At 47.9% G+C, this 109,485-nt stretch overlaps 3 protein-coding genes, 5 non-coding genes and 1 pseudogene across 12 annotated transcripts; 7 read left to right on the plus strand and 2 right to left on the minus strand.

Annotated features, from left to right (window-relative positions):
• The first annotated feature begins 8,840 nt into the window (after positions 1-8,840).
• TMC2 (transmembrane channel like 2) lies at positions 8,841-69,783 on the plus strand. Its single transcript, XM_032419959.1, has 20 exons — positions 8,841-8,874; positions 9,653-9,790; positions 19,773-20,091; positions 22,847-22,999; positions 30,248-30,338; positions 33,374-33,455; positions 34,022-34,128; positions 36,228-36,326; positions 38,817-38,959; positions 40,820-40,967; positions 44,090-44,278; positions 47,058-47,237; positions 48,935-49,084; positions 51,127-51,255; positions 53,624-53,691; positions 54,514-54,753; positions 62,104-62,229; positions 64,900-64,978; positions 65,807-65,921; positions 69,257-69,783. The coding sequence occupies exons 1-20, from the start codon at positions 8,841-8,843 to the stop codon at positions 69,472-69,474; spliced, it is 2,808 nt and encodes a 935-aa protein (XP_032275850.1). The 3' UTR covers positions 69,475-69,783.
• Positions 69,784-79,937: 10,154 nt separating this feature from the next.
• NOP56 (NOP56 ribonucleoprotein) lies at positions 79,938-85,606 on the plus strand. Its single transcript, XM_032419639.1, has 12 exons — positions 79,938-80,010; positions 80,169-80,258; positions 80,631-80,745; positions 81,457-81,618; positions 81,990-82,188; positions 82,554-82,741; positions 82,818-82,969; positions 83,144-83,244; positions 83,603-83,751; positions 83,982-84,103; positions 84,290-84,427; positions 85,139-85,606. Exons 1-12 carry the CDS (start codon positions 80,008-80,010, stop codon positions 85,511-85,513), a joined length of 1,794 nt encoding a protein of 597 aa, XP_032275530.1. The 5' UTR covers positions 79,938-80,007; the 3' UTR covers positions 85,514-85,606.
• On the plus strand, positions 81,229-81,296 carry LOC116642083. The gene has a single exon (XR_004301282.1). It is a non-coding gene; the product is annotated as a small nucleolar RNA SNORD110 (small nucleolar RNA).
• Positions 82,302-82,432, plus strand: LOC116642124. Its single transcript, XR_004301307.1, has one exon. It is a non-coding gene; the product is annotated as a small nucleolar RNA SNORA51 (small nucleolar RNA).
• On the minus strand, positions 83,138-90,556 carry IDH3B (isocitrate dehydrogenase (NAD(+)) 3 non-catalytic subunit beta). Of its 5 annotated transcripts, XR_004301227.1 has the most exons (13): positions 90,474-90,556; positions 90,265-90,345; positions 90,058-90,156; positions 89,834-89,954; positions 88,116-88,176; positions 87,907-88,039; positions 87,669-87,802; positions 87,474-87,576; positions 87,231-87,377; positions 86,928-87,022; positions 86,741-86,801; positions 85,836-86,038; positions 85,646-85,727 (listed from the first exon to the last, which is right to left on the minus strand). XR_004301227.1 is itself a non-coding variant. In XM_032419642.1 (12 exons), the coding sequence occupies exons 1-12, from the start codon at positions 90,507-90,509 to the stop codon at positions 83,178-83,180; spliced, it is 1,119 nt and encodes a 372-aa protein (XP_032275533.1). In that variant the 5' UTR covers positions 90,510-90,556; the 3' UTR covers positions 83,138-83,177. The 5 variants fall into 5 exon arrangements, 4 of the variants coding, with proteins under 4 accessions (XP_032275533.1, XP_032275532.1, XP_032275531.1 ...); XM_032419642.1 differs by lacking the exons at positions 85,646-85,727; positions 85,836-86,038 and adding an exon at positions 83,138-83,225; XM_032419641.1 differs by lacking the exon at positions 85,836-86,038 and having other exon boundaries at positions 85,601-85,727.
• On the plus strand, positions 83,307-83,392 carry LOC116642128. Its single transcript, XR_004301311.1, has one exon. It is a non-coding gene; the product is annotated as a small nucleolar RNA SNORD86 (small nucleolar RNA).
• LOC116642121 lies at positions 83,821-83,891 on the plus strand. The gene has a single exon (XR_004301304.1). It is a non-coding gene; the product is annotated as a small nucleolar RNA SNORD56 (small nucleolar RNA).
• On the plus strand, positions 84,149-84,219 carry LOC116642120. Its single transcript, XR_004301303.1, has one exon. It is a non-coding gene; the product is annotated as a small nucleolar RNA SNORD57 (small nucleolar RNA).
• A 1,002-nt stretch (positions 90,557-91,558) lies between the features above and the next one.
• On the minus strand, positions 91,559-95,776 carry LOC116641952 (annotated as a pseudogene).
• Between the last annotated feature and the right edge of the window lie 13,709 nt (positions 95,777-109,485).

Genomic DNA, 109,485 nt, shown 5'->3' on the forward strand with positions numbered 1-109,485 from the left:
CGAGTCCCGCATCGGGCTGCCTGCTCAGCGGGGAGTCTGCTTCTCCCTCTGACCCTCCCCCCTCTCATGCTCTCTCTATCTCATTCTCTCTCTCAAATAAATAAATAAAATCTTAAAAAAAAAAAAAATGAAATGAATGAGTGATTTGGAAGTTGATTTCACCAAAAGTGCTTCGCATTGAATCTATTTACTCTAATTCCTCCTAACAAGGTAGATTAAGGAATAATGACATATTCCCTAATACTGCTTAGATTTATCTAAATTGATTTTAACTCATTTTTATTTTCTCTTTCTCACCATTAAACGTTTCCTTAGAGGGAAATGTCTGATTCTTAGCTTGTTTACAGAGATAGTGCTCACTTATACGCATAGTTTAGTTTCACTTTATTTTCACTAACTCAACATGTTACTTTTGATTTACTTTACATATAACTGTGTGATGTGAAACTGTTTTTACTTGTGACGCTGTTTTTACTTAACCTACTTAATTTGCTCCAATTCGCACTAAGAATTTTTGAGGTGACGGTGTGTTTCTGAGCTTATCTGCACATGTAGAAATTTTTACATAGCACTTTAAAGCTCATACATTTGATCACAAATGCGTGATTTTGAGCCTGATTTTGATGGGGTTTTGGAATATAGGTGAGGTTCAGTGGGGTGGAGTCCGGAGCCGAGGACTAAGAAAGAATTCTTGAGACATGTTTGGTGCAAAACGGCGGAGCTGCTGCCCCGGGGTTGTGAGGGGTGGCTGATTATATACTATGGGGTTGGGGGCGGTAAGGAAAAGGGAGGTTTCAAGAGACCTTTCATATGCTAAAGAAGACTCACAGGACACCAGAGGCCTTGCCATTGTCACGTCAAGGTTGTTCACCCCTCTAGTAAGGCATTAACATTAAGATAGTTGGGAACTTCCTGGAGGAACATTACACTCTGCCCACTTCAAGTATCTGTCAATGGGCTGCAGGTTATAAAGACATTTAATTGTATCTACATTCCCTTCTGGAAGCTAGGTTATTGATAGAAATGCTTTGTTCTTGTAAATTGCTAAGACATTTGTAAACTGAGGGAGCCTCGTGTCTTGTAGGATTGTGGTCTCTTTAAGTTAACTATTTGGTTTTCCTTTCCTTAGCTTTAGGGCAGCCAGGAGTGCCTAAGGAATGTCACATACATCCTATGGGGGGGGGGGGTTGTGGGGTGTCAGCTTCTGCTTTGTCCTCAGCTTCTCTTCTGTTCCCTCATCAATTTCACAGAGATGCAATATGTTCTAATTTCCCATAGGAAGTTAGGTTAAGGAATGCTACTTAGATTTATCTTAATTTGTTTTAACTTGCAATAAGATATTTAGTTTGAGATGTGTCTTTCTGAGCTAATTTGTTAATTTGCCTTTCTGAGCTAATATGCTCTAGCTCCTGATAAGAAGTCAATATAGCTTAGTCTTAATGTTGACATTAACTGCTTAATTACATTTATATTTGCTTGAACTCAGAGTTCAAGTTTTTTTTAATCAGAGAGAGAGTGAGCACAAGCAGGGGGAGTGGCAGGCAGAGGGAGAAGCAGGCTCCCCGCTGAGCAAGGAGCCCAGTGGGGGACCCCAGGATCATGACCTGAGCTGAAGGCAGCCACTCAACTAGCTGAGCCACCCGGGCACCCTGAGAAGTGACTTTTACCATAAAAACAAAACATAGTTCTGCTAGTCTGCATCAGACTTCCAACTTCCTAGTGAAAGCCTGTTCTGGGTTCTTATGTCACAATCAAAGCCATAGTAGAACTGATGAGAGGACAGAAGGCAAGCTGAGGACAAAGCAGAAGCTGACACTCCGTAACTGCCCCCCCCCCCACCATGGGATATATGTGACATTCCTCAGGCACTCCTGGCTGCCCTAAAGGAAAAACAAATAGTGAATTTGTAGAGACCATAATCCTGCAAGACCTGAGTCTCCCTCAGTTTACTTACAAAAGCCTTAGCAATAGCTCCCAGAAGGGAATGTAAATACAATTAAATGTCTTTATAACCTGCAGCCCATCGACAGATACTTGAAGTGGGCAGAGTGTAATGTTCCTCCAGGAAGTTCCCAACTACCTTAATGTTAATGCCTTACTAGAGGGGTGAACAACCTTGACGTGACAATGGCAAGGCCTCTGGTATCCTGTGAGTCTTCTTTAACATACGAAAATCCTTTTGAAAACCTCCCTTTTCCTTACCCCCCCACCCCATAGTATATAATCAGCCACCCCTCACAACCCCAAGGCAGCAGCTCTTTCTGCCCAGGGGTCCTGTCCCTGTGCTTTAATAAACCACCATTTTGCACCAAAGACGTCTCAAGAATTTTCTTGGTCGACGGCTCCCGACTCCACCCCACTGAACCTCACCTATATTCCAAAACCCCATCAGAACGTTGATTTTATTTATTTATTTATTTATTTATTTTATTTTTTTAGGTAGGCTCCCAGTGTGGAGCCCAGCATGGGGCTTGAACTCACTACCTTGAGATCGAGACCTGAGCTGAGATCAAGCATCACACACAACCGACTGAGCCATCCAGGTGCCCCTAGAAAGTTGATTTTAGTCATCCACATAATTTGTTACTGTTTCAGGTTCTTCCTTTTGTTTTCCTATGAATTCTAAGGAAAATCTATTTGGGAAACTGAATTTCTTTGGGAATACCTAATAACCTAGCCCAGAAATCATCAGCCAAAATAAATAATCACTGACTACAGCAGCCAGTTATTAAAGCCTATTATTCTCTTATCTTGAGAAATTCTAATGTTAAGAATAAAAAATAGGGGTGCTCATCTGGCTCAGTCGGAAGAGCATGCAACCCTGTATCTCAAGGCCATGAGTTTGAGCTCCATGTTGGGTGTAGAGATTACTTAATAAAAACTTGAAAATAAATAAAAATAAAAAGCTACTTTTGAGATCAAAGATCTGAGCCTCTTAAATTATACTGCTCAAAAAAAATAAAAAATAAAAAATAAAAATAAATAAATAATAAATTATACTGCTCAGATGCATCTACAGTTGCTCTAACAAGAAATGCTGACCTTGGCAAAGAATTGTGCGATTTTGAGGCTGTTTTCACATATGCCGGTTAGTATCTACCGGTGCTGCAGCTCGCCCAGTCTCCCCAGGCCTCTGCGGAGGCTGGTTCTGGTCCTGGCTCCAGGGTCGGTTCCCACTGCGTGCCCCTGCCCCTGCCCCTGAACCCTGCGGTCTGCGCAATCGCCAACTCCCGGCTTTGGCCCACAGGGGGCGCCCGACGGACCTGCCAGGACCGGGCAGGCCCAACAGCTTCCCGGGCCACTTCTCACGTCGCAAGCGCGCGGATGGGAGAGCGGCCCGATGGGCGGAAAGCCCCATGTGCCGGGCTACGCGAGACCCCACCCGGCTCCCCTACTGGCCCATCAGCGCCCTCCCCTACCTGATCCCTCCCTGGCCCGAGGTCTAAGGCGGGGGCATGGGAGGAGCGCGGGGGCGCGGGGAGGACTTTTAGGGGGGACCTTCCTTACAGCAGGCCCGGGAGGCCAACTTCCCCATTCTCCATTCAGAAGCTGAGTCCCTCGCTCGAAGTCTACCTGAAACCCCGCCGACCACTCCCAGTGCTTAGCCTCCCCTCTCCCTTCAGGGGCCAAGGCCCCACGGTTTCCTCAGGAGTTCTGAATTGTTCACCCCAAAGGCTAATCCGGAATTTTTAACCAAGGTCAAAGTCCCCACCTTCGGCTCCAGAGACTAAAATCAAAGCCCTCCAGACAATAAAAACAAACATCAAAAAAAGTGAGGACTTACGAGCTCTTACCCAAGTGACTAAGAGAGATAAATGATGTCCCTGACAAACATAAGCATCTTACATGAAGTCCCTCTGCGTCTTTTCCAGCTTTCTTTGCTGTGGTCCATGCTGGCCAGGCAGCATTTCAACCAACCGGTCTAGTGGTTTCCCTGGGGGGTCTTAAAAGGGAGAATTTCCTGCTCAGTATAAGGACTTTTTCTCCACCTCAACCTGTGCATAATTACCCTGCTGTTCTAGTTTATCAGATGAGCCCTGTCTCCTATAAGAGGGAGCTCTAGAAACAAAGTGGCAGAAGAAAACATCTGCGGAATGGGGCGGGGGGGGGGGGGGAGAGATTCCCGTGGTATAAGTGGCCAAGGATCTTCAAGCTGTTAAAGCCTCCCGGTTTAGGGTTTCCTGCCCTGGGCTCTGCTCTAACCTCAGCCAGTGACCGGCAGGCCGTGGATGCAGAGTGGTTGCACACCACAGCCTGGACTTAGCGCTGCTCCGTGGAATGAGTAGAAACTGCTCCCCTGCAGAGCTAAACGAGCTGGAGGGAGCACGGCAGGGGCAGAGAGAGATGGGGCAGTAATAGGGTGGGTTGGACCCTTCTGCCACTGGGGCCACACCTCTGTGAAGCGGTTGCACACCGTAAAGGGCTTTGTGGCAGGTGCACAGAGGAACTGAGGAAAAGGGGCCGGTCTGTGCCTGATAAAAGTGGGGCCTGCCGTGCACCATGGGTCCACGCCCTGCAGCTGTGAGCCAAGTGAAGGTGGGCAGGCATTCCAGAGACCCCTCTGAACTCCTCGGGGCTTCGAGGTGTTCTGTTTATAGCCATGTTGTCTCCCTCTATGCCCAAAGGACCCTTGTAGGGGTTGTAGCCGAATTACCTCCACCCAACAGATGAAGAAAAGGAGGGTATGGAAATCTTCAGTATCTTGCTTATGACCTACACCTAGTTGGGGGCTGAAGGAGGATTTGTTACCGCCTGTAAATGGGGTTTGACTTTTCTCATTTAACGCATTTGCCTGTGAGAGTTTTCCAGTTGTTAATCACCCTTACTGCGACAGGCAGAAGTAACAGAGCCCCGGAATCCCGGCTCCCAGCTCTCTTGCCCTGACTCTGCATCCTGGGGCGGAGGCAGGAAGAAGCAGACGCAGAGAATCCGTGGCCCATAGACGCCATCTGGCTGCAGCTTTTCCCTCAAGGGCTGTGTAGGAGAGGTGCCTAGCCAGGGCTCTTGGTCTGTCTGGCTCTAATCTGGCAGGAACTGCCCCTGCCCTGGGACTGCTGTCCCTCAGATCACGAACACCTGGGTGTGAGTCTCCCTTCCAGACTAAGAGCCCGAAATGGCAGAGACAACTCTCCCAGTTGCTTGCAAACCAGACCCTTCTGCCCCACCTTCAAATCCTAAATGAGAAAAGTCCAGGAACTGAGAAATACTCTGTTCATAATACACACCTGCAAATCTTGGGGAGGGGGGTGGAACATGTGGCCAGTGGCCAGATCTTCCATGGCTTCTGTGCTCCCCAGCACCACAAGCAAGCCCAGCAGTGGGTCTTCGCTGCAGCTTAGCAGGTGGAGGGCTGCGCCCGGCGGCGATCTCAGCTCACACCATCCGGCTAGGTCATTATCGTCTGTCACCGGAGTCTGCATTGTGCTGCTTTACAGCGTCCCGTGAGCAACACTGGAGGTTTTGTAAGCAGATACCCAGAGCCAATTATATATACATATATATATTTTTTTTTAAATGGGAGAGAGAAATTTACAATGGCACAGAAGCTTCCCCATTAACAAAGGTTTTTGAGACAAAAGCACCACTGCATTTAGATGCCCTGCAACTTTTAGTTGAAATCCTACATTATTTCTGTGGTTGTCATATTGGACTGAGGGTTTTATTTCTCGGATCAAGCCGCACCCAATGAAAGAGAATGATGACAGAGCTTACCACGCTCAACCCGAGCAAGAGAATTGGTCACCGTCCCGGTGAAATATTGAGAGCACACCACTCCAATATTATGGCCCTTCAGAACAATGTTTATGTTGAGTTGAATGTCCAATAAATGCAACTCAAGTCTTAAGTAGCTAAAGCCAGAGAAGTCTGTTGGAAAACGTCATTCCAAGTCATATATTTTTTTTTTCCGAGTCATTTTTAAATGTCGAATGGCCAGTGTGCCCAAGGCCTTGTCGCAAGTCCTGAGAGCAGTAACCTTCAGAGTTGTGCCCCGGGCAGAAAGGACAGTAGAAGCAAAAGCAAAGGAAAAGCATAGTCCCATCCCGAGAGCAAAGTGCATTAGTAGGTTGGAATGGGACTGATACGCAGAGGCAGAGGGGAGCTGGAGGGGGCCTTAACTGACACGATAGGGAGTTTGAGGCTGGGGGGGGCGGTTCTGGGGCAGGGTGTTAAAGCAGGGTCAAGATGTGGTCAGACTTCTGCTTTGGGGGCTCCCCCAGCTGCCATGCAGGAGAGAGACAGTAGGGGCAGGACCAGAAGCCCGGTGCCAGGTGGAAGGCAAATGCAGGGACCTTTGGAAGGAAGGATGTGGTGTGGTCCAGATTTTTCCTGAGAGATGAAGCGTGTGGAGGCTAGAAGCCTTGCCTAGGAGTGAGAGAAGTCACCAGGGCTGGTCCTTGTTCCCGGGGACTGTGGGGACACATTACTTATCTTAACCTCAGGTTCCTCATCTGTTAAAAAAAAAAAAGGAGGAGGAGGAGGAAGAGGAGAAGGAGAAAATGAGACTATCAGCCTCAGATGGTTGGGGTGATAAATAAGTCATTTAAAGGGCTTGGCAAGTGCCTGGCAGAAAGGAAAAGAGAGATCTTTCGGAGAGCTCCCGGCCAGGACGGAGCACACGGCACCATGCAACACATGTGCGATGTGAATAAGAGTTATAAAATATTAATGACATTTCTTTTTGTCACTCCTTGAGCGAGTGGCTCAAACCCAGGTCCCTGTGCCTCACAAGCCCTGGCTTCCCCTGTCCCCTGCTGCTGCTTCCCAGGAACCCTGAGGGGGGCTGGAGGCTTGGAGATGAAGACAGACTCTCCTTCCTCCCTTCCTCAGGGCAGGGTGACACCCGAGGGTGTGTTCACCTCAGGAGTATTAATGTGAGTGGTGTGCAACCAATAAAGCAAAATACTCCGTGTTCAGTTTGCCTGCCAAACTTGGACTTTGAATTCTCTAGCAATAGTTGTCATAGCCTTTGTTGTGAGAGAGAAGACATTTCTGAATTCCCAGCTTGCCCCTTGTGATGCGGAGCCCCCCCCCCCACTTCCGGCAGGGACAGCAGAAACAGCCCCCGAAGGCAGGGGTCTCTGCTTTAGTCACTGATGGGTCCCCCGTGCCTAGACCTGAGTCAAGCCCTAGTGGGCGCTCGCCATTCTCTGTGGGAAGCAGAGAAGTGGTGTGTTCCCTGGTGTAGACGGGCCAGGTGCTGGATGCGACGGCATTTCCCTCCGGCGATGAAGGTGATGCAGAAAGCCTTCCTCCTCAGACAACAGAGAAGCCGGAAGGGCTGGGAGGGTCCTCACTTGTCAGGGGAGGCGGGCAGGTGAGCTGGGAGAGCCCTCAGCTAGGGGCGGGGGGACGGCGGGTTGCTGCGGCGGGCACAAGGGGCCCTGCAGGGGTTCGCTCTGACTGCAGGCACACTAGGACCCCCCCCCCCCGGTGCTATAGCATGGAGGCCACAGAATGCAGCAGAGTCCCCTCACTGCCCTGGAACCCTGGGGCTGGGGAGGTGCTGCAGGAACCATTAGGATGAGAGAGGCCAGGTGACAAAAGGAAAGTTCTAGGGGCGCCTGGATGGCTCAGTCGTTGGGCGTCTGCCTTCAGCTCAGGCCATGATCCCGGGGTCCTGGGATCGAGCCCCACATCGGGCTCCCTGCTCGGTGGGAGGCCTGCTTCTCCCTCTCCCACTCCCCCTGCTCGTGTTCCCTCTCTCACTGTCCCTCTTTCTCTCTGTCAAATAAATAAAATCTTTAAAAAAAAAAAAAAAAAGGAAAGTTTTAAAGCCTGAGCTGAACCGTGTGCATTTCAGCTGCTACCTACCGCATGGGAGGGTTCTTGTTCCCCTTCCCTTGACCAAGGTGGCCAGGCCACGGGCCCTCCTGATAAGTAAATAACAAGGTCTAGGAGCAGGTTTATAACTATCATACTTTCAAAGTAGCGATATAAGCATAAATGATACTTTGAGAAGCCCCCCACGGTTTAATGGGCTGAGAAAATGTTTGTGACTTCTCCTGGGGACACAATCACACATTTTTGAGGGAAATGCTGAATGTCAGTTGAAAGACTAAGAAAAATGAAATTGTTATGTCCCCCCCCCCACTTTCTGCTCACAGGGATCCCAGGTGAAGAACCCCACCCCCTAGGGCCTGACCCGATTCAGAGTCAGGATCGACTCTGAACTTCTGGTTTCCAAAGCAGCCAGATTTGCCCTTTTGGAAGATGGGCAGCAGTGGGAAGAGCTGCAGAGTAAGTGACAGGGAGCAGGAGGGGGAGCAGCTCATCAGAGGGGACCCAGGACTCGGCATCAGGATTCCTCGGGCGCGGCCCAGACCTACTGATTCGAATGCCCGATGTCAGTCCTGGGAATCTGCATTTTAAGCAGAAGCCCCGGTGATTGATTTTCACCAACATCCTAGGACTTCCCTGGTGCCCTGTCCCGACCAGAGACTCAAGAGAGAGGGAAAGAGCCCTGGACCGCTCCTCACATCCCCCAGGGCAGGTGGCTCATGGCTGGGAGGTGAGCTGTCAGCTCCTGGCCCCTCCAGGGCCCCTCCGTGTGTAAGTGATGCCTGAAACGTGAGGCCACGCTGCCTCTTTGCTGGGGAACCTGAGCGGAGGAGTGTGTGGCCGGATTGAAGGGCTGGGACCTCCCCACCTCCCGCCCACCTCTCTCCCAACCTTCACCTACCTCCAGTTCAATCTCTAACAAGCCAAGGAGCCCTGGCTGCTGGCGGGGCCCAGAAAGAGAGCCCGGCCACCATGAGGGAGGAAAGGCATCCCCGGCGGAAGGTGTGTGTGGACCAGCAAGCCGAGTGAGCCAGCGTGGGGGCTGAGGAGCCCCGCGGACCATGAGCCACCAGCTAAAGGGCCGGGGGGAGGAAGGTGAGTGGTCCTCATCTCTGAGGGGCCCACCCACGGGGTTCCTGAGCAGCAGCGGGGGACCAGGCGAGCAGAGGGGGGCTCTCGAGGCACAGGGCCCGGGCATGAGTCCAGGGCCTGCCACTTGCTCTCTGAGTGACCCCAGTCTGGTTATCCAGCCTCTCCTGGCCTCTTCTAGGAAATGAAGGCACGTTGCTTCCTGGCAGGGCCATTGGGAGGATGAAAATGCCGTGCACCACCCCGTGCTGGTGTTGAGCAGCGGCGGCCCTCAGAGCCCACCGGGGCCTTCAGCCTCCTGCTCTCTTGGTTAGAATCACCTTTCCTCAGCAATCCCCTCAGCAGACTTCTCTGTCTGTCTGTCTCTGTTTGTCTGGGGCAGCAGGGTGTGGGATGTTCTGACCTCATGTCTTCTCCAGGGTGTCGGAGATACGTCAGGACCGGGGATGCTTGTTAGTGAAATAATCGGAGCCAGGGCCTGGTCTGAGGCGGCCGTCACCAGCAGAGGGTTCCCACCATGAAACGGGGGTGACCCAGGGAGGGGGACTCCCAGAGGTCAGCCGTCCGTCACGCGCCATCTCTTCCAGCAGGCCGTGGAGCGAGAGGGCGGGCGAGGAGCAGCTCTCAGGGCACGGGTGAGGCGGGACGATGCATGAGGTGGGGTGTGTGTGAGATGGGTGATGTGTTCCCGGTCCAGCCACCATTGAGAGTTCTCGTCCATCGTCCTTCCTCTCTCCCTTCTTCTACCCCTCCCTCCCTCTCATGTAAAGCGCCCTGGGGGCAGGTGCTAGGCCACCTTCCCATGCGGAATGTGGTGGCCACGGCTCTTCTGTGAGCCAGAGAGGGCTTTACCCGGAGCGGGGCCACCTGCTGCGGGAGGAGCCAGAGGAAGTAGAGGCAGGAGACAAGACCTTCCACTGCCGTGAGGAGGGCGGGAGCCACAGGTCAGGCATCCTACACTTCAGGTCTTAGACGTGTTGGAGACACGACACCATTTTCTCCTTGAATCACAGGCGGGGCCTGTGCACCCCTCAGTAAGCGAGGAAGCAGAATCTCAGGAAAGAATGGACTTCCGGGGGTGGGGATGGAAGAGAGTCCCCCTGGACAATTCCAAGGGGGAGGGACTTGTCCTGCTCCCACTCAGGCACACTGTAGGTACATGGACGTGCTGGCCAGGATCCACCTCCTTTGTCTCCTCTGCCAAGCTCTTCCCTCCTGTCATCCACGGCTCCCCCACCACCAGAAGCCTGAGTCCTTGCTGAGGCAGCTCCATGACAAAGGGGGAGACCCAGGAGCAAGACTTGTGGAAGAGCCAGGATCCTGGGCAGGAGGGAGGGGCCAGGGAGGCACCATTGGCATCTCAACACCCCTTCCTGCACCCAGAGCTGCCCCTTGGCCATGTCTGTCCTCCCTACCACCATCCCATCATTCCTTCCCTCCAGAAATGGGGACAAGCGTTCGAAAGTGTGCCTGAGTGTGACTGGATGAGAAACCCCTTCCTCATGGGAGGGTCAGTGTTCATGGTGACAGTTGTCTAGATGTAGGATGCTCGGATCTGGTTCTCCATATTCCATTCTCCTTGTAGTCTTCCAGTTGCTGTCCCTTCTGCACCCAACCTGGCTCCCCTCTGCCCCAGCCAAAGGCACTGGTCTTGGCGATCACCTGTAGGCACATGGTCCTTAAGCAGGACTGAAATGGAAAGTCATTTTGCCTAAAATGCAAACCTTTTCTTCCTGAAATATGCCACTCACACACCATCTCTCTTGTCATTTTTCCTTCCCCCATAAAGAAAGAAGAAATGGGTCAGAATTTTCATTTCAGGGGTCCAGATGGTCAAGGAATACAGCAAAGTTAAATATTGGGAATCCACTAAATGAACTGAAACACAATTACATAAAGATTTTCATTTTAAATCTCCTCTGGAGTCACCTCTGAGGGGACCTGATAGCCTATTCCTTCAGCTTATAGTCTACAAGGAGAAAAAAAAAAAATGTCTGAGACTACAAAGTTATTTTCTCAAAGTAATTATAATTTGTTATTACGCTAGTTGACAAGGAGGGTTAGAACTCTTCCTCCTTCCAGATCATTTGCTAAATGTACTTAACAGGTTAAAATCACCAAGTTGGAGGGTGAGCCAGACCCCCTGGGCCTTCCAGCTTCTCCTCAGCCTATTTTCACCTTGGTTCAGGTGCATACGCACGAGGAGGCCTGTGACATGTGAAGGAGAGCGAGCTAGGCTTGGAGGTCTTCCTAATGTAGCAGCTGCTTTCCTGGCTCCTAAATTATTCATTATGTGGAGTCCATGGAAAACTGGCTGTAAAGAAAAAAATTTAAAAAGCAGCTCATTTTCTGTGTAGAAGAGGCTTGGGGAAGATTGAAGAGCAAATTCTGGCTTGCTCTCCACATTCCATATGAATTGCGTTCCGTTGGGAAATAAGATTACAACAGGCGTTACAGCCTGTAAAAAATGCATGAACCCCCAGCTTCTATCTACAGTGTTTGAAAGAATGCTTGGTACAGCTCATTACCAAAAAGAAGACCATTTGGTAGCTGATTGAGGACACACAGAGCTCAGAAGAAGATTCAGACAGATATTGACATTCTCACCCAGTTCTTCCAAGCAATATAGTGCCAGGAGGGGATACAGGTCCAGGAGACCCTTCTCCTTCACCCCTTGCACACACTCTCTGCACTTCTGTTCTCTCTCTCTCACTTCTAGAATTCTCCTAGGGGTCACAGCAGCAGTGACACACACTTTCTCACACTCACTCCCAGGTCTTTGGAGGGAATGGATTTGTTTATGGCTCCATCCCTCCTCCAAGATGGCAGCCGAAGCCTTCCAGAGCCATGGGGAAGAACATCTACGGGGCAAACCCATTTCTCACTGGCTTATACTGATCAGCTTCCTAACTTGGATGAGTTCTCATTATACTTAAATAATCCTGCTTCACATTTTCCGACCAAGATTAGGGCAGGAGTGGGCCAAGAAAACCTGTCCCACGGCACATACAATCACCTATCTTTGCATCTGTAAACAGCACTCACTGCTTTTCAATGTGCTTAGGACCAGTTAGCTCATGCGGTAATTGCCCCAATTAGAAACCGAGTCCCAAAGATGGTTAATGGTGGAGTCAGACCGTTGCTTGGTGCCCTTTTGTGTGCAGCGACTGGGAGCCAGTGTCCATACTCCACAACAACCTCTGCAGTGTTGCTAGCGTGATACCTGGATGCAGACCACATCCTCCAAAACAGGCTCCAGTATCACACCCTCACCCTTCAGATTTCGACCCAGCTACCCCATGGGTATAGCTCTTTGGGCGACCTCCCCTTACCACACTCCCCATCCCCAGCAACTGGATCCCACCAGAGACTCAGCTCTGCCTTTGTCACCCCTACCTCAGACCTCTTGCATTTCCACCGGGGCCCCTCAAAATCCCCTGTTTCCTCTGCCTAGAATCCCCTCACCTTGCTAGCACCACCACCCCTCCCCTTCTTCTCTTGGCAAAATCCTATCCATCCTTCAAGAATCAGAGTAAACATCAGTCCCAATTATACTTTGTCACACTCTCTGTATTTCCATGGCTTTTTTTAATCCACCATTTGTTCCTTCTTTTTAAAAACAAAAATTTGTTTATTTGAGTTATTGTCAAAAACTGGCTTCCTAAATGTCACCAATGCAACCTATCAATAAGACAAAGCTGCTTTATTGCTTACAGCAGGCAAAACTTTGGCAGTGTCTCAGAAAAGGGAAGGGAAGGTCAGAATTTCTTGAGAATTGAAAGTTTGATTTAAGGCAGGACTTCCAAAGTGGGGGGCTTGATTGGGATTGGGTAAGAATTACAGTACAACAGTCCACAATAAAGAGCAAGGCCAGGATTTTGAGGCAAAGCATTCAAAGAAACTTAGGGTGCAAATTGTCTGTGATGCCTTCCATTGAAGAGCTGATGAGTCTTTGGGGAAATCTTGCAATGGCCAATCAAGCCATTTGCCTGGGCAGGGGACTCCTGGAAAAATAAAGTCATGCTAATGAAGACAGAGGGATAGCACAAAGTCATCTTAATGCAGACACGAAGGTATAGTTTGGGTTCTCCGTGTCTGGGATGAGTGTGGGGTAGATGGTTTCAGTTCTCAGTTGGTCTTTGTGGTCATTTTTCAGCCCAAACTGAAGAATGTCAATCCAGATCTTCACCACTGTTTGAGGAATCCTAATTGCATGTCAATTATCTGTGGATAGCTATTTGGACCTCCAAATTTCTGAGGGTAATTGTTTCAACCTGTATATGAGGTTCTCCAGCTCTTTCTTCTGGATGACTCTTTGCTGAATCATTGGACACACAACGGCTGCACAACAGCGTTTGAAACTCTGGGGATCACCCATCTGAACCCTGGTATACAGACAAATGCGAAGAGAAGGATTAGGACCAGAGTTTGTATAGTTCACTTTTCAGCCAGCAGCCAAGAATGCCCAGACTAAATAAGAGAACAAATCTCATGCCCAATCGGAAAAGTCCATAGAACCAAATATGGGATCATTAATCAAAGTTCCCAGTTTCCTGATGTCTTTGTTTACTTCCTGGATCTTTTTAGTAATATTAAAGATCTCTGAGAAGTCTTCAGGAATGCAAGTACAACATTCCTCTCCTGAAACATTGCACATTCCCCTAGAAAGGCCAAAATATATCAAAAGCAGCTCTGTTCTAGGCTCAGTCGGTGGAGCATGTGACTCTTGATCTTGGGGTCATGAGTTTGAGCCCCACATTGGGTGTAGAGATTACCTAAATAAATGAAACTTAAAAAATAAAAAAATCAGGCAGCTCTGTTCTAAATCATCACCTGTCCAATTTCATAAACCTCTCAGGAGATAGGTTCTTGGGGGCATTGTCTACTCACCTGCTATTTTCTTAATCATAACATGTAAGATTCACTTCACTATCCAGACCTCTTGTAAAGTATGGACATGAAAGTCCTGAATTTCACAATTCTCCTACAGTAGTTAGGGCCGGTTCTTGAATCAGGGCCCAATTTTTCTCCTTCTTCAGTGAAACTGTCTACTAATCTTGTTTTCCTATAAGACAAACTAATGGGCTAAAATAGATCCTGGGAATGTCACAGGCAATCCTGAGAATAGGTATTAGTTTACCAAAGTAACAAGTTCCTGTCTGATTTGTAAGAGTAATAGTAGGCTTCTGTACCAGATCTGATACCAGTCACTGGGGACCACATAGTGATCTGGTTTTGGCCAAAATACTCCTATGGGATTGTGAAATAATGCTGTAATTTTTTGGCACTCTTCATCAAGAGTAGTTTGGTGTCGGGTGGTGAATTTTGTAATATTGAGATCATTAGGTGGAACTAAAGAAAAAGAAGAGAAACATGTCTTACTTGTAGATCTGTGAAAGTGAGAGTCTCCAAAAATATACCACCTGTTCCCTGATCTCCTTCCAAATTCTATTTCAGTGAAAGTTCAAAGTTGTGACAAAGATAAACTGTCACAAAAGGTCTGGAAATATTGCTTCAACAGAGTCAAGGTCCTCCTAGAATGAGATGGGGGTTTGGATTTCTCACCACCTGGCCTGTTGTGGAATTTACCATCTAATACATCGCCCAATGGTTGAGTCCAGTTACCCAATGAGCCAACTGATTTCTTACAAGGAACTGGGACCAAAGAAAGCTGAGTGGTTCCCAAGGGAAATAGGTACTTTAGCCAGTTCATGGATGAATTGTAACTGGGTATTGGATTCATTCCAAGGAGTGATTAAGGATGCAAACAACAATATTAGAAATAGAGGCTTATTAATAACCCAATTAAAAATAGCCTTAAGTTAGCACAAGATAGAATTAGATTAAAGAATAGAAAACAGAGGAATACAGGTTACAAAGTGACAATCTGTGGTCTTGTTCCATGGATTTTGGGCACAGCTGTCTATATCCAAAGACTGTCGGCTTTAACCCTCAGCCCGAGGTCACCAGTAGGGATGGTCTTCGGTAATTTGAAGATGGGGATGTCTCTTCAGATGAAGGACATGAATCCAAGAATCAAACCCTTGACAGTTTCACTACTGTGCTAGTTGTTAGCAGTATGCGCTGATGTCCTTCAATCAGGATTCTGAGACAGTCCTTTGGTTGAAGACAAAAACTCTAGCCTACAATCGAGGTTTCAAGGAACTTTCAGAGTAAAACAGGTGGTATCTGTAAGTGACAGAAACTTAAAATGGCTATGGTTAACTTATTACTGATAACTTTCAAAAGTGAAACATTTCATAGCAATAATAAAACTGACCAGGAAATTTGGTCGTTTCTATAGGATGCAAAACAAATGTAATAAGGCAATCAAAAAGTTTTGGGCAAAATGTTTATAACAATTAAGCATGTTTTTACAGACAAGGAACATTATCTCTGACTTATAAAGATGGTTAAACATAATCTTTACAGAGAAAATATCTTGAGGTATAATGTATAATTAGATAAAGACATATATACAACAAAACAAGAATATATCAAGCATATAAGAAAAAGATATCAAGAATATTAAGAGATTCAGTGAGTCCAGAGTAAGTCCTAAGCATGTGTGTTGTTTTTTTGTTTTTTTTTTTGAGAGAGAAAGAGTGAGTGGGAGCAGCAGAGGGAGGGAGAAAGAGAGAGAGAGAGCACGCGCAGAGCCTGACATGGGGCTCAATCCCAGGACCCTGAGATCATGACCTGAGCCAAAATCAAAGAGTCAGATGCTTAACCAACTGAGCCACCCAGGCGCCCCTAAGCATGTGTATTTTAATAAAGCTCCATAGGTAAATCTGATACGTATCTCCAGTAGAAAAGCGATGGCCTGAAAGATGCCAGATTCAAATTAAAGACTTGATACCAAATAAACAATTTAAATGACAACTGAATTATGACTGATTATTATACTGTTGCCTAATATCAGGCAAAGCACCTTCAGGACTCGGATTATGGAAACATTACATTATCAGGTTTTGGTGTTCTGTTGTTCGGCATATACATGTTAAGAATTGTTATGTCTTTTTCGGAGAACTGATCTCTTTAACATCATGTAATGTAATGCTTTACTTTTTCCCTGATAGTTTTCCCTGCTCTAAAATCTGCTCTGTCTGAAATTAGTACAGTTACTCTAGCTTTCTTTTGGTGAGTGTTAGCATGGCATATTTTCCTCCATCCTTTTCTTTGTAATCTGTATTTGTCTTTATATTTAAAGTGGATTTCTTCTACACAATTTCTTATTGGGCCTTTTTTACTATCGACTCTGACAATCTCTTTCTTTAATTGGTGTATTTAGACCATTGTTGTTAAGGTGATTGTTGATATAGCTGGATTAATATTTGCCATAGTTGCTGTTTTCTATCCATGGCCCTTGTTCTTTGTTCCTATTTTTGTCTTCCACTCTCCTACCTTTTGTGGTTTTGACTGAGCATTTCATATGATTCCAGCTTCTCTCCTTCTTTTAGCATATCAGTTATACTTCTTTTTTTTAAACTTTTCTTAGTGGTTTTACTAGAGTTTGCAATATCCGTTTATAGTTCATCCTAGTCCACTTCCAAATAACACCCACCATACCACTTCATGGGTAGTGCAGGTACCTTATAACAGAGTGCTCCCAGTTCCTCCTTCCTGTCCCTTGAACACTGCTGCCATTCATTTCACTTATCCATAAGCTACAGTCATCCAATACATTGTTGCTAGCATTGTTTTAAACAAACTCTCATCTGTTGGATCAGTTAAGAATAAGATCTCAGGGGCACCTTGGTGGCTCAGTCGGTTAAGCGGCTGCCTTCGGCTCAGGTCATGATCCCAGGGTCCTGGGATCGAGCCCCGCATCGGGCTCTCTGCTCAGCGGAGAGCCTGCTTCTCCCTTTCCCTCTGCCTGCCGCTCTGCCTACTTGTGCTATCTCTCTGTCAAATAAATAAATTAAAAAAAAAAAATCTTAAGAATAAGATCTCAGGACACCTGGGTGGCTCAGTCCGCTAAGCGTCTGCCTTCAGCTCAGGTCATGATCCCAGGGTCCTGGGATCGAGTCCCACAATCAGGCTCCTTGCGCAGTGGGGAGCTTGCTTCTCCCTCTGCCTGCTACCCCCACCCCCTTGTGCACTCTCTCTCCCTGTCAAATAAATAAATAAATAAATAAATAAATAAATAAATAAATAAAAGAGTAACATCCCAGATCTCAGCTTAGAAGTTTCTTCCTTCTGCGGTGCCTGGGCGGCTCAGTTGGTCATGCATCTGACATTTGATTTCAGCCTGGGTCATGATCTCAGGGTTGTGGGATCAAGCCCTGCTGCACTGCGTGTGGATCCTGCTTAAGATTCTCTCTCTCCCTCTCCCGCTGTCCCTCCCCCTGCCTTGCTTGAAGTCTGGGTGAAGCCCACCCCTGTGCTTCTTGAATCAGAGAACTGATCACACTGTCTCTTTCACTAACTCAAAACATGCTGAGGGACAGAATCTGGTCAGTCTTATTTGCTGCTGTAGCCTGTGTAGTATTTAGTCAATGATCAACACATGTTTTGGTATGGGTGAGTGAATTAGTGAATAAAAGACCTTTGAGTTCTTGGCCAACTCAGTTGGCCAGGCAGGCGGGCACCTTGTCCATTTGAAAATGCCACCAATATCCTAGTTTGAAACCCAAAAAGAGAACTTGGAGCAGTTTCTCTCTGAACCTCAATGCAAATTCCGTTCACAAATCTAGCATGCTCCAGCTTCCATCACACTTTGACAGATACTATCTCGGTTGGATTTCCCTACCACACTTTGAGATACGTGTCTATAGATCAGGTTCCCTGGAAGCAGAGCCTGAGATAGGCATTCTTTTTTTTTTTTTTTTTCCAGTTGGTTAAGCGTCTTATTTATTTATTATTTATTTGACAGAGAGAGACACAGTGAGAGAGGGAACACAAGCAGGGGGAGTGGGAGAGGGAGAAGCAGGCTTCCCGCTGAGCAGGGAGCCCGATGCGGGGCTCGATCCCAGGACCCCGGGATCATGACCTGAGCCGAAGGCAGATGCTTAATGACTAAGCCACCCGGGCGCCCCTGAGATAGGGATTCTTGAGCATGCAATTTATCAAAGGCGAATCTCAGGAGGTGTGGAGTGAGGGAAGCAGGGCAGGGCAAGAGGAGGGCAAGAGAAGCAAGGATGTGGCTATGGGCTGACTCAAAGAGAGGAAAGGGATGTAAATTTCTGGACATTTCCCAGCAAGATAGTTCCCATCAACCAAGAAGGGAGAACCTGTGCGCTATTAGGGCCACCACACACGGCAGCTAGGGGAGGATGGAGTGGCCAGGTAATGGGGATCTGGGTGGACCACCACCAGCACTTACTGGAGTATCTACAAGGAAGCTGACTCAGAAAGAATAAGCAACCTGCCCAGAGCTACCCAGACAACAACCATCAGAACCAGACTGCTAGCCCAGAAATCCAGACTCTGAATCCCCAGCTCAGTCTGCCCAAATCCAGCCCCATTTATCCTTGGCTAGGTCTGGTTGCTGTTTGACAGGGTGGCTTGCTTCTCAGAGTGTAAAATCTCAAGGGTCAGGGAAGCAGAGAGGAAATCTCTCTGGGGCCACCATATTACAGGCACAACCTTGAGAGGCTGGGTAAGGAGGAGGATAGAGGTGAGAATTTGGGAACCTGGGACTCCACATCCCAGACTCTATCACTGCTGCTGGGAATGGCAGGTGGCAAACTTCTCCTCTGCTTTGCCCAAAGTTGGGGCTTTGGCAATGCAGCTGGGAAAATCTCCCTGCCCTTAGCAGAAAAGCCTAGATGGGGGCCCGTGTGGGCAATGAGAACGAGTGCCCTGCACAATACTGTTTCCAGGCACTGCCCACTCGGATGTGGGGGCTCAGAGTGCAAGAGTGGCAAGGCAGGCTGGAGACAGGAGGGGAGGGGGCCTTTGTTGAATACTTCCCACGGGCCAGACCTTTTACTGCTGCTTTTAATTAACCATCCCCGCCCCTCAGCCACATAAGGAAATGGGAGCTTCTAGAGCCATTTTACAGATGAGGAAGCTGAGGAGCAGAAAAGTAATTTATCTGTGGTCACAGAGATAAAAAATGATAGAAATGATCTTTTCAGGCAAAGCAGTCTAGCTCGAAACCTGTGTTTTTCCTATAAGCAAAAAATATCTTATTTCTGGGTAAAAGTATTAGGGTAATGACATCCATTCTCAGATGTCAGTCATTGTTCTAGTCACTGTTCTGTGTTCATTAACAAGCTAATGGAGTAAGATGAACATCCCCCATGATAGAGATGAGCTGAGACTCAGAGCAGTCAAGTGACCTGTTCAAAGACACCCAGCTAGCAAGCGGTGGAGACGTTGGTTATTAATACCAGAACTGCATGATAATTTCCCTGCATTTAATTTGTAAATGCTTATACAAAGAGTTGTACTTAGTGTAGCTGTTGGGCAAACTGTTGAGGAAATTTCATACTGTCGATTCTGTCCAACCAGGCCATTGGCCAATGCCACGAAGTCATGGCTTACAAACACACACACACACTCAAAGGCAGGGACACGTCAGGCAGCAGCTCCCGGGGAAAGGAACCTGCCCAGCCCTTCCTTGCCAGTGGTCCGGGCTTGCCAAACAGAGAACCATGCTTGGCTGGCCCCGGGGCTCAAGAGATGACTCAGTTCTGACCCCAAGGAACTACACACCCAAGAAGAGGAAAGGCATGTGCCTAGATTTCTACCTGAGGTTTAGGCAAGAGCGTGGTAATGCCAAGTAGTCAGAGGAGGGAGACATTAATTCTCATCCCAAACCAGAGTCTCCAAAGAAGTGGCCTTTGGAGCCAACAAGCTCCAGGAAGCATCTTGGACATCTGATTCCTCACAGCTGGGGGCATTTTCCTGGGGTGGAGGCCAGCGAGGCCAGAACTGTCCCTTTCCTGTCCCTGCAGGTGATAGGTCCGGGAGGAGACCCTCAAGGAAGCAGGCTGCCAGAGCCGAAGGTGCGGCGGGCAGGCGTGGAGCTCAGCCTGGCCAGAAGGAGCCGGCCGGGGGCAGCCCAAGGCCAGGGTCTCCCCGGAGGAAGCAGGCAGAGCGCAGGAGACACCTAGAGGAGCTGGGGGAGCAGGGGCGGAGCTCCGCAGAGAGGACCTTCGAGGGCAGGAGGAAGAGAGATGGGAGGGCTTCCCTCAGGAAGCAGAGAGCTCCCCCAAAGAAGGAAAAGGAGGTGTCAAGGAAGGAGGAGATGTGGAAGCGGCCGAAGAAACACAGGTATGTTGTGATTCTGGTTCAGGTGCGTTTTTTGATGGGCACCCTCCTCTCCTGTGGCCCCTCTCCCTCCCCTGATGAAGGGCTGAGGTCCCCTCCCCTGGTATAGGTGACCCCACTCTCATCTGCTTCTGTTTGTCCCTGCCCTGTCCACTACCCAGCCTTCCCCATCTGGGGCAGAAATGGGATGAGGATCTTGGTCATCCCAGGCGGACTGGCCACTGGGTACTCTCAGAGCCAGGGCCCCCTGTCTGGCAGGAAGCACTGAGGGGGGAGGTGACATGGCAGCCAGGTGGGATAAGATCCCAAGTCTCCTGAATCTCAGCTGGTGGCTCACCACAGCTCTGGAAGAGGCACTGAGAGAAATGAACAAAATTGGATTTAGCAGTCATCATAGAACTTAAGCACACCATTTCCCCAATCTGGACCTGTGTCCTCTTCTGTGATATGTGGCTTCGATCTAGAGGACCTTCAGGGATTCCAATCAGTTCCATTCTTGGCTACAAATTTTGATGGGACATCAGCTTCTCTTGGCCTCCCTTTTTGGCTTTACTCACTTCTTGGGATGTTTTAAGAATCCCTGTTGATAATGGCTGGGGAGGCTTTTGAAATAGTTGAAGGAATTGGTGTTATGGTGAAGATGATGTTCCTTCCCACAGGGCTCTAGGCTCTTCCACCAGACCTCTCCACCTTTACAGTGGGAACTGTGGCCCTCAAAAGGGCCCACTGATTTTTTCTGTCACCCATGCCAGCCATTCCTGGCTTGGTTGGGGCTTTTGTCTACTGTCTGATTGTCCTTGGACATCAGCTGAGGGGGTAAAGAAAGCATGGTGCCCTTAGCAATTTAAAGAGAACTTGAATGCACGTTGATTGGGCCCTGGAGTGTCCTGAACTTTAGAGGGAGGCTGCCCCCCGCCAAACAGACCGCAGATATCTGGATGGCAGATGCAAAGTCAGCTGAGTGCAGTGGCAGGACATAGAGAGACAGAAAAGACTCAGTCCTGTTCCCAGCTGCTGACAGTCTAGCAGTGGAGATAGGCCATGGGCATCAGTCATCACAAGACAAGGCAGAAAGCAATATGTATCTGAGAAAGGATTTAATGAAATGCCTTCTTGGGGGGGCACTGGGACATCAAGGTTCCTCCACGGAGAAGGTAAGCATTCCAGCCGGTCGTCAAAGTACAGGTGGCATTTGAACAAGCAATGACCGAATGCTCCCCAACCCCAGACTGAGGGGACCCCTGTGGAAAGACTCAAAGGCAACCATCATGGGATGTGCCCAAGGGTTCCCAGCAGTGAAGGGTTCGAATTCCTCAGAAATTAAGACTCACAGGCGCTGCTGTTAATTGTTCTCTAACCCAAGCCCCCATCCTGGTGTTTCCGTTTATGGAACTTGCTAAGAAGGCAGCTGGGGCCTGGCTTTTTCCTGCACCCCCCTCACCTCGGGGGGCTGGTGTCCCTCCCAGAGTCACTGAGTCTGCGAGTGAAGGATGCTGTAAGGAGCACACACAAGAACTAGGATTTTGTGGAAGGCGAACACATCATCTTGTCTGTGAGATGCTGAGGCTCCTCACATGGGGAGAAGGGTTCCAGCTGGAAGCTGCCCCTCCCTGTGCCGTCCAGTACCGGCCCCACCAGCCGACGTGCTGAACCCTTGAACTGTGGCCAACTCGACCAGGGCGCTGAATTTCTAATTTCCTTTCTTTTTAATTCAGTGTTAATACTACTGGGTTGACACAAGAGTTTGTGAATTTACTTAACTCGGACAGACAGCTGTAGCTTTGAGATCAATTTAACTTTGAAGCCGGTGCATTTCCTCTTAAAAATAAAAGGCGGGGCACCTGGGTGGCTCAGTTGGTTGAGCGACTGCCTTCGGCTCAGGTCATGATCCTGGAGTCACGGGATCAAGTCCCACATCGGGCTCCCTGCTCAGCAGGGAGTCTGCTTCTCCCCCTGACCCTTCCTCCCTTTCATGCTCTATCTCATTCTCTCTCTCAAATAAATAAATAAAATCTTAAAAAAATAAAAAATAAAAGGCAAACTGCTTTTGTCAATGCAGATGCAAATGTCAAAGGGAAGTGACCTTTTGCTACTTGACTCATTTGTTGGGAAACTTTTAAGTATGTCTAAAACAACCTGGGTATGTGAATCTACCGTTTCAACTACAAATTTTATGAAATCCCAGATACGGATCAAATATGTTCGAGGAAAATTTAATGTCTGATTTGACACGCACAGTGGTTGTGGGATGAGCACCAGATTTTGAAGACAGTACAAGAAGAATATAAAATATCTCATTAATAATTTTTATATGGGTTACATGTTAAAATGACAATTTTTGACACATTGCATTCAGTGAGTTGTATTATTAAAATTAACTTGCCAATCTCCTTTTGTCATTTTAATGTGGTTACCAGAAATTTTTAAATTACAACATGTGGCTCGGGTTATATTTCTACTGAGCAGAGAATTGTGCTTGAATGTGGTGGGTGCGGAGGACTCAGAGAAATGGAGTCGGAGGAGGCAACTGTCCCGGTGTTTTGGGCTACAGGACAGAGCGGTGGCTTCTTCTGACAGGCGAGGGGCGTCACTGAGGGCTTCTGGGCAGGCACGGGCCTCTGAGGGGTGGTCAGGGCTGGGAGGGCCAGGGAACACAGCCCACCCGCCTTGCCTGTGGGCTTCTCTGCATTCCACAGAGCACCTGAAGACACTTGCCAGCTTTTCACTCTCCCTTGCTCTGCCCTGGCTCTGCCTCCAGATCACCCTCCTCGGCCTCCAGTGCTTCTGGAGCGGAGTCTCTGTCAGAGGAGGAACGGGCCCGGATCCTGGAGCAGGTAGAAGACAAGAAGAAGCTCATTGCCACCATGCGGAACAAGCCCTGGCCCATGGCGAAAAAGCTTAGGGAGCTCAGGTGAGTGGGTGGTGGTCGACCAGGGCCTTTTGATGTCCAAAAGGCTCAGGTCCTTCCGATGGCCCCAGAGCCCCTTCCCCTTCTCGGCCCCAAGAAGACTTGACAGGAAGGGGGATTCACCCTCCCGCTCTGCTTTGGTCCCTTCGCGCCCCAGCACAAGCACAGTGCGTGAGTGGGGGGCTGTTAGAGCCCAGAGAAGCCTGAGTGGGGGGCTGTTGATGGAGGCCCTGCCATTGGCCAGCACCGAACAGGGTCTGGCAGGAGAGACAGAGGATCATGGCGGTCTGGCCATGGAGCCAACCTTTCCGCGCTGCCCGACCTCCCTCGGTCCCGCACCCCTTCCCCTTCATCCGGTGGCTTCTGTGCCTCCCTCACAACCCAAGACAGACATGCCTTCCTTGGGGGGCTTTCTGTGACACCCCCCCACCTCGACAAGTTCAGAACTCCCTCCGTGTTCTTTAGGCCCTCGACGGCTCCCTGTGGAGCACACTCACCTGTGTGTATGGGGTGGGGGGCCGGGGGAGCAGGGAGTGGGTCTGTCTCAGCTACTCTTGTGGCCCAAGTGCCTGACCCCGGACCAAGCTTGCCATGATTCTCCGTGAATATTGTTCAGGCCTCATACCCAAGGCCCTGACTCCTGTTTTCAGCTCCGGCTTCCATACAAAAGGCCAGCACCCCAAGCATTTTATGAGTCTCACGTCCCTGCTGCGGGAGTCACATTGCTTAACTTCTGGTTTTCTACTTAAAAAAAAACTCAAACAAAACCCATCCAACATTACCATTTCCCCCCAAGTTCCCCCCTGGCTTTTCTGCCACAGGGCTGGGGGGGCACTCCCTCTCCCCTTCCCTCTTTATGAAGCCCTTTTCCCTGGCTCCTCTCACACATGAGTTTCCCATCGCTCAAGTCAAATGCCTCACCCTCTATTACGTCGAACAATTTGGCAGCTGTGTTTGGACACACTGGGCCTCACGGTTTGCCCCCGAGAGGCGCCGCTAAGACGCTGGCCGCACGGACACGGGACAGGGTTCTGGTAAACAGAGCCTACTCCATGCCAGCAAGTTATTACATCGTGTCCTACGCAGCCACAGGAAGAAATGCGTCCCTGTGGTGCCCACCGGCCAGCGCGGACCCACAGCGCTGGGCATGATGGGAGTGCTCTGAATCCGAACTAATACCGCAGCCGATAGCCGCAGGTGGCCAGTAAGCACTTGAAGAGTAGTGAATGTGACCAAGACACAGATGGTTTTGGTTTTATTAAAAATAATAATAATAATAATAATTTGTTTCAATTAAATCATCCCATGTGGCTAGCGGCTACAGTTCAGGTGGCAGGGACAGCTCTAGGCAGTGGCTGTCTGCCTTCTCAGCCCCTTTTTCTGAGACTCCTCTCTAGTCCGTCGGGGCCAGGTTCTTCTTCCTGTCAGGGGGGCGCAGAATAGCCATCTGTCACCCTCGCAGAACCTCACCCCCACTCAGGTGTCACCTGAACACATCTTTTATTAACAGTGGAAAAAGAGCGACTGAGGTGCTTATGGAAATGAGATCTCCCACCGGCTGGAAGTTGCAGGGACTGGGAAAGTTCCTGAGGGCTGTCCAGCTGCCCAGAGGAGAAGTCTGACATCTCCTCCAGCCCGAGGGCAGAGCTCCTGCTCTTGGGGTGAGTGGGAAGTGGCTAAAGCCTGGGAAGCCGAACAGACCCATGCATCTGTCCCTGGGGCAGGGATCCTCAGCCAACACTGGCCTCTCCCTGGCAGGCCTCCCTCCTTCTTCTTCCCTCTCCCAAGGCTCCTCCTCCCAGACTCAAAGTCTAAGGCCAGGGAGCCTCTGCATCTCCAAGCAAGCTGGCGCCTCTGCCTAGATCTTTGCTTTCTGCCAGCCCACCCTGGCTAATTCCCACACACCCCATAAGACTCGGGCCAATGTCCCCTCTTCAGGGAAGCTCCCCACTGCCCTCCCCGCATTCAGGCTGAGTTATTTATTGCCCCTCTGATCCCCAAGGCACTGTGTCCTCACTCGACTGGATGCTCTGCTCTGCAGAGCATTGTCTCATTCATCTTTCACGATTCTTTCTTTTTGATAAATTGCCTCCACTTGCTGAGGGCTCCCTGTGTACCAGACACCGTTCTGAGTGCTGGTGTGTGTCACAGCCCACTTAATCCTTACAGCCACCCTGTGATACAGGGACTATTCTTATTGTCCCCCATGTACTGATGAGCAAATTGAGACACAGAGCAATCAAGTCATTTGCCCCTGGTTTGCAAGGTGAGTTAAGTGGCTCAGTTAGCGTTTGAACTCAGGGATTCTGGCTCCGGCCTGCACTCTTCATTGGTAACCGTATCTAGAGTTACTAAACATTCTAGAATGTATCCCTTTGCATCCTCTATGATTTCCTTTTCTGGCAGTGAGGTTTTCCATTGCAAACAGCATTCCCAGACTATATCTTCTTTTTTTATTTTTATTTTTTAAGATTTTATTTATTTATTTAGAGAGAGCTTGGGGAGAGGCAGAGGGAGAAGGAGAGAATCCCAAGAAAACTCGCACTGAGCGCGGAGCCCGACCCGGGGCTCGATCTCACAACTTTGACATCATGACCTGAGCCAAAATCAAGAGTCGGACGCTTAACTGACTGAGCCACTCAGGCGTCCCTACATCTTTTTTTCAGAAGCAATGGTGTGGAGACCCCAGTCTCTGGCCCACTCAGGCGGCTGGCTGACGTGGGCATAGTTGTTGGGACAACCGAGGAAGGGCTGTAACGCATGAAGAACACCGATGGTGAACTGGGGCAAGCCTGCGCTCCCACCCCTGCCGCATCCAGGTGGCTTTGGCTGGCTAGTCAGTGCCGCTCAGGATGATTTCCTTCCCTTAAGAAGCCCTCTGAGCCTCACCTTCCTCATTTACAAAATGGGAATAATAATTAATATCTACCTTGTAGAGTTGTTCAGACCAATTCAAAATATTTATATTAAGTGTCCAGCACGTGGTGTGCAATTGGTAAATAGTAGTTCTTGACATTATTAAGGCTTGACCATCTTCTGTGCCAGACACTGTGGGGAGGAGAGAGGAGGAGGGGAACAAAGATGGATCAGAGAAGATATTGCAAAAGGTATCATTAAAAACACAAGATAGGCCATGATGTTGGCAAAAGAGCTTCTAGTGCCCATGAGTCAAGGATGTTTGCTTTAACCATAGAATTAACCAGGTGTGTCCCTCAACTTTATCAGAAGCCTGATATCTTAGAAAATTACCCAAGCTGCTTGCTTTCTTCAGAGAGATCTGAAGAATTCCACTTCCAGGAAGATGGGGTAGATATTCTTCTGCCTATTTTTCCCACTAAGTACAACTAAAACCCTGGACATTATCTGTAAAGCAAACATAAGAAGACTCAGAAAGGTGGACAGAAGAAGAGGGTCTGGTTAAGGACCTCAGGACCAAAGGATTGATCAGGCATTGAGTTCTGGGGTTTTCTTCTTGCCCTCCATGTCCCAGACTGGATATTAGAGAAACTGGCAACCCAGAAACACGGACAGACACACACAGACAAAAAAAACACCTCAAGAAAAATCTGCTCTCTCGAGTCAAAGGACCAGGAAAGGGACAGTCTGGCAAGACAGAAAACTCTTAGGCATTAACAATCCTACTCTAGCCAAGCCCCACAAACAGAACAGCAGCCCCATCCCTGCCCCTGGCAGCAAAGGCCAAGTGGGGAAGCCTAGATTTCCTCCTTTGCCAGGTTATAACTGGTGCCCCCAGGGCCCCCACCAGAGTGGTATCAGAAGAGGCTGAGTGGGGAGCAGGGACTTTCCTCCCCACTGGGCAGTAAGGAACCCTCCCTCTCCCTCTGGTGTCTGTGCAAGTCACAAGGCGAGTCTGGACATTCACCACCACCTGGCAGTAACAAGGCATCCCTCCTAGCCAGGAAGATGTGAGGAGAACCTGGTTGGAAGCCTGAACTCCCATCCTTGCTCAGCAGTAATGAAGAACTCCTACCCAGCCTCGGATGCCAAAGCGGGCCGAGTGAGGAGCATGGACTTCCACCTGGAAGTAACCAGACAGCATCCCTTTCACTCACTGAAGCAGTGGCAGAGGATTCTGCTAAAGCAGAAGATTTCAACAAGATCCAGAGTCTTATAATATCCAAAGTGTCCAGGCTTCAACTGCAAATCACCCATCGTACCAAGAACCAGGAAGATCCCAAGCTGAATGATAAAAGACAACTAAAGATGCTAACGCCAAGATGACATGGGTGCTGGGATTAGCTGGCAAAGATTTTATTATTTTTTTAAAGATTTTATTTATTTATTTGACAGAGAGAGACACGGCGAGAGAGGGAACACAAGCAGGGGGAATGGGAGAGGGAGAAGCAGGCCCCCCGCAGAGCAGGGAGCCCGATGCGGGGCTCGATCCCAGGACCCTGGGATCATGACCTGAGCCGAAGGCAGACGCTTAACGACTGAGCCACCCAGACGCCCCCGTCACTGGCCATCCTAACCATGTTTTCCAAACTTGTGTTCACTTTACTCACAAAGAGGGTCTTCCAGGAGGAAACGTGGGGGGGATTCTGAAGTGTGGTCTGGGTTGTGTCTGCGCCCGAAAGCCTTTTCTTCAGTAACTTCCTCCTCTGCTGAGTGCTGGAGGGGCCTGAGGGGTTAATCATCACCTGCCAAAAGTGACCTTGAGATCCACACCCCTAAAAGCTTCCTCAAAACAGGATGCTTCCTCTCTTGCCTTTTCACTGCATTTACCCCACACCATCAGGTTTGAGGAAAAAAGAGAGGCGAGTTTGCAGGAAGTTCCCTTTTCAAAGGACACTTGGTGACAAGGAGGGGACAGAAGCACCTTACAGAAGTAAGATTTGCAACAATCGGGAAGCACAGGGCAGGAGCCAATGTTTCCAGAAACCAAATACTCTCTGGTAAGGAAGAATGGGACAGTCTGGATTATAGGTAACACGTTTAAAAAGGAGTTTGCTGAAAAAAGTTAGTTGTTACTATTTCCATATCTTCACTGTATCCAGAAAAGCTTGCTGTGTCCACCAAAATTCTTAAACCAAGTGGGCTTTTCATAGTGAATGGTCCTCAAAGTTTGTACCCAGTGCTGGGCACGGCCCTCTGCTCTCCGGAAGGCTCTCTGGGGGTCTAGACACAGAGTCTGGATATCAAGAAGATAAGCATTTGCTGCGGGCCCAATGGCTCAGGAACATGAGCTGGCTCTTTGGAGAATTCTCACGTGAAGTCCCCAAATCTTAAAAGCTGGCACATTTAAAGATTTATTTATTTATTCTAGAGAGAGAGACTGGGGAGAGGGGCAGAGGGAGAGAATCTCCAAGCAGACTCCCCACTGAGCGCAGAGCCCGGTCAGGTGGGGCTCGATCCCACGGCCCAGGAGATCATGATCTGAGCCAAAACCAAGAGTCGGACGCTCAACTGACTGAGCCACCCAGGTGCCCCAAAAGCTGGTGCATTTAAACTCACAAACTCCAAGGGCTTAGGAGCCTCTGCTCACTTGTAAAATACAGGAAGAGAACAAAAACACAAATTTCATGAAAACACTTTTTTTGTGGCATGGCTGTGTTGGTAGCCACAGATAACTAACTGCTAGGACACGTCCTGCCTTGGGGGCAAACAGGGAGCTGATCCCATTAAGGAGCCTTAATCCCCTACAGACCAGCTTTTGACGCCGGGGGCTCGGGAGCTAGACTGTCAGCCTCATTAATAGGGAGACATCGGAATAAAACCAGCTTCAAGATTAACCTGAGGTTAGAATGTGACTTCGACGCTTGATCCGCCTGCACATACACTTTGGAGGTGGGATAGGGATCGTGTAGCAAACAGTGGGGGCTGTAGCCCTAGCCCCGACACGCAGCTCCACAGCGCCCTCTCCTGGCCACCCTGCAATGAATCCTCCTCCATTTGTGCGGCTCTATCCAGGGGCTGCTGAAAAACTGGCTCTCTGGGGGCTGCGATGAAGGGGGCCTGATTTGCAGCCTTTGCTGATTTCCATGGTCTAAATACTCCCACCGTGGCCAATTTCAAGCTACCAACAGTTTAACAGCTGGGTGGCCAAGTTCCTGAATATTTAACACTGGGTACTCAGGAGCCCGTTCTCACCAGCCCCAGCACACCACCCAGAATACGTAATAGACAAACTGATCCATGTGTTTCTCATCCAGCCTTCCCGGGATATATTCACTCCCTCATTCAACATTCATGCAGTCCACAAATGCCTACTGAATGCTGTATTCATTTTCCTTTTCTTTACTGAAGTAGAGTTGACATACAGTATTATATTCATTTCAGGTGTGCAACAGCGTGATTCCACTTGTGTATACATCACGCAATGCTCACCACAATAAGTCTAGCTACCATCTGTCACCATTCAACGTTATTACAATATTATTGGCTATATTCCCTAGGCTGTACTTTACATCCCCATGACTTATTTATTTTATAACTGGAATTTTTTACCCCTTCGTCCCCTTCACCTGTTTTGCTGTGTCTGTTTCTATTGCTGCTGCAACAAATGGGCCACAAATATAACTGTTTAGGACGATACTCCTTTAGCTACCAGCTCACAGTGGGCTGGTCAGAAATCCAGCTGTGGCATGGTTGGATTCCCTGCGCAGGGTCTCACCCCGCTAAAATCAAGGTATCAGCAGGGCTGAGGTTCCCTTGTGGGGCTAGAGGTCTTCTTCCAAGCTCGCTGGTTTTTGGCAGAATTTGCTTCCTTCTCTTGCTTTCCATGTGGCTTTCTCTCGAGGGACCCAGCAACAGAGGGTGGAGATTCCTCTTGCTTCTAATTTCTCTGACTTCCCCCTCTGCCACGTCTCTCTCTCCCTGACTCTCTCTCTCTTCTTCTGGGTTTAAGGGCTCATGTGATTCCTCTGGGCCCTTCCAGAGAATCCGGGATAATCTCCCTATTTTAAATTCCGGAATTTTCATTCCATCTGCCAAGTTCCTTTTGCCATTCATGGGTGTGCCACCAGGGGGCGAAAGTCGTGGGGGCCAAAATTCTGCCTACAGGTGCCTACCATGTATTAAGCACTATTCTTAGCATTTGGGAAACTTCCATGAACGAAACAGACAAAATACCCTGCCTTCACGGAGCTTACATTCTAACTAGGGGTATAAAAACACTCAGGCTTTCAGCCACATACACACATGCTCTCTCATAGTTCAGATTTCTTTTCGTTTGGTGTTAATCGAAGTTCTGCCTCTACCACCGCCCCCCCCTTTTTTTTTCCTAACCAGGGAGGCCCAAGAATTTGTGGAGAAGTACGAAGGAGTCTTGGGAAAGGGGAAAGGCAAGCGACTCTATGCCTATAGGATGCTGGTGGCTAAGGTAGGTGGTGCAGAGGCAGTAAGCCAAACCCTCGGAAGGGCTTGCTCAGCTTCTGAACCCCGGTGACCATCACAGGCACCTGCCCAGGCTCTCCATTTCTGTTCAGCTCCCCCAGAATCCTCAGTGCGAGGTCAAGCTGACCAGCATATTTGTCCAGGAATAGAAACTATCTCCTGTCAATTTCTCTCCATTTATCTGCTAGGACTGCAGTGTATCTGAGATTTGTTTCTTCTCCAGTGAAGAACTGTAAACTCACAAAACTGATGAGGTTAAAGCACTGAGATCTTATTTCCCAAGCCCCAAACCCAGACACATTGTTTGATAAATCATCCATTTTTATATAACACCTGGATAGTTTTTCATGTATTCTTTGTTCATTGGAGTGCATTTGAGTTTTATCTTTTTCTTGGGGGATGTTTGGATATTTCATATTCTTCCCAAAACCCATTCATTCCATTAAGATCTTCATATGTATTATCAAAAAGTTGCAGATGGTGGTCCCATAATTTTTGGAATTACTTTCTGTATATGTTGGGTTTGGGTCTTTTTTATTCCTAATACTATTTTTTTTCTCCTTTTTTCAGTTTTATTGCTTGATGACTATCCATGGGTCATTTTATTAATTTTATCTAGAAACTATTTACCACTTAACTGCATGCTTACGTCTTTTTTTTTTTTCTCCAACTGAGGAATGTGCTCTTCAAATATACCTTCGATAAATAATTCTGTTTAGCAAATAGTTCTAGCTTCTTCCCTAGGAAGAGGATGGCTGTCAATCCTGTCTGTGTTTACCTTCCTTCGTTGCTTTAAATTCTTTGTTTTCTCTCTTTGCATTCTCAGAAATTTCTCAGGTTTATTCGCAATATCATTGAATCCATTTTCTTCTGTTTCAATTATAGTCTTTATTACATCTAATGTTTATTTTCCTTCGATTACTGAGCTTTTAGCTACCTTGTAATCCTTCCACACTTCACTTATGTTCTTTTTAAAATCCCAAATTATCTTTTACTTAGAAACCCTATTTATTGTATCCCAGTAAGAATGGTGAATGATTTCTCAAAATTAGTTATGTAGCCTAAATGCTTTTCAAAAATTGCAGAGTCTTGTCCCCTTTTCCTTGTTCTGCGATACTATTTCTCAGACCTCACTGGGTGTCTCAGTCATTCAGATCTGGATTTCATTCACAGAATGCGTAGCTTGCCCACATCTTGTTCACCCACTATCTGAAATCCTTTTTCTATATAGAGCTGGAGAACAAGACAACTTGCACATTTAATAACCCAGTCCCAGGACTGCAGCTACCATCTCATGTGGCTCTGAGGAAGGGAGCTGGGGTCTTCTCCTGGCCACACTCCATCCCAGTTTTCTGATTCTCTAAACCAATGAAGGATAAGAGCTTCAATGCTGAGCTTCTCCAAGACTTTCTCGGCCTCTGCCCCACCTCCAGGGCATCACTTTTCAGGCCAAGATGCCCACAGCCTCGAGGGGCTGTCAGATGGTTGCCAAGTGATCAACTAACTGGCAGGCTGTCCCCAGGAGCCTCCCTTGGCAATGTTCATTATCCCTCTTGGCCCTCGTTCTTGCAAGTCTATATCCTGTACTGATTTTATCAGCACACTGACAGGGGATCCATCCCTCGGGGGGAAGACTCATATTAATAAAGCTTCTGAGACTGATAGGTAAAACCAGGTGCTGGATTATTAATTTACAAGGAGAAATAACCATGAGAGAACTGGCAATGTGAAGAGTTCACATCAGCTGCACCTTTTATTTTTTGATAGTAGAGTTACTTTATGTGGGTAGCTAAACCATAATCCCAACTCCTATCTATTAACTTGCAGCCACAAATCACTACCATAGAATCCAAAATACTCACAGCCCAGGTGATGGGCAATGCTTCCTTTATAGACAGACTTACATAGAAAGCCAAATAAGCCACCAACAATGAATTTTGAGCGTGGAATCAGAGCTAGGGAAGGTAGATAAAGCAGTGGGACTGGAATGCCCAATGCCCACCATCTGTTATTCTCCACACCCCTTCCTGTTTTAGGGATAGCTTTGCCATTGTTATCAACCAGGCTTTTGCTTACACGTTCCTCTTCTCTATTGTACCTGTGACTACCATCCTTTTCGACAGGTGGCTTCCTTCCTTGTATAGCAATCATCCCATCAAGATACTTCAAAGCCTGCAATTCTGGAAACGTATCTGATCCCTTCAGATAAATTTTCATTTTGAGCCTTTAGTGAATTTACACGGGAAACCTCACTTCCTTCATGAGCAAGTTCTTAGACCTTTGTAATAATAGAAACTGATCTTAGGATCTTCTCCCCACTACCTCTTTGTCCGCTGTTTTTTATGAGTTTTTTATTTAAGTTCCAAATGGATGTATTTCCAAGGAGTAGGGTTTTTGGAGAACAACCCCCTTGAGATTGACAAATTTTCACCCAATCAGTAGACAGACAGCTACTCAGGTTTCCAACTGGTACAAACTCTGAGTGTTGGAGCTGGGAAGGGACCGTGGAAAGAAGCAAAATGCCTTCCTAACTCCTTTCAGAAAAACAAAAACAAGAACAAAAAAAACAGGCTGTTGTTCTCACCAGGAAAAGAACGGAAGCCATGGGTTGAGGTTCTACCAATTCCAACATGGCTGGGCGTACGCAACAATTCCTATCAGATTTAGGCACTTGGCTGTCTGCCAAATGTGGATGTGAGAGTTGTGAGATTTCTTTTCCCCCTTGAATGTTTGTTTTAAGATTAAAAAAAAAAAAAAGTTGCATCAGAGGTTGCTAACCCAATTTGATCCCCCAAGCCAAAAGTATATACAGAATTCCTAAGTTCATATATACACTGTCCAAACGTGAAATTTTATCAGCGCTACAGACAAACACAGGCATTATGCTGTGCTGGCTTCTCGCTCACCCCGCTCCTGAACTTTGGTGTTCACACGTCAGCATCAGCATGTCCCCCCAGTGTGTCCCTCCAGGCCCCAAGGCAGCACGTTAATGAACTGAGTATATTACCTGTTTAATTTCAGAAGTGGGTCAAGTTTAAGAGAGACTTTGATAATTTCAAGACTCAATGTATACCCTGGGAAATGAAGATCAAGGACATTGAAAGTGAGTATTTTGGCGTAGCTGTGTTTAGCTGGTTTACTAAAGAGCTTTCCAAGGGCTTGGATTGTGTTCTTGACCCGCTGGTCAGACCATTTCACAGGTCCTGTGGTGTTAGAAAACAGAATGGGGGTGCCTGGGTGGCTCAGTTGGTTAAGCGACTGCCTTCAGCTCAGGTCATGATCCTGGAGTCCCGGGATCGAGTCCCGCATCGGGCTCCCTGCTCGGCGGGGAGTCTGCTTCTCCCTCTGACCCTCCCCCCTCTCATGTGCTTGCTCTCTCTCATTCTCTCTCTCTCAAATAAATAAATAAAAAATCTTTAAAAAAAAAAAAGAAAGAAAACAGAATGGGCTTTGAGCTAGTCAGGCCAAGATTTAAATCGTGTTTCTTCATTTTCTGATTGCGGGAGCATAGGTACTTTGGTTAGCCCCACATAGCCTCAGGTTATTTATCTGGACTATCCGTTCCACAGACTGACGTGCAAACTGAATCCATCACACTCACGAAGTGCTTGGTCGTGTTACCTTCCTCCATCCACAACATGTAAATCCTGCTGCCTTTTCTTATGCCAGGTCACTTTGGTTCTTCCGTGGCATCATATTTCATCTTTCTCCGATGGATGTACGGAGTTAACCTCGTCCTTTTTGGCTTAATATTTGGTCTAGTTATCATCCCAGAGGTAAGACAAGAGCTTCCTAGATCTTTAGGTAGTGTTGAGGCTTATTATGACCACCATCCTCATTTATATTAATCAAATACTCTCTGTTTGACAAAGAATTAGTCATTCATTTTAAGTTCTCTACTCCTATTCATTGCCCAGATAGTTCAGGGCAAAGAATGGAACCAAAACACTTGTGTTCCTTTTTTTTTTTTCTTTTTTTGGAGTGTTCAGCTTTTTTGAGGGCATGGGAGTCTAGAGGGGAGCCCTGGGTGCCTGGGGATAAGGCCTGGAATCAGCCTGGAAGGGCAGTGGCCCAATGCGCAGCCAGGGATAGCATTTCCACGACCTGGGTTTTCTTGAAAGTGGGACTCTCAGCTCCACCCCGCCCAAAGCCTTTGGGCCCAAACATGGCGGCATAGCAGGGATGATTGCAGTAAGGCTTGCCTTCATGCTCAGCATGGCCCCCTGACATCAGAGTCTTTCCACATTTCTCACACTTCCCGAAAGGCTGATGCCAGTTCTTCCTCAAAGAGGTCACCTGCTCAGCCATGCAGCCTGGTGGCCCACCCAGGGTCTCAGGTGGCCCCTGTGCCCCATGGGCAGGGAGGGGCACCTCCAATCCCCTAGGCCAATCCAGCCAAACAAACAGGAGGGGGGTGCTCAAAATATTTGTGTTTCTAAATTAAGAAGTGGATCCTACATTTTTCTATCTTTTGTTTTACTTTAAGATCAGTGGAGAATTAACATCTTAGTAAGTTTTTTTCTTTACCCTGAAAAAAGGGAGAAATAGAATGCGTTGTATCATAATTTATTTTTTTTAAGAACCCTGGATTTAGGGATGCCTGGGTGGCTCAGTCACTTAAGCGTCTGCCTTCGGCTCAGGTCATGATCCCAGGGTCCTGGGATCGAACCCCACATCGGGCTCCCTGCTCAGCAGGGAGTCTGCTTCTCCCTCTGCCTCTATGCTCTGTCTCTCTCTCAAATAAATAAATAAAATCTTAAAAAAAAAAAGAACCCTGCATTTAAATAGTATTCCTCACTATTCCCCCAGATATAATCTTATTACGGATGTAGGTGCATCCCTGCCTATAGATGAGTAATTGAGAGACAGAAAAGGAATAAGCAACTTGTGCAAAGTCACACAGTAAGTTTGTAGTGAATGAGATCCCAGGTCTTCAGAGTGTTGGCCTGGGATCTTTTCCAAGGGAAATCTGACAAATTAGAAGATTTCTGTGAGGAACACCATCAAGCATTACAGGACCAAAATACGACTGAATACACAGGAGGATATGTTCTTAGAAGGGAAAACTTAATATTGTAAAAAAAGAAGTCAATCCTTCCTAAATCAGTATGTAAACTTCATACAATTCTGATTTTTTTTAGAATTAAGGATGCAAAAACAGGCATATATATTAGGTTATTAATAACAGAACTATGTACATGTGAAGAACTAGCAATATTCTAATGTCCAACAACAGGTGATTTGTTAAGTAAATTTATGATAGATATATGGGATTAAATATTTTGAAGTCATTTTATTTTGAGACATACCATAGGCCATAAAGAATTGGTCATAAAATTATATTAAGCTAAATAATCAGACTAAAATATATATAAAACTCAGAAGCAACCATAAGGAAATATATGAATATCTAACAGTCATTATCTTTGGGATATGGAGGTGATAGGGAATTTTTTTTTAAGATTTATTTATTATTTATTTATTTGAGAGAGAGAGAGCACAAGCAGGAGGGGCAGAGGGAAAGGGAGAGAGAATCTCAAGCAGACTCCGTGATGAGTGCAGAGCTGGATTTGGGGCTCCATCTCATAGCCCTGAGATCACGACCTGAGCCAAAACCAAGAGTCAGACGCTTGAATGACTGTGCCACCCAGGCACCCAAGTGATGGGGAATTTTTTAAATGCTCTTCTGTACTTTTTCACATTTTCTACAATGAGTATGTGATAGTTCTAAAACCAGGAAAGTGATTAATGTTATCTAAAGAAGAAAGTAGGTATTTCCTGCTCTGAGAAGGGAAATGTTTCACCCGGTATATGAATGTCTCCATGTGTTTGTATTTTCTGCATGCTTCATCTTGTCGTTCTGTCCCTACACAAGGTACTGATGGGCGTGCCCTATGGGAGTATTCCCAGAAAGACAGTACCTCGGGCTGAAGAAGAAAAAGCCATGGATTTTTCTGTCCTTTGGGATTTTGAGGTACCATCCCCAACATGCCAATGCACTTCTATCATGTGATTGTAAGGCCTAAAATTTGCATGGATAAGTGTGAAATATTGCATTTAGTCATTGGAAAACCGGTAGCGCTTAACTCAAATGGGGTCCACATATGCCAAATGAACTAGCCAACCATGTCCTCCTAAGTCCCCTTCATGGGTCCTTTCTGCAGCCACACACTGTTCCTTTCTCTCTGCCAGATCCATGTAAGTGATCCTATAGGATGCTTTTCTCTCCTCATACCCACAGGAAGACTCCAGGGCTATCACCAGTTCCGCCATTCCCAAGCTTCACATGGCATCCTCAACTGAATATCCTATCTGCTCCTCAAATTCAACATCTACCCAGCCAAACCCACATTGCGTTTTCCCATCTCCTTTACTGGAACCACCCCATTCACCCAATCATTCAAGTGTGAAACCTGAAAGTCATCCTACACTTCTTCCTCTTCCTCACTACCACCCCCCCCCACACACACACACAACCAATCAACCACTAACTCTATCTTGATTCAGTCCCCCTTTCTCTATCCCTCTTGCCTCTTCTTTGAATCATGTCCCCACCGTACCAGGACCATGTCAGAATCTTCTACCTCTGCTTCCTGCTTTGACTCGGCTCCTAAAAATCTTCATTCCCTCTGCTGCCAGAGTGATCTTTCTGAAATGCAAACCTGTCCGCATCGCTTCCCTACATCTGATATTCATTTATTCCCATTCCCAAATGGAATAAAATCCAGTGTTTTAAATCAGGTTTAAGAAAGAACTGTTCACCACCTGGCTGCTCCCTCCCTCTCCAGCTCCATTTCTGTCTCAGACCTCATACTTTAAGTTCCAATATTTATCAAGTTTGGGGGAAGTCCCTGAATGCATCACATACCAGTGCCCCACTGCTTTTGCTCAGGACACGGCTTGGAACACCCCTCCCTCCTTCTGAGTCTCCTCACCCCTATGCCTTTGGGGACCTCGGTCTGCAGCTCTAAGGAGTTCCTGAGGCTGGGAAGCCTGGCTGTGATGGCTCAGGCAACAGGTCATTGCTGCTGCCGTCGTTCATGCTCAGGTTCAAGTTCAGGTCAGGTTCATACTTCTCAGGTATGTGTGGAAGTGAGATGGAGTATTTTTCCAAGTCATTTGGAGTAAGGGTGTTCCAAATAACTACTACACTTCTATCCTACTAAGTATTATATATGCTACTACTACTGTGTACTACCACTAAGGATTTCTTTTATTCTTTATTTTGCTCAAGGACCCCTATGGAAACATCCTATCTGCCCAAAACAAACTGAATTTATTCAACAATAATCCTCTGTTTTGTTGTTGTTGTTGTTGTTACCAATGGTAAATTTTTTTTCTTTTTTTTAAATGTGTTTTTTTTTAAATAATCTCTTGGGTAAAGTAGCATCTGTCAGAATTCTCTACTGCAAAGTTAGCATTTTTCTCTTTTCAATTACTCAGTATTTTGGGGAGTGCAGTGGATTTTAATGTAACAAGGTATGACAAGTTTATTATGTGATTCATGTTCCACATTACAACTAATAGGGGACGACTATTTATTATTGAGTTTAGGTATATCAAAGAAGAAACAGCCTCAAGTATATGAAAAGACTATTAAGATTTGCCTCCCCTTTCCAACTCCATATCTGTGTGAGGCCAGAATAATCCCGTTTTACCTTCAGCAAAGACGTAAAAGAAACGCTAAAATTCTAAGCTAATATTACACCTGAAAAGTGTACTGATTATACCTAAACCAATTATACCTAAAAACCAAAATGAAACAAAACTTAAGATTCAGATTAGAGGGACGCCTGGGTGGCTCAGTTGGTTAAGCGACTGCCTTCGGCTCAGGTCATGATCCTGGAGTTCCGGGATCGAGTCCCGCATCGGGCTCCCTGCTCGGCGGGGAGTCTGCTTCTCCCTCTGACCCTCCCCCCTCTCATGCTCTCTCTCTATCTCATTCTCTCTCAAATAAATAAATAAAATCTTTAAAAAAAAAAAAAAGATTCAGATTAGACTGTAAGCCTTGTAACCATATCATTTTCTTTGTAAGTTTTGTACTGAGAAATCTCACAGACTCCCGCCTACTTCCAGAGTGTTACAGTAAGACCCTGGAAATGTGAGGGGGAAAGAATTTGGAGCTCTTTGTGCATGTGCGCGCACACACACACACACACACGCACACACACACCTTTACCCCTAATTGTATCTGGAATGTTAGCAATGCTCTCCTTCTTGTTCTGTATCTGTATGCATTCTATATAATGGAGAATAAAGAGAATGAAGGAGAGACGCGGAGACATGGATAGACTCTGGAGCAACTGGGGGAAGTTAAAGGAAGAACAAGGACACCCAGAATTCTTCCTTTCACCCCTCAGACTCCCATTAAACCCCTGAGAAAGAAATCCCAGGTAGAATGAAAGTGTCTGATGACCATCTGTGCTAAGCTTACAAACCCAGAGCATTTGGACCTGTCCCACAGGGTTACATCAAGTATTCTGCTCTCTTCTATGGCTACTACAACAACCAGAGGACTATCGGGTGGCTGAGGTACAGGTTGCCCATGGCGTACTTTATGGTGGGGGTCAGCGTGTTCGGCTATAGCCTGATGATTGTCATTAGATCGTAAGTATGACCATCTCTTTTACAGGCTTTTCATTTTCTTCACACAAACAGGCCAGTCTGTGCCTCCTTACCTTCCTGTGGGGATTTAGAGAGAAAACAAGGAGATATATAAAGCAGATATGGATTGTCATATGTGATATAAAAGACATAAACACGGGGCGCCTGGGTGGCTCAGTCGTTAAGCGTCTGCCTTCGGCTCAGGTCATGATCCCAGGGTCCTGGGATCGAGCCCCACATCGGGCTCCCTGCTCAGCAGAGAGCCTGCTTCTCCCTTTCCCTCTGCCGGCCGCTCTGCCTACTTGTGCTATCTCTCTGTCAAATAAATAAATTAAAAAAAAAAAATCTTAAAAAAAAAAAGACATAAACAGGATAATACGGGAAGTTTTGGGAAATGGGATAGAAACATCTTTACATGATGCTGAGAACTGCCAGTCACACTGTAAGTCTGGGGCACAGCATTTTACACAAAAAAGGAGCATGTGCAAAGGCCCTGAGGCAGCAAATATCCTAGTGAGTTCCAAAACCTGTCAAAAGGCCAGTGTGGTTTGAGAGTGAGCAGGTACCTGGTAAGGTAAGGCTGGAGAAGTCTTCAAAGTCTGTTTTCGCTTTCCCCAGAGCTCAGCTTCCTCAGAAAAACTCTTCTGCTCCTCTTTAACTCTAGCTTGCATGTAAAAAACACAAAAGAACATATGTGGTGTGATTAACCATGGTGTCCTCTCTGGCCCCAACTCTACCTGTCTCTGTGGTCAGAAACGGCCTTTTAATATGTCTGTGTCTCTTAATTTATATCCTCTGAAGAAAAACTTTGGCCCATGAATAGCCTTCTTCTAAGCCAGGGGACCCCAATCAGCACAGGCTGGTGCAGGGTGAGGAGGCACAGTCTCCCGCACAAACCTGACTACCAGGGCCCACCCCCCTTCAGCAGGGCCACATGAGGTCATTCCTCCCGGAAGAGCACAGGTAGCTGTGTCTGCAGGAGAGGAGTAGAGCAGGGGTTAGAAACTCCAAAAAAGCAGTGTGCGGGCTTAGCATGGCTTTCTGTCACATCATCTCAGGGGAAAATGTTACTGTTCGCAAGGGACTGCCCAGCACATGATAGTCACCACTGGATGCTGGGTGGCTGCCCAGCCAGATCTATCAGGGGAAATAGGCTTGCTTTTATTCTTAGCCCTCATGTTGTTGCAATGTTCCCTGTTATTATCCCAGATAAGTATAGGGATACAGAAGGTTTCCCTGATGAACCAAAACTCTGAGTCAACTAAGCCCATGGAATAGCAAATCCCAAAAGCCAACACATAAGATAGAGAGGCACAAACTCTCCTGTACACATGCTGTATCTGATAGAGGACCTGCTTGGAATTCTGATTCCCACAGCAAGGATGAGGATAGGTAGGATAAAATGGGTGGGTAACAAGGCAGGTCCAAGGGACTTTCAACCAAGTTTGCTTAAGAGAAGGATGTACATGTCACCAGTTGCAGTAACAACTACCTCAAGGCTTATTGGATTTCATATCAGAAAATAAATATCTTTTCTGTTCAAGGAAATAGGTGAATTAGAAGGGGTTGTTCCTGCTTGAGAATAGAGTCCCCATAAAGGGTTCTCAAACAACATTGGCAGATGAGTCAAGCTACAGGAAAACAGATGTCAGGGTAGAAAACACGGCTCAGTGGTTCATTATCCAGATGATACCATGCGTGCTTGCTGTGGACTCTGATCTGGGTTGGAAGACACCCTGGCTATCATTAGTTCAATTCGAATCATCTTGGCTCTTTCTCTTCATTGGATGCCTGCTACCTGTGCCCCAGACCAGCTGAGGCCAAGGTTCCCTTGGGCTAACAGCAGTGGTATGTACCCTACAGGATGGCCAGCAATACCCAGGGCAGTGCAAGCGACGGGGAGAGTGCTAACTTCACATTCAGCTTCAAGATGTTCACCAGCTGGGATTACCTGATTGGGAATTCAGAGACGGCCGACAACAAATATGCCTCCATCACCACCAGCTTCAAGGTAGGCGCCCCAGGGTAGTTCCCACGTCCTGGGGGAGCTTTGGGTCCCTCTGCTCATTAGGAGACTTCACCTAATGAGCATAGGGCATGGTAAATAATATCCCCAAGTAATTTGTGGAAAGAGCTTTACTATTAGAGGTGTGATCCTAGCTCTCAAGCCTTCAAGAAAGAATGCTCATGGCTGTTACCCACCATCTGTTTCCTAATACGGCGGAGAATCACGGATGCTGGGACCTGGTCCTGACTGTTTCCTCGTGGAACTCTTTTCTGCCAGAGAACCTGGAAGGACTCATTTGGGGCTGCAGTTCTCAACCTTTGATGCATGTTTGAATCACCTAAGCAGCTTTAAAAATCTTTTGGGCCCAAACCCCCAGACATTCTGGTATAATTGGTCAGGGGCTGGGGGATTCCTGGCATTGAATTATTTAAAAGCTCCCTGAGTGATTAGAAATCCCAGAAAGAGTTGAGAACCCTGGTTTGGGTGGGTGGGGGGAGTCAATTAAATGTGCAGCAACTCCCGATTTAATTATCTCATTAATTTGTTCATGAAAGATATGTGAAGTGGCCTACACATCTCTATTTTATAAAATAAAAGCAAACCTAAGGGTAAACAAATCAATGAAGGCAGAAACTAGTATGCTGAAGTGCAGCACACCTTATTTTTTCCTCCATGTCTGTAAAAACCATCCAGAGTTCTTGATAGTTCAATATTTCTCCTGTCTGATCAGTCAGACTTTCTTTCCCCCAGGACCTGCCAAAGGTCAGATTTACAACACACTTAATTGTCTTTTCTTCTTCCTTCTGTTCTCTTCTGGGCCTTCCTGGTAGCTACCCACTTACCAATGCCTACAAATGGCAGGTACGCCCACCAGGAGCAGAGCTTGGGCTCAGCAGCTCACTACATGGGTTTCGTGAGCCTACAGTCCTGACAGCTTGGCAGTGGGTAGCACAGGGAGCTGGCTGGGCTCTCCTCTCTTCTCCTTCTCCCAGGAATGGGGCGGCGGGGGGCGGGGCGCCACTGGCAGAGCATCCAAGGGCAGGAGAAGGGTCAAAGGGGCTTTGCCTCTTCCTCCAGGCCTACCCAAGAGAGACAAAAAAGTCATGTCTATAAAACACTTTGAACATCTGGCAAGGTGAAGGCTTTTTCTCTGAGTCTATTAAAACCAGAGATAATAACCTTATATAACAGGGCACATATGAAAACTGCATGAGCTAGTGCATATTAACTGCTTGATAAATTAGTTAAACCTGAACCTGAATACAGTAACTGTTCATTGATTAGGAAAGTCTCCTTCCAGGTACTTTGGTAATCAGGAGACCTCATTTACTCTCTTGGGTCTGCCACATACTATTTCTGTCTTCATAGAGAGTTACTGATGCAGGATGAAAAGTTTATAATAAAAAATCTAGGGGTGACTGGGTGGCTCAGTCGGTTAAGTATCTGACTCTTGATCTCAGCTCAGATTTTGATCTCAGGTCATGAGTTCAAGCCCTGCATTGGCCTCCATGCTGGAAATGAAGCCTACTTAAAAAAAAAAAAAATATATATATATATATATATATACACACATATATATGACTATTGTATTTTTATATACAACAGCAAACCACTAGAAAATAATTTTAATCCTATTTACAATAAAATTACATAAATCACATAAAATTCTTAGGCATAGAGTTAACAACAACAACAAAAACAAATATACAAGACTGCTACACCAAAAAATATAAGGCATTTCTGAAAAAAATTAAGAAACCCTAAATAAATGGAGATATACCATGTTCATAGATTAGACAGAGATCAACAAATTATGGCCCAGGGGTAAATCCAGCCTGCTGCCTATTTTTGGATATAAGATTTTATTGAAACAAAACCATGCCTATTTATTTCCATATTGTCAGTGATTGCTTTCATGTACTATGGCATAGCTGAGTAGTTGTGAAAGAGACGACATGGCTTGCAAAGCCAAAACTATTTACTATATGGCTCTTTAAAGAAAAAAAAATTTATTTATTTGAGAGAGAGAGAGAGAGTACAAGTTGGGGGAGGAAGAGGGACAAGCAGACTCTGCATTGAACCTGGAGGCCTACTCAGGGCTCGATTTCACAACCCTGAGATCATGACCCAAGCCAAAATCAAGAATCTGACGCTCAACCGACTGAGCCACCCAGGTGCCCCTACTATATGGCTCTTAATAGAAAATGTTTGCTGGCCCCCAGATTAGAAGACTCAGTATTGTTAACATTTCATTTAATCTATTTGATCTATAGTTTTAAAACAATCCCAGTCAGACAGTTGCTGAGATCTCTCTGGGCCATAGTATCTATGACATGGGTAATAATAGAAACTACTTCATTGGTTTGTTACTGGGATTAGGAGGGATGATGCAAAGCAAGTGTTTAGCACCACATCTGGCATACAGTAAGTATTCAATAAATCTAAGCTTTTGTTATCACATATACCAAAATGGCAATAACAACAAGATATATCTTCTTTTTTTTTCAAAGACTTTATTTATTTATTTAACAGAGAGAGACACAGCGAGAAAGAGAACACAAGCGGGGGAGTGGGAGAGGGAGAAGCAGGCTTACCGAGGAGCAGGGAGCCTGATGCGGGACTCGATCCCAGGATCCTGGGACCATGACCTGAGCCAAAGGCAGACGCTTAATGACTGAGGCACTCAGGCGCCTCAACAAGATCTATCTTCTTAAAGAAAATAATACTTGGGGTGCCTGGGTGGCTCAGTCAGTTGAGCATCAGACTCTTGATTTTGGGTCAGGACATGATCTTGGGGTCATGGGATCAGGCCCCTCATTGGGCCCCACGTGGGGCTCCGTGCTGGGTGTGGAGTCCACTTGAGATTCTCTCTCTCCCTCTCCCTCTCCCTCAGCCCCTCCCCACCTCTTGTGTGCTCTCACTCTCCCTCTAAAAATAGATTAATAAATCTTAAAAAAATAATAATAATAAAATAATTCCCCATAGGGCAAGAGTGCTCTGCCCCACCTCCTCTGTATTATTTCATTTATGAAAATATAGTAAGTAGTCATCTCAGGAAGCCAACAATGATGGTTCCCATTGGTTCCTGGCCTGTCATTATTCACATCTTATTTCCACACATTAAGGAATCAATAGTGGATGAACAAGAGAGTAACAAAGAAGAAAATATCCATCTGACAAGATTTCTCCGGGTCCTGGCCAACTTTCTTATCATCTGCTGTTTGTGTGGAAGTGGGTACCTCATTTACTTTGTGGTGAAGCGATCCCAGGAATTCTCCAAAATGCAAAATGTCAGCTGGTATGAAAGAAATGAGGTAAAAAGGACATCTCTGTAGAAGTGAATACTGAGGGCAAACATGGAAATTATACTGGTTCCTATGCAATTCAGCTGAATTATTGAAAATCTGGATTATAGGACATGTTTTAAAAAGTGAAATTACACCCCTTTCCAGTTAAGTTTTAACAAAGAGTCACCTCTTATTAGGCTTTTATAGGTTGTCAAGGCTGGATTATAATTAGCATGTCAGTCAACTGAATAGTAAGTTGTCTTAGCACCCACTATTAAAAAGGTGATCCTTTCTTCACAGCTCTACGGTGCCATACATCATAAATCAAGTATCTGTGTGAGTGTGATTCTGGGCTCTCTATTCTATTCCATTGGTTTATTTATCTGTTCCTGCACTAAAAAATACACTGATAAACTATGGCCTTGAAGTATGTCTTGATATCTGGCAGAGTGAGTTCTCTTATCAAGATTCACAATAAAACTCATTAAAGTTTCATTGTGATTATATTGAACCCATAAATCTCTTGGGAATTTAATATCTTTAGTAGTTGGCAAAATGGCTACAAGTTCTTCCCCTTCTTATAATCCTATGTTTCTTTGCAATATGATTTTCTAGCTTCTCTCATGAAGAGGTAGAATCTACTTCCCCACCCTTGGAATCCAGCTAGTTTAACCATGTGAGTTGCTTTAGCAATAAGACAATAGCAACCATGATATAAGCAGACTTGAAAAATGCTTGTGTATTGGAACTTGCCCTCTTGGAAACCCTGAGACCTCCACCATGTGAACAGTTCCAGGCTAGCCTGTTGAATGATGAGAGACACATGGCCCAGTTAACTCATCACTCTCCATGATAGCCAGTCAACTACCAGACATATGAATGAAGCCATCAACCATCAGCTGACCATAGATACATGAATGAATCCACGTGAGGCCAGCAAAAGAACTACCTACCTAAGCCCAGAGAAAAAATACGGACCCACAGAATCATGAGCTAAATAAATTAAATAATAAGAAAATCTATCTCTTCCCACGAAGCAAAAAAGGATAGAAAAAGAAATGTGCAACTGGTAAGACAAATGGAAAGCATAAAATCAGATAGAATTAATGTCAGTGATTACAATAAATGTAAATGGATTAAAACTACAGTTTAAAAGCAATAATAGGGGCGCCTGTGTGGCGCAGTTGGTTAAGCGTCTGCCTTCAGCTCAGGTCATGATCCCAGGGTCCTGAGATCAAGCCCCACATCAGACTCCTTACTCAGCAGGGATCTGCTTCTCCCTCTCCCTCTGTGCTCTCTCTTTCACTCTTACTCTCTAGTAAATAAATAAAATCTTTTTAAAAATAAAGGCAATAATAATCACCATGAATTTTTTTAAGCTACATGCTATTTACAATTAACTTATCTAAAACATCGGGTCACCAAACTAATAGGGGGATACAAAAGATGCCTGAGATGGATTCTGCCCTTAAGTGGATTGCAGTTTCCTTAGGAAGCAGACTTGACAAGAATAAAGCAAAACACAAACAGCAGTGGGCAGGAATAGTGATCAACTAAGACATTTTGGGTTACAGAGGTGTGGCAGGTGGAGAGTTCTTTGTGAGCTGGAGAGGCAGGGGGATTTTGTGGCAAAGGCAGGAATTAGGCTATGCATTAAACAAACATGTGAAGAAGGGCGGTGGTGGATGTGGTGCGGCGATGGCCCTCCAGATGTGAAGCACTGCATGAACAGGTGTGAAAGTGATAAGAAGGCAAGCCAACAGTCAGTGTGATAGAGTATAAGGGAGTCAGAACCAGCCCAGAAGATTTGACCCACCTGCACTTTGGTCAGCAGTTCAAGGATTTACTCTCCACTAAATAAGCAGTTTTAGTTACAAAAAAAAAAAAAAAAAAAAGTTCTACCATGATCAGGTTCAGTTATACGAGTCAGGATTCTCCCAAAATTGGAGCCAAAATTTAGTGCTTACCAGACTAGTAGACTTATGTCTAGGCTAGTAGACTTATGTCCACAATCTCTTCTGACTCTCACAACAAGAGCTGTCATTCCCACTTTACACATGAAGAAAAAGAAATTCAGAGAAGTTATATAACTTTTCCTAAGTTACAAAGCCAGCAAGTGATAGAGCTGGGGCTCAAACCCAGAGAATTGACTCCGGATGCCATACTCTTTCCCACATCCCTCTGCTGTTAGTTCCCTTCTGTGATCTCAGCTTCCTGTCTTCCATGTTCCTGAGATAAGAGCTACCACAGTGACTCTTGCCCAGCTCATGACTTTTACAGAACACAAAACACTGTTCCATATGTTAACTCATTTATTTCTCAAAGAAAATTTGCTATTTTGGGGCGCCTGGGTGGCTCAGTCGATTAAGCATCTGCCTTCGGCTCAGGTCATGATCCCAGGGTGCTGGGATCGAGTCCCGCATCGGGCTCCTTGCTCAGCCAGGAGCCTGCTTCTCTCTCTGCCCCTCTCCCCCACTCATTCTCTCTCTCTCTGTGTGTCTGAAATAAATAAATAAAATCTTTTTAAAAAAAAGAAAAATTGCTATTTTTATCAATACTGATAGCAACAATCATGATGGCAACCAGTCACAGAGTTACGATATGTGGGATATATACTGACTGCTCCAGGCATATTGGTGCCTTAGCCAAGGTCACACAGCAAGTTGTGGAGACCTGAGAGCATCTCCAGAGGCAGAGGAGGGGTCAACAAGGAGATGGAGATGCATGGCCCTGGGGGGTACAGAGATGGTGGCGAAGCAAGTGATATTGATGGACACGAGTAATCCAGGCTTTCCTGATTTCTCAGGTAGAAATTGTGATGTCCCTGCTTGGTATGTTTTGCCCGCCTTTGTTTGAAACCATTGCTGCCCTGGAGAATTATCACCCACGCATTGGACTGAAGTGGCAGCTGGGACGCATCTTTGCACTCTTCCTGGGGAACCTCTACACATTTCTCTTGGCCCTGATGGATGATGTTCACCTCAAGGTAAAGACCACAAACTCCCCCAATCCCTGGTGCCCACCAAATTTCCTTTTTCAACTATAATTTCCTTATGCATAATTCCTATTAACTAAAGAAATTTTAGAAAATTGAGAAAAGTATAGTGAAGAAAAAGATATATCTATATCCCCAGAATCCTATGAGCCAAAGACAACCACTGTTAATATTTTGCTACAGGTCTTTACTGTCTTTTTTCTTAGGTAATCTTTTTTACATCATATACATGTCATTTGGTATCCTTAATATTTTATCTGCAGCCTTTCCTATATTGCATCATAGCTGCCATAAATGTTTACCAGCCAAGTAAGTGTCCATTGACATGATATGTCATGGTTGACCCAACCTTCCATCACCGGTCACTAGATGGTTATGGAGCACCCACTATGTCAGGCCCTGAGGGTACAGCAGACAGCAAGACACAGTCCTGTTCCAAGGGTATTCACATCTAGGCTGGGAGACAGACTCATTCAATACAGCATGCTGTGGCATGTGCTTCAGTGGGGGCAAGCTAGGGGAGCATGGCAGTCCACAGAGGGACTCCAGATTTCCCCCGCCCAACCTGGGGAGTCTTACCAGACATTGGAAAAAGCAGAGGGAACAGCTGGTGCAAACAAGGAACTGCAGGATGCCAAAGATTGGAGTGGAGGGAAAAAGGGGGAAATGAACCTAAGGGAAGGGTCAGATGATGATGGTCCTCTTCCCCACCCCTTCCTCCTCATTATTTAGCTGTATGAACTTTTACCTGAGTTTAACAGAAAACTATTGGAAGATTCTAAGTATGGAAGTCACTCGCCTACCCCTCCACCTTCATCTCTGGTTTTCCTCCTACCCCAGTGAGCTGTTCCCTCCTGAGCCTCACATTTCCTCCACGGGACAGAATTTTCTCTTGCCTGTCTCTCCACGCTTCTCCCCATGTCTGTCTCATTGACTAACCCTCCCTGAGGTTTTGTCTCAGATGTCATTGCCTCCAGGAAGTTCTCTGTGGCCCCATGGTCTGGTGTGGATTTCCTTGGTCCCCAGAGAGTATTTCCCATAGCTCTTATCACTCTATTTTATAATTGTTCATCTTTGTCACCTCCTAGACTGTGAACTTTCTGAGGGAGGCCTGTCTCTCTTTTTCACTCTTGTGTCACCACTACCTTACCTGCCCAGAATAGACCCTGAAAAATATTACTCTCAAAAGAAGAATGAGGGGCGCCTGGGTGGCTCAGTCGGTTGAGCGTCTTCCTTCCGTTCGGGTCATGATCCCGGGGTCCTGGGATTGAGCCCTGCATCGGGGGGTCCCTGCTCAGCAGGGAGCCTGCTTCTCCCTCTCCCTCTACCTGCCACTCTGCCTACTTGTGCTCTCTCTCTGTCAAATAAATAAATAAAATCTTAAAAAAGAAGAAGAAGAATGAATGAATGACTGGAAGATGGTTGGATGGATAGATGGATGGATGGATGGACAGATAGTAACTTAGAAAAGAACTTCATGGAAAACACCCAAGGACATCAGCCAAATGCCTCCCTCTCCTGTATAGACTGAAAGGCTGGGGAGGGCATTTCTGTAGAGACTGCTGAGGGGTAGGGCAGAAGCTATGTGGTAGAATGGTGGCATGTTCTGACTTTAATTGTTGTTCCCGTGGAAACAGTTGAACCATCCCTGGCTCCTTCCAACCCCACATCTCCATCTTCCATTCTAGCTTTCTAATGAAGAGACTATAAAGAACATCACTCACTGGACACTGTTTAACTATTACAACTCCTCAGGTTGGAACGAGAGTGTCCCCCGGCCACCCCTGCACCCTGCAGATGTGCCCCGGGGTTCTTGCTGGGAGACAGCCGTGGGCATTGTGAGTAGTTATGCTCTCCTGCAAAAGTGATCTCTGTTCTCAGTTCTTTGTTATTTCTTTCGTGATGTTTCTATTTTTAAGCCACCAAAATGTCAAGCCAGTATTTCTTAGGAAACGTCTACCTTTTCTCTTTCTCATTTTTTTTCAGCATCCCACATATTTTTCCACATGCTCCATTCATCAGCCTAATACCACTTGGATTCATTTAGAGTCTTACTGCAAATTTCACTGAAAGCCTGAGTTTCTCCACCTCGAAATAAGGAATAAATACTCCTAAAAATTGGATGCAGGATTTGTGTATATATGCATCTGTGCATCTTTGTAAAGAGAATTAATGGTTTTCATTAGTCTCAAAAATTAACAACTACCATTTCTCCTTATGCACTGTCACCATTATTCCTGTAGCTTGCACAGTATGGACTTCAAAGGCTAATGTTCTTTGCCTTCCTAGGCAGAAACTTGAAGAATTCACAGGTAACACGGGGATCAGCTGCCTTCTCTTCCTCAACTCCATCTCCTGCACAGGGTTTTCTTTCATATGCCACCACACTGAGATGCAGAGTTTATTACTTCTTCATGAGTTCCCTGAAGAACCCAATCACATAGAGCACTAGAAAGCAGTGTTTTTAACTGAGGATGGTGAAGTACAATGAAGGAAGAGATTACATCACACAGTCCATCAAACCCTGCCTATAAATCCACCAGCAGATATTTTCCTGTAGCAGAGTGTCCTTCTCCCGGGCCCCTGGGGGCCTTTTCTCCCCAGTTCCTCCATGGAGGGCTCAGACTCACCATTTCTGGTCTCCTCCAGTCCACATTCCCCCATACTCTTGAAATCCTCCTCTTCATTAATGTACAAAGCAAACCGGCTTCCCTAACTCCTGCATTTCTAAAGCCATCACAGGGTATAACAGAGAGAGAGTCTTCAAGTCAATAAAACCCACCCTCCTTAGAAGGCAAAAGAGAGTTCATTACCTACGTGGTTCCTTCGGAATATTCCGCAATAGGATTTCTCATTTCCTATCTCACGCCCTTGAAAGGCATCTCTCTTGCCCTCCTCCCTGAATGCCCATCACTGTTCCCAACACTGATTAAAGCTTGTCTCTTTCTAACTTGTCAGTAATGATGGGTTTGAGCTGTTACATCCTGCTCACCTGTATCCTCCACCACCTCCACCCCAGGTCCCAAAGCATAACCTTACACAGAAGTAGAGGCCTGATACATGTTGACTTGTCTGTTACTTAGGAGCATTAACTTGAATTCTTATTGAAGGATAATCCTGAAAACTCAACAGCCGTTCATCCAGCAAATATTCATTAATCATCCTGAAGGATACAAAAATGAATAAAGCAGACCCTGGGCCCTCTAGGCACTCCAAGGCTATTTGATAGATGTCTTAAAGGTTGTGATGATCCCTGGTAGATCTTTTCCATTTTTTTTCATTAATAAATTATATACACTCTATAAAGCAGAGAAAAACTTTGCTTTTGGCTCTTCTACTATGTGGCTCATGAAAAAACCTGCACTATTATCTCTGTATAACAAGCCAAAAATCCAATTAGCAGGAGATGAAGAATGCTGGCTCTTGTCCACAGGGACGATGGTTAGATTCAGTCTTAGCTAGGGGCAGCTACATTTCAGAGGAGGTGGAGGAAGCAAGGAGGGAGCCTTCAGATACCCTCTCTGTGCAATAGTGCTGATAACTACCCTACGTTGGGCACTGCCAATGTGCCAGGCAATTTGCATGCATAATCACTAAGCTTCCCAATAACCCTGCAAGGTTGATATCATTATCAGCTTTGAGAGGCTCAGAGACTATTCCAAAAGCAATATGATTTGTAACTTGTAAGGCTGGGACCTAAAAATAAGCATTTTCCAAAGCCTGGGGTCCTTTTTCTGCACCACCTCTCTGCCACCAAGAACCAGCAGGTCACAGAGAAGATTCGGGTGGGTGGGGAAGACTTTGCATGGCTGCAGTCAACTGGGAAAAGTGGACAAGGTTTGACCCTGACCATGACCTTTTCCTGTGCTCCCCCTTACAGGAATTCATGAGGCTGACGGTGTCTGACATGCTGGTAACGTACATCACCATCCTGCTGGGGGACTTCCTGCGGGCTTGTTTTGTCCGGTTCATGAACTACTGCTGGTGCTGGGACCTGGAGGCTGGATTTGTAGGTCACGGTTTCATGAACATCCCGCAGAGGGGCGTCGCAACCATCCTATCTGATATAGTCAGATGCATTCCTGGGCATTCGTTTGGATAATTGATGTCACTCTCTGCTCTGCAAAGTAGTGAAGCATTTCCTCTGTATTTCCTTTCAGTGTCCTATTTGCCTTCCTAGAAGAAAACTCCACTTTTTCCCCATGTAATTAACAATGTGACCTTCCTCTCTGGGAAATGGAGGTATTTGGCCTTGAGAAAGGTAGTTCACATGCTTCGGTGCTAAGCAGACGGTAGTAGAGAAATGCCAAAGTGGCATCAACTTTCATTAGGGAAGGCAAAGAGCACCATCCTTTGGAGTCCACACTGAGCAAATGATAGGAAAGGTAACCAAAGTAGATAAGGCAAAATGGTAGTTCTTTTTTTTTTTTTAAGATTTTATTTATTTATTTGAGAGAGAGAGACCGCGAGAGCGAGCACAAATGGTGGGGGCAGGGAGCCTGACTTGTGGCTCAATCCCAGGACCCTGAGATCATGACCTGAGCCGAAGACAGACGCTTAACCGACTGAGCCACCCAGGTGCCCTGGAAATGGTAGTTCTTAATTTTTGAGATTGTAATGAAATCCTGGGGTGGGAGAGGGCAGATGTGGATGTGAATGTTTCAGAAAGTCTTGGAAGAAACCAAGAATACAGTAACCATTGGTGCTGTCTTCTGGATTATGCTTTGAGAAACCTCTTTGGACTTATTCCCTCCACCTGGGATACTCTTCTCTTCAACCCCCACCCCCGACCTGGGAAACTGCTCATTCTAAATGTGTGTCATTTCCTCTCTGTGGTGGCCTTCTGTGATATGGCAGAATGTCTGGCCTCATCTGTCCTGTGTGTGTCTCTTCCACAACATCTCACTCCCTGACCCTATTAGTCACTGTTGTTTGGGGGGCTGGGGGACACTTCCCCTTAACTGAGCTCCATATCTTGTTTACCTGTGTCATCTTCATCGTGGCCTGCAGTAGGGTAGCTGACCTAGGTAAGGGCTCCAGTTCAGGTTTCTGTCATATTTTTTTTCCTCTTAGTCACCAGCCACAATTTTACACGAGCCTACTCACCTCCTCCTCACAGTGAGGAAAACTTCACAATCTCATCTGAGAACAAGAGTGAATGAACCTCATGCTCAAAGAGGATGCCATCTTTTTTTTTTTTTTTTAAAGATTTTATTTATTTATTTGAGAGAGAGAATGAGACAGAGAGAGAGCACATGAGAGGGGGGAGGATCAGAGGGAGAAGCAGACTCCCTGCTGAGCAGGGAGTCCGATGCAGGACTCGATCCCGAGACTCCAGGATCATGACCTGAGCCGAAGGCAGTCGCTCAACCAACTGAGCCACCCAGGCGCCCGAGGATGCCATCTTTAATAGGACAACAGGAAACTGCTAAGATGTCATTGCCCTCAAATTAATTTATAAGTTCAACAAGATCCCCAAATAATACGAAAGTTCATTCTAAAAATAAACATGTGGAAATAGCCAGGAAAAATTGTAAGACAGCAAAATGAAAGGGACTAGACCTACTGTTATATTAAAATATATTATGAAGCTATAATAATCAAAACCGGTACTAGGGAATAGCCAAAGTTATCAATGGAACAGAATAGAAAATCCAGAAATACGATCTATATGAAATAATCTATGTGGAAATTTAGTTTAAGATAAAGGCAGTCTTTCAACCCAGTGGGAAAGGAAGGATTATATAACAAAGGGAGGAGACAACTGGTTGACCACTGGGGGAGGGACTATATCTCTCACCCATTTCACCTAAATACACAAATTGTAGATAAATCAAAGTTTTCATCACCGAAAAATGAATCAAAAAATGAAATCATAAATTTCTAAAAGAAAGCATATATAAAGTTACAATCTTGGGGTAAGGACAATTTTTCTAACCAGGACACAAAACCCAGCAGATGAGACGTTTTAAAAAATATTTTTAAATGTTAAATTTTAAATGCCCAAGACTTGGGGCACCTGAGTGGCTCACTGGTTGGGCGTCTGCCTTTGGCTCAGGTCATGGTCCCGGGGTCCTGGGATCGAGCCCCACATTGAGCCCCGCATCGGGCTCCCTGCTCGGCAGGGAGCTTGCTTCTCCCTCTCTCACTCCCCCTGCTTGTGTTCCCTCTCTCGCTGTGTCTCTCTCTGTCAAATAAACAAATAAAATCTTAAAAAAATAAATAAATAAGAAACAGAACCCTGAAGCCAAGGTTTCTCTCAGGTCACTAGTGTAGGCTCTTTGGGCTAGAGTGGCCCTGGCTTAGCCAGTTGACTGGGAATGGGGCCTGGCCAATGCCTAACAACTTCCTTTCTCTTTGTCTGCCTCCCCCTGCAGCCCTCATACGCTGAGTTTGATATTAGTGGAAATGTACTCGGTTTGATCTTCAACCAAGGAATGATCTGGTGAGCTATGCATTTTGTCTGGGGACCACCTCTTTGGGGGAGTCAGAAAACTGGAATCCCAGGCTTGGCCTCCCAACTAGCTGGGGGAAGTGGCTGGACAAATCCTCAGGCCCCTCCGCACTGCCTCCTTTCAGATGACAAATAGAAGGCAGGACGAGATGAGAACCAGGACCATATCCGGCCCACCCATGTGCTACCGTGGACAGAGAGGAAAGGAGAGGGACAGAGGAAGATAGAAGGGGAATGAGAAGGAGGAAGGAAAAAAGGAAGAAGTAGAGAGGGGAGGAAGGAGGAGGAAAAAGGGAGAGAGGGAGGAGAAGCAGAGGAGGAAAGGAAAGAAAGAGGAAGGAGGGAGAAAATAAGAAGGAGAGGAGGAGGAAAGGAGCCAAGGAGCTCCCTCCTCTGAGGCGGGGCTTAGAAGAAAAGGCTGCATAATATCAGCCAAAGACTTTTAAGAGGCTGAGGGCTCACTGCAAGCCAGTGTCCCATTCTCTTCATTTAAGAACTTCAGATACTTTTCTGAGCAGCACTACTATTTTAGGGGGACCACGGAGAAAGAGACAGGAGGCCAAATAATTTGCCAAGTGCCTCGTGGTCAGAACCCAAGCTAGTGGTGCTTGGAGGTCTCCCTCTCCTGAGGAATGGGTGGCTATGGCTTGGTGATAAATGTCCTGATTAAATGGGAGACCCCTGCCCTCGGGACCTGCAGGGAAAGCATCGAGGCCTCATGCTCCTAACCCATCGATCCCATTTCCTCCTGTCATCCTTCCCTGGCCTCTCTTGCTGTGGGGCCAACCGGGTGTGCGGTTTGTACCCTTCCAGGATGGGCTCCTTCTATGCTCCAGGACTGGTAGGCATCAACGTGCTGCGCCTGCTGACCTCCATGTACTTCCAGTGCTGGGCAGTGATGAGCAGCAACGTCCCCCACGAACGTGTTTTCAAAGCCTCCCGATCCAACAACTTCTACATGGGCCTCCTGTTGCTGGTGCTCTTCCTCAGCCTCCTGCCAGTGGCCTACACCATCATGTCCCTCCCGCCCTCCTTCGACTGCGGGCCATTCAGGTGCACAGTCTTGGTTGCATGGGAGCAGCTCCTCTCCCAGAGCGCTGGCTCAGAAGTCCTCTCCTAGCGTTACACCAGCCTGCAAAAGGCCATGGAGCTCTGGGCAAATCATCAGAGCCGTTCAGTGGCATTTTCTGCAAGGATGGAAATGTTATATCGCTGCGTGATCCAGTATGGTAGCCCCCAGCCATGTGTGGCTCTTGAGCACTTGAAATGAGGACTGAGAAACTGAATTTCTTTATTTCATTATAATTCACTTTAATGTAAATAACCACCCATGGCTGATGGCTACCATATTGGACAGCGCAGCTCTGACCTTTTAACATGTGGTTAATCTATTGCCTTGGGTTTCCTTACCATGGGATGAGTAACGGGGGGGGGGGGGGGGGGGGGGGGGGGGGATACTCTGCAGATGAAATAACCATACATTTATCAGTGCCATTCACATGGGAAGCAGCGACTGAGACTCTTGACTGGGTCCCCATGCTCTGCAGGGCATTTGTCAGCACTGTTGGTTCAGGGTATAAGTCAGACTAGTTTAGGAGACTGGGCATTGTATAAAGAACATATAAATAATGATGTAAGAAGGCATATTGAAAAATAATATGCATCTGCTGCTCTCTTTCCCAGCGTGAGACCCTCTGCAAACAAAGCCATCTCTCTATAAGAAGGAGTTCTGTGGTTCGAGCAGTTTGGAACATGCTGCCCCTTTTATCTGCCACCTTCCCACTTAGAAATGCTCAAGGCACACTCTTTATTAATGGATCGGAAGAATCGTGCAATAAGATAATGTGTGCAAGCCAGCGTTTCCATCCTTCTTGACCACAGACTCTTTCTTCATGTAACATGCGTCCAGGGCCGGGAGTGGGGTGAGGTTGGTGAGGCACCGACTCTGAGCTTGCATGATCCTACGAATGAGTAGCTCCTTCCACGTTGTGCATCCTAGGGCCTCACCCAACTCACTCTAGTCCCGGCTCTGTGCCTACTGTTGTGGATCAACACATGGGGAAATGCTGATCTGGTACTTTCCTGTTTAGAAGGGACTTACCTAGATAAAGCCCTGTGGTGGGTGCCCCCCAGCAAGTGCCGTGGTGCTTGGAGACATTAGTGGAGTGCTCGTAGCAGAGTGAGATCTGGCTGCACAGGGGTTCAGATGGAAGGAACAGGGCGGTGGGGGGGGGGGGGGGGGGTCTGTGGGGAGAAAAGGGGCGTGGGGACGGAGGGGGGGGGGGAGCGGGGGGGGCGGGGGGGTGGAGGGGGGGGGGGGGGGGGGGGGGGGGGGGGGGCTAGATCTAGAGGAGAAAAATGTGCTGAGCTGTAGAAGGTGTGGGATGCCCGGCTGAAGGGAGAGCCACATGATAGAAATAGTAGAAGCCTCTCTTGACTTCTTCCTAAGCAAGGTTTGGAGGGCTGAGCTCTAGGTGCAAATGCCAGGGCCCCTTTGCTCAGGCTGCCTACCTGCCCCCAGACATGAGTGGGCCTGAGCCATGCCTGGCCCTTGCCATCTGCCCCACCCTTGCTTCATCTGCTACCCCGAGAGGCCCTGACAGCCTACAGCCAGAGAGCAGGGAAAGGAACCTGAAAACAGAACTCAAAAGGAAACATGGCTGCCACCACTTTCCTATCACCCTTCTGATCAAAACTCACCAGCAGCTGTTCTCTCTCTTACTTGCTTCAGGTGTTTTCTCAAAGGTCACCTTCTCAATGAGACCTTCCCCAGAGAACCTAACTAAAATGTCACACACACACACACACACACACACACACACACACACTTCTTATCATTGTTTCTGCTTATTGCATCTCCATATCAACGTCTAGAATGCCAGGTCTTTTGCTTATTTATCGTGTTTGTTGTCTGTCTCCTTCACCAGGACATAAGGTCCATGAGGGTGTGATTTTTGCTTCCTTTCTCACTGCTTTATACCCAGTGTCTAGAAGAGACCACTTGGTTTATGGTCAGTGCTCAAACTAGACCCTTCACATCACAAAAATTCACTTTTACAGGGAGGGACTTAGGGTTTCAACCAGATCCAGACAGACATCAATGAATGAGATGGGCAACATTGCGTAACATAGAGTTTTCGTAATTAAAGTTTCACTGAGGCACAGCCACACCCATTTGCTTACATATAATCTGTGGTTGCTTTCTCACTACAACAGCACAATGGAGTCGTTCCAACAGAGACCATCTGGTTCCCAAAGCCCAAAATCTTTATTATTAGCTCTTTCCAGAAAAAAATTCTCAACCCCCTGACTCAGAGCATAGACTCTAGAGTCTTCTATCTCAGTCCTTTGCCAGCTGGGTCATCTCGAGAAGTTACTTAACTCCCTACACAAGTTAATTGCCTATAACATGGAAATAATTGTAGTGCCTCTGTCATAGTGTTGTTATGAGGATTTAGTGTATTAGTTGCAAAGTACTTAAAGGAGAGTGCTAATTTCCATGGTAAGGCATATATACGAGTTTGTGAAGCCTGAGCCCTGCCCAAGCTGGGGGTAGCTGGTACTCATAACAAGGCTATGAGGTGGGAAGCATTATCTACATCAGGGCTCAGCTACCTTTTTCTGGCAAGAGCCCGATGGTAAATATTTTTGGCTTTGGGAATCAGGAGAAAAAAGTCAAGAATATTATGTAAATACTTATATAATTAGAGAAACAAATGGCCACAAAGTTTTTATTATTTTTTTAAAGATTTTATTTATTTATTTATTTATTTGACAGAGAGAGAGTGAGAGAGGCAACACAAGCAGGGGGAGTGGGAGAGGGAGAAGCAGGCTTCCCACTGAGCAGGGAGCCCTACGTGGGGCTCGATCCCAGGACTCCGGGATCATGACCTGAGCCGAAGGCAGACGCTTAACGACTGAGCCACCCAGGCGCCCCCAAAGTTTTTATTATTGACAAAATTCAAGATACGATAATAATAGAGTATAATTTTTTGTAATATAGGTCTACCAATGAAAAGAATTCTTGGGGGAAAGGCGGTGATAATATCTCACGTAACAGGGGCTCAAAATTACTGTTTTCTGTCATCAAACATCAGTTTTACTGCTCAGAATGCCACCTTTGCTGCCTGGGTCCATCATTGTACCAGACATGACAACACATCTCCTACCCTAGAAGAAAAATTCCCATGAAACTTTACTACTGCTAAGTCATTGAACTGCTGTGCAGTAGAGCAAGTCAGAATCCTCAGCTTCCATTTCTGACAAAATGTACAGATCGGAAAATGATTAACTTATGAGAGCTAATGAAATTCACCATTGACACTATTGACTGCAATTTCACGTGATAGATTCAAATTTTTTCCGCAAATTACCCACTGATGAATAAGATAGTGAATTACCATCGTCTGTCCACACCTAAAATTTCACAAGCTTTGTAAATTTGTCGAGCTAAGCCTTCTTCTGCCCTCTGTACATTTTGACCATTGTCAACTGTAGCACATCATAGCAGAGCCACTTCACTTCAGTTGTACCAAATTCCATTCCATTCAGTTGTACTGAATTAATGTATTCTCAACTTCTTTGAGAAAATTTCACCCCTATTTGTTCCACATAGTATATTCATAGTAATCAGTTCTTCAGTCACTTCAAACTTGGCATTAACTCCCCAAATAAACAACTGAGCAGCATCAGTAACATCTACTGACTCATCAAGAGCCAAGGAAAACCACTTGACATCATTTGCCTCCCTTTGAATACAGCGTTGTTCTCAATGTCCACAACTCTTCAAGCAGCTACTTTTGCTGGAAATTCTCCAAGTCTTAAGCAAGTTTATTTTCTCTGGATACATTTCTTCGGCTCCTGCAATCAAACACAATTTAATTACTTCACCACTGGTCAGTGAGGAACATCATTTTGGAAAGTGGAGGAAAGGGGAGTCCTTGCTATATAGAGAACAGAAAGCTTAGCTGAATGATGTCCTACAGGCGTATGGAAATCTGAATCTGTAAATAATGAACTTGGATGTTTGGCTAAGGAGATTTCTAAGCAAAGTATTGAAGGTGCGGGCGCCTGGGTGGCTCAGTTGGTTAAGCGACTGCCTTCGGCTCAGGTCATGATCCTGGAGTCCCGGGATCGAGTCCCGCATCGGGCTTCCTGCTCAGCAGGGAGTCTGCTTCTCCCTCTCACCCTCCTCTCTCTCATATGCTCTCTCTCTCTCTCATTCTCGCTCTCTCAAATAAATAAATAAAATCTTTAAAAAAAAAAAAAAAAAGTATTGAAGGTGCAACCTGGTTTCCTCCTGCTGCTTATACTAAAATGTTAGAGGAAAGAGACAAATTGAGAAAAGAACTGATAAGCTAAAAGGGACTAGATCTTGATGATTTGGGAAATTCTCAGCCTGTCCAGGTTGCAAAAGACACTCAAAACAGATTCACTGTCAGGAAAGCATGTTCTAAAGAAAAAACCAAGGGGCAGGCTGGGCAACTTTTTGCTAGTGCCTCTGAAGGATCAAAAAAACCTGCATATTCACTCACACAGACGATTTTCTTAAGCTTGTGACTGTGATCTTCTCAACCATCTCAGCAGAAGGCAAACATAGAGATAGAATTCTCCAGCAAAGATCTGCGAGGGACCCTCTTGTCTAATGGACTGAATTCCCATGACATACATGGAAGACCCACCAGGTATTTAAGAATGTCATATGGGCAGTAACACTGCCAACTTTTACTGTAATGGCTGACCCACCATTGTATTTTGGGAGTAAATAACTTGTTTTCTAGTCTCATGAGTCCACAGAGAGAGAAGAATTTTGCCCCAAGATGGATCATACCCAGAGTCTCATCTATACGTGATTTAGATAGTGAAATTTGGGACTTTTGTGCTGATGATATTTAGATGCGATTTTGGACTGTGGGTTGATGCTCTAATGGGTTGCAACTTTGGGGGATGTAGGGATGGCGGTGAATGTATTTTGCAGGTGGGATGAATGTGAATCTTCAAGGACCAGAGAGCATGTGGTGATGGGCTGAATAATGGCTCTTGAAGATATTTGCATCCTAATCCCTGGAACCTGTGGATGTTATTTTATACAGCAAAAGGGCCTTTGCCAATGTGATTAAGTTAAGGATCTTGAGATGGAGAGATTATCCTCGATTATCCAGGTGAGCCCTAAATCACAAGTGTCCTTATAAGAGGAAGGCACAGGGAGATTTGACTGCAGGAAAACAGAAAGTGATGTGACCATGGAAGGAGAGAGAGATTTGAAGATTCTAGCTACCAGCTTTGAAGATGGAGGAAGGGGCCATGAGCCAAGGAATGCCAGGAATAAATCGCTAGATGCTGAAAAAAAGGAAGGAAACAGATTCTCCCCTAGAACCTCCCTCTGAAGGGAGTGCAGCCCTACCAACACCTTGGTGTCAGCCCAGTAAAACACGTCAGACTATAAGAGAACAAATTTGTGTTGTTTGAACTCACCTGTGTGGCAATTTGTTATAACACCCACTGGAAACTAATACGTCATCTAATACATCATGATTCAAGGACAAAATAACCCACACTTAACTGTGACTTAAAAGCATGACATGCGAAATTCACTTTTCTTGTTTTTACATGACAAGTTGGCACTGATAAGAATAAAAAAGGAATTAATGGAATGTCATAATATGGTGATAAGCGTGGCACTTAAAAGCGCTAAGCACTGAGATGGCCACTGAGATGGTCTCTGGCACAATTATTTCTTGTTAACCCCTAGAGCACAAAAGCAACCACAGACCATATATAAATAAATAGGCATTGCTGTGTTCCAACAATATTTTACTTAGCGACACTAAAGTTTGAATTTCCTACTTCAATTTTTTTTTTTAAGATTTTATTTATTTATTTGACAGAGAGAGACACAGCGAGAGAGGGAACACAAGCAGGGGGAGTGGGAGAGGGAGAAGCAGGCTTCCCGTGGAGTAGGGAGCCCGATGCGAGGCTCGATCCCAGGACCCTGGGATCATGACCTGAGCCAAGGCAGACGCTTAACAACTGAGCCACCCAGGTGCCCCTCCTACTTCAATTTTTATATATCTCAAAATATTCTTCTTCTTTTCCCCCAACCATTGAAATACATAAAAACCATTCTTCATTTTCAGGCCATAGGAAAACAAGTCTCAAGCCAAATCTGGCCCATGAGCCATTATTTGCCAATCCTTGATCAATACTTTACAGAAGAGAAAAATGAAGCTTCTGGCTGCCACATTTTGGAGGGCACTTATCATTTGATGGCCCCATACACAATGTTTTATATAAATTTGTATCTCCGCCCTCTAAACAATCCTCTGAGGCAAATACAATTATTATCCTTATAATACCATATTATACTATATAATTATTATACTATATTATACAGATGAGGAAACTGGGACAGAGAAATTTTCAGTATCTTGGCCAAAGATATCAAACCTCTGCAACACTGTCCAATAGAATTTTCTCTGTGATGAAAAAAAATTCCGTATCTACTCTTCGAAAATAGTAGCTACTAGTCCCATGACTATTGAGCTCTTGAAATGTGAGACTAAAAAAAAAATTGAATTTTTAATTTTACTTAATTTTTTAAATCAATTTTTTAAATTTTTAATAGCTACACTGGACAATACAGCTCTAATGAGGAGAGCGAGGGAACGGATAGAAACAGGCAGAAAGAAAATAAGTAAATTATCCAGGGTGTCCCACAGCTAATAGATGAAGAAGCAAGGATTTGAACCAGGAATTTCAAGCCCTAAAGTCCATTTCTTGGCCCTGAAACCACTAACCAAAGCCTGCAGGGGACCATAGTCTCTGGGCAGGCATTTGTGGAAGTCAGTTTGCATAATGGTTCTTGGGTATTTGAAGAAAATCAAAATTGCCCTTGCGACCTGTCCAGGAGCCTGTCCTAGGTGATCCAATCTCCTGGAACTATCATCTGAAGACGAATTGTAGGTATTTCTGAGTGGCCCCATGAGGTTGTCTCCCACATAAGCCTCTGGAGAACTCTTTCCTTCCCCGGGGGCCCAGAGGGAGCTCCATGTTGATCTTACAACCACCGGGCAGGCAATTTTCTCCCAGAAGAGTAGAGGAGAAAATCCATTTTCATCTTGCTGAGGAAGGTGTCAGACCCAGAAGACCAATGTAGGCTGAGAAGTTCTGAGGTACCAAGGACATAACGCTGGCCAATCCCGGGGGGCTGACTACCTATAAGACAGAGCCAAATGGCAGCCCCATGGGGCATGTTTTACGTGCAGTTCCTTTGGAGCAGAGCTTTGGTTCTTCCAGGAAAGCAGTGGCGAGTGGCAGCTTGGGGCCCACGGGGACATGGGCACAGCTGCTCATGCCACATGAGCTTCGTATTGTGAGCTGTCATGTGTTCTCTCCTCTTCACAGTGGGAAAAACCGAATGTATGACGTCATCCAAGAGACGATTGAAAACGATTTTCCAACCTTCCTGGGCAAGATCTTTGCTTTCCTCGCCAACCCTGGCCTGATCATCCCAGCTATCCTGCTGATGTTGTAAGTTAGCGAGGGCCCGCGGCTCTGCCTCCTGGCAACCTTCCCTTCATTGGGGAAGGAGGGAGGGAAGGGAGATGGGGAAGAGGACAGCAAGGTCATTACCACTGGGATGACTTTAATCCTGCTGGGGAACTCTGGGAAACAGTGGGTCTCAGAGTTATCCTGCTCAAGGGTGAGGAATGGGGTATCTGTAGACCAGCGTCCATCAGTCACTGGTGGGTGGGACTGGGAAACCTAAAAGGGAAGAGGGGTGGGTTAGTTCCCCGGCAATCTGGGTCAGCTGCATTCCTGCAGGGGATGGAAGGGAAGTTCCAGGCACACAGGTGAAGGGAGCACACCGAAAGACAGGGTCCGAGGAATAGGGATGGGCGCTGCCATTATCTGCAGCACTCTCCTAAAGGCTCACTAGAAATATCAAAGACCTGTGCACTCTGGGTCTCTGAGAAAGCAGAGGGGCTGATTCAGCCTGTCCCTGGGTGCGTTGGAGCATTTGGTTCTTTCCCCACTCTCCCTCTCACCAAAGACCGAGAAACCCCTAAGGATGGTGGGTGGGTTGGATGATCTCTGTGTCCCCAATACCAGCCCAGGCCTAGGGCAGAGGAGGCAAATAACACACGTTCAAGGAAGGAACAAAGGGAAGAAAGAAAAGAAAAAGGTGGGAAGTGAGACTCCTGAATTTGAATTACCGTCATCGAAAATGTACTATTGAAAATATTAGGGGTTTTTTTCTTTATAAAAACCTGTTTTGGCATGCTTTTTTTAAATTGTGAAATATTCCTAACATACAGAAAAGTACAGACAACTGTGAACAGGATCACAAGAGTCAACAGATGTTACTAGTTTGCATTATTTGCTTCAGATCTGTCTCTTTACCAGAAATAAAATGTTACAGATACACTTCAAGCCCGCTCCCAATCCTGCTCTCTTCCTCCCTCTCCAAGTGTTTCCACCCATAGTTGGGTGTTTTCATCACACCCCGGCTATCCTTTTCTGGGCTTTAAATTTTTTCAGGAATGGTTCACTTTCTTCACTCAACATTATGTTTGGGAAATGTATCCATGTGGATACACCAGCGCACACTTTAATGGTTCTACTCTGCAGTGTGATTAAATCACAGTTTCTTGGTCCCTCTGCTGAGAGGTGGTTAGGTTGTTTCCACTTTTTGGCTATTGCAAATGTGGTCCTTGTGCAAATGTGTGAGGACTTCTCTCGGACAGACCTGGGAAGTGGAAGTGCAGGGTCATAGGTATGCGTTTCTCCAATCCTTCTAGAGATTGCTGACTTGCTCCCCCAAACAGGTGTATCTCCTTACACCCTTGACTGGAACATCTTCTGCTCCTAGTCCTGGCCTGAGAAAGGACTGGCATGATAGTGACAAACCTGGACTACCCCTTGACTGTCTGAGGAAATTCTGGAACCCAGACCTGACCCTTGCAGGTGGCAAAGGGAAATGCTAAATTTGGGAACGGAGGGACAAAGCCACCCATGAGCATTTCCTCCTCTCTGACTTCCAAGTCCTCCCTGATAAATGGGTGGTTAATTAGGAGAGAAGGTAAGGCCTGGCCTTCGGAGTAGGAGCCTTGCAAAACAGATCCTGCTGCCTCCACCCATCCTCCCTGACTCCACCTGAGTCTCTGTTGCTGGGGGCTCACATGACAGCCTCTGACCCACACTCTGCCCCAAAGACAATGGGATTCCTCCTCTCTGGCTGGAGAAAGCTCGTGGACTCATTGAAGTGGCTCTGGGGGGCCCCGCCTTGAAAGGAAGGCTTAGAAGACCCAAGCTGGAGCAGCTAAGACTTGAAATCCAGGGAGAAAAGTGACAAAGAAGGATGAACCTCAAAAGCTCCCAAGTAATAGGTCAGCGAAGCACCCAATCCAGGTGGCACCTTGGCTTTCATGGCCCCTCCCCTCTCAGGAGGTGCACCCTGGTCATAGCCCCCGACCTTAGTTCCTGTGAAAGGGAAGCCTCCAAGGACACCCAGTGGGAGCTGGACTCTGAAAACCAGCCCAGGGCCAGACATCCCCATCAATGCTCCCTAAGCAGGGACCTCTGGGCCTTCTGCACTTGTGCTTCTAGGCAAACTTGGGGCAGGCACCTAGCACCCAGACCCTCCTCTCTTAGCCCTTGATGACTGGGGAAGGAGCTTCGGCTTTAAATGTGGACTCCAACAAGTACTGATAGATGGGGTGACCTTGGACAAAGTACTTACCCTCTCTGAGTTCTAGGATACTGATTTGGAAAGATGGGAGACATCCTTTCTACTTCACGGGGTGAAAACCACTGAGATATGGAGTGGGATGCACACGACACAGAGCCTGACCCAGGGCAGCTCCCCAGGAAGCATAAGCAGCTTCTTCTGCTTTCAAGAACCCCTGCCACTCCCCCACCTCTTCAGACTTCCAAGAAGGATGATTCCTTTAGCCAACCTTTACTGAGCACTCCGAGAGCTAAAAAGGTGTATGTCATTTCCACATTTAATAAAATAGAAAGCAGGGTGTCCAGAACCTTCTCTACATTAAGTGGGGAACTTAGAATCGTAGGATATCTCTCCACCCTGCCCAGAGGCAACCTACTCCAGGAAGCCTGCCTTGATTCCTCCAGAAGGGGTCCAGCTCTTGTCATTTTCCAAGACTGCAGTATCACAGGAGGGTCACTTTTCTCTTGCAGCCTGGCCATCTACTACCTGAACTCAGTTTCCAAAAGCCTTTCCCGAGCTAATGCCCAGCTGAGAAAGAAAATCCAGGTGGTGAGTCTGTCGGGAGTTTTCATTCGAAAAGATGTCATGGTTTTGGTTTTTGCTAATTTGCCCTGTGAGCCCAGTTGTATCATCTAAATGGCTTCCTTCTAAACCAGATCCAAAACTATCTGTATCTGTAGGAAGCCTTGTAAGATTGAACAACATGCATTTATATTTTGAGGATATTCGGGGGGCACAATAATGATGGCTTAAATTTGGAGAGGTTGCTAAAGAACAGGAGAAATTCAAAGGACTCAAGCAATGTTCATACATAGTAAAACCAGTACCCCCAATAATACCTACAGATTAAAACTAATACTATAAATACTAGAGAAAATATTGTCAGAATGACATAGTGCTCGTCCCCACAGCCTAACGGGTCTCTTAAGCCCCCGGCCACACACAGGCAGCTTCTCTCCACACCAGCTGAGTTCTGACTGCTCTCTTCCGCTCTCCCAGCGTCCACCCCCCTCCTACAAGCGGTGAAGGGCAGACCCCACCCCACTCTAAGCCCTGTCCTCCTTGCTCCTCACTCCCTCTTCTGGAACTAATCCATCTGCCTCGAAGCCAGCTCCCCCTCGGCACCTCCCTCTGTTAATCTCACCGTCCTCCTGCCCATATACAGAGAACCTTGAAATGCAGGATTGGCAGGGTTTCTGTGCTCCCCTGGCCAGATGTTCCTTCAAATGCTGTGCAAAGCTGAGTCTTGGGATGCCCTCTCCAGGGAATGGTAGTTACCAAGAACCGAAGAGAGTCCTTGTTCCCTAGATCTCACCATCCTGGGCTCTGAGCCTCAACCACCCATTTCCCTGAGAAGGGTTCATTCTTTTTCTGCAGCTCCGCGAAGTTGAGAAGAGCCACAAATCTGTCAAAGGCAGAAGCACAGCACAGTCAGAGGACACAGCTAAAGACGCTTCCCAAAATGCCACCCAGCTCCAACTCATCGAAGAAGGTAAATTCTATTGCATGACGATTCCTTTTTTTTTTAAGATTTTATTTATTTATTTGAGAGAGAGAGACACAGCGAGAGAGAGAGCACAAGCAGGGGGAGTGGGAGAGGGAGAAGCAGGCTTCCCGTGGAGCAGGGAGCCCGATGCGGTGCTTGATGCGGGGCTCGATCCCAGGACCCCGGGATCATGACCTGAGCCAAAGGCAGACGCTTAACTACTGAGCCACCCAGGCTCCCCTCATGACGATTCCTTCTTTACAGGGCCACATGGAAGGGTGTAAAGAGCATCTGCTGAGGAATCAGATGGAGCTGGGATGAAGTCAGAATTCTGACGATTAGCTGTGCGAAGTCGGGCACGTTAAGCCAAGACTCGATCATAGATCCTACCTCATGGGGTGGGGAGAATGAGATAGGATTCAGCAAGAGGCGAGCTTCACAGAGTCCTGGCACACAGAGAGAGAACCTGTGACTACGAACTGGGGCGTCTGTGACATGCAGAAGCATCTCCACTTCTGCGGGGCTGTCTCCCTCACCTCTACCCACCAAGTCTCTCACTGCGTTTTCTAATGTGACTCTTGACATTCGCCACAAGTGAGCCTTCTTTTCTGAAGTGATTTCATCTTCTTCACTTTCTCTCCTGAGTCTGACAGTCCCCCTCTGATATCCTCTTTCCATCTGGCTATTTTACCCAATGGAGGAGCACTGCTGGTGTCCCACCCAGATGCCTCTAAGATGCTCTGAGGGTTGGCTGACGGGGGTCACAGCCACCTGGGGATGGAGGAGGTATTTGCTCTCTGTGTTGTTTTGAATGTTTTCTTTAGGAGGAGAAACAGATTTGAATCCGGCAGCCACTGCTCCTACTGGAACCAGTTTGCATTCTCTTAAAAAAGAGAAACACTGGGGGCGCCTGGGTGGCTCAGTCGTTAAGCATCTGCCTTCAGCTCAAGTCATGGTCCCAGGGTCCTGGGATCAAGCCCCGCATCGGGCTCCCTGCTCAGTGGGAAGCCTGCTTCTCCCTCTCCCACTCCCCCTGCTTGCGTTCCCTCTCTCCTGTGTCTTTCTCTGTCAAATAAATAATATCTTTAAAAAAGAGAGAGAGAGAGAAACACTGGAATATGTAGAATAAAAGGATGAGAAATGGCCACATGTATTCCAAAGAAAGTGTCACAGGGCTTCAACGGGGCGTGGTCACAGACTATCTCCACCTTGAGAGAGGAAAGTTCAAATCAAAAGAGACCCCATGTCCCAAAGCTTGTTCCTATTGTAAAATTAAACCGAATCAGCATGCTGTGATTTTGGCCTCTGATGCTGGAAGTGAACAAGACGCACAAGACGCACAAGACACGGCTGACTGTTCAGGAGTTAGAATTTTTAGTGCAGAAATTGTATTATTTATTCGATGACTTTATGACATCGAGGCAGGACCACAAAAAACAGAAACAAAGAATTTAAGCTGCAAGATGAACGTCCCCTGTTGGGTTATTTTTCATTCTTGAGGTCCAACAGTGACAGAAGTGCCTATGGAAGCAGGTCAGGAAGAACAAGGGACACCATGTGCATCCCTGGCAAACACTGTGTTGGTATTGGAATACTTGTCAGTATCAGTATGGATATTGGAATAGTAACGAATTACTACTGAATAGTTAGTAGCAAGTAAACAAATGGATGTTGCAGAAAGAGGACAAGAAGGCTGTGTCACAATAGAACCTGTCCCTAGCGAGTCTCCCAAAATATATGGAAGACATTTTGAAGCTATAGACATTCTTACTGGTCAGATCGGCTGGCAGTCCGTTGATGCCCTCCAAGACTGGTGGAGGGCTGAAATGCAGAAGAGTGACTGGCTGGCAGCTTATCGTGACACTGAAGAAAATATTTGAAATCACCTAATTGTCCCACATGGGGCAGGAAATGGAGTACATGCAATGTTATGTTGTAGTATCACCAGCAAAAATGAGAAAATGGAATGGACATATTTGGACACTGGTGGACTTGTGTATGGAAGGAAAACAATAGGTGTACAAGATGTTTTCCATGAGAAACCAAGGAACTTACACTGGTTTGACAGTGGTTGGCTCACGTCCCCACAGTCCCAATGTGCCCGTCCCCCGGATGCACTCCTTCCCTGCCTTGCTCTACTGGGCTGCTACTTTAAAGTTTGCCCTCTCCAAATGTGAGTTTTTAGTACAGATCCAAAGCTCTTTTGATTTTGTGCTGCTTACCTCAGTACTGCAGTGTCTGCTTTTTTAAAATTTCGTGGGATCTGAATACATCAGTGGGAGTAGGCTGTGGGGGAGAGCCTAGGAAGATGGCCGCCGGTGGCCTCCGTGACTGCCCTCACTTAGCTTCTCTTCTCCAAGTAGTCGCTAGAATGATACCAGTTACTGTAACAAACAGGCCCAAACAAATGACTCAAACACAATAAAAGTTTACTTCTCACTCAACGTAAAGTCTAAATTGGGTGTTTCCACTTGACAGCCACTTTCTTCCCAAGTGACGTTGCCGCAAGGACGCTGGCTCCTTCCACCCGGTGACCCCGTCTGCCCCAGACAGGTGCAAGGGGAGGAGCCTAGAGGAAGTGGGGCACGTCAAAGCCCGGACTTCAGTCATAGGCCACATTCACCCACCAGGGAAACCCAGTCCTTTTCTGTGTCCCAGGAACTGGGGTTGGTGAAGAGCAAGCCGTAATCACCCTGAGGTCAGTTAGGGGAAGGGAAGGAGACAAATAAACAAAAGCGCTGGAAGTTGGATATGATTCCATGCAGGTTACACAGCCCCTTCCAGCATCCTATGTGACCCTGGCAGCATCATATGCCACCTGAGAGACTGTTACGGTTGTCCCAGCTTTATACTCCAGAAAACCGAGGCTCAGAGAGTCCAGTTTAAGGCCAGAGTTCAAAACCTAGCTCTCCAGGGCGCCTGGGTGGCTCAGTCGGTTAAGCGGCTGCCTTCAGTTCAGGTCATGATCCCAGGGTCCTGGGATCGAGTCCCACATCGGGCTCCCTGCTCAGCGGGGAGCCTGCTTCTCCCTCTCTCTCTGCCTGCCGCTCTGCCTACTTGTGTTCTCGCTCTCTGTCAAATAAATAAATAAAATCTTAAAAAAAAAAAACAAAAAACCCAGCTCTCCAGCCATCAGACCCTATTCCTCCAGCAGATCTGTTTATGCCAAGGCCAGGCCAATGTGCCCCAAGACACCCGAGCACCGTCTGACCATTCCCACCTCGCCAAATGGGACTGAAATCCACACACAGAGCAGGGCAGCTCCAGAGGCTCCCGTTTGATACCAGGAAACTGAAGCCAATTCCCCCACATCCTCATTCTTGTCTTGGTTCCTTTTCCAGGGACCACGCCTCACCCTGCCAGCCAAAACCAGACCCCAGACAAGAAGGATCAGGATCCTGGGACCTCCACTTCTGCCAGCGGGACCACACTGCCTGCCTCCCGGCACCTCTCTGGAGCTCAGCCTCCTGGTGTCAGACCAGATTCTGGCCCAGCTCGGCCTCAGACTCATCCTTGGAGGTCAGCCTCTGGAAAGAGTGCTCAGAGACCTCCCCAGTGACCCCTGGGACTCACACAAGCACCATCCTGGGGCTGGTCCTTCGGCCCCACCAGCTCACACACCCAAAACGATAATATTCTCTCTTCCTCTCTCTCCTCACACACACGCACGTTCTCTCTCCTCTCATTGAATGTGGGAATTTCGATTACTTAGTCTCAGGCACTTGTTGGCTATCACTAGGGGAGGACAATGGTTTTGTCCATTCTTTAAGGGAGCTGAGTCTCCCCACTCCCCATAAACTGCCCTTTCCAGTATCTTGGTTCAGGCAGCTCTGGACCTTGCACTCGCCGTGGTTCCCTCAGCTCCAGACTTTGGGATGAGGCAGCAGGGCCACGACCACCACCGTAGACTTTTTTCATGGCCCCCATGTTGGGGCACTGGTTTCTGCTAACCTGACTAACTGGGAGGAGGATGCAGAGCGGCCCACATTCCCAACCATCACCTCTACCCAAAGGAGATGAGGTGGTTTAAATAAAAGGTACAAGAAGCCACTGAAAATAAAGGTAGTGAACCAAAGTCCAGCCACGGTGAGTAGGAAGATGATTATCCCCCAGACCCCAGCCTGGGGGGAACTGAGGCCATTAAGCAGCAAAAATGCACTGGAGCCTTCTAGCAGCAAGGCAAGGAGCACGGGTTTCTTCTAATTGAAGACAACTTAGATCGCTCAGGGCAGAAAAATCCTTCGTAAGCACCAAATTTGAAAAAGGAATTTGATAGTCTGCTTATCGTGGAAGGAATGTTGAAGATGGTTTCTCTGAGGAGTTTGGCAAAGGGTGCAACACAGAGCCTTGTCTCTGGTGATTCTACGTTCAACTAGTGTTAGGGTGCGGTTCTGTGCAGAATGTCTCCTGGGGGGCACAAGCCAGAGAGGCCAGACCATTGAGAGGGCCTTGGCAACAAGGACAAAGGCTCAGCAGCATGCAAGTCACAGTCCAAGACTCTGACGCGGCAGGTGTCCTGCAGGTGGTTTCTTCCTCTCCTCTGCCCCATGTTCCCAGACCCCGGGGTGCAATATAGCTTCAAGATCATCTCAGGCCATGCCTCTGAGTGTTCTAAAGAGAGTCCTCTCCCCTGCCCACGGCCCACCCTGGCCCCAGGGGTTTTCAGGAGAATCCCCCACACCCTGGAAGTCAGGCAAAGTCCTGGTGGGGAGATGGAGATTTTATAGAGATTTCATAAACTATAAATTAAAGTAATCCCCAGGTTCCCTCCCAGTTCCTCCCCCTTCCTGACCCAGCACCAGCATTTCACACATGACCCAGAATGGGATGGGAGTGGGGACACGTGACCGGGAGAAACAGATCCGTTCTTTCGCCCCCGTCCATCCCCAGGTGAGGCTAAAGAAGATGTTGCAGGTGCCTCCTGTCTGTGGATCTCAGGTCTAACCCCCAATTCCAAACTCTTGTGTGTCATATGCCTTCTTCTGGGAGGACACACATTGGCCCTGAGCTTACCTGCCGGACACCCTGACACTGGGATCCAGGCAATCTAACCCAACCAAGCAGGACTGGGAGGCCCAAAAATGGTCACCACGTGACACCTGGCCTTCAAGACCACCTGCCTGGGTAATGCCAGCCCCTGGAGAGGGGAATAAGAGGGGCCTGAGTCACCAGCCTCCTAGTGATTACTGTCAGGCTTCCGGTGGCTACCAATATGCCTGAACACCCACCATAAACACAAACACATGATCCTGTTCTGGTGATGCACAATTTTATGTGAGGGAATGTCTTCGTTGTCTATTTCTGCACAACAGATCATCCCCCCAACTTAACAGCTTAAAGAAATAAACACTGATCATCTCACACAGTTTCTATGGGTCGACAACTTGGGAGTGGCTTTGCTGGGCAGTTCTGGTTCTGGATATGCAGGCACTGGAAGATTTGACTGGGACTGGAAGATCTGGCCTCGGGATGGTTCATACACATGACTGTTGGCAGGAGGCTTCATTCCTTGCTGGCTGTTAACAGGAGACTTTGATTACTCCCCACAAGGACCTCTCCGCAGGGCTGCTGGGGTGTCTTCACAACTCAGCAGCTGGTCTTGCCCAGAGCAAGTCACCCGAGAGAGAAAGAGAGAGCGAGAACAAGGGGGAAGCCACGTGCCTTTTATAACCTAGTCTCAGAAGTTACAGCATCAATCCTACAGCTTTCTATCCATTAGAACTCAGTCACTGAGGCTAGTTTACACTCAAGGGAAGAAGATTAGGCTCCGTCTCTCGAAGGGGGTTATCAAAGAATTTGTGGACATAATTTAACAGGAGGTTTCCTAATTCAAATAACTGCAAGACCTCTCTCAAGACAACTCTAAACATTCTTCAAGTGATGTCGATCAGAGAATTAGTTCATGGTGGCTCCCAGGACCCTCAAGCAACAGGAAACTTCCAGTGAGCTAGGGAGCCAGGCAGAGGAAGAAGACATGGGTAAGAGAGGAAAGGTGTTGCTGTGATGTGGCTTTACAGGGGGGATGTGTCATCAGAGGGCAGTCCCATCAGCTCTGCACTCTTGGATTTGACCTGCCAGCTCATTCCATCTTAACACTTAGCAATTCAGCCTATCCAGGAGCCGCCAGGCATGAAGATCACTCTTCTTTCCTCCCTCCCTCCCTCCTTCTCTCCCTCTTCCTCTTTCTTTCTTTCCTCAGGTCAGCTAAGAATGATTTGACAATAAATTTAACGATTTATCCAGAGAACTATAACTGGTGTCTTACTGATATTACCCCAGTTCATACATTTCTTATTGGGGGGAAAATGAAACAGACACTGGATTTTCTCTGTCAGAGGCTATGTCTGCAGTCAGATCCTTTCATTTCTAATAAGCAACACACCCAATGTGCATAAAGAACTCCACTGTACACAGACTCATGTTAAGTAGGACTACACCTTTGGTGAAAATCAAGGGAGAGTGGCGCCTGGGTGGCTCAGTCGTTAAGCGTCTGCCTTCGGCTCAGGTCATGATCCCAGGGTCCTGGGATCGAGCCCCGCATCGGGCTCCCTGCTCCGCGGGAAGCCTGCTTCTCCCTCTCCCACTCCCCCTGCTTGTGTTCCCTCTCTCACTGTGTCTCTCTCTGTCAAATAAATAAATAAAATCTTAAAAAAGAAAAGAAAATCAAGGGAGACACCAGGCTTGCATACTCACAGAAACTGGGGAGTGAGGCACCAGCCAGTAAGGGGAGCTGGGCCAGGTACCGACAGGGTCCACTATGCTGGTGACTTTCTTTTTTTTTTTTTTTTTAATTTTATTTATTTATTTGACAGAGAGAGACACAGCGAGAGAGGGAACACAAGCACGGGGAGTGGGAGAGGGAGAAGCAGGCTTCCCGCGGAGCAGGGAGCCCGATGCGGGGCTCGATCCCAGGACCCTGGGATCATGACCTGAGCCGAAGGCAGACGCTTAACGACTGAGCCACCCAGGCGCCCCTGCTGGTGACTTTCCATTCAGTAAATGTACCTCAGATATGCTCTGTAAGGCCCCACCCAAAGCTGGGGCACCCAAGTTCCTGGAAGGGATCATAAGAAACAAACCTGCATTGCAGAAAGAGACACTTGTCTCTTTTGACCTTGGCAGAAAGTGGGGAGAAAATTCTCCCTTGAGAATTTATATCCACAAGGCAACCCTCACACAGAGGATCTAAATTCCCACACCAATTGTGTGTTCCAAAAACCTCAAATGGAAAATTTTAATTTAAAGTACTCTTAGATTAATAGTACCTCCAAGAAAGAGCGGAAGGAAAGCAAAGCAAAAAAACAACACAATGAATAGAAAGTGTGTAAAATGATAGAAAAAGAACATATCAGGGGGCGCCTGGGTGGCTCAGTTGGTTAAGCAACTGCCTTCGGCTCAGGTCATGATCCTGGAGTCCCGGGATCGAGTCCCGCATCGGGCTTCCTGCTCAGTAGGGAGTCTGCTTCTCCCTCTGACCCTCCTCCCTCTCATATGCGCGCTCTCTCTCTCTCATTCTCGCTCTCTCAAATAAATAAATAAAATCTTTAAAAAAAAAAAAAAAAAGAACATATCAGGAATGAAAATAAATGCAAATAGACTAAGCTCTGCAGGTAGAAGACAGATGATCAGATGAATATTTTATAATCCCATGCGCTGTTTCCAAGAGATCCCTTTAAAACCTACAGACAGAGTCAGTAGGGACTTTATCCCTTTTTGTTCCTAGGGAACAAAACTAAAATACAATCTTCAAGGGCAAAATCACCAGGTGTGTGAGTGCTGTCCAAATTTTGTAAGTTAGGCTTGTTTTTGAGTGTTGAGATTGCTAATTAAAGACAGCTCTCTGCAGCATTGTGCCAGATAATTCATTCTTCGATGCAGTATTAGTTTGGAAAATGTGAAGAAAGGCCCAAGATCATGGTTGGGGTTGATGAGGTATATAGAGCATACAGACATCTTTATCACTGAACCATGTCTGCATAATGAGCCATGGAAACCTCACCTCCAGATTCTCTTGTAAAGATTCTACGAGTTGACACAAGTAAGACTAAGTGTCAAGCACCATGCTATGTGCTCATAAATAACAGATATGATCACAGGCACAGGTAAGACCAAATATTCCTCAGGCTCAGATTCTGAACGCAAACAACACTGGCTGAACAAAACATTTACCCTATAATCCTAATTACTCTGGGCTTCACAAGCTGCACCCAAAAAGACAAGGAACACTGAGCTCAAGGATCGTCCTTGGATGCTTTTCGTTCTTCTGTGTCTATGGGAATAAATATTGTATATATATGTAACTCATTACCAAAGACTGTTGCAGGGGTTCTTTCCATGATTGAGAAAAGGGCCAAGGAATTCCTGGAAGTTTTTCAAATTCTATGGGAGGGTTTTCTATTCTAGAAATGAGTGTAGAGTGCCACCATCTTGTGGTTGTTTCACACAATTTCCTTTCCAGAAGCTCTCCCTACTCCCCGGAATTTAAACAGCCCATTCCATTTCCATAGATCCCCATTAGTGTTGCCATGAGTAAAAACTCTGGGTTAATTTACACCAAGATGACACAGTGAGCCACAGGCTGGGCAAAATAAAAAAGGACTAGATGCTATAGAGTATGATCCTTCCCAGTGAATGGACAGTTCTATCTACACAGAGAAAGAAAAGGCCCCAGGTGCAACATGACTTTCAAGGTTGAACCTGGAACACGCCCAGGAAACCCAAAACTCCCCATTCAGACCTGCTGCTCATGCAGGACACTTTCTCAGCTGGAACTTTCTGGGAAATCTGTCTTGCATCTCACCTCCAAACTAGTCTCCAATCAAACTTTGGGTGATGGAAAATAAGAGTGTCATCCTGGCTTTCATTCAAGGCTTCTTAGGTCCTAGATCTTACATACTAGATCCTCCAGTCTTTTGTCCAACTACTGACCAGGATGAATCTTACATTTCTAGCAGTTCCTTCTTTCGTTGCTGGCTTTTGCTTCCATGCTCGTTCCATCCTAGAGCTCTAGATGACCTACACGTTCTTCTGTGACTACCTAGAATTCCTTCTAGCCGTGAAGTCTTCCCCAGGAACGCTGGCCCAAGTGGTCTTCTGGTCAGCCTCTCACACTACTGCACCTCCTCGCTTGCTTATGTTCAGTCTCCCGGGATCAGAAGGTCCCTGAAATCAGAGGTCACAGGTTAGTATCATCACTGTGTGTATTACTCTCCCAGATCTCTGCATCGCTGACTCCCTTGCTTAAGATCTCTGCTCAATGTTGCTTCTTCACTGAGGGCCTGTGTAAAACCATGCCACCTTCTGTGACACGTCAGCACCTGATGCACTACACATTTACTTGATTTTTTTTATCTCCTAGAATGTGAACTCCATGATGGCAGTGACTTACTTGGTTTGTTTACTACTGTATCCTAGCACCTAGCTTTCTAAGTGACATACATACCTACCTGGCATGTTATAGGCACACAAAAACCTTCTTTTTTTTTTAAAGATTTTATTTATTTATTTATTTATTTATTTATCTATCTATTTATTTATTTGACAGAGAGAGAGAGAGCACAAGCAGGGGGAGTGGCAGGCAGAGGGAGAAGGAGAAGCAGACTCCCTGCGGAGCAGGAAGCCAGATGCAGGGCTCCATCCCAGGACCTCGGGATCGTGACCTGAGCCAGAGGCAGATGCCCAACCAACTGAGCCACCCAGGAGCCCAAAAACCTTTCTTTCTTTTTTTTTTTTAACAAATGGAAGAATTAACTCATTCTGTAGCTTCTTGAATACCCAGATTCCTCAACCTGACTCCTGAACATCCTGATTTCTCATCTGTAAAGGATGCTGGATCACACAGTGTCCAAGGTGCTCACTACTTCAAAACTTACCTATGTTCTCAGGAGCCCAAAAAAGACTAGCTGAATTCGTTTGTTTAGTTCGGGTTCTGAGAAGATGAGTGGAGGCAGCTTTGGTCTCATTTCTCTGCTCCCTCCTCCCATCACCTGCCACCACTCCATCTTCATGTCTGTGAGGTGTCTTCAGAATAAAAGGAGCGCCCAGGGCCTAATGCACATATAATGATGTCAGCTGTTGGGGCCACCCCAGTACCTAGAAGACTGAACTGGAATGATACAATCAGGGTAGTAAATCTGAAGTTAGGAAGCTCACCAGCTTGGGGCACCCCAAGTTTTTTCATCAATAGCATCTTGCCTCCTTCTCTAAAAGGTAAGCAATGTCCTTCACAGTGCAAAGTCAGACATTACCAGGCAGTGATGGGTGGCCAAGGTTTTTCAAAGAAAAAGAGAAGGAAATAACACCTAGAAAGCAGCAATGGGAAGCAAGGAGGACAGCAGCCTTTATCACCAACCCAAATAATGTGTGGGTCATCACAGCATTCATAGCAGAAACCAGAATACATGTAGAATTGAATTAGAAGGAAAATATTGCACACCAAAATTTGCAGACTACCACTAAAACAGTACTTCGAGGGCAATGCATATTTAAGAAGAAAAGTTTAAATTAATGAGCCAAACGAGGTACCCATAATTGGCAAGCTTACATATTTTCCAGGTTCCAGCAACGTTTAATCAGGGTGAGAGACGATGAACCGTGCATCTACTACCACCGGCAGTAGAAAAATGGAATGCATCACTGTTTTACCGTGTAAAACTAAACTGTGCTAGAGGTGATCTGTCTACACGGGTGAGTTAGTGGCTGAAGTGGTAGAATTAAGTTATGGCAGCGGGGTGTATAAAAACATGCAGTTTCGGTAGATTCTATGGGAGGCAATGGGAGAAGTGGGACTCACCTGAGAACAGGTGCAAGGAAATGTCGTCATGCTATTTATCATAAAGGGACAAAAGAAGAAGACGAAACACCACTAACATTTGTTGTGTCCCTACTATCTGCCCAGTTCCACCCCAGTGTCATACCCAGTCCCGAGCAGATGTTCAATACAATGTTTGTTGAAGGGATAAGTGAATCCTCAGTGTTCATTCCGCAGAAGAAATGAAAGCTCAGGAAGGTGGGTGATTCACTTAGGTCACATTGTAAGTAGTAGAACTGAGGTCTGAATCTTGGTTGACAGACTGATTCATATGTATTGCTGCTTAACAAATCATCCCGAAATTTAGTGGCTTAAAACCACAATATATTATTTCTCACAATTCTGTGCATAGGTGGGGCTCAACTAGGTGGTTCTTCTACTGGTCCTGTTTGGAGTTGCTCATGTGGCTGCAGTCAGATGGTGGCAGGGGCTGGAACACACAAAATGTCTTTACCTAAACGTCTCCTTTCTTGACAGGGACAGCTGCAAGGCTGGGCTCAGCTGAGCTGCTGGGAAAACTGGACCTGTCCATAAAGTATCAGGGCCTCTCCTTCTCTATGTGGTCTCTCCAGCCAAGTAGCTGAATTTCTCATAAGGTAACTCAAGGCTCCCAAGAATGCAAAAGGCTGAGGCTTGGCACAGGCACAGAATCACTCCTGCCACATTCTATTGCCTAGAATGCATCACAGACCCAGCCTGGTTCCTTGTGGGACTACACGAGGACCTAATGTCAGGAGGCATGGATCATTGGGGGTCATTTTTGCACACTAGCTACCACGGGTGATCCTGAGACACCAAGCCCTTAATCTTCCTATGACTTCATACCACAATGAGCACCTACAAACCGAACATGATTGGATACTCTGCTTTAGGAAGATCATCCCCAGCAATGGAGAGGAAGGTGGCTTAGAGAAAGGGAAACCAAAAGTTTTGCAAAAGTCCACTTTGGTGGTGAAGAACTGAACCTCGGTAAGAATGAACCCAGCCCAAAGGGAAGGTATGGTCTCTAATTTCACACACTGCAGAAACGCCCATTGCGGTCAGGATCATAAAGTATTGGGGAGATAGCTTAGTACAAGAGGTGGAGGCGAAGAAGCCAAAAGAAGATTTTTAGTGTTTACCCCACGTCCCATCTAATCAGGAGTGTATCTCACCAGTGGAAGTGCGGTTTTCTTCTGTCATTTCTGAGTTAGCATACTACTCCAGTACAGCTCCTATATAACCAGAGGACTCAGCTCTCTCCCAAGCATGACTGGCTATCTTCCAGCTCAGTGACTCTCTGCCTTCTTGTATTTAATCCACAGAAATGTATGTTTATGTAACTTATATATATACTCTTAAATTTGTATGTGTACATGTGTATCTTACATTCATATGTATGTTTAGCTAAAGCAAAAAGTTTTGCAGATCAATACTGTATGTGACATACTCTTATTTCCTATTCTCCTTCATCCTATTTTTTTTAATGCTGGCAAAGAATGTCTAAATTAATTCTGCAATCCATTAATGGATTCTGACTTCTCCTTTGAAAACTTCCACTTTAGTAGATAAGCACCTGTAACCCCAGGAATATTTAGCATTAAGTACAGAAATAATGAAAAAAATCAGTCATAGCATTAATATTTCCCATTACATTTTGGAATCATCTGCTTAAGTTGATATTTATAATTTAAGAGAATTTAACATATTGATGTAACAGATTAATTTTGCAATTCCACTTTAAAGTGTCAGAGAGTAATTGATTCAGACCCATGACCTTATGTAAATATATGTAACAGAATTTAATCACATTTTAAGCAATATTGAGATTATGAGATTTTAAGATTCACTGTATTAAGAGTGAGCTCACGGGGCGCCTGGGTGGCTCAGTCGTTAAGCGTCTGCCTTTGGCTCAGGTCATGATCCCAGGGTCCTGGGATCGAGCCCCACGTCGGGCTCCCTGTTCAGTGGGAAGCCTGCTTCTAGTTCTCCCCCTCCCTCTGCTTGTGTTCCCTCTCTTGCTGTGTCTCTCTCTGTCAAATAAATAAAATCTTTAAAAAAAAAAAAAGAGTGAGCTCACTACTTGAATTTTGTTTACCAAATAACTGAATTGCTTAAGAAGAAAATATGTTAAATGTATAAATTCACTTTAGTTATGAGGATATACAGAATAAAAATCCCCTTAAAATGATTTTATAAGGGGCGCCTGGATGGTTCAGTCGTTTAAGCCTCTGCCTTCAGCTCAGGTCTTGATCCCAGGGTCCTGGGATGGAGCCTCGCCATGGGCTGCCTGCTCAGCAAGGAGTCAGCTTCTCCCTCTGCCTTTCTCCCTGGCTTGTGCGCGCGCGCTCTCTCTCAAATAAATAAAATCTTTAAAAAAAATTTTTTTTAATTACCAGTATATATACCACTGTAGGATATACAAGTTTGGGGTTTATAATTCTAATATTAATTATTAAAGCAAAGATAATTTCAAAATAATCGCCAGGATGCCCGAAACCCGCCCTCGAGGACATGGAAAAGGAGCTCCAATTCCCTTGGAGCTAACTGGGGGTTCCACTGGGCGAGCAACACGTGGCCCTTCCAAAGGAACTGGTTCTTCTTGTAGAGGAACCAGAAACCGACCTAGGAAGAAGTGAGATCGTCATTCTTTTCTACTTTATCGCCTATAATAAACATTTAAAAAAAAATAAAATACAACCGAAAAGCGCGAAGCGGGCCCCGAGGAGCCGTTTCCTCGGGGTCTGCGCCAACGCGCCCCAGGCCCCGCTTCGGTCCGCGGGAGCAGGGTGGTCCCCGAGTGGGAAGCGGGGACGAAGGGGTCCCGGGGGGCGTGGGGCGCAGGGAGCGGTCCCCGGCCCCAGGTCACTCACGCCGCGGAAAGTGGGCTCGGCAAGCTTCTGTCCGGGAATGGTAGCGGAGAACCGCGCGGGGCCTCCCGCCCGGCGCTTGCCGAGCTCTGCCATCCAGAATTCCTATAATGAAGACCTGAGGGGTTGGAATATTACCCGGGAAAGCGCCTCCCCGACCCGCTTTGCGGCCTGCAGGGCCGGGCCCCATCCCGCGCGTCCCCGGCAACCACGCAGGCGGGCGCCACAGCAGAAGCCGGAAGGCTGCCCGCGCGCCCGCGCTCCCCCTCCCGCGCTCAGGGCGATACCACCGCGGCGGACCCCTCCGGAGGCCCGCAAAGGTATCGTCCCCGGCCTCTGATTGGCCGGCGGCGCGGGGGCGTGGCCTCCGGAGCCCGGTTCCGCGCGCCAGAGCCCGCTCGCCGCATTGCGAGCCGGGCCAGGAGCGGGCGCCATGGTGAGGAGTGGTTGCGGGTGGGATGAAGGCCGAGGTTTGGGCCTGAGTGCGGGCGGGAGCCCGGGCCGGGGCTGGGGCCGGGGCCAGAGCCTGCCCTGGGAGCCGGGGCGGGCGAACGCGGGGACCGCGCTCATGCTTGCACCCCGGCTCTCTTCCAGGTGCTGCTGCACGTGCTGTTCGAGCACGCGGTCGGCTACGCGCTGCTGGCGCTGAAGGAGGTGGAGGAGATCAGCTTGCTGCTGCCGCAGGTGGGTGAAGGCGGCGGTGGGCTGGCCGGCCGCGCCGCAGCCCCTCGGGCTCCGGGGCCCCAGCATGCACCGCGCGCTCCCACGTGGCCGGCCGTGCACTGGGGGGTGCGCTGGGCCCGAAAGGTCCAGAGCCGGGGGGTCCTTACCCGCGTTCGTGACTAGAGTCGCGTTGGGAGCATTTAGAAGTAAGCCCCCCGGACTCCTCTCCCGTACGATGAAGCCGACCGGGATTTAGGGCCTATCTATAATCGGCTCATTTATGAAGCGTGCGGTTGGTTCTCACCTACGACCAGGGCTGGGAGCCGCTGCTTTACTGCGCCCTAGAGGCAAGAGCGAGGGAAGAAAACCACTCATGCTCTGTTCTCCTCCAAGGTAGAGGAGTGCGTGCTCAACCTGGGCAAGTTCCACAACATCGTTCGTCTCGTGGCCTTTTGTCCCTTTGCCTCGTCCCAGGTTGCCTTGGAAAATGCCAACGCTGTGTCCGAAGGTGAGTCGGCCACAACCGAGTATTTTAGGGAGATGAGCGGAGGTTTAGTTGTTGCTGATCTTATCCTCATGGGGGGGCGGTTTGTGATTGCATTTTCCTTTCCTTGGCTAATTTGTTGTAAGTCAGGTACGTGTTGGGCAGTATTTGGTGTGTACAGGATGTGGTTTAAAACAGAGCCCAAGGTCTGGGGAATATGGTATACTACATGTTTAAAGTGCACAATCCAGGACCTAGGCTTTGTGGGTGGTAGACGATTCTTAAGTGCAATTTGGTAGGTGGTTCTTTGGTCATTGTTGAAGTTAATTGGAAAAGGCAATTCTGATAAAGAAGAGCCAAGAAAAAAGGTTTGGCCCCAGGACGTGTAAGTCAAATACTAAATACTTGTGTCCATAGTGCCCCTGGGTATGTGTAAGGTTTCAATTCTGCACTTCACACACATGCTGTTGGACCAGAGTCCTGTTCCTTCCATGGTTGGTGCGGGCTTTGCAGTGATGACTTGAGTCTGTCAATCCCCTGAGTGCAATCGCTGATGTCTCCATGTCGCTGAGCGAAGCCCGAAGCAAGGAAGGATGTAGGCATGCCATCTCAGCATGCTCTGTGGGACCAGTGTGGGATCAGTTTGTCATGTAATCAGCGGTTAAGGGGACAGATCCCTTTTATGATTTCAGCATTCTTCAGCATGTTAGGGGGAGCTCTGTTCTTTGCCTTGAGGTGTTGTTCATGAGGACCTCCGCCTGCTCTTGGAGACTCACCTGCCATCCAAAAAGAAGAAAGTCCTCCTGGGGGTTGGAGACCCCAAGATCGGTGCTGCTATACAAGAGGAGTTAGGGTACAACTGCCAGACTGGAGGCGTGATAGCTGAGATCCTGCGAGGTGGGACCATCTATTAACATTCTTGACATCTTTTTTTTTTTTTTTTTTTTTTAAAGATTTTATTTATTTATTTGACAGAGACAGACACAGTGAGAGAGGGAACACAAGCAGTGGGAGTGAGAGAGGGAGAAGCAGGCTTCCCGCAGAGCAGGGAGCCCGATGTGGGGCTCGATCCCAGGACCCTGGGATCATGACCTGGGCTGAAGGCAGACGCTTAACAACTGAGCCACCCAGGCGCCCCCATTCTTGACATCTTTGAGGGGGGATCTGGAAATTTAATCAGGGCGCTTAAGGTCGCTTCTGGGAAGCAACCCATGGGTGTCAGAGCTGGCTTAGAGCCTCCTCTTGCTCACTGTCTTGCCCTCCTCCAGGGGTTCGTCTGCACTTCCACAACCTGGTGAAGGGTCTGACTGATCTGTCTGCTTGTAAAGCCCAGTTGGGGCTGGGACACAGCTATTCTCGTGCCAAAGTTAAGTTTAATGTGAACCGGGTGGACAATATGATTATCCAGTCCATCAGCCTCCTGGACCAGCTGGATAAGGACATCAATACTTTCTCCATGCGTGTCAGGTAAAGTGCCCAAGCGACCCCTGAGAATGGGGTCTTTGGCCTGTGGTTTAGCGAATTTTGAATGCTGAAATCAGGACTGGCTCCTGTGGGTAGAACAATGTGGGGTGGGGCCAAGCCTCCCAGTGCTTACCACAGGCTGTGTTCTTACACTGACTGTACAGAAAGTGGAGGTAGAGTAAATCCACCCATATACACCCCAGCCCAGGCTTTTTGCCTGGTCTGTATTGTGAATGGGGGGACATGGAGTTGAGGTTTTGAATTGGACTTGATCCCTTTTCTCTGGGCAAAGAATAGATACGGAGAGGGCTGAGGCTGTAGCTTTGAGACCTAGCCGCTGGGCAGGGAGTGATGGTGGCTCTTTGCAGGGAGTGGTATGGGTATCACTTTCCTGAGCTGGTGAAGATCATCAACGACAATGCTACTTACTGCCGCCTTGCTCAGTTCATTGGAAACCGAAGGGAGCTGAATGAAGAAAAGCTGGAGAAGCTGGAAGAGCTGACGATGGATGGGGCCAAGGCTAAGGCTATTCTGGATGCCTCGCGATCCTCCATGGGTCAGTACAGCCTAGTGGCCAAGACAGTTTGGGGCTGTGACTATCTGGCCCTGCGTTCACACTGGGTGTCCCTTAGGCATGGACATATCGGCCATCGACTTGATAAACATCGAGAGCTTCTCCAGCCGTGTGGTGTCTTTGTCGGACTACCGCCAGAGCCTGCATACATACCTGCGGTCCAAGATGAGCCAAGTAGCCCCCAGCCTCTCGGCCCTAATTGGGGAAGCGGTGCGTCATGGGGAACACCAAACGGGGCTAAGGCGTGTTACAGCATAGGTCCATACTGCTCTATTTCCTGACCCACTGTTCTCTTCCCCACTTGTACTTGATGGGGTGCAGCAGAATTATACAGTTGGTAGATGGGCAGTTGCAGCTTCTCTAATGCCTTGAATCCTTTTCCAGGTAGGTGCGCGTCTCATTGCTCATGCTGGGAGCCTCACCAACCTGGCCAAGTATCCAGCGTCCACAGTGCAGATCCTGGGGGCTGAAAAGGCCCTGTTCAGGTACCAGTGAGGGCACCTGCCCACACTCAGGTGCCACTTCTGGTGCCCACTGCTTGTTTGGGGATCACAGTGATGGCTGACCAGGGCTCCCTGACCCGTACAGACCTCTGCTATGGGGGTGATGGCCAGTCCTGGTGTCTGAGTGATTCCCAGGGCCCAGCAAAGGGACCAGATTTCCAGGTCAGCGACATTGGATGCCTTCCCTCTGCCTCTGGGAGCTGTGGGTTGGCATGAGTTGGGGTTAGCAGCCTGAGGCTCACTCTGGACCCTGAGGGTACAGGGGAGGGGAGGAGCTGCCTTGGCTAGTAGGGTTGAAATTTCTGATCTTAAAACTCCCCACTAAATATTCTTCTCCCAGAGCCCTGAAGACAAGGGGTAACACCCCAAAATATGGACTCATTTTCCACTCCACCTTCATTGGCCGAGCAGCTGCCAAGAACAAAGGCCGCATCTCCCGCTACCTGGCAAACAAATGCAGTATTGCCTCACGAATTGATTGCTTCTCTGGTATGGGTGGGGGGGGGCTTGGAGGAGAAAGGGGCTCGGGGGGAGGGAAGGCTAACTACCTAGCAGCTTCTACAATGATGGCAGTATTTTTCGTCAACAGCAGTTCACCTAGTGAGTGTTGATACTTTGGGTCTGAGTGAAGCTGAGGGTAGAGGGAAAACGGGCTAGGGAGTAGCTGGCCCTGGAGGGGCTGACAGGCTTTGTTTATCCACACACACACACACATCTAGAGGTGCCCACAAGTGTATTTGGGGAGAAGCTTCGAGAGCAAGTTGAGGAGCGGCTGTCCTTCTATGAGACCGGAGAGATTCCACGAAAGAATCTGGATGTCATGAAGGAGGCAATGGTTCAGGTCAGTTGGGGCTTTGCTGGGTGGGGGAGGACCAGAGCTGGCTGTTGGAGGTGATGAACTGGCTTAGCCTGACCCTGTAGAATGGAGGTGAAAAACTGATTTAATGAGCCTGATCCAATGAAGCCAGAAGGGAGGCCTGGACAGCCTGAAGTCTTCAGGGCCTCTTGAGCACCTTTCTTTGGCCAGGCAGAGGAAGCAGCTGCTGAGATGGCTAGGAAGCTGGAGAAGCAGGAGAAGAAACGCTTGAAGAAGGAGAAGAAACGGCTGGCCGCCCTGGCCCTCGCATCTTCAGAAAACAGCAGTAGTACCCCGGAGGAGTGTGAGGTCAGTAGGCAGACCAGCCCTTAGCCCAGGGTGAAGACCCTGGATGTAGGATTCTCGACAGCAGGACAAAGGATGTGCTACCTCAAGCCATGGTCTTGAGTCCAGGCTTTTGGACTGAAATAAGGACCTGAAACATCTCAACTACCTCTTGGTTCTATAGGAAGGAGATAGGTGCTGAGAGAACTGGCTCAGGAGCTCAGAGAGCTGGTTGTAGCACACCGGGTCCCTGGGCAAGTGTTCTGTCCTCGGCTGCCTCCCAGGAGTCCTCAACCGGGGGTAGTGTAAATCCCTGCTCTGCGTGTTCTCAGCCTGTGTCCGGAGGCGGTGGCATTTCCTAGTGGGGCTTGGGGCAGGGAGGTCTCCATGATGCTACCTCGGGGTTCTCCCCGCCCCCCCCCCCCCGGATTTTCATGGAGTGCCCAGTTTGTCAAGTAGTTTCTCAGGGTCCCCTTTGCAACATGGCATGATGGTTCTATTGTGGAGTCTTCTATAAGCTATTCCATGGGCTTAGATAACACATTCTCCCTTTCTAAGTGGGAGTCACCTTTGGGGTGGATTTCCAGTGTATGTTAAAAACCATCCCAGAAACACTGGGCAATTTTCACATCATTTCTACTACTTTCTGCCCCAACTACTTAGTTGCTGGAATTTTAATAGAGGTGTGTGTGTTCATACAATGGATGAGGGTTTCATGCCCATTTCATTCTTCAGGAGACAAGTGAAAGACCCAAAAAGAAGAAAAAGCAAAAGGCCCAGGAGATTCCACAGGAGAATGGAATGGAAGACCCATCTGTCCCTGTCTCCAAACCCAAGAAAAAGAAATCTTTTTCCAAGGAGGAGCTGGTTAGTAGTGATCTTGAAGAGACAGCTGCCAGTGTAAGTCTTCCCAAGAGGAAGAAATCCGCCCCCAAAGAGGAACCAGTTACTGATGCTGAAGAGGCAGCAAATAGGAGCATCCCCAAGAAAAAGAGGAAATTCTCTTCCAAGGAGGAGCCACTCAGCAGTGGACCTGAAGAGGCTGCTGGCGGCAAGAGCAGCAGCTCCAAGAAAAAGAAAAAGCTCCAGAAGCTATCCCAGGAAGATTAGAATGGACGTTTACCTGGTGGGGGGCATAACCCACATGACCTTTCCCAGCCCATCCCTTATATCCCAATAAAAACAACTTCACAAGAGTCAATATATATGTGTTTTATTGAACACCTTACATGGGCATGGGTGGGACCTATTGAGGCAGAGCACCAATGACCGCCTCAGTGAAGTCTTGGCAGGTGGCATAGCCACCCATGTCAGAAGTTCGAACCTGTAGGGGAGAACTGCCATCATCCCTGTGGCCGAGGCCCCATCCCTAACCTCTCCCCCACCCCCACCTGATAACACCATTCCCTAAGGAAGCCAGCCCCAGGACAACCTAGGCTCTGCCCAGATGATTATGGTCTAAAGGTTTAAGAACTCTTCTCTGGTCCACTGTACTGAAGGGAGGTGTAGGTAGTATGGTCCTTGTGAGGTTGGAGGGAATAAAGGGGCCTAGCCCCCATGGGGGTGCAGGTGGCCGATGACAGACTTGATGAAGTCGGTTGTGGTGCTGTAGCCGCCCATGTCTCGAGTCCGCACCTACAGCCACCATCGGCAAGAGCCGTGGGGAAGAAGAGAAGAGAGCCCATGAAGGGGGGATAGGGCAATGTGATGGAAATGGAATCCAAGAAAGGATGGCAAGGCCAGGAAGAAGATGCAATGCAGCAGAGTCGCAAGGAGGTGGCCGGGTATGCGAGAGCGTGGGCCCATCTGCTCCCAGCTGAGAGTCAGAACCACTCTCAGAGCTATGCTGCGGCCTGGGCAGGATGGGAGGGAGGCTGAGCATGAAGTGAGATGGGAAATGCAAATCAGACAGGATGAGGATGCCTTGGAGGAAATCAGACCAGCTGGGAGGAGAGGCGGCCAGGGAATGCAGACGAGGTTGGGCTTCCAGGTGTGGAGAAGGTGACACCTGTGCCGCGTCCTGCCTGCTATCTCCCTCTGCTCCTCCATGCCCCATGCGCTCTCCCCAGAAGAAGAGCCCCAAGTGCTGCATTAAGATGGCCATAAAAGAGCCAATGGATGGAGCAGGAAAGAGGGAATAGCAGACGGGAACCAAGAGGCAAAGGAGAGCCAGAGGATGAAACAGCCAGGAGAAGGGAGGTGAAGAACAGCCCTGAGAGCCACAGGGGAAGATCAGAGAGCAGAAGATGTTCTGGGGACCTGGAGGAAAGGAGGCCCCAATTCAGTTCCTCAAAGAGGAGTGCCAAGGCCCTGAAACCCACAGCCTTTCTAACTCACCTTGCCAACTTTGATCACCTTCTTCACCGCATCTGCAATCATGTTGGAGTGATACTCGAGACTGTCAAATGTGGACAGGAAGGAACTGAGATTCTCCCCACATCATTCCCAATTTCCTCAGCTGTGCTCCCCCTTAAAACACCCCGCCTCCGGCCCCAGCCCACCATGACCTACTTGAGATACCTACTTGAGATGCCGCAGCATGTTGGAAGCTGAAAGCAGCATGGCTGTGGGGTTGGCTATGTTCCTACCCACTGCCTGGGCAAATGGGTGCCGGGCCCCCTGTGAAGAGAGAGCACACTAGAGTCACTGGGGGCAGACATTATGCAGAGGCTGGGGGCAGGGAAGGGCATTAGGGAAGAGAGATCGGGCCAGGGACATTGAGAAAAGACATGGGGGAGGGGGACACATTTGGAGGTAGCTATCAAGGGACCTCAAGTCAGAAGACAGGCATGCAGAGAGGGCCGGGGGGAGAGGGGACCTCACTCACCGTCTCAAAGACTGCATACTCTGCACTATAGCTCTCACCGGGGACCACACCAGCTCCCCCAACCAAGCCAGCAGCCAAATTGTCAATAATGTTCCCGTAGAGATTGGGCATCACCAGCACATCAAACTGGTAAGGATTCTGGACCAGCTAGGGGGCAAAATGTGGGCACGTACAAGAGAAGTAAGTTCTGCTTCCTTGCCCATCCCTGACACCATGAGAGCAGAGACATGGGGAGGACACTACCTGCATGCAGCAATTGTCTATGATCATTGTCTCAAACTTGATTTTGGGGTACAGTTCAGCAACTTCCTCACAGCATTGCAGGAACAACCCATCCCCGAGTTTCCTGTCCGTGGGCCAAAGGGAACAAATTCAGTCAAGAGAGTGCAAAGGGCTACCTTCCCAGGAGCCTACCCCATGCAAAGCCATGTCCCTCACATGATGTTGGCCTTGTGGACAGCCGTGACCTTGCCCCGCCCCTTCTTGGTGGCATAGTCAAAGGCAAACTTTGCAATCCGCTGAGATTTGGTTCGAGTGACAATCTTCAAGCACTCAATCACACCCCTTGCACTCTGGGTAAGAAGAGAGAAGCAGGCAGGTGACCCTGGAAAGAAGGGAAGGAGCTATGCCGCTCTCCCACCTTCACCCCTGGCCTCCCCAATTTCTAGGGCCTCACCTCATGTTCCAATGAGCTGTATTCCCCTTCTGTCTGCTCTCGAATGATCACCAGATCTAGATTGTTGTGTCGAGTCTTGTACCCAGGAAGTGATTTCACATGGACGACATTGGCAAACAAGTCCAACTTACGCCTGGGGGTGGGGCAGAGCCATGAGCACCACGCCTGGTGCTCCAGGACTCCTCTGACCCATGGCCCCCACCACCTACCTCAGCCGCATATCATAGGAGGCTAGCTCCCCCTTATACTCCATCGGGGTATGGATCTTTCCTGCATAAACAAAGGAGTCAGGGTCGGGCACAGGCCAAGCCCAAGGGAACCCAGATCAGTGTCTGATCCTCTCAGTAACATGATGTAACCCAGACTCTCATCTCCCACTCCCAAATCTGTGACTTTTAAGTGCCTCTGGAGGCAAAGAAAAATGCAGTTAAAACCAGTGTTTTATTTTTAGCCACCATATTTAATTTACGTTGAAACTTAAAAATGATCTAAAAGGACAGAAAATGTCTTCATGTGATCAAAGAGCCTGGGTTTAATAGGCTGAGAAACAATGCTAAGAGATCTATGGCCTTTCTTGATGTTTCTATGACTACCTACTTGACATTTTTTTCAACCAATACTTATTGAATATTGACCACACGTCAGGCACTAGGGATATCAACCAAAAAACACAATACACAATTCCTGTCCTCAAGGGGCAAACAACACATCGGGGAAGACAAATAATACGAAATACATGATAAATACCATGGGCGAGGTATTAACGCCATGCACAGGAGCCCAGAACAGAAATTCCCTCCGGTGGCATCACGAAATGACACACGACAGCGGGCATTTCGGCCAAGCCTTAGGTCAAGTGAGTACAGTACGTTGACTAGTGACCCCAAAATGCTGCGTCCATGCCCTAACCCCCAGAACCTGTAAATGTGACCTTATTTGGGAAAAGAGTGTTTGTAGACATAATTAAGGATCTTGAGATGAAATCATCTTGAATTAGGGTGGGCCCTAAATCCAATGACAAGTCCTTCTACAGGAAAAGAAAGAGAAACAGATACACAGACACAGAGCGGAAAAGCCATATGAAGACCGAGGCAGAGATTGTAGTGATGCATCTATGAGCCAAGGAACACCAAGGAACACCAGCAGCCACCAGTAGATGGTAGAAGCCAGGAAGCATTCTCCCTTAAGCCTTCAGAGGAAGCCCTTCCAACACCTTAATTTTGGGATTCTGGCCTCCAGAACTGTGAGAACAGATTTGTTATTTCAGGCCACTAGCTTTGAGGTAATTTGTACAGCAGCCCTAGGAAACTGAGAGGATCAGTACTGAGAACTAGTCTAACACGCAGCATCAAAGGAAGAACATTCTGGGCAAAAGTAACGACGTAAGTCAAGATAGTACATGTATCTGGAAACTAACGGTCCAATGTGACCAAAGCACAGAACAAGTGTTAGGGAAATAAAAGCCGAAGAGCTGAGAGTCAGCTTATGAAGAACTTACTTTCCTATGCTAAGGCTGAGCCTGACAAAGTCATGTTGGTCTTTCCAAAAGAAAAGATGCAGAAGATGGATTGTAGGGGCAGAACAGGAAGCCCGCCCCCCAAAAAAATCTAATGAGATTAAAGCAGAGAAGCAAAGGGGAAGACAGAAGAAAAGAGGCAGCTAGAAATGGCACTCTAGAAACACAATTAACAAGATTTGATGACCCATGATGTAGCCCCGACAGACTTCAAACCCTTAAAGCCTTCCTGCCGAGACAACTCACATGATCTCTCAACTCCTGAGTTAACAGAAGAAACAAATGGCCACAAAATAGTGATGGGAGCTTGGGGTACGTAATGTGTTAGTATGTGCGGAAAAAAGCTTAAAGAACATTTGCTCATGTGATTTTAAAGGGCACACGGGTGGAGTAGCAAGGGGGCACACATACCAATGATGGCCACCTTGTTCTCCTTCATGGAACTCAACACCTGCTCCAGCTTCTCCTCCGATGCCATATTCTGCACCTCGCTCAGGTGATGCTCCTGGAACTCCACTGGGACAGAGGCAGCCTTCAGGGGCACGTCCCAAAAATCTCTGGGTCAGGATCGACTAAATCCGGACTTTCCAACCCACCCCAGAGTCCGTGCTGGCTGATCCCCCCAGGGCACTCACCTTGAACACCTCCTTGACAGCGTGCATCAGTTCAGGCCCCACGCCGTCTCCTGGGAGCATCGTCACTGGAAAGGCTCCCTCCACCCTCATGTCCTCAGCCTGGAAGCGGTGTCATGAGAGCTAGAGCTGGGGCGGGAGCACAGATTCCCGGGGAGAGGGAATGAGGGGACAGGGGAGTGGACGGACCGGAGTCGAACCTGCCCTTACCTGGCTCCGCGGGGCGGCGTGCGCCACGGCCGAGGTACACAGGCTCCTCCATGCCCCGGGGTTCGGGGCGGCGACCAGCGCCTGCGACACAGACGCACACGCCCGTGAGGTCGGGTATGGGAGTCCCAGACCCCGAACACTGCAGTGAACCCGGTACAAACCCGCCGCTCCCTCGCACGCCCCCGGCCCGACCCGACCCCGGGCCTCACTCGGGTCAAGCAGCGGACACCTATGCGAGCTGCCATGTTCTCAGCAGGAAGTCCCGGCGGAAGTGACGCCGAAGCCGGCGTGGCCCGGCACCCCGACTTCCGGTCCGCGGAATACAAAGGTGTGTGGCAGTGGGCGGTTCTCTCTTCCTCGGACCAACGCCAGCTTTCCTCTCATGGGTCTCTTGCTCCTTCCTCGTCTTCTGCTTATCCCTTGCCCTGGAGCCTGACGGGACACACAACCGCTTTGTCTGTTGCTTTGTTTTCAGTCTCCGTATTTAATTTATGTTGAAACTAACGCTAAAGAAGAATATGAGATCTCATATTATCCCTATGAGCTTGGTGAGCTTTCCTGGCCTTCTCAGTCCCCAGGAAGGCATCTCTCACTGATACTGCCTGAGAATGGGGAAGTCTAGTCAGGACCCTTGAAAAGTTCCTCAGTCTCTTGGGCGGGAGAGGGACTGTTTAACTGTTAAACAATCTGTTTAACTGTGAAGGAGCATATAGTGTGAGGCTGAGTGACTTGAATGTCAGTTTCCTAGGCCTACAGATCCTCGAGTACGGGGGCTTAACCTGGGGTCCACAGAGCCTACAGGTGTCCATGAATACAAATCAGTATCATGAACTTGGATGGGGAAAATCCAAAAATCACATCTTTTATTCTTTTTTTTTTTAAAGATTTTATTTATTTATTTGAGAGAGAGAATGAGAGAGCATGAGAGGGGGAGGGTCAGAGGGAGAAGCAGACTCCCTGCCGAGCAGAGAGCCTGATGCGGGACTCGATCCCGGGACTCCAGGATCATGACCTGAGCCGAAGGCAGTCGCTTAACCAACTGAGCCACCCAGGCGCCCTCACATCTTTTATTCTTACCTCCAACTGAAATTTAGCATTTCCTTTCATCATGAAAGGTAGAATGAAATTGTCGTGCTACCTGTAGTACCCTCGACTTCGTCAGGAATAGAAATTACATTTCATTCCACATTTCACTTAGGCCCTCCATGGCCTAAACTTCCTGGCATCTCTCTGGCTCTTGGAGGCTCCATTTGTCCACAGACAACGCACCAGAGAAGCGGGTAGCTGTGAGCAGTTAACAGCTAACACCCGAAGTGAGGAACTGGCTGCACCAGCTGGCAGAGGATTTGAACAAGGCAGCTACCACCCTGTGGAGGTGAGAATGAACATGGTTCTCTGGGACATGATGAGGAGAGCAGGCATGAGGAGTTGATATACAGTGAGGACTGGTGAGTAAGATTGGTGCAAGTCTCAGGACTGAAAGAAATAGAGAGGGGTTTATGAGCAATACCGAGGACCTTGTTGGGATGGTGATGTGAATTTATCATGGTGTGGTACAACTGTGTGTGATTTCTTGGAGAAAGCTAACTCTTGGACTCATCCAGAAATATTATTTTGTCGGGCTCCCTGCTCAGTGGGGAGCCTGCTTCTGCCTCTCTGTCTGCTGCTCCCCCCAACTCGTGAGCTCTCTCTCTGCTGTCTCTCTCTCTCAAATAAATAAAATATAAAGAAAGAAAGAAAGAAAGAAAAAGAGAGAAAGAAAGAAAGAAAGAAAAGAAAAGAAAACATCTGTGTTTGGACCCAACTGCTGGAGCTTTAATGTAACAATCTGGGATGGGGCCCAGATACTGGTGTTCTTCAGAAGCTCCCTGGATGATTCTAAAAATGGACCAGAGTTGAGAACCAGTGGCTTACATTAATCATGACCCTTCACTTGGGGCTGGGCAGGTGTCTCAGTTAGGATTAGATTCAGGTGCAGGGAACAATGCACAACATAACCATGGCCCAAATAAGGGAGGGGTTTATTTCTGGCTCCCATAAAAGTTCAATGATAGTTGGATCAGGGCAGGGTCAGCCCCCTGCAGTGTCAAAGGCTCAGATGCCTTATGTTGTTGCCATTCCTTGCAAGGCCTCCATTCCCGAGTTCATTCAGGTATGTGCCAGGGTAAGGCTGCCTGAACCACATTGATAATGAACGTTAGAAGTCTGCTGTTGGCCGGAACACAGAAACATACATCTTCATGTTCAAAGTCTCCGTGGGGATTTCTTAATAATTTCATCTGTGAGTCTCATTCAGAAACAGCTTTAGTGGGCGCCTGGGTGGCTCAGTTGGTTAAGCAACTGCCTTCGGCTCAGGTCATGATCCTGGAGTCCAGGGATCGAGTCCCGCATCGGGCTCCCTGCTCAGCAGGGTGTCTGCTTCTCCCTCTGACCTTCCCCCTCTCATATACTCTCTCTCTCTCTCTCTCTCTCTCTCATTCTCTCTCTCAAATAAATAAATAAAATCTTAAAAAAAAAAAAAAAAAAAAAACAGCTTTAGCTTCCTGCTCTGAAGGCCAAACGCCTTGGCTGCTCCAACAGAAGACCTTGGCGGGCGAGTCAACTCTACCCAAGTGGGGTTTCCAGTAGGAGAGTACCCACTGTTCTATTAAACACTCTTGCGGGCCTGTTCAGGAGCTGCATGTTGATGCACTTGCAGAGATCAGTGCCTGGCTGTCCACCACAGCACGGGCAGACCCTGCTCCCATCCTAAGGGTTTTTCCAGTGAGACTCAATAAGTGGGTTTGGTTTCATATTTCTGTTTCACCATGGAAGACAGCCAGCTCTGTATTTTTTACACCAGAAATACCAGTAACAACACTTCAGCTTTAAAAAGTGTAATCTACTATTTACTTTTGGATTTTCTGGAAGCAATCCTCCCATCTTGCTTACTGCCCCTTGTACAAATGTTAAGATCGACATACCTACAAGCAGGGCCAGGCAGGGATGATCCTCTGGTGAGTGTAATTTCCAGTTCAGACCCCTTTAACTGTGTTTGTTTAAATATTTATTTATTTATTTGAGAGAGAGAGAGAGTGCAAGCAGGGGGAGGAACAGAGGGAGAGGGACAAGCAGACTATCTGTACTTAGCATGGAGCCTGATGCAGGGCTTGATCCCATGACCCTGAGATCATGACCTGAGCCAAAATTAAGAGTTGGATGCTCAACCAACTGAGCCACCTAAGTGCTCCTAATTTTTTTTTCTTGAGTAAGGACTTTATCTGATGTTGGAACTGGATATGGTTTCAAGGAAGCCTTTATGGTGGCAAGTATGAACTCCATGTGGCTTTCAATAACATTCAGATACTTCCCTTCAGACTTTGCTTCATAATAAACTATTATTTCATCAGTTACAACCAGATTGCACTTTTTGTGAAGTTTCTGGTTGTGAGCTACTCCTTCATCCATATAAGAGAACTAAAACCTGAGCTCCGAGTGTGCTTCAAACTGAATCATCCCTCCTGTTGTCTGATCAAAGGTGTACATGAGACGAATGTCCTCTTCATGCAGTTCGTGCCTTCTGCAACAATGGTCCCCCTCTCCTGGAAGCGCTCCAGCTCCTCATCCCTCAGCTGCTTGATGGACACATCACAGCCTTCAAGTTTCCCTTCAGAGGCTTCCCCAGGACCGTGGGATCAGGATCTGCCCTTAGGTGAATGCCATGTGTGTATTTTGTCTGTAGATAGCATCACTTTTCAAACACTCAATTCCTCAGTGATAGACTTCTCCAAAGACTTGATCTCAGTAAGAGCTTCTGGATCCTGACGGATAACCATAATTTCTTTCAAAGGATACTTTATCAGAATGCTTTTGGAGTCTCAAATCACTCACCTACATTCAATCACAGACCACATCCAAGACACTGCACATTCCATTTTCTTGTCAATCAGCTCCTCTCAAACATGGGGCAGCGTGAGGTAGTGGATGCTGAGTGTGTCTGTGTCCTGGACAGAAATAGGGTCAGTCAGCATCTTTAGATTCTGGTACATCAATTCAGTAGGGAAAGTGTATAGGGGGCCATAAGTCTGCACAGGGAAGGCAGGACACTAACAAGGTCTCCAGGGCCATAACATAGTCCTCCACCCTTTCATCTTCTCCGGTTCCTCCTGACATACCAGTTGGTCAGGACATCCATGAACTTGATCAGGCAAAGCACCACATATAGAACCTGTAAGCTGTCATTTCGGTCTCAAAGAACCCAACAAGTGACTGCACGAAGGACAGGACCCACCGGTCTGTGATGTTAGCACTTTCTTAAACCATGTTCTCATTGTAGAAGAATTCCATGTCTTCCTTCTTCTGCAACTTCAGGACGCTCCAGATGAAGGAGCAAAAGGCATTGTACCAAGAGAGCCACACATCCTTCAAGACATCACGCACATCCTCCTGCTTAAGGCAGAGGTTTTTTGCTCTCACCACAGGCGAGTTAATCAGATATAATCTGAAGGATCTTGAACATCCTTGTATTTCTGGTGAGATTCAAAGTTGGAAAGTGGAGTGTTGCATGCAGTAGAGAAGGGTATAACTTTCATACCTCTATTCATAAGACCTTTATTGTAGAGTTGTTTGAAGACCCAACAGACAAATTCCATGAATTGTGGGTACAGACTGTTGTAGTCATTGTCAAGGTCAATCCACTGGACAACTCTTCTAACAGTGGACTTCCACTCAGTACAATATCTTATCACAAATTGCTTGGCACTGGGACGCCTGGGTGGCTCAGTCATTAAGTGTCTGCCTTTGGCTCAGGTCATGATCCCGAGGTCCTGGGATCGAGTCCCATGTCAGGCTCCTTGCTCAGCGGGGAGCCTGCTTCTCCCTCGGCCAGACGCTCTCTCTCTCTCTCTCTCTCTGACAAATAAATAAATAAATAAAATCTTAAAAAAAAAAAAAACAAATTGCTTGGCACTGATGGTTATGCTCTACAATCCCCATTTTGGCTACATCCTCTGGTCCTCTGGTTCCCAGTGTCTTTTTTTTTTTTTAAGATTTTATTTATTTATTTGACAGAGACACGGCGAGAGAAGGAACATAAGCAGGGGGAGTGGGAGAGGGAGAAGCAGGCTTCCCAAGGAGCAGGGAACCTGATGTGGGACTCAATCGCAGGACCCTGGAACCACGACCCGAGCCGAAGGCAGACGCTCAACCGACTGAGCCACCCAGGTGCCCCTCCCAGTGTCTTATCAATACCATGTTCCACAGGTAAGCCATGACAATCCCATCCAAATGTTCTGTCAACATGAGACCCACTCTGGTGAGCATATCTGGTAACTGTATCTTTAACTGTCCCTGCAAGTGTATGTCCATAGTGAGGCAGTCCACTTGCAAAAGGAGGCCCATCATAAAATGTAGATTTGGGCCCATGTTTTGATTGCTTTAAGCATTCCTGCAAACAATTAAATTCAGACTAGAACTGCAAGATTTTCTCTTCTTCAGCAGGAAAACTCATGTTTTCTGGAACTTGCTGAACCATGTTGTTGCTGAGGGGCCCCCAGGCCAGGGTGCCACAGAAAGAGCCACATCCACATCACTGCCAGGGATCCTGAGGTGATATATTCTCCAGTATTTCTGCTAATGCTGTTATGGTTTTGTACGTTTATATGGTTTATATGGTTCAGATTTTATCTGAAATGTAGTTTTGTAAAAGGTGAAAGATAAATACCTAACTTTATTTTTTCCAAAAATGTTAGCTAATTGCCCCGGTACCATTTATTATCTTTTCTCCCAGATAAGAAATTCTACCTTTATCAAATGCTAAATTTGCACTTATATATTAGATCAAACCATGTGCAATTGTTGATCTCTATCACCTCCCTCAGCTTTCTCAATTATCCCAGTCACTACTAGATGTCATATTATATATTTGTTTGTTCACTTGTCTCTGTCTCTCACTTGAATGTAAGTTCAGTGAAGGCTAGAATTTTGTTATTTTTGTCAACTTCTGGCTCATAGGTATCTGCTCATTGAAATAATGAAATTTATCCCTGAGTCTGTTATTATACATTGATGAGCTTTATAATGCTGGGTCATCCTTATATGTTAGAAAAGCAGGCTTGGTTATGATATAGTATTCTTTAAGTATACGGCTCTATTTGCTCTGCTAACCTCTATTTAAGTCTTTTGCATCTGTGATCCTAAAAGAGCTCTTTTCCTTGTCTCTGCTCCCATCAACCAGTCTGGGCGTCAGGACTGAGAAGAAGGGCTTTTAAAAAAGAGACAGGTGGGGTGCTTGGGTGGCTCAGTCAGGTAAGCATCCGACTTTTGATTTCAGCTTGGGTTGTGATCTCAGCTAGTGGGATGGAGCCCCGAGTTGGGCTCCATGCTTGGAGGGGAGTCTGCTTGAGGTTCTCTCTGTCCCTTTCCCTACGCCCCTCCCCTATGCCTCTCTCTCTCTCTCAAATAAATAAATAAATCTTTTTAAAAAATTAAAAAGAGACTGGCATGGCCTGGAAGTGGACACAGGGTAGGAGCTATTGGGAGAGCTTGGAGTGTCCCTGCACATTCTTTCTGGGTATGCCAAGAATGTGAGATCCCTAACTGTTCTTTGTGCCATTTCTCAGGCTTGTGCTTGCAGAGCAGCTTTGAGGAATGTAGTAATATCTCCCTCCAGGACAAAGAGCAGGCTTGCTTATTTTCTGCTATAAAAGAAGTGGGTTCCCCAGGCTCAGTTGTCCTCAGATGCAACACAAACCTATTGCATGCACAGCATCCGCCGAGGCCCCCCACATTGCCCCTGTGGGACTTGGGGGGAAAGGGAGGCAATGTAAACATTCTGCTTATGCTGTTTGCTGTGCCAAGAGTAATAAAGTCCTTAGTCTTTGGCCAGGAGTCTCATCTTGGCCAGCCTCCATGAAACAGTAAGAGGCCAATTAATCACTGATCATCAGTATAAATTCAAATTCCAGACCCTGACAGTTTTGGCAGTGAGGATGGGATGCTAACAGAGACATGGCCTTTCTGGAGCAGGAAGGACCCTGTGGACCTGGCATATGTTAGTGAATCATCTTCCCGAAATGGTGAGCGGCAGGGTGAGGGGGGCTCGAGTGAGGATCTCACAGTGGCCTACCTGTTACTGAGACAAAGCACGGAGAGGTAGGATTGAAACAAGCCCCCGGAATTGTGCTTTGGTTCCCCCTTACTCTCATCCGTGCAGGAGGTGGATGGGACATTATGACAGTGGGGCAACAATATGGATGTGGCTGCTGAATCAAAGGACTCCAAAAGCTGAAATAACCGGTATCAGTCAGTATGTTTGAAATAGAACTTTAGGTGAACCAAAAGCTTTACAAATGTATTTGGGTGAGCCCCGCCAGTGGCCATTCAAACCCAAAGTGACCAAAAAACTTTGCTTGCTGTCACAGACCTGCTCTGTCCCTCTGTGTGCCCCAATCCCTCTCTTCCCTCAGCTGCTTTGATGAGAGAGTGGAGTATGCTGGGAACTTCATGGAGGGAAGGGCCTCAAACGTTTGTAGCTCTATAGGACCCAAGTGCCCATGTCACCACCTTACCATGTCCTGTGGATAGATGCAGCCGGGGTGGCTGAAGGCACTAAGGAATGCAGTGTGGAACAGGGGTAAAATGACCCCGGGCTCAGGTGCTCCCTGGACTGACACTAGAGGTACACGGGGGAGGGGGCAGTGGTATGTCAACTCTAAAGCCGGAAGCCAAGAGAAAATAAAAGCCTGCCGGCTGCCCCCACTGCTGCCCCATGGGCTAGCCTCCCCCCGCCCTCCAGCGCTCTCTGCTCTCCTCCATCCCTCCTCCGCACCCCTACCTCCCAGAAACCCCCCAACCTTCCCACTCCTCTGCCTTGGAATAGCATGATCTCCAGACACCTGGGTGGCTCAGGCGGTTAAGTGTCTGCCTTCAGCTCAGGTCATGATCCCAGGGTCCTGGAATCAAGTTCTGCACGGGGAGGGGGGGGGAAGGGGCGGTCCTTGCTCAGCAGGGAACCCGCCTCTCCCTCTGCCTGCCACTCCCCCTGCTTGTGCTCTCTCGTGCTCTCTCTCTCTGACAAATAAATAAAATCCTAAAAAAAAAAAAAAGGAATAGCATGATCTGTCTCCTGCAGCTGTTGCGACAACTCCTGATTGGCACACACTAAACTCCTTGGTCTGTTTTTTCATAAGGTAAAAAAAATCACCAAATTTCAACTGCTGGGCTCTGAGCAACGTTTGCAGTAAGGAAGGGAGATTAAAGCAATCCTATAGCTGGGACCTTTGGGCCAATTCAGTGTTCTGCGTTGGGGGTGCCACGGCTGAAAATGTAATTGGTATTGATGCTTGTACAGGCTTGTGCTGGGAATGCTCCTACTTGTCAGCACACTTGCCCATTCGGAAGCTGCTGCTTGTCCACAAGTGATTCCTGAGCACTTGGAACGGTCTGGAACAAACTATAGGCTTCCAAGAGGAGAAAGGTGAACGGGAAAAATAGCCTCTGTGGCTGCAATTACGCAGAGGCCATTTTTCCAGCACAACAGCGCCACCAGCCGGCCACAGTCAAGAAGTACATCTTTTTTCTTTTTTTTTTTTTAACGAACCTACTACTTTGTTACTGACCCATACACGTCCTGTCACTTTCCACCTGACGTCCCTCGTTTTGGGATAGGTCAACTTGGATTTAGTGGCTATCAAGAGAAGAGAATAAAAGGCCTTCACAATCAAATGTAAATGCTTTATTCAAGAGCACAGCTGGCCCATCCCGGACATAATCTGAATTGTACATGAAAGGGTGGTGGCAATCCCTTTGGGGAGAACTCCCTTCCTCACTTCATCACCTGAAGCATCACCTGCTAGCTCAATGGGGCCCTCAATTCACAGAAGGTCCCCCCAAGTGCCTGCCTGGTTCACTGGTGGTTTGGTTACCCTGACACCTGATGATGTCCACACTCAACCTCCGCACCAGCGAGGCAGAATCAAAATAGCCATGTTCATTCTGCTCGATGTGCAGAACTTAAGGCAGTGGTGATAGCTCTAGTCGATACTTCCCCTGATGAAATGTGGCCCATGTTTGCCTTTTGTGTTGTCAATGACCTAGCTGTCCTGTTGGCGAGACTGGCAGATCAAAGACATTTTTCTTGGGAGCTGCAAACCGTGGAAACAGATCTGCCAATCAGACACCTGGGTCATTCATGGAGATGCCCATGGTAAGAACCCTTCTCTAGTACGACCTTCCGGATTCAGGCTGCCCACCCAGCCTGCCCTGGCCATACAACCGGCTCCGCTGCCTGGATCCATCCCTGCACTAGGCATGCAGCACATGCACCATTGTGGACAGCGCACGAAGTAAAGAACTGTGTGTTTCTGATGCAGAAGCCACCACTACATCTCAAACCTGTAATGCCCCCCAGAAGTTGGGCTGTCTCACGGTAAAGAAGCCACATCGCATGGGGCATCGCTCCTGTCTGCTCCTAGATGACTGACTACCTCAGACCTTTGACCCCCTCTCTGGACGATCACTGGTGCCTCACTGCTGTGAGTCCATTTTCAGGTTATCGTGTTCCTCCCTACTCTGATCAGGAGACTGGCCACACCGCTGTGGCCCTCGTAACTAAGCCCTGTCAAGTTTTGGCTTTTCACACCATCTACGGTCTGACAGCGATGCACCCTTTGTTGCGAAAGCCACCCAACAAGGAGCCAATAGTCAAGGTATTTGATGGCCATGCCATGCTCCCCACCATCTGCAGGCATTCCATATTATCAGGCATTGGAATGGCCACCTCAAAAATAAACTCAAAAGCTACCTCCCTCATCTCCTTTTGGTCCACACACCTCAGTGAGACAGTGTGGTCACTGAGCACAGTTGTCCCCAGGCAAGAATCATCTCTCAGCCATTTCTTCCGTAATGATCAGGACAAAAGGGGTGGGTTATATAGACCTTTTCTGAAGATTTGGGATTCTGACTACTCCTGGGCATAGTGCTTCCTTTTGTCCCCCAGCATCAACCCCAGGCCAGCCTAGCTGCTGCAGCCTCTGCTTATCAGCCTGGCAGAAGGGGGTGGGGGATTCAAACTTCATTCTGGTTTAGCCACCTGGACTCTCCTGATGGATTTACCTGATCCTAGGTCATAAAGGTAATGACCACTTGGTTGAGTGCACTGCTTGCCAAGTCCCCCTACGCTGGCCCACAGAGGCCAAGGTGGGAGATATAAGGGGTCTCTGCACATTTTGTGCCACTCACACCTGGCCCCGCCAGATAACCGTCAGGGTGTGAGTAGGGAAAGACTGGAGAAAAGGTGAAGTGCTCGCTACTGAAATGGGACACTGCTCCCACAGGTAGGGAGGCCGGGTAGCACCTTAGATGCCAGGAGGTGCAGGGAGGGAGGGGTGACTGCCGTTCTCTTTGTCCCCCCAATCCAGCACTGCAGCCTAGCAAAACCATCACCTGGTTTATACGAGTTAAGTTTCAGCTGGCAGCCTGACCCCTTCTGGGATTGTCGTCCTGTCCACATGCTATGGAAACAGCAGACTCACATCTTCCGTGGCTGGTCCTGGACTATTCAGTTGTGCCCTTTGCCACCAACGGCAGCTCTGGAATATGGAACCTCCCGTCCCCTGACCTTGTACAAACACCCCATCCAACACAACCTTGTTGCAGTCTGACTGGTACAAATGCACATATTTTGCCTGGCACCCAGGTGGTCTTGGTTCATATATGGTAACCGAGGCTGCACCTATTTGGTGACCTTGCCCATGTGGCTTAACCAAACCTGTGTACTGGTGATACAAATCAGAATTCACCACAAATCTTGAACTGGAGTAACATGTGACTCTTCGAGGCATATGTTTGTATGTGGGCCTTGGAATGTCTCTCCATTAGGGATGGGGATTACTTTTTGGCCCATCTATTACCTCCTATAATTATTGGCCGTGACATAAAAGATCAGCAGATTAGTCTAAAACTCACTTGTGAGAATTGTAATGGATTATAACCTGGGTTTAGACTATATCCCGACCTTCTGAAATTAGACCTACTGATCCCCTTGGGACTCATTCACTGGTGACTGAGTCTGGGACCCTAGGTGGCAAGGTTGAAGCCAATACTTTAGGTTGGCCTCATCTTGATGCTTCAAGTTCTATAGATAGTAGACTTAATTAAATTCCACATGAGACAGATTGAGCGGATTTGGTCCCAGTCTCTGTTGATCAGATTAATCAGTGTGGCGGATGGAGTGGCATATTCATGTGAATATTCAAGTCAGCCAAGAATCTGCATGGCCAATTGTTGGGAGAGGCAAACCACATCAGCCCTGTGCATCACTGTACATTTGTACTGGGCATGCCAGGAATATAGGGCCCTGACCACTCTGCCTGGGGTATTTCTCAGGGTTGTGCGTACAGCAAGCAACCTTGAGGTTGCCTCAAGGACAAAGAGCTTGCTTATTGATTTCTACAAAAGAGGTGGCTTCCCCAGTCTCATGTTGATGCAACACAAACCCACTGAGTGCACAGCACCCAGAGGGCTCCCCCGTGTGGCCCCTGTAGGACTCGGAGGGCAAGGGAACTGATGCAAACATGATCGCTACTTGCTGTGCTGTGAGTAATAAAGTTCTTTGTCTCTGATCTAGGGATCGTATGTCTTCAGCCAGCATCCATTAACAGGTTAACATTAACGTCCAGTAACAGGTTAACTTATTAGCTTGAAAGTAGGGCAAGTTCAAATTCCAAATATTTACATGTAGTGCAGTGAAAGAGAATAAATGGTCAGTGCTAGAAAGGGTCTTAGGAGAAGGGCTGTCCTTGGGTGTTAGCGCAGTCTGCTCGGGCTGCCAGGACAAAATACCATGGCCGAGGGGCTTACGTCACAGACAGTTATGGTCCTATGTGCTGGAGGCTGGGAAGTCCAAGCTCAAGGTGCTAGCCGATTCATTTCCTGGTGAGGACTCTCTTCTTGGCTTGCAACTGGCCACCTTCTCACTATGTCCTCACATGGTAGGGGGAGAGCTTTCCCTTCCTCTCCTCCCAAGGGCACCAACCCTGTGGGATTAGTGCCCCATCCTCATGATGTCATTTAACCTTCACCACCTCCTCACAGGCCCTGTCTCCAAATACAGTCACATTGGGGGTTAGAGCTTCAGCAGAGGAATTTCAGGGGGACATAAATATTCAGTCCATAACCAGTGTCATTCAGGTGTCAGTTAAGACTAGAGAAGAGAGAAGCATTTAAAGAAATGTGGAGAATATGAGGAAGTGGACTAATTATGGAGAAGGGTATGGCCGATGTTTTGGGAGGTGAGGAAGTGGTGGAGGATGAGTCAGGGCCAAAGAGAAGCAGAGCATCATGGGACTAAGTCTGTGGCCAGGAGGGCCAACCTGTGGAATCCAGAGTTTCATAGATGAGTGACAGAAACAGGCATGAGAAGCATGAAAACAAACACTTTTATTGAGTTAAAGTTATTAAAAGTCAGTACTAGGAATACTACACAGAAATGGGAAAATTCTTACACATAACAACATGGATAAACTCTCACAGATCTAACGAGGAGTAAAAGCCAGATGCAAAAAACTCCATAGTGCATGATACCATTTAGACGAACTCCCAGGATGGAGAAGATTCGTTTACGGTGCTCGAAGTCAGGAGAGGGGCATGCACTGATAGGGAGGAGGTACCAGAGAGGCTGCTGGGATGTGGCCAAGGGCTTGTATCTTAATCCAGGCAGGGGTTACACGGGTATATATGTGCAAAAACTTTATCAAGGTATACATGTGAAATTACAGCATTATAGCATAATTTTTAAAAATCAACATTTTTTTGAAAAACTAAAAAAAAAAAAGTTGGGCATTGGGCCAAACTGATCATCCACATACATTTCACCCAACCTGAAGTAATCTCGCCAGTAAAAAGAACTGCCCACACGCAGCCTGACCCAGAATAAGGGGCCCCTTGGTCCATCACTCTTGTTCAAGTAGGGGGGACTTCTATTGCAAGGCCTGCACCGGGGCGTGCTAGGTTCAGCTTGCACGGGCTCTAGAGAACCTACTGTGCACATCTTTTCCCCACACGTCCAGTCATATCACGATACTAGTTTGAAATGAGCCGTAGCGGAAATATACCTCATGAAAATTAGGTTTATTTTTTGAGAGGTGGTTGTTAAACACTTAACTGTCACATCAATGGACCCCCAGCACCCCAGGTTTACCCAGGAAGTAAATGAAGCTGAGGATAATTAGGCAAGAATATTTAATTATATTAACTATAGTAAGTAGGCAATAATATTGCCTACTTGAGTCTCCAGACCCCAAGTCCTTTTCACCATGTGGTGCATTCCAAGACCTGGTTCCAACGAGCCAATTGGCCATTGAAGGTTTAAAAAGAGAGGCCTTGAGGCTTTCTACCCCAGGAGTGGGTCTGGGTGACAGGGCAGAGCAGGGCTGGGTGACAGGTGGTAGGTGTGCTAAGCTCATCCATTTGGGACACCCTGTGGGACCCCCACATACCTAATTAGTCATGAGTTCCTGACTTCTACCTCCCAGACAAATATTCATTACACAAGTATTTGTGTGCCAGGCACTGTTCTGAACACTAGGGACACCAAAGAAGAGACAAAAATTCCCATCAGCAAGAGCTATGGGTCGGTAAGTGACAGCCCTTTTCCATGAAAACATCTCCCTCTTCTGTTCCTCTCATTCCCCCCTGACCTGCCTTAGTTTAGTCTTTATTATCTTTTACCTGAATGGTTCCTACCAAACAAGATTGAGGTTCAGGGGAGCCTGAAGCTCATACAACCAGAAGAGGTATGGCTCTTTCAGAAGAAAAAGACAAACTTTTGAATACAAAATTATATATAACCATGGAACACATTGCAAGGAGCTTTCAAAGGGCCTTGGAAGGGGTCTGTGTGGATAAGGGTCCCTGAAGCTTAAGCCTCCTGGAGAACTGGCCTTTGCCAGGCCCTCTCTCCACTTCACCCAGAACAAAGTGAAAAACAGGCCCCTCCCACCCTCCTCCCCTCCCTCGCCCCCACGCTACCCTTACTTCAGACATGATGGCTTCCTTTCCCACTGAGCGTCCCACCGTCATCAGAAAAGCAATTTGATCTTGCCCCACAAATAAATATATATATATATATATCATATTTACATGCTTTTCTTCCTGATTTTCCACCACCGCCTGTGGATAGCTGAGGAGCAGCCCTCCAGGAACAGTCTTGAATGCTGCTACAGCATTGGCTTGGAAATCTGCAGGTCCCGGGCCCTCTCTGAAAGCTACTGGGTGAACAAAGGGGCCCGCCTACTGCACACATTGCTGTACCAGGTAAAACAGTTCCTTCCTCTTCCTCAGTGAGGATGAGACTGGTTGTCTTTGAGATGGTTTGTGATTGGTAGGGATGTGGACATCAGGAAAATGGAGGGGACGTGCAGTCTTTCTTCCAGCCTAGAAACTGGAGATGGGAGCTCAACTCTTCTGCCAAATTGTTGACTCCCATTGTGTATTATTCAAGATTGAGTAACCCAGCCTAGATTCGGGAGTGGAAGGGACCCCAAGGCAAGACTAACACCTGTAGTGTGGGTCTTTCCCCCAACAACAGGGGAAGTCAACAGGGAGGAAGGCTGAGAGCTGGGGCATACCCACCCAGAAACCTTCTGAGATGGCCCCGGGCATTTTTGTTTTCCTCATGGAACATGTGAACAACCGTATTTAGTGGATGCTTTAATATTTTTATTCTGTCTACATGTTAACACCTATCAAGAGAACTTGACCTTGAAGTGGATCCAAGTAACTGATACTCTGGGACCTCCAGGGGGCGCTATGGCCCAACACACAGCCTGGCCAGGAGCCTTCTGCCTAATGCACCACCTTAGATCTGTTTTCTGCGGTGTTGCATCCCCTTTTGGAGAGAGAGAGAGAGAGAGAGAGAGAGAGAGAGAGTGAGTGAGTTCTGCTGGTTTTAAAAATACTGTTTGGGGGCACCTGGGTGGCTCAGTCGATTAAGCATCTGCCTTCAGCTCAGGTCATGATCTCAGGGTCCTGGGATGGAGCCCCGCATCGAGCCCCTCATCCGGCTCCTTGCTTGGTGAGGAGCCTGTTTCTCCCTCTCCTTCTGCTGTTCCCCCTGCTTGTGCGCTCTCTCTCGCTCACTCTCTCTCTCTCAAATAAATAAATAAAATCTTTAAAATTCTGTTTTAAGGCCCAGGCCTCCAGGAAAGATGCCATGTTCCTCCACATCACCTACGATGCTCCAGGTACTAAAAGCTTCCACCCTGAAGCACGTACAGAAAACCCACTCACTGAGCTCCACTGGCCTTTACATATGCTGTCTTGGTCTCAGGCTCAGGCCCTTCTTCCGTGCTGGCCCCAGTACTTGCCCCTGCATCTCTAACAGCCCAGGCCACTCACTCTGGATGACACGGAGTGTCCACAAGTCTCTCACCGCCACACAAAACATAAAAACACACCCGGAGTTCCAAGAAACAGATTTGCTGGATCTAAAGCAGAGATACTTAGCTCCAACCACAAGGACTGACTCAGAAGTTGCTCCCTGGCCTTCTACACGCTGGCCCAATTGATGCCCTCATCACCCAGAGGGCTTGCCCCCTCCTGGTTCAGTGGCTCTAACCCAGAAAGCCTTTCCCTGGGGCTGCAGGCCCTAGGAAGCCACAAACACCATCCTGGTTGGTTTCTTTCTAGTCCATGTGGTTAATACAGAATAGAAACCCAAACAAGTCAGGATTCCCTCCCAACTGGCCTTATTAGCTCAGTGCCACTAAGTCCCCTTTCTGCCCCAGGTTAACCCTGAGCAACTAGACCCCAAGTCTACTTGGGGAAGAGTCTTCTAGAACCACGAAGATCTGCAACAGCAAAGCCCTTCCACCATCATGAAAAGGAATGTGGGCCCTGCAGCCTCCCGGAGAAGAAAGGTGGGGCAATAGTGAGGGCACCGCCCCCGGAGGGACCAGCCAGATGAAAGGCCTGGGGGTGGCAGTGGCAACCTGTGTTTGGGAAAGAGTAAGATCTTCGGCGTCGGGCAAGGGACTCGCACAGAAAGAGAATGGAGGGAAGACTGGCAAGAGACATGTGGATCAGGCATCAAAGGGCTTAGACCGTCCCTAAACGGAGTCCCTAAATGTCTACTTGAGGAGCCACTAGAGACATTTGGAAGTTTCTAAGCAAGTGACAGCAGGAGGATGGAGGGTGATTGGGGCAGGCAGCTGGGGGCAGGGAGATAGTATCAGAGATGAACTCCTGGCCCCAAGCCTGATGGGCATCAGGAGAAGGTGCCCTGGACAGACAAGGAGGGGGGTAGGAGGAAGAGCTAGTTTGCAGAGACCAAGCAGCCTCATTCCTGGCCCAGGGACAGGGACCCTCCATGGAGGCAGGGGCTCTCCTCGTCCCCGAGAGTCGAGGCCAGCTCTGTGCTCACCAGCTGATGTCCAGGACTGGGAGAAGCAGGATGGAGGCCCACACTAGGAGATCGTGTCCCCGGGCCGGCCTCTGAGGCCGGGGACGAGCGGAGAAGGAAGACGGAAACAAGGCCCAGCAGCCTGGGGCACTCACAGGGGCAAGGGAGGCAGAGAGCTCTGGTCCTCAGGATGGCTCTCCCTGGGGTGTGTGTGGGAGGAGGAGGGTTGGAGAGCCCAGGGCTACAGGGAGGCAGAGGGCCTGAGGCCTGAGGGAAGGGCACACAGTGGCAGAGCTGGAAGGGAGCCAGACCACTAGGGCTTCGGGAGTGGCTTTCTGGGGGCTGGCAAGGCATCCTTGGTGGAGTGCTCCTGGGGACTCTCAGGAACAGGAGGGGCACACGGAGGAGGAGGCGGGGACAAGGGGAGGGTTCTTTTAAGAATGGGGAGGTCTGAGCCGAAGAAAGGAGGTCCAAGATGCAAACAGATCAGATGGGGCAACATCAGGAGGTGCAGAAGATGGGACTTAGTCAAGAGATCCCTGAGTCCACATGTTTATTGGGGGTGCAAGGAGAGAACAGAATGGGCGATGAGACTGAGAATGGATGGAAACCACGAACGGCTGAGAGAGACAGTGGGATCTTGCCACCATTCCCCGGACCCTCTCCATTAAGTAAGAGGTAGGCTGTCTGCTGGAAATTTCGAGAGCCAGAGGTAGGTTTGAAGGTTGTAGAGAGGGGTGAAGCAAGTATGGAACGCTTGGTGGTGGTGGTGGTGGGGGGTGTTCTCTAAAGCAACGTTTCTCAAATGTAATGTGTACCTGGGATCTTGTTAAAATGTAGGTTCTAATCCAGCAGGCCTGGGCAGAGCCTAAGACGCTGCATTTCTAACAAGCTCCCACGTTCTGAGAGCAGTGTTGCTGCTGCTGGTCAGGGACCACATGGGAGGAGCAAGGATTTAGAGTCAGATAAGGAGATGGAGAAAGAGACTGGCAGAAGAATTCACCTTAATGAGAGACCTACCTTTGATAATCTCACCTGGGGCAAAAGCTGACACTTGGAGAAGTCTGGGTGAGAGCCACAGGCCCTGCACTGTAGGTGATGAGAAGGGGGACATGGAGAAGGAAGGATGGCAAAGAGGAAAGAAGTCAAGAGAGAAGGTAGGGGAGCCTCTGGGGTGCTAGGAAGCCCAGCGGTGCCCCTGGGACCCCTCATCTAGGTCAATGTGGGGTGGACCACCAACTGCACACTTGGAGGCCCCCCAACAGAGGATGGGAGTCGGCTGGGGCAGGAAAGTGGTATTCCAGGGGTATCTGAGAGTGCAAGAAGCAGGCAGGGCAGGCCACCCCCGTGCTGTTCTGCAGGAAGGTACTGGACTCATTCTGGGCTTGTTCAAAGCTTGGCCAGGACACATCAAGCCGGAGGGTGAGGTCAGGGGTAGAAATGGCTCTGCCCCTAGGAACAAGGGTGAGATGATTTCTGTGCCAGAAACTAAAAAAAAAAAAAAGGAATGAAATCTGCAAATGAAGGTGCCGGGGAGAAAGAGGAGGTGCGTTGGGCTCCGAGTCCTACCTCTTGAGCCCTAAGTGTCCAACTCGCAATCAGAAATCAAGAGGTTTCGGAAAGGCGCCGTCTGGAAACGAAAATGCTTTAGGTTTAGGCGACCCAGGGAAGGGGCCGAGGGACGGGGTGTGCAGGGACGCCGCTCAGCTGTCTGGGGCCCAGTCTAAGAGAGAGAGGGAGCTTCGAGTCCTAGGCTGAGGTTAAACCGAGGTCAGGTTCACCAGGGGAAATGCAAGGAGGACCGCAGTGGCGAGCAAAGAACCTCAAGAGTAAAAGCTTGGAGGCGTCAAAATGAGCAGCAAGCGCAGGAACAGGGTGTCAGCGTGGGCAGCACGGCGGGTACTCGGAGAGGGGGGTGAGGCCAGAAGCCCGAGCTCCGTCCCGCGGCGACCCGGAGGCGGCGGAGGTTTCTGAGCGCGGCGTGGCGCGCTCCCCCGGCTTTGGCGCGGTTCCCTAGCCGCGCAGCCCCCTGCCCCGGCCTCCCAGGGCCCGCGGGTCCCTCCTGTTCCTCCCCCGCGGCCTCCGCCAGGCCGCAACCCCCAGCCCCCGCGACCGACTCGCCAGGATCCGCCCCGCCGCGGCGGCCCGGGCCCAGCCGCTCCTCCCCCGATGATGTCACGTCCCCGGCCGCCCCTCGGCCGGCCGCGCCGCCCCGCCCCCGCCTCCCCCGGCCCCCAGTCCCCTGGGCCCGCCCGCTCCCGCCATCCCTCCTCCCGCCCGCGCTCCCTCCCTTCGACTCCCGCTCCCCCGGGAGCGGCGGCGGCGGCGGCGGGATGGCCCGGGCCCGCGGCCAGGCCCCGGGGAGCGGCGGCCGGCGGCGGCCGCGGCGGGGCGGCGCGGGAACCGGGCCCCGGGGGGAGTCGGCCGGGTTGCTGCTGCTGCTGCTCCAGGTGCTGCCGCCCGGGGCTGCTGCAGGGCCGGGGCGCCGGGGCACGCGGGGCTCTGGCGGCGGCGGCGTCTGCTGGCCTGGCGCTGCCCCTGCCTTTCCCCGGGACGCGCGGCTGCTGCTGCTCCTGCCGCCGCTGCCGCCGCCGCCGCCGAGCTCCGCGCCCGCAGCCTCCGCCTCCCGGATGGTAATCAGCGCCCCGCGCCGGCGCCGCGGGCGGGCGGGAGGTGGGGGGGGGGCCGAGGGGGAAAGGGCGGGCAGCCCCGCGCCCCCGCCTCGCCGGAGGCAGCTCCCGGGGCGCTCGGGCCTCCCCCCCTCCGACGACCGCGGCCCTGGGCAGCCGCCAGAGTGCGCCTCTGGGGCGCCTCCGCGCCGACCGGGTGCCGGCTCCGCTCCC

Source organism: Phoca vitulina, unplaced genomic scaffold (genome assembly GCF_004348235.1).
Source record: "Phoca vitulina isolate PV1807 unplaced genomic scaffold, GSC_HSeal_1.0 scaffold22, whole genome shotgun sequence".
NCBI classification, from domain to species: Eukaryota; Metazoa; Chordata; class Mammalia; order Carnivora; family Phocidae; genus Phoca; species Phoca vitulina.

Bases quoted from the DNA above. Each gene is read 5' to 3' on its own strand.
- TMC2 (XM_032419959.1), top strand. From the start codon at position 8,841: ATGAGCCACCAGCTAAAGGGCCGGGGGGAGGAAG. The intron at 8,875-9,652 runs GTGAGTGGTCCT...CCCTGGGGGCAG, and splicing joins AAAGGGCCGGGGGGAGGAAG to GTGCTAGGCCACCTTCCCAT. The intron at 62,230-64,899 runs GTAAGTTAGCGA...TTTCTCTTGCAG, and splicing joins CCAGCTATCCTGCTGATGTT to CCTGGCCATCTACTACCTGA.
- IDH3B (XM_032419640.1), bottom strand. From the start codon at position 90,509: ATGGCAGCTCGCATAGGTGTCCGCTGCTTGACCCGA. The intron at 90,346-90,473 runs GTGAGGCCCGGG...TCTGTGTCGCAG, and splicing joins GTGTCCGCTGCTTGACCCGA to GCGCTGGTCGCCGCCCCGAA. The intron at 87,023-87,230 runs GTGAGTGAGGTC...CTCTCTTCACAG, and splicing joins AGTATGCAGTCTTTGAGACG to GGGGCCCGGCACCCATTTGC.
- NOP56 (XM_032419639.1), top strand. The intron at 82,189-82,553 runs GTAAAGTGCCCA...GGCTCTTTGCAG, and splicing joins ACTTTCTCCATGCGTGTCAG to GGAGTGGTATGGGTATCACT. The intron at 84,104-84,289 runs GTCAGTTGGGGC...TTCTTTGGCCAG, and splicing joins TGAAGGAGGCAATGGTTCAG to GCAGAGGAAGCAGCTGCTGA.